Source organism: Epinephelus fuscoguttatus, linkage group LG14 (genome assembly GCF_011397635.1).
Source record: "Epinephelus fuscoguttatus linkage group LG14, E.fuscoguttatus.final_Chr_v1".
Classification (NCBI taxonomy): domain Eukaryota; kingdom Metazoa; phylum Chordata; class Actinopteri; order Perciformes; family Serranidae; genus Epinephelus; species Epinephelus fuscoguttatus.
The window spans coordinates 404,305-548,483 of NC_064765.1; the positions used below are offsets into that span (position 1 = coordinate 404,305).

The 144,179-nt window shown below is 44.5% G+C and overlaps 4 protein-coding genes across 12 annotated transcripts; 2 read left to right on the forward strand and 2 right to left on the reverse strand.

Moving 5' to 3' along the window:
* The first annotated feature begins 972 nt into the window (after window positions 1-972).
* On the forward strand, window positions 973-20,121 carry jade1 (jade family PHD finger 1). Of its 2 annotated transcripts, XM_049595779.1 has the most exons (12): window positions 974-1,134; window positions 2,149-2,225; window positions 3,573-3,655; window positions 4,562-4,629; window positions 6,521-6,678; window positions 7,190-7,374; window positions 8,935-9,146; window positions 9,538-9,705; window positions 10,630-10,746; window positions 12,211-12,813; window positions 16,997-17,114; window positions 18,290-20,121. In XM_049595779.1, exons 3-12 carry the CDS (start codon window positions 3,607-3,609, stop codon window positions 19,345-19,347), a joined length of 2,736 nt encoding a protein of 911 aa, XP_049451736.1. In that variant the 5' UTR covers window positions 974-1,134; window positions 2,149-2,225; window positions 3,573-3,606; the 3' UTR covers window positions 19,348-20,121. The 2 variants fall into 2 exon arrangements, with proteins under 2 accessions (XP_049451737.1, XP_049451736.1); XM_049595780.1 differs by lacking the exon at window positions 2,149-2,225 and having other exon boundaries at window positions 973-1,134.
* Window positions 20,122-29,941: 9,820 nt separating this feature from the next.
* Window positions 29,942-32,423, reverse strand: LOC125901074 (uncharacterized). Its single transcript, XM_049596448.1, has 2 exons — window positions 32,235-32,423; window positions 29,942-31,922 (listed from the first exon to the last, which is right to left on the reverse strand). Exons 1-2 carry the CDS (start codon window positions 32,421-32,423, stop codon window positions 30,489-30,491), a joined length of 1,623 nt encoding a protein of 540 aa, XP_049452405.1. The 3' UTR covers window positions 29,942-30,488.
* Window positions 32,424-34,256: 1,833 nt separating this feature from the next.
* nsd2 (nuclear receptor binding SET domain protein 2) lies at window positions 34,257-59,978 on the reverse strand. Of its 5 annotated transcripts, XM_049596452.1 has the most exons (23): window positions 59,752-59,978; window positions 59,618-59,667; window positions 57,507-58,141; window positions 56,835-57,003; window positions 56,578-56,744; window positions 54,344-54,784; window positions 53,716-53,932; window positions 51,063-51,169; window positions 50,808-50,916; window positions 50,524-50,639; window positions 50,032-50,121; window positions 49,421-49,547; window positions 48,304-48,504; window positions 45,513-45,692; window positions 44,675-44,831; window positions 44,372-44,574; window positions 43,345-43,448; window positions 42,931-43,200; window positions 39,300-39,416; window positions 38,822-38,963; window positions 38,623-38,729; window positions 38,253-38,451; window positions 34,257-37,576 (listed from the first exon to the last, which is right to left on the reverse strand). In XM_049596452.1, exons 3-23 carry the CDS (start codon window positions 58,110-58,112, stop codon window positions 37,251-37,253), a joined length of 4,155 nt encoding a protein of 1,384 aa, XP_049452409.1. In that variant the 5' UTR covers window positions 58,113-58,141; window positions 59,618-59,667; window positions 59,752-59,978; the 3' UTR covers window positions 34,257-37,250. The 5 variants fall into 5 exon arrangements, with proteins under 5 accessions (XP_049452409.1, XP_049452411.1, XP_049452407.1 ...); XM_049596454.1 differs by lacking the exon at window positions 59,752-59,978 and having other exon boundaries at window positions 56,578-56,741; window positions 59,618-59,741; XM_049596450.1 differs by lacking the exon at window positions 59,752-59,978 and having other exon boundaries at window positions 59,618-59,741.
* A 3,933-nt stretch (window positions 59,979-63,911) lies between these two features.
* On the forward strand, window positions 63,912-93,264 carry letm1 (leucine zipper-EF-hand containing transmembrane protein 1). 4 transcript variants are annotated; one of them, XM_049595467.1, is made up of 15 exons: window positions 63,912-64,256; window positions 75,217-75,274; window positions 76,311-76,803; window positions 81,032-81,175; window positions 81,862-81,999; window positions 82,440-82,643; window positions 82,938-83,057; window positions 83,181-83,312; window positions 83,415-83,573; window positions 83,954-84,052; window positions 85,286-85,420; window positions 85,509-85,702; window positions 87,640-87,672; window positions 88,271-88,427; window positions 88,651-93,264. In XM_049595467.1, exons 1-15 carry the CDS (start codon window positions 64,172-64,174, stop codon window positions 88,801-88,803), a joined length of 2,304 nt encoding a protein of 767 aa, XP_049451424.1. In that variant the 5' UTR covers window positions 63,912-64,171; the 3' UTR covers window positions 88,804-93,264. The 4 variants fall into 4 exon arrangements, with proteins under 4 accessions (XP_049451424.1, XP_049451425.1, XP_049451426.1 ...); XM_049595468.1 differs by having other exon boundaries at window positions 88,289-88,427; XM_049595469.1 differs by lacking the exon at window positions 87,640-87,672.
* Window positions 93,265-144,179: the final 50,915 nt, after the last annotated feature.

The window sequence follows — 144,179 nt, forward strand, 5'->3', positions numbered from 1 at the left end:
AAATATCACAGTAAAAGCCTGTGAGGTGATAATAATGTCATTTACTGTGAAACATTACAGTTACATATTGTAACTTCCTGGAAATAATTTGCAGTGCAATTGTTTTTACAGTTTAACATTGTCACACAACAACAACCTGTGAAAATAAATAATTCTAATTAACAAATATCTATCTCAGAAAATATAAACCTGTATCAGTATGTAATGTTAATGACCAATTACCCATGACTTACAAATATAAACCAGTCCAAATGTATAATATACATATAACAAATTATCTTTGAAAATATTAAATATTTTTTGATTTTTGATTTGATATCCTTTATTAATCCCCTGAGGGGAAATTCAATTTTTCACTCTGTTGTCAATTACACACAGGTCCCAACACACACATGCACAAACAGGACCTATACATGCACTAAGTGGAGAGATGTCAGAGTGGGCTGCCCATGACAGGCGCTCTGAGCGGTTGGGGGGGTTCGGTGCCTTGCTCAGGGGAACCTCGGCAGTGGCCCAGGAGGTGAACTGGCACCTCTCCAGCTACCAGTCCACGCTCCATATTTTGGTCCAGAAAATATAAAATCCTCTCTTTGCTCAGTCTAACTAGATTAACCTGTACGTTACATGAAAACAGTCACAAACATTAATAATAATAATAATAATAATAATGTTGACATGATGTTTGTAGAAACTTTGTGTGTAAACATGTTAATAAAATCTTACTATTTTAACCCTGCTGTGCTGCCAGGGGCCAGTATGATGGACCAGTATGATGGACCAGTATGATGGGCCAGTATGATGGACCAGTATGATGGACCAGTATGATGGACCAGTATGATGGGCCAGTATGATGGGCCAGTATGATGGGCCAGTATACAGGACCAGTATACTGGCCCATCATATACAGGACGGTCCAGTATGATGGACCAGTTGGTTGCTGAGCGGTGTTTCCGGCCCCCTCCAGCGGCGCAGAGGCGCAGCTGCAGCCCGGGCAGGGTCCCCTCCTCCCGGCCGCAGCTCGCTCTCAGCTCCGCTGTGTTTGTGTATGTGGAATGCGGGTCAAGCGGAACTCTGAGCTCAAACTGCGCTTCACTTGAGACCCAAAGCCCGGCTCTCCTCGGCCTGACGTGCTCTGTATGTACCCTACCGTTTGTTTTCGGTCCTCCGGGGCTCTGATTCATGTGGTTATAATGCAGAGTGTGTAGTTTAAATGAATATAAGTGTAGTTAGTGTGTGAGCAGTATGGAGGCAGCAGCAGCAGCCCGCTACGAAACATCGTCATTTAAAATGGCGCCAAAGATTAACCTGTGGTAAACCCTCCACACTGAGCCCCGCTGCCCACCAACACACTCCGCTCACACACCGACTGTTTCTTAATTAATAATCACAGATCAATAACGTGTCGATGGCAGGGAGTTAGTTTGGTTCTATTACTGACCCTTAACCTTTGACAGTTAGCTGTTTAATGAGGGGGCGCCATACAAGCAACGTTATGTTAGCAACACGAGCTAAAGCTAATGCCAACCACATTACACAGGAGGAGAGTAGCCTCCTGCTAACGAGCTAACGTCAGCTGAATTCACCGTGCACACCTGCCGGTAGAAAACGCTGCATATTGAAGTGTAAACCTGCTGCTATGAACCAGTGTCTCGCTCTGCGGGATGCTAATGAAGCCAACGGGCGTACCGGAGCATTTTGAAAAGTCTTATCATGAACAACATTTGCACCGGAGGCGCCGGGTGTGGGTGGGCCCGCACGTTGCGTAACGGCGGTGGGAAGATTAGCTCCGGCTAACGTTAGCCGGCCAGCATTTTCAGTGTGATTTAAAAAATGCACCGCTGTGTGGTCTGATTTAGAGCTAGCTGCAATCACATCGTAAAAACACAGTAATAGCGTCCTGCGTGTGTCGCTGTGTTGCCGGGGCAACAGTAAACACTAGCTGCGTTAGCCTGCTAGCTACAGTTAGCCGCTAGCTACAGTTAGCCGCTAGCTAGTTAGCCGATACGTTGTGGTGCGTGTTTGCTGGAAAAAGGGGCGTCACACTCAAACCGGGGCTAAGCTGCTGTTAGCCTAGCCTGCTAGTTAGGGTTAGCACCTTCCCCCCGTGCATCCTGCTACACAGCCTGAGATATTTCCACCTGTCCGCAGGTTTTAGTGTTCCTGATGGTGTTGGCTGTCTGTGTTGCCTGTTGTCATCATCATCATCATCATCATCAGTGACTGTGGTATGTACTCATCCTCATCTAACAGGCTGCTGTGCTGTCACATCTGCAGCTGCAGCACTGAGCAGGTTTTACTACTGTGTAACTCTGGTGTTTATAATCAAGGTTTGATTAGAGACACGATGCATCTCCTCAGGTGCCTCATGATTCACCTCCAGGAGCTGCAGGGACACTGATACTTTCAGGCACCCTGCAGCTTACCACACAACATATCCAGACACACACAGGAACAGAGGATAAAAACACACACTCTGCATGCATTAGCTCTGTCACGTTTCCATTACTGTTTTGTGATTTGGTTAAATGCTTCATTAAATGAGGAAAACAAATTAGCAGTGGCTCTAAACAAAGCAGCACGCTGCACGTCACCATGCTCTCACAGGACTGATGTCAAAGATGTGATGACAGGCTGAGCTGAGCTGAGCTGACTGTGAGGCAGAGACTCACCAGCGCTTTGTTAAACTTTGTTATAAATGTACTGGTGACACCATCATTAAAGATGTTCTGTCAAAGGTTATTCTCTACTTTTGCTCATCACAGTTATTGACATGATATGCAACAGAAAAAAGGTTCTTGCTACTGAACGCTAAAACAAGTATGATCACGCACAGAGCCACGGTCAGGAGGAAGTTGTGGCTGGTGTATATTGTTCAAGAGAATATTAAGGATCGCGTCTTGACTGTGTTGAAACAGCATCTCCAAACATTTCAGGAATTACAAATGAATTGTGATTGTAAATGAACTTATTTATCAAATTAACTTTAAAGTTGATTGTAGATTTTACCAGATTCTGGATGTGACAGTGAAAATACATCTGCAGTATCTGATGATTATGTTGTTCAGTTAAACAATTAATGTTCCTGTCATCACTATTTGACTGGTCACCAGTTACTTTAATGTGCTGTCATTAGGGGTGTAACGATACATCGATCCACATCGATACATCGATTCATTGATTAACGATCCGATTATATCGATGCAAAACGAAAACATCGATCCATATTTCATCTTAAAGATACACATTTATTTTGAAATTCACATAGCACGTCTGTGTCACCATTTCTGGGCAAGCGCGCCTCCGCTCAAACAACAGACAGAGCTCAGAAATCGAATGGTCAAATCATATTCTAGTTGTTTTTGTGAGTTGATGTAAATGATTGTGTTAGATGGGCATATGATATCGCGTCATATCGATCGCAGGCTCCTGAAGGAATTCATCGTACTCTTCTTCACTGTCCTGTAAAATCCTGTCTCTGAGCCGGACTTTTTAAATATTCCTCCCAAACTTTTATTGTTGTTGTTGTTGTTGTTGTGAGCTGTGGGCTGACCTCCTATCTGCTTTGTGTTTAGTGTCCTCACGCCGGAGCTCTGCAGACAGACGACAATGAAGAGAAGCAGGCACCCCAGCAGCAGCGATGACTCCGACAATGGAAGTAAGCAAAATATTGTCTCTGCTGACTCACTTGTACTCCGTCCAAATATAGAGCTGAATGAGGTCGAGCACAACTTGTGCCACCTTCCTCAATTTGTACAAGTGAAAGCTGCAGCAGAGGAAACGTCAACTGTCTCCCTGAAATAACCACCAAATATCACTTTGGTTGGAATATGATTATTACATTACGTTGATGTTTCAGTGTTTCAGTGTCACATCATCAGTTTCTGTGTCAGAAAGTGTGTCTTTGTTCTCAGTGTCAGTAAATGTGTGCTCCATGTTCAGGAAGGAAACCCAGACAGAGAAAAGGAAAGGCGAGCGGCAGATGGACAAAGATTAAGGAAAGGAAAAAGAGGGTCTACAGTCTGAGAGACAGGCGACAGAGTAGGGACACTTGGACCTTTAAAGACATTCCTGCAGGTCAGACAGACGGGCCCAGATCTGACACCAGTCAACAGCTTTGTTCCATTTCTTTCATCCTCCACAGAGTGTCAGATGGGCGGGGTTTTACCATGTCGTATAGAGATGGTTTGGATCTTCTTATCATCCAGTCTGGTATAAAAACTCTGAGCTGTCTGAGCTCAGGTCTGATTTAGGGTTTGTGAGACAAACAGTTGATGAATAAAGTGATGCTTCAGGACTCTGAGCTCTGACATGGAGTCATTGAACGACTGCTGCTGCTGTCAGTAACTTTACAATCAGCCCAAAGTCAAATCAGTGACGAGCAAAGACATGAAACAGAAAACAGAAAATGTCAGGTGCACCATTTTGACTATACAAATGAGCCACACATGTATTTGTAGTTCCTCCTGGGGGTGGGGGGAGAATTCATATGTTTCTGAAGTAGCAGCAGAAACAGATGAAGAAGAAATCAGATGTTTAAGAGCCTGTTGTGTTTCTTCCTCAGGTAACTCTACCTGCTGGTCCCAACATTCATCACAGCACAGGAGAGGGACCGGACAGAAACCCTCTGAGGTACGTGCGTCTCAACCTGCACAAGGTCCATTTCTGAAAACCCGCCCACACCCATAAAGCTCAGCACCAGAACCGACCCGTTACCTGTCATCATATTTCAGTCAAAGCTGCACCCGTTAATAAAAGGCCTGTGACCCACACCCATGATCAAACCCCCCCAGGCTCCAGTCCCTCACATGAAGCAGGTTAGGAAACATGTTAGCATGCTCCTTCCACCACCATCAAACCTCCAAAGGATCTGAACTCCATGTAGGCTGCCACCTCATCTCACCTGCTCGTGTGTCGTGCAAAACTGTGTGAAACCTAATTATCGTGTCAGAGGAATGAATGAATGAATCCATCACAACTTCACTCTGCTCATTAAAACGATCATAGCTTAAATAAATAATGTACTGAGTTGATGAATTATCTTCTGCTCTCACGTTCAGGCCTGAAACTAACAATTATTTCCACAATTAATAGTTTAGTCTGTAAAATGTTGATGAAAAAAATCAAAATGCTGATGAGAGTTTCCCAAAGTGACGTCTTTTAAAAGCTTCTTACGTCCAACAGACCAAAACTCTTCAGTCGTTGTCATCAGTGACGCGGAATCAGAAATACTTTATTGATCCCTGAAGGGAAACTGATCGGTTACAGCCGCTCTGATGTGAAGAACAGAGAATTATGAGAAGTAAGAGTATGAAACAGAAGTATGTAAATATAAAGTCATAAATTCAATAACAGTGACAGCAGTGACAGTGTTTGACAGCAGTACTTCAGATATTAAGTGTGTCAGAGTATAGTAATATATGCTCCATTAAACCAGTGTTACAAGTCAGAAATATAAAATATATATTATTCTGTCATGTTCACTGCAGTAAACACGTCAGTAGGATAAAAACTAGAATAAGAATAAACATAATAAGTATGTAGAGTTATGTGTATCGTATGTTGAATAAATATATACATTCAAAATATAATTTATACGTAATATTAACATTAAATATACATTCAAAATCAGCAAATTCTCACATATAGGAAGCAGAACCAGCAAATGTTATTAATATCTGCTAAAAAAACGACTGAAAACATTCATTAAAATAATGAATTAATTTCTCTCAGTGGACGTATTAATTCATGGACCGATGCTCTGATTGTGTTGTTATTCATTGTTTCATTAGTATTATTTTTGTTTTGGATCTTTGGGGAAAAACCAACTGTAAAAACATAAATGAATAATGTTTAATAGATGTGATTCAAGTGTTTGTGAGATGAGCTGACACCATGTCGCAGGTTGTGCTCTGGCTCTGTGGGCTGCTCTTATCTCCTGTACAGTCTGTGGACTTGGCCCCTGCAGGCCTCTGTACACGCCCTCCCATCAGCAGCCAATCAGATCAAAACAAAACAATGACTCAGGCCTCAGCTGGATCCTGATTGGCCAGTTTCTGTGATTGTTTTTTTTAAAGCAGTGCAGACACAGATACACAGACACACACACACTGAACCCTGAACGTTATAGAGCTTATATGAGCTTGATGACATCATTGATCTAGAGTAGAGTAGAATAAAATAGACATGAAATAAAATCAGTGCACAAATCTGTGGATATTCTCATTTATCCAGGTCAATTCCATTTTGGCAACAATTAAATCGTAGGCAACTGGAAAATCAAAGTCCAGTTGCCTACGATTTAATTGTTGCCAAAATTCATTGCACAAATAGACATTAAGCGAAGAGCAGATTGATGTGTCAGCGCCTGTAAGATGAGAACATCTGCAGAGTTACATTTGTTCTCATTCTGCTTTTTCACTGGTGAATATTTGCTCGGAAGATTCAGAGGAGGTTTCAAATCCAAACGTGTCCCCGCTGCACGTCACACTGACTCACTCTGACTCTGGTTTTCATGCTGCAGGTTTTCAGGACCGACCTGATCACCGCCATGAAGGTGCACGACTCGCACCAGCTGAACCCAGAGGACTACTACGTCCTCGCCGACCCGTGGAGGCAGGAGTGGGAGAAGGGCGTCCAGGTTCCCGTCAGCCCTCAGTCCATCCCGCAGCCCGTCGCCAGGTAGGACAGAAGAGAGCGCCATGTGTGATCCTGTGTGTCCCTGAGTGAGACGTCACCCCTCTGTGCAGAGACGTCACCGCTCAGATTAAAGTGACAGGAGGCTTACAGAGCTGCAGTTTAATTTAAATTTAAACGGCTCTCAGTCGGACAGTTTGCGATACATCAAGGACAAAGTTAGAGAAAGATTAAACACCAAAGCTGTATTTACACGAGTCGTGGCATGTGTTGCCTCCAGCTTGCACTGTTTACCCACCAACAGAAACATGCTCAGTGTTATTTGGACGTGTCAGGTGAAAACTCTGCCCCCTGGTGTCATTACAAAGAGTGTGTCTGTGACCTGCTGCTGGAACACACACACACACACACACAATTTGTCTCATTTGTTGTTTGAGTGATAAAAACTGTCAGAGCACAGAAACTGTCTCCTTCATGTGATGACGTCCACGTGTGTGCTAACATTTAACCCTAACCCTGTGAACGCAGCACAAACTAAGGTGACTGTCCCCTGCAGGGTTTTGGCAGAGAAGGGGAAGGAGGTCATGTTCGTCAGACCAAAGAAGTTGATCCGTACGTCGGGCACCGAGGCGCTGGGCTACGTGGACATCCGAACGCTGGCTGATGGGATGTGCCGCTACGACCTGAACGAGGAGGACGTGGCCTGGCTGCAGATCGCCAACGAGGAGTTTTCAGAGATGGGTGAGTCACAGAGCAGAGGGTCAGACTGACGGTGATGATTAGGGGTGCACCACACATCGATCTGGACTGATTTAAATATGTCACCGACACAAAGTGAAACCATCGATATCATCATCATCATCATCATCTTTAACACCCACCTTTATTCCCATGACACGTCGGTGTCACCACATCAAACACACCTCCTTCTTAAACATTCAAACTTTAATCTGACGGCCAAGAAAAAGACGACAACATATTTACGGACATCGTCTTGTGTTGATTTTAGACTCCTCAGTTGAATCGAATCAACATTATTTGGTGGCTTATTGTGAAGTTAACAACATCCTGTCATGTAATGAACCACATCACTTGTATTTGATGCTTTTATTATTTAAGAATAATAACTTTATTCATGCTCAAGGGGAAATTCAGTTATCTGTCAACTCATCTATTATATGTCAAAGAATTATAAAGCCTGATGGGTTTTTATATAGAAAAATAAAAGCAGACAAAACCAAGGACATCAGGGACCTCACAGGTGAAATGCTGCACACGAGTGAGGTCACGCTGTGGCGTCAGGACTAACGTGTCCTCTTTTCTCCTCCTTTATTGTCATTGTACCAACGACATGTCAAAGCTACACGGGACACAGTGACACTACCCTCATCACATCACCAACACATCAGAATGAATAAGTAATAATCAATAATAAGAGGCAGGTGTTGTTACGATGTCACCCAGACTGGGAATGACAGTCAGGACAGTTCATGAGGTGTGACGGTCCAGGAAAAGAGACTGTAAGTCAGGCACTGTGACAGAGAACCATGAGCTACTGCGTCCACACGCGCCGCCATCTTCTGTAACGTGACTTTGATTCATGGAGAGCCAGAGGGAGAAATCTTCACTCATTCATCAGCTACAGTTCGTTCTGTGTGTCTGAACACTGAAGGGAAGAAAATGAAATAAATATAGAAATTAAAAAATCACTTCAAAGTCAAATCAGATTTTTGTTTTTTCCCAATATTTATCACATTTTTAGAGACAAGCTGAAAACATAAACATCCTGAAGTATTTCTGTCCATTCAGAGCTTGTGTGAGACGCTTCACTCAGACACATCCTTTTGATTTAAAACCTGTTATTAGTATTTCAGATGAACTTTAATGATCATCTCTGGTTTACAGTCAGAGAACAAATCATTTGTCTTCCCGTCTCAGCTTCGCTCCGTCTCCTCGTCAGGCTGCAGTCTGTCTTTACATCAGAGTTTTTGGTTCTCAGGGTTCATGGGGAGAGTTTTTATTTTAGGTTTCTGTGACCACGTCTGTGTTTAGATGCTCGTTGTTGTCGCCAGTTAAACTCTCTTCGTGGTGAGATGACTCACTGAGTAAACCTCACAGTCAGACCTCTAATTACACATGTTGGATAGGAAAGGGTTAAATCCAAAATGGCAGCAGAAAGAAATGAGTGTTTTAAATAAACAGCAGTTTAATAAGTGGTGAGATGATGAAACTGTTTTCATGACATCAGAAGAGACTTGGTGACAATAAAATCAGGAAAATTTGTACTTCTTGTTTTTCCAGCCTCGCCGCTGCTGGACGAGATCACCATGGAGCGGGTGATGGAGGAGTTTGAGCGCTGCTGCCACGAAAACATGACGCACGCCATGGAGACGGAGGAGGGGCTGGGCATCGAGTACGATGAGGACGTGGTGTGTGACGTGTGCCAGTCACCTGACGGCGAGGACAACAACGAGATGGTGTTCTGTGACAAGTGCAACATCTGCGTTCACCAGGTCAGAGGTCAACGCACCTTTAACTCACCGTACATCAACAACAAAGAACCAATACGTATTTTAATGATTAAAATCAGACTTTCACTGTAAAATATGGAATCTGTGAGTTCAGACAGAAGCACAAACGAGTCCCACAGATGTGTTTTATAAAAAGATGTGAAGAGTGAAATCTGAAACATCTGAACTGACCTGACGTGTCTGAGTGATGAAGGTCGCGGCGTCACTGTGGTGAAAATGAAAACGACTCCTCTCACCTGTCGGATCAGATGTAGCTGTAGCTTTATCTGACACACACACACGTGTGTGCTGTACCTTCATCCTCCTGCTGTCTGAAGCTAACTCGTCCTCTGTGTGTGTGTGTGTGTGTGTGTGTGTGTGTGTGTGTGTCCAGGCGTGTTACGGCATCCAGAAGGTCCCAAAGGGCAGCTGGCTGTGTCGGATCTGCGCCCTTGGCATCCTGCCAAAGTGCCAGTTGTGTCCCAAGAAGGGCGGAGCCATGAAGCCGACCAGAAGTGGAACCAAGTGGGTCCACGTCAGCTGTGCCTTGTGGATTCCAGAGGTGACGATAAACTCCTCCTCTCCACAGTTTATTACAACAAACAGTTTGTGTTTAGATACGTGTCACTTCCTGTTTGTCCTGAATTCTTCCTGTCCTCTGTGTGACCCTGTGATAAATAGGTCAAAGGTCACTCCTGGTTAAAGAACAGCTTTAATCTCAGATGTTATGACTGATACTGACCTGATTCTGGTAAATAAGTCACTGAGCAGCTGTGACAGATGATCCATCAGCGGGAATAAAGAATCAATAATCAGAGAAGTCGTTCTTCCCTCTGTCTGTGAACGCATCATTTTACTGTATAAAATACAACATGCAGACAGAAGCTGTTTGAGTTTGTCTCCAGAGTCTGAACAAGAACATGAAGTTAACCCTTCGGTGTCTGAGCTCCGTCAGCGCCCACACTGGTGTTTATATACTTATTGTGATGTCATTTCGTAAAGTATCTTCAAATACTTGACATAATCTGTACAGCCTCAGCTCGTCAATAAACCATATATATATGTATATATATATATATATATATATATATATATATAAAATGTGTATAATGAGCAGAGTGAAGAGATGTTGTGATGACTCATCATTCATTCCTCAGACCTGACGACATGTTTTCACAGTTTTGTACGACACACAACTTAAGTGTCAGCGCTGCACCAGTCTGAAGGTGCACTGTGATGCTAGAATCATACAATATAAAGTGCAACTGAACGAAGAATCTTAGTTTTATTTAGGTTAATTCCAAAAGAGAGACTCGTTGGTTTGAGTAGAGAAGCAGTGCTCAGTCTCTGCTTTAGTTTTTACACAAACTTTATCAGCAAAATGTTTCATTTATAATAAAATGTCTTATTTTATTACTCATGAAAGACGCAGAGACTCTGGAGGTTTGATTTCTGCTGGAGCATCAATATGAATGTGTTTGTGCAGGTGAGCATCGGGAATCCAGAGAAGATGGAGCCGATCACCAACGTGTCGCACATCCCCAGTAACAGATGGGCTCTGATCTGCTGCCTGTGTAAAGAGAAGACTGGAGCGTGTATACAGGTAGAGTCGCCGCTCACCTTTCACCGCCGCCACGGCGTCTAATGAGACGTGACGAGCAATGCTTCACCCAGCGTGTTAGGAAAACCCCCAGGGTGGAGGAGAGGAAAGTGATGGAGGGAGGGGAGGAGAGGAGAGGAGAGGAGAGTGATGGAGAGAGGAGAGGAGATTGGTGGAGGGAGGAGAGGAGAGTGATGGAGGGAGGAGAGGAGATTGATGGAGGGAGGAGAGGAGAGTGATGGAGAGAGGAGAGGAGATTGATGGAGGGAGGAGAGGAGAGGAGAGTGATGGAGAGAGGAGAGGAGAATGATGGAGGGAGGAGAGGAGAGTGATGGAGAGAGGAGAGGAGAATGATGGAGGGAGGAGAGTGCAGGAGTGACACTGAGGATTGAGACGAGTCGACGAGTCTAAAAAAGGAAAACACAACAGTCAGCATTTATCACAGTTTATTATGAAGTGTTTGAAACATTGTCCGAAACACATTGAGCACATTCAGAGCCCTCTGAAGCCTTTAATCACAATCTTCAACAACCATGTTGGATTTTAAATGCTGCTGAAGTACGAGACACTTTGTGCCGTGCCGTATGAACGTGAACATGATGCAACTTAGTCAAAAGTTAACCACTGAAATAACATCTGAAATAAATAAAGTGCCTCTGAAATGTGGGGCACATTGAACCCTGCAGATTATCTGTCAGAAATGATGCACTTCACTTTAAAGTTAATAAAACAACATGTAAGTTATGATGAAGAGGCATGTTGCTGTGTGCAGTATGAATGTGAACCAGCACATTATCTGACAACAACTCTTGAAGTTAACAAATAACATAACGTCTCAAAAAAGATTCATTGCTGCTGAATTCATTTTCTAGATCAAACTGTGCTGGTTTAAGAGAGGACGTCTCTCCAGTTGAAAGCTCCAGTCTACTGGAGCATTACCAGTGTGCTGTCTGACAGCGCTGTAGCACCCACTAGTGGCGGGCGGCTGTATGACAGTTAAGCTGCCTCGTACATGAATAAAACACAAAGTGGTTTAACCGACCAACATTTCTGGTGCCGACTAGCGAAGGGGCTGACGTTTAATCCGCGCACATCCCTAACCACACCAACTCTGGCGTTTGACGGCCCCTAGAGAGTGTCTGTTTGAAGAAGGTTATACTTTGTACTAACTATTATTTTTTATTAACGGGAACACCTGAGACTAACAACGCAAAAATAAAACCACCATGTCTGAATGTTCGCTCTTAGCTCCAGTGTTTAATCACATGTGATACAAATATAAAATCAATATGTACAAACGGTTCATGATGTCATCGTTGTATTAGCAGACTCTTCAGCTGTAAATTATTTCCAGTCATTGGACGTTACGATTGATCATAGAGATGACGGCTGAGAGATTGAGATATTATAAATATTAAGTATAATGAATGAAGGTGTGACTAACTGAGTGTGTGTCTGCTGCCACAGTGCTCAGCCAAAAACTGCCGGACTGCCTTCCACGTGACGTGCGGCCTCCACGCCAGCCTTGAAATGAACACCATCCTCACCGAGGACGACGAGGTCAAGTTCAAGTCCTACTGCCCCAAACACTCTGGGCTGGATGGCGCCGAGTCCAGAGACAGAGACTCGGGAGGCGAGGAGGAGAAGGAGAGTGCCAGAGACAAGAAGGGACGGAGAAGAGGCAGAGTCAGAGGGGAGGAAGACGCCGTCTCCTCCTCTTCATCCTCCTATGTGGCTCCTCAGCACATCGACAGAACGCCCAGCGATCTGGAGGCGCTCGCCAGCCGCCAGCAGGAGAAGAGGGTCAGCCTCCGTAAGCTGAAGCTGCAGGAGATGGAGGAGGACTTCTACCAGTTTGTGGAGGTGGAGGAGGTGGCAAGTCACCTGAAGCTGCCGCCAGAGGTGGTGGACTTCCTGTATCAGTACTGGAAACTCAAACGCAAAGCCAACTTCAACCAGCCGCTCCTCACGCCCAAGAAGGACGAGGAGGACAGCCTGGCACGCCGCGAGCACGAGGTGCTGCTGCGACGCCTGCAGCTCTTCACGCACCTCCGTCAGGACCTGGAGAGGGTAGGTCACTACCTCACTTCCTGTAGTTCACAGAGCAGCAGAGACAAGGAGGAGGAGCAGGAGGAGGAGCAGGAAGAGGAGCAGGAAGAGGGAGTGACCAAAGAAAATACTTTTAAATAAAGTCTGACAGCAGGAAGAGAAGTTTGATCCTTTGTAGATTCAGTCACAAGTTACAGCAGCACAAGAGACAGGAAATGATGTATTCAGCACACCTCAGGGTCAACTCAAGGTCACCTCAGGTCAACTCAGGGTCAACTCAGGGTCACCTCAGGTCAACTCAGGGTCACCTCAGGGTCAACTCAGGGTCAACTCAGGGTCACCTCAGGGTCGACTCAGGGTCACCTCAGGTCAACTCAGGGTCAACTCAGGTCACCTCAGGGTCGACTCGGTCACCTCAGGTCACCTCAGGCTCACCTCAGGTCACCTCAGGGTTGACTCAGGGTCACCTCAGGTCAACTCAGGGTCAACTCAGGTCACCTCAGGGTCGACTCAGGGTCACCTCAGGTCACCTCAGGGTCAACTCAGGTCACCTCAGGGTCGACTCAGGGTCAACTCAGGGTCAACTCAGGTCACCTCAGGGTCGCCTCAGGTCACCTCAGGGTCAACTCAGGGTCACCTCAGGTCAACTCAGGGTCAACTCAGGGTCACCTCAGGGTCGACTCAGGTCAACTCAGGTCACCTCAGGTCAACTCAGGGTCGACTCAGGGTCAACTCAGGTCACCTCAGGTCAACTCAGGTCACCTCAGGTCAACTCAGGTCACCTCAGGGTCGACTCAGGGTCACCTCAGGGTCAACTCAGGTCACCTCAGGGTCGACTCAGGGTCACCTCAGGGTCAACTCAGGTCACCTCAGGGTCGCCTCAGGTCACCTCAGGTCAACTCAGGGTCAACTCAGGGTCAACTCAGGTCAACTCAGGTCAACTCAGGGTCGACTCAGGGTCAACTCAGGTCACCTCAGGTCAACTCAGGGTCGACTCAGGTCAACTCAGCGTTAGCCTGGTAGCTAAAGTAACGCTACACGAACAGAGGGCTGACACAGTTAACTTTAAGCTTTGAAAACAAGAGGCGATAAAAGCTCAGCACTCGGCGTCCTGCAGCTGACTTGCTCCCAAACATCAGCTGTTCAGTCTTTGCTGTGACAGTTTGACAGCAGCAGAGCTAAAAATGCAGCGGTGATGTCAGCGGCACCTTTCTTAAAAGTGCAGAGATTTTTTGAGCGGCCTCTCAAAAAAGGCAAGGCTGGGTGCGGCGCTGTTTCTCCAGGCAGCAGCTCTCACCCGCTCTTCACAGAGAACATGTGGACACAGGTCCTTATAGAGCATAAAATAGAAATAAATACCAACAAGTAAAAAAACAGACAACAGGATCATGACAACACAAAGCATTGTGGGACTTCAGGACACAGCAGCCACAGTAGAGACAGACAGTTTATGAGTTTAGATCTGATCCATGTTGTGTTCTCAACTGTCACAGCTGTAAAGATATAAATATCATATATTCAATTTTCAATTCAATTCAATTTTATTTATAAAGCCCAATATCACAAATCACAATTTGCCTCACAGGGCTTTACAGCATACGACATCCCTCTGTCCTTATGACCCTCACAGCTGATCAGGAAAAACTCCCCAAAAAACCCTTTAACGGGGAAAAAACGGTAGAAACCTCAGGAAGAGCAACTGAGGAGGGATCCCTCTTCCAGGACGGACAGACGTGCAATAGATGTCGTACAGAACAGATCAACATGATAAATTAACAGTAATCCACATGACACAATGAGACACAGAGAGAGAGAGAGAGAGAGAGAGAGAGAGAGAGAGATGCAGGTAATGACAGTAGCTTACAACAACATTATTGAAAGTAATAATATTATAGTTATAGTTCTGGTTACTGTGGTACAATATGTTGAAAGTATGTATTAATACCTGGCAGTATACATGTGTGACAATAGTCATATGTGTATAATAACAGAAGAAGTATGACTAATGACTAATGATGGCAGCAGCAGCAGCAGGAGGCATCTGGCAGGACCACGGCAGCAGCACAACCACACACGTCACGCTGTCCAGGCACCGCTGTGATATGAGTTAATCTGAGAGACAGTGGAGCACAAAGGCTCCGGAGAAGAAGCCGAGTTAGTGACATCCAGAATGGCCGAGTTAGCAAGATGCAGTAATAGGATACGAGAGAGAGAGAGAGAGAGAGAGAGAGAGAGAGAGAGAGAGAGAGAGAGAGAGAAGGTGCCCGGTGTATTATAGGGGGGTCCTCCGGCAGACTAGGCCTAAGTCAGCCTAACTAGGGGCTGGTACAGGGCAAGCCTGAGCCAGCCCTAACTATAAGCTTTATCAAAGAGGAAAGTCTTAAGTCTAGTCTTAAATGTGGAGACGGTGTCTGCCTCCCGGACCGTAACAGGAAGATGATTCCACAGGAGAGGAGCCTGAGAGCTGAAGGCTCTGGCTCCTGATCTACTTTTGGAGACTTTAGGGACCACGAGTAACCCTGCGTTCTCAGAGCGCAGTGTTCTGGTGGGATAATAAGGCACTATGAGCTCTCTAAGATATGACGGAGCTTGACCATTTAGAGCTTTATAAGTTAACAGTAGGATTTTAAATTCAATTCTGGATTTTACAGGAGCCAGTGCAGAGAAGCTAAAACAGGAGAAATATGATCTCGTTTCTTAGTTCCTGTTAGTACACGTGCTGCTGCATTCTGAATTAGCTGGAGAGTTTTTAAGGACTTACTAGAGCTACCTGATAATAGAGAGTTACAGTAATCCAGCCTTGAGGTAACAAAAGCGTGGACCAATTTTTCTGCATCTTTTGGTCAGGATAGGCCTAATTTTATAATATTACACAGATTAAAAAATGCAGTCTGTGAGGTTTGTTTTAAATGAGAATTAAAAGACAAATCTTGATCAAATATTACTCGAGGTTTCTTACGGTAGTGCTAGAGGCCAGAGCAATGCCATCTAGAGAAACTATGTCATCAGATAAAGAGTCTCTGAGTTGTTTGGGGCCAAGAACAATAACTTCAGTTTTGTCTGAATTTAACATCAGGAAATTGGTGCTCATCCAAGTTTTTATGTCTTTAAGGCAGTTATGGAGTTTAGTTAATTGATTACTTTCTTCTGGCTTCATCGATAAATACAACTGAGTATCATCCGCATAACAATGGAAATTTATAGAGTGATTTCTAATGATGTTACCTAAAGGAAGCATATATAGAGTAAACAGGATTGGTCCGAGCACAGAACCTTGTGGAACTCCAAGACAAACTTTAGTACGTAAGGACGATTCATTATGAACGTGAACAAACTGAAAACGATCAGATAAATAAGATTTAAACCAGCTCAGTGCAGAACCTTTTAGGCCAATTAAGTGATCCAGTCTCTGCAGTAGAATTTGATGGTCAATTGTGTCAAACGCCGCACTAAGATCTAATAAAACAAGTACAGAGACGAGTCCTTTGTCTGAAGCAATCAGAAGGTCATTTGTAATTTTAACTAGAGCTGTCTCAGTGCTATGATGCACTCTAAATCCTGACTGAAATTCCTCAAATAGATTATTATCATGGAGAAAATCACACAGCTGGTCTGCGACTACTTTCTCAAGGATCTTTGACATAAAGGGAAGATTAGATATTGGTCTATAGTTGGCTAACACCTCTGGATCCAGGGTGGGCTTTTTTAGTAGAGGTTTAATTACAGCTACCTTAAAAGACTGTGGTACATAGCCTGTTAATAAGGATATATTGATCATATCTAATATATGAGTGTTAACTAAAGGAAAGACCTCCTTAAGTAGCCTAGTTGGGATGGGGTCTAAGAGACACGTTCATGATTTAGATGAAGAAATCATTGAGGATATCACTGATATATGTGCTCAGCAATAACCACACACCAGAGCTGAAGGTTTCCTGTAATGACCTCACTGACGACCTGCTGTCTGTCTGTCTGTCTGTCTGAACTCCTTAGTTTAACGACACATTACAATTATATACAAACTGATTCAGAGTGTAAGTGACAGTAACTCTGTTCCTCCTCATGTGTGTTCAGTCTGTCGGTAACACATAAAGAGTCTCTGTCACTCATTTAATAATAAACTATAAATGAAGGATATCTTTAAAGAAAGGAGAAGATCAAATAATCTAACCTCTAACGTCTGACCTCTGACCTTCCTCCTCAGGTGCGTAACCTGACCTACATGGTGACTCGGAGGGAGAAGATGAAGCGTTCGCTGTGGAGAGTCCAGGAACAGATCTTCCAGCACCAAGTCCGACTGCTCGACCACGAGCTGCTCTCAGGTCAGTCTGCAACGCCACAGAACATGTCAGCATCATACATGCCGGCTGGATAGGATTGAACTGGTCCATAACCAGCTCTGTAGCAGCGGTTATCAGACGCCAGTGTGACGGGTTAGTCAAACAGATAGTGAAAAGATTTCCTGGTTAGTTGAAGTGGCTTCATAGTTCATGTCTCCGCCTGTGGTGTCAGAGCGCCGTGACGTCGTGAAGCAGCGTGGTAGTTTAAAGGTTAATACATGAAGTGTCAGCAGTCACTCCTTCACTCTGAGAGCTGCTGCGTGTCTGCAGACCGATTATTGTAATAGATTATACATATGGAGGAAAGTGTAGAGTTCGGTTCATGTTAGGACTCATTTCACACAGATTCCACATCAGATTCAGAGACAGGCAGAGCTTCTGTCAGCACTCTGCCTTCATTTCGTCTGTATCTGAGCACACTGTCTGAGAGCTTACAGGTGAAACGAAGGAGAGCCACCAGAGACGGTGGAGGCAGTGTAGAGTAGTTCAGGTGAGATACGACTGTAGGAGAAGATGAAGACATTTAATAATGTCAGAACAGAACAAATCAGTAAAACAAGGAAAACAATTCTCCGCCCACACGTCACAGACCACCACTGTCTACAACACTGCCTCCGTTCAAAGGTACAATATCACACCCTCCTCCACCGTCGCCTCGTTGGTTGTAACTTCTGACTCCGCCCTCTAGGCTGTGTCTGTGACATCATTAAAGACACATGGAAGTACGAGGGCAGTGACGTTTACAGCATCTGAAACAGACGGATCTGTTTTTGTATGTACGAGATGTATAAATGAGCAGCTGGATTTCTAGCCACAAAATCCCTTTAGCATTGAGCCAACAGTGCTAATAGTGTTAACATAAGCCCCTTTTCTACCGCAGGAACTTTTATCAATTACCCAGAATTTTGAAAAACCTCTGCATGTTTCCGACCCTGAGGTTGAATTTGTGAGAAACTAAACCAAAGTTCACTGAATGACTCTGAGATGGACTCAGCTGTGGTCAGCTGTTGGCGTGGAGCTGTGTTGTTCATGTGTGCAGCAGCTGAAGAGTCTCCTTTACAGAATCATAAGATCCCGTCATCATGACATGATGCAGATGATATGAAAACATGAAAGTGGTGCTGAATGTGTGTGTGTGTGTCCTGTGTGTGTTCCAGGTGATCCGTCGGCGAAGGATCTGGAGAAGCTCTTCTCTGTGGGCTGGTTATCGTCTCAGGGCTCGCAGTCTCGCTCCTCCTGGACTCACTCTGGATTAAAAACCAAACGAAGCTCTTTGAAGCAGGAGAAAAGAAAAAGCCTGTCGGACTCGCCGCACGCTCACAGGAAGGAAAATCTGAGCAAACCACTGGAGACCAAGGACAGTAAAGGGCCCCGAATTAAAGAGGGGGAGCCTGCCCACAGCGCTAAACTCCACAGCTCTGACATCAGCACGGAGCTTAAGAAGCCAGAGGTCGTCCAGGAAACGGTCACAGTCAAGCTGCACAAACTGGAGAGCAGGAAGGGCCCCAGGAGGGAGGCCCCGGGGCCCGAACATGAGGCGCTGGCCCGACGGAAACGAGACAATAACCACGAACAAGACGAGAGAAAGAGAAAGAGGAGGAGCGATGTGACAGTGAGCTTCCCCAGCCAGGTGAAGAACAGGTTCGGCTCCAAACACCTGGAGAAGACCGTCTCCATCCGGCTGGTCGACATCAGGAACTCTGACACTGACGACTACTTCATTGATGAAGGAATGACCAAAAGAAGCCCCGCCCCCCTGGACGGGACGACCAACACTAAACTCAGCAGAGCCAGCGAGGTCTCAGACTCTGCCGCTGCCGTCACCGCCAAAGCTAATGGCTGGCTGAGGAGAGCTCAGGCCAACAGCTCACATACGACCAGCAGACACGTGGGCGGACATCTTCGAAGCTGGGGGAAGTTCAGGATCCCCAAAAGGAGTGTGAGGCCTCTGGCAGCGACGGTGAAGGAACAGGAGGAGGTGGAGCCCCGCAAGCCACTGCTGAGGCCTCTGACCAACACGCCGGAGCCTTCGTTCCCCAGGACCAGACTCCGCACGGGGACAGAGAACGACAGCTACGCCTCCGACTCCAAACCAGGCGACGGTGACATGGAGCCCTGCTTGAAACGATGCCACTCGCACCAGCTGAGGGGCGACTCGTCTCTGGGTCGCCGCTACGGGTCCGACATCATCCGCCGAGGCGTGCTGGCGTCCTGATGGCGGAGCTACACTTTGAATATAAGCTGCACTGTGTTGGTGGGAGGAGACAGATGGACGGGCGCTCTTTGTACCTGTTATTTTCTTGATGAATCCGAAAAATGCCTCCATGAAAAAAACAGAGCTGATATTTATTTTTTATTTGTAACATATGTAAATCTGAAAACTTTATTTTCAGCTAGGTTTTTTTTTTTTTTTTTTTTTTCCTCTCCTTAAAGTAGAAAGATGTCAAGTTGCCACTTAAACGCTTGCTCACATATTCAGATCCAAGCTAAAGCATCAAGCACGGAGACGTAGTGATGGTTGCTGGGACCACACGCCTGCATTGGACTTATAGTTAGTGTTAAACTCAGCTGCACTTAGTGAAACCAGCCGACAGGTAACCTCCATCTTCTCTAGGTCTTTCTTTATCTGCTTCATCCAACAGGAAGTCAAACTGCCCTCTGCTTACCTTGTAACCTCCCGCTGTCATAATTTCTTCAGTCTGCCATGTTGAACACGCTCAGAAAAAGGAATCCAGAATGACATGACTGTCATCAGCACTTAAGTGTAATTGAACTGCGATCGTATCGTATCCATCATGTGCCTAACTTTGATTTGAAGCGTTTGCACTACAACAGAACGGCACAGGTGAGACGTATGAGGAGAGTTATTTTTACACTGAAAAATGAAAAAGCATTTTGTACCCTCGGCCGCTGCTGTACTACTGTTATGCAAAATGAAACTTGTTTTTGTCTTTGTCTTAAAGAGGAATAAAATCTCTGAAGGACCTGAGTCTGTGAGTCGTGTCTGTTTCATCATCAGCTGTTTTTAAAGACTCCATTTCAGGACGGAGCAAATATTAAAGATCACAGAAGTCGACTTCACAGACATTGTTCTTTTATTCTTGTGCCAATACAACACGTGACTTTCAGTCAACGTATTAATATTGTTTTTACATTTTTACAACATGCTAGACTAACCTGACTTTTTTTTTTTTTTACATTTTATATAAACGGACTACACCAGCGCAATTTTCGATGAAATATTCAACACATACACTACTACGATTTTACATCATAAACTTTTTTAAAAATATTTTCATGCCACAAAATACTATTTTCATTTTTATGTTGTACGACTTGTTTTGACATACAAAACGGCCTAGTAGAGTAACGTCAGCATGTCAAAAATCACGAAAAAAAGGTCATAGTATAGTAAGACAAAACCCCGTCATGTTACACATGTCGTCCAAAATCTTGAAAAGAAACGTTATAGTATGTCGTGCAAAATCATGACAAAATGTCATAGTATAGTATGTCTTGCAAAATCTTGAAAAGACGTCATAGTATGGCATGTTGTCCAAAATCATGAAAAAAAAGTCATAGTATGGCATGTCGTCCAAAATCTTGAAAAAATGTCATCATATAGCATGTCATCCAAAATCTTGAAAAAAAGTCGTATGTCTTGCAAAGTCTTGAAAAGACGTCATAGTATGGCATGTTTTCCAAGATGTTGAAAAAAGCCATAGTATAGTATGTCGTTCAAAATCTTGAAAAAACATCAAAATATAGTATGTCGTCCAAAGTTCTAAAAAATGTCATCGTATAGTATGTTGTCCAAAATGTTGAAAAAAAGTCATAGTGTAGTATGTCGTCAAAAATCTTGAAAAAATGTCAGTATAGCATGTTGTCCAAAATCTTGAAAAAACGTCATAGTATAGCACGTTGTCCAAACTCTTGAAAAAACGTCATAGTATAGCATGTTGTCCAAAATCTCGTAAAAATGTCATAGTATGTCGTCCAAATTAATGAAAAAATATGCTGTGCAGAATCTTGAAAGGGAACGTTATAATATAGTATGTCGTGCAAAATCGTGACAAAATGTCATCATATATAGCATGTTGTCCAAAGTCTTGAAAAAACGGCACAGTATAGTATGTCGTCCAAACTAATGAAAAAATATGCTGTGCAAAATCTTGAAAAGGAACGTTATAGTATGTCGTGCAAAATCATGAAAAAAATGTCATAGTATAGCATGTCGTCCAAAATCTTGAAAAAATGTCATAGTATAGCATGTTGTCCAAAATCTTGAAAAAAAGAGTCATCGTGTAGTATGTCGTTCAAAATCGGGAAAAAGTCACAGTATAGTATGTCTTGCAAAATCTTGAAAAGACGTCATAGTATAGCATGTTGTCCAAAATCACAAGAAAACGTATGTCAGCCAAAATCTTGAAAACATGTCATAGTATGGTATGTTGTGCAAAATCTTGAAAAAACGTCATAGTATAGCATGTCATCAAACTGAAAAAAGTCATAGGACAGCATGTCGACAAAAATTGGGAGAAAATATCATAGTATAGTATGTCAACAAAAATTTTGAAAAAAGTCATAGTATAGCATGTCGTCCAAAATCACAAAAAATGTCATTGTATAGCATGTTGTGCAAAATCTTGATAAAACGTCATAGTATAGCATGTCCTGCAAAATCTTGAAAAAATGTCATCGTATAGTATGTCCTGCAAAATCTTGAAAAAACGTCATAGTATAGTATGTCATCAAACTGAAAAAAGTCATAGGACAGCATGTCGACAAAAATTGTGAAAAAACATCATAGTATAGTATGTCGTGAAAAATCTTGAACAAACATCATAATATAGTCATCCAAAATCACGAAAAACATCATAGTATAGTTTGTCATCCAAAATCACGAAAAACATCATAGTATAGTATTTCAAATAAAATTGTGAAAAAACGTCATAGTATATAGCATGGCGTCCATAATCAGGAAAAAACACCATAGTGTAGTATGAGGAAACGTATAAGAGGGGCCTCCGCAATGCCAGAGCAAACTATTACTCAGCATTAATAGAAGACAATAAGAACAACCCCAGGTTTCTTTTCAGCACTGTAGCCAGGCTGACTGAGAGTCAGAGCTCTGTTGAGCCTTGTATTCCTTTAGCCCTTAGCAGTAATGATTTTATGAGCTTTTTTAATGACAAAATTCTAACTATTAGAGGCAAAATTCATGACCTCCTGTCCTCAGATAGTACCTATCTAACCTCAAACACAGCTGTAAGACCTAATATATATTTAGATTGCTTCTCCCCAATTTCTTGATTTCTTCATCTAAATCATGAACGTGTCTCTTAGACCCCATCCCAACTAGGCTACTTAAGGAGGTCTTTCCTTTAGTTAACACTCATATATTAGATATGATCAATATATCCTTATTAACAGGCTATGTACCACAGTCTTTTAAGGTAGCTGTAATTAAACCTCTACTAAAAAGCCCACCCTGGATCCAGAGGTGTTAGCCAACTATAGACCAATATCTAATCTTCCCTTTATGTCAAAGATCCTTGAGAAAGTAGTCGCAGACCAGCTGTGTGATTTTCTCCATGATAATAATCTATTTGAGGAATTTCAGTCAGGATTTAGAGTGCATCATAGCACTGAGACAGCTCTAGTTAAAATTACAAATGACCTTCTGATTGCTTCAGACAAAGGACTCGTCTCTGTACTTGTTTTATTAGATCTTAGTGCGGCGTTTGACACAATTGACCATCAAATTCTACTGCAGAGACTGGATCACTTAATTGGCTTAAAAGGTTCTGCACTGAGCTGGTTTAAATCTTATTTATCTGATCGTTTTCAGTTTGTTCACGTTCATAATGAATCATCCTTACGTACCAAAGTTTGTTTTGGAGTTCTGCAAGGTTCTGTGCTCGGACCAATCCTGTTTACTCTATATATGCTTCCTTTAGGTAACATCATTAGAAATCACTCTATAAATTTCCACTGTTATGCAGATGATACTCAGTTGTATTTATCTATGAAGCCAGAAGAAAGTAATCAATTAACTAAACTCCATAACTGCCTTAAAGACATAAAAACTTGGATGAGCACCAATTTCCTGATGTTAAATTCAGACAAAACTGAAGTTATTGTTCTTGGCCCCAAACAACTCAGAGACTCTTTATCTGATGACATAGTTTCTCTAGATGGCATTGCTCTGGCCTCTAGCACTACCGTAAGAAACCTCGGAGTGATATTTGATCAAGATTTGTCTTTTAATTCTCATTTAAAACAAACCTCACGGACTGCATTTTTTCATCTGCGTAATATTGCGAAAATTAGGCCTATCCTGACCCGAAAAGATGCAGAAAAATTGGTCCACGCTTTTGTTACCTCAAGGCTGGATTATTGTAACTCTCTATTATCAGGTAGCTCTAGTAAGTCCTTAAAAACTCTCCAGCTAATTCAGAATGCAGCAGCACGTGTACTAACAGGAACTAAGAAAGCGAGATCATATCTCTCCTGTTTTAGCTTCTCTGCACTGGCTCCAAAATCCAGAATTGAATTTAAAATCCTACTGTTAACTTATAAAGCTCTAAATGGTCAAGCTCCGTCATATCTTAGAGAGCTCATAGTGCCATATTATCCCACCAGAACACTGCGCTCTGAGAACGCAGGGTTACTCGTGGTCCCTAAAGTCTCCAAAGTAGATCAGGAGCCAGAGCCTTCAGCTATCAGGCTCCTCTCCTGTGGAATCATCTTCCTGTTACGGTCCGGGAGGCAGACACCGTCTCCACATTTAAGACTAGACTTAAGACTTTCCTCTTTGATAAAGCTTATAGTTAGGGCTGGCTCAGGCTTGTCCTGTACCAGCCCCTAGTTAGGCTGACTTAGGCCTAGTCTGCCGGAGGACCCCCCTATAATACACCGGGCACCTTCTCTTCTTCTTCTCTCTCTCTCTCTCTCTCTCTCTCTCTCTCTCTCTCTCTCGTATCCTATTACTGCATCTTGCTAACTCGGCCATTCTGGATGTCACTAACTCGGCCATTCTGGATGTCACTAACTCGGCTTCTTCTCCGGAGCCTTTGTGCTCCACTGTCTCTCAGATTAACTCATATCACAGCGGTGCCTGGACAGCGTGACGTGTGTGGTTGTGCTGCTGCCGTGGTCCTGCCAGATGCCTCCTGCTGCTGCTGCTGCCATCATTAGTCATACTTCTACTGTTATTATACACATATGACTATTGTCACACATGTATACTGCCAGATATTAATACATACTTTCAACATATTGTACCACAGTAGCCAGAACTATAACTATAATATTATTACTTTCAATAATGTTGTTGTAAGCTACTGTCATTACCTGCATCTCTCTCTCTCTCTCTCTCTCTCTCTGTCTCTCTCTCTCTCTCTCTCTCTCATTGTGTCATACAGATTACTGTTAATTTATCATGCTGATCTGTTCTGTACGGCATCTATTGCACGTCTGTCCGTCCTGGAAGAGGGATCCCTCCTCAGTTGCTCTTCCTGAGGTTTCTACCGTTTTTTCCCCGTTAAAGGGTTTTTTGGGGAGTTTTTCCTGATCAGCTGTGAGGGTCATAAGGACAGAGGGATGTCGTATGCTGTAAAGCCCTGTGAGGCAAATTGTGATTTGTGATATTGGGCTTTATAAATAAAATTGAATTGAATTGAATTGATGTCAAAAATTGTGAAAAAATGTCATAGTATAGCATGTCCTCCAAAATCACGAAAAAACATCATAGTATAGTATGTTATCCAAAATCGAAAAAATGTCATCGTTATATGTCATGCAACATCTTGAAAAAAATGTCATCGTATAGTGTGTCATGCAAAATCTTGAAAAAAACATCATAGTATAGTATGTCATCCAAAATCAGGAAAAAAAGTCATAGTATAGTACATCGTCAAAATTGTGAAAAAAGGTCAAAGTATAGTATGTTGTGAAAACTCTTGAAAAAATGTCATAGTATAGCCTGTCCTCCAAAATCACGAAAAAACATCATAGTATAGTATGTTATCCAAAATCGAAAAAATGTCATCGTTATGTTATGTCATGCAACATCTTGAAAAAAATGTCATCGTATAGTGTGTCATGCAAAATCTTGAAAAAATGTCATAGTATAGCATGTCGTCCAAAATCACGAAAAACATCATAGTATCGTATGTTGTCAAAATCAGGAAAAAAAGGTCAAAGTATAATATGTTGTGAAAAATCTTGAAAAAACGTCATCGTATAGTATGTCATGCAAAATCTTGAAAAAAACATCATAGTATAGTATGTCATCCAAAATCAGGAAAAAAAGTCATAGTATAGTACATCGTCAAAATTGTGAAAAAAGGTCAAAGTATAGTATGTTGTGAAAACTCTTGAAAAAATGTCATAGTATAGCCTGTCCTCCAAAATCACGAAAAAACATCATAGTATAGTGTGTCATCCAACATCTTGAAAAAATGTCATCGTATGGTATGTCATGCAAAATCTTGAAAAAAATGTCATCGTATAGTGTTCATCTAACCGCTTCATCCTCTTGAGGGTCGCGGGGGGGCTGGAGCCTATCCCAGCTGACATCGGGCGAGAGGCAGGGTTCACCCTGGACAGGTCACCAGACTATCACAGGGCTGACACATAGAGACAGACAACCATTCACGCTCACATTCACACCTACGGACAATTTAGAGTCACCAGTTAACCTGCATGTCTTTGGACTGTGGGAGGAAGCCGGAGTGCCCGGAGAGAACCACGCTGACACAGGGAGAACATGCAAACTCCGCACAGAAGGGCTCCCACACCCGGGATCGAACCAGCAACCCTCTTGCAGTAAAAACTGACTTCGGGCAAGTAGGTCTCTGACCAACTTGCCCAACCAGGCAAGTGAAAAAAAACCTTAGTGTTGAACCCTGAACGTCATAGTATAGTATGTCATGCAAAATCTTGAAAAAACGTCACAGTATAGTATGTCATCCAACATCCTGAAAAAATGTCATCGTAAAGTATGTCATGCAAAATCTTGAAAAAACGTCATAGTATAGCATGTTGTCAAAGCTGTGAAAAAAAGTCATAGTATAGCATGTTGACAAAAATTGTGAAAAAATGTCATAGTATAGTATGTCATCCAAAATCTTGAAAAAACGTCATAGTATAGTATGTCATCCAAAATCTTGAAAAAATGTTATAGTATAGTATGTCATCCAACATCTTGAAAAAATGTCATAGTATAGTATGTCATGCAAAATCTTGAAAAAACGTCTTAGTTTAGCATGTCATCAAAAACTGCGAAAAAACATCATGGTGTAGTATTTGAAAAAAAGGAGCATGTCAAAGAATGAGTGGCTAAAAGGCTCGTTCAAGCTCACCTCCTCCTCACCTGGACAGTGGACGAGATCAGGCGGCTGCAGCAGGAGGCAGTGACAAAAAGCTGCGGTGAAGTCCAACAGTTTCCAGCAACACTTAATCCATACAGGAAGTCACAGGAACACTCACATCCCACTGACCACCAGTCTGTGTGATGTTAAAGACTTCAATAACAGTCCAGTGTTAATTCACAGTAGACTCTGTATAGTTTATGATCAATGTTTTCAGTCTGTGACGACTAAACTTCACCATCAGTCACACAACATGTTTTCTGTTACAGAATAAACCTTCAAATCAGACAAATCAAATTTAAATCTCTGAAATTCAACAGAAATTAAAAGTTTATCTAAAACGTTATCTTGTTTAGTCAGCATCTAAACCAATCAGCTGTTAGATCAAGTGAGAGCCGGGAGGTGCAGTCGGTGGAGAGCAGCAGCAGCGCCTGGCTCTAAAAACTGCTGTCACCTCACTCTCGCCATTTTATTGCCGTCCACTTTTGTAATACGTCAGAGCAAGTCGGGATGAAGTCGGACACAAAACTAACCTGCATGCATTGTGCGCCAATCTGAGCCTACTGTCTTTTGATATAGCATACCATAAAGTCTTTTTGTATATTTACATATTTCTGACTTAATATATATTTTTAACACGATGCTGCGATTTCTTTTTTGTCAAAGTAATTTGGTGTGACTGATGTTAAATCTTTATGTGTAAGCTTTCGGGAGGGGTGGGGTGAGAAGGGTTTTGTTTTTGTTTTGTTTTTTGTATTAAAAAACTACAAAACTGTAAGGATTAATTGTTCCTCGACTTCATTGTGGCATTGTTATGATGTGCATTTATTATTCATCTTTATTCTATGTGACAAACTATACTGACATTTATTATAGTCATCTTTATTCTATGTGACAAACTATACTTACATTTATTGTTCATACGTGACAAACTATACTGACATTTATTATTCATCTTTATTCTTACGTGACAAACTATACTGACATTTATTGTTCATACGCGACAAACTATACTGACATTTATTGTTCATACGCGACAATCTATACTGATATTTATTATTCATCTTTATTCTATGTGACAATCTATACTGACATTTATTATTCATCTTTATTCTATGTGACAAACTATACTGACATTTATTATTCATCTTTATTCTATGTGACAAACTATACTTACATTTATTGTTCATACGTGACAAACTATACTGACATTTATTATTCATCTTTATTCTATGTGACAAACTATACTTACATTTATTGTTCATACGTGACAAACTATACTGACATTTATTATTCATCTTTATTCTTACGTGACAAACTATACTGACATTTATTGTTCATACGCGACAAACTATACTGACATTTATTGTTCATACGCGACAATCTATACTGACATTTATTATTCATCTTTATTCTATGTGACAATCTATACTGACATTTATTATTCATCTTTATTCTATGTGACAAACTATACTGACATTTATTATTCATCTTTATTCTATGTGACAAACTATACTGACATTTATTGTTCATACGTGACAAACTATACTGACATTTATTATTCATCTTTATTCTTACGTGACAAACTATACTGACATTTATTGTTCATACGTGACAAACTATACTGACATTTATTATTCATCTTTATTCTTACGTGGCAAACTATACTGACATTTATTGTTCATACGTGACAAACTATACTGACATTTATTATTCATCTTTATTCTTACGCGACAAACTATACTGACATTTATGTTCATACGTGACAATCTATACTGATATTTATTATTCATCTTTATTCTATGTGACAAACTATACTGACATTTATTATTCATCTTTATTCTATGTGACAAACTATACTTACATTTATTGTTCATACGTGACAAACTATACTGACATTTATTATTCATCTTTATTCTTACGTGACAAACTATACTGACATTTATTGTTCATACGCGACAAACTATACTGACATTTATTGTTCATACGCGACAATCTATACTGACATTTATTATTCATCTTTATTCTATGTGACAAACTATACTGACATTTATTATTCATCTTTATTCTATGTGACAAACTATACTGACATTTATTGTTCATACGTGACAAACTATACTGACATTTATTATTCATCTTTATTCTTACGTGACAAACTATACTGACATTTATTGTTCATACGTGACAAACTATACTGAGATTTATTATTCATCTTTATTCTGTGACAAACTATACTGACATTTATTGTTCATACGTGACAAACTATACTGACATTTATTATTCATCTTTATTCTTACGTGACAAACTATACTGACATTTATTGTTCATACGCGACAATCTATGCTGACATTTATTATTCATCTTTATTCTATGTGACAATCTATACTGACATTTATTATTCATCTTTACTCTATGTGACAAACTATACTGACATTTATTATTCATCTTTATTCTATGTGACAAACTATACTGACATTTATTATTCATCTTTATTCTATGTGACAAACTATACTGACATTTATTGTTCATACGTGACAAACTATACTGACATTTATTATTCATCTTTATTCTTACGTGACAAACTATACTGACATTTATTGTTCATACGCGACAAACTATACTGACATTTATTATTCATCTTTATTCTTATGTGACAAACTATACTGACATTTATTATTCATTTTTATTCTTACGTGACAAACTATACTGACATTTATTATTCATCTTTATTCTATGTGACAAACTACTGACATTTATTATTCATCTTTATTCTATGTGACAAACTATACTGACATTTATTATTCATCTTTATTCTATGTGACAAACTATACTGACATTTATTATTCATCTTTATTCTCACGCGATAAACTATACTGACATTTATTATTCATCTTTATTCTGTGACAAACTATACTGACATTTATTATTCATCTTTATTCTATGTGACAAACTACTGATATTTATTATTCATCTTTAGTCTATGTGACAAACTATACTGACATTTATTATTCATCTTTATTCTTACGTGACAAACTATACTGACATTTATTATTCATCTTTATTCTTACGTGACAAACTATACTGACATTTTTTGTAAAATCTTTTAATGTATAGTATAATCTGAGTTGTTTTGTATATAGCCTAAATTCAGGCAAATTGTGATTTGTGATATTGGGCTTTATAAATAAAATTGATTGAATTGATTGATATATTTAACATTGTTTGTTACATTTTTACAGCACACTCTGAATGTTCTTTTATGACATGACATATACTTGACATCTTTATGACATAATATACTCGGACACTTGTGGGGAAAATGTTTGTGACTTTTTTCTAATAATGTACTTTACCATTATTTCTGACAGTAAAGAGTAAGATTCAGTAAGATCAGTTTTACTCCTGCGGAGCGTGAATATGAGCGAGTCTGAAGTGTGGGTGGTGATGTCGGATAGACTGGGATGACGGGAAGGATCGTAGACAGATGATGTTGGAGCGAATTCAGAGCACCTCAGGAATCCGAAGAAGGCAAGTAGAAACATTGATTCCAGTGTTAAGTCGACTGTGGGAGAGATGTAACCGGAGCGCAGAGTGTGTATACAGCGGCAGAGCAGATCGGAGGTGAGGGGGAGGCGTCTGGCTGTCAGCGCTGGTTCTTGCTTTCGTAAGCCTTTGATTAGCATGGTGACGTGAGCATGCGAGATTGATTGACAAGGGAGGCCGGTGGATAATTTATGGAATAAATTGATACCAGCTAGATATGTTTGTATGCTGGAGGCCCGGATTTTTGTTACGGTATGACAGTGTGTGATGAAGTTGCATATGGACATGGCGTCCAGAGAGGGAAACGGTAGATGATAAGTAGCGTGGTAATTCTTGAAAGAATTCCAGCCGGTGAGGTAAGCAGATAGCGTGCTTGGTGCTAAACTGTTAAGGATGGCTTCTTGGGAGGTGCGAGTGAGATTTGCCAGATGAGGATTTAGCTGAATATGGTCGCTGAAAACGGTGGGATTGGTGTGGGATGGACATCCGAGTCTGGAGCCAAGCATCCGAATTTCTGGAAAGAGAAGCGGGAGAGTGAGTCAGCAATGGCGTTGTGGTGACCAGGAATGTGAGATGCACGGAGGATGAATTGATGCTGAGCGGAGATGAGAGTGAGTCTGCGGGTGAATGGCATGATGGCTGGGGAACGGGAACGGCCTTTATTGATTATATCTACTACTGCTGTGTTGTCAGAGTGAATATTAATGCATTTTTTTGACCATTCGTGCCCCCAGATTAGAGTGGCGATGATCACGGGGTACAGCTCGTACAGAGCAGACGAGGGAGAGTGTGACTCTGTGTCGAGGGACTCGAACTCGGAGGGCCAAGCGGCAACAAACCACCTCCCCCCGTAATACCCGCCGAATCCTACGGAGGGAGCCGCGTCCGTGTAGAGTTGAATGTCCTCGGGATGGGTGATGAAGTCGTCATAGAAGAATGAGATGCCGTTCCAGGATGACAGAAATTGCTGCCACATGCGCATTTCTGTTTTACAAGTGTCGTCCAGAACCACGTGGTCGTGGAGAGAGGGAATGGATGCAGCTTTGGTCAGCAGTTGAGAAAGAAAAGATTTTGCCTGTGGAATTATGCGGATGGCGTAATTGAGGTGCCCAAGGAGAGCGAGCAGCTGGCGTTTGGTGCACCTGTCTGTCAGAAGATAATTAGACAAGAGCAGCGAGATGCGCTGCACTTTATCCAAGGGCAGTGAAGCCTGGAATGACATTGAATCCAGAGTGATGCCCAGAAACTCGATGGATGTGCCAGGTCCTGAAGTTTTTTCTTCGGACAGAGGGACACCGAGGTCAGAAATTGCAGACGTAAGTGTAGTGAGACCGTGGCGAGGAGGTGAGGACGGTGGAGTCACGACAAGAAAATCCTCAAGGAGATGAAGGACGTAGGGGAGCCTGTAATTGTTGGAGAGGATCCAGCATAGAGCCTCGGATAAGGAGTCAAAGATTTTGGGACTGCTCTTGCAGCCGAAAGTGAGACGCACGGAGAAGTAGTAAGCCCCCTTCCAGCAGACACCGAAATAACACCAGAAGTCGGGGTGAATGGGCAAGACCTTGAATGTCGTGATATCAGCCTTAGACAGCCATGCTCCGTGTCCCGCCAGACGAATCAGTGCCATGGCGTGGTCAATGGTGGCGTACTGCATGGAGAAATCTGGGCTAGGAATAAGGCTGTTGATGCTTGGGATGTCGGAGCCGTGTGGGGACGACAGGTCAATGATCAGCCTCTTTTTCCCCGAGTATTTGCGTGTGCCGACACCGATGGGACTGATACGGAATACAGGGAAAGGAGGATGATCGAAAGGGCCTATCATAAATCCCTCAGTGACCTCTTTTGCCAGTAACGTGTCAACAGTGTCGGGCTCAGTGAGAGCGGATTGAAGATTGTGACATGTGTGGGAAAAATTAGGAAGCACCTCCGTGCCGGGGTGAAAACCGTGAGTGAAGCCAGAGATGAGAAAATCGACAAACTGCCTATCAGGGTGATCACTGAGAGCAGCAGCGAGTGCACGTACCTTTATGGGCGTGCCAAGGTGACGTTCTAGTCATGCTGCTGTGTTGGTGGGATTGTGGGGGCAGGTGGTCCTGGCGTGAGCGCCCCCGCAGAAGGAGCAGACGTGCAGGAGACGGCAGCCGGACGAGTTGCAACCCCACTAATTGAAATTATTGCACACCATCCTGCCGCCCTGATAGAGGATCGGCTGTCCTCGCTTGTCGACGCCCTTTGGCACCGGCACGTTGACAGTGGGACGTGCGTCCTTGGCTCTAGGGATGACAGGAGGGGGGAGTGCAGCGGAAGACGGACGGTCGAAGATCGGAGCATTGCGTGGGGTGGTGGGGCGGGAGTGCGGTGGAGGAGCCATGATAGTGCATGCAGATGCCGGGTGAGAAGGGGCACCACATAAGTCGCAGGAGAGGGAGGAATGAGCTGCGAAAATGCGGCAGTATATTTCTGAATCGAGGGCCCCCCAGTATGTCCCCTGGTTTAGCTGCTGCAACCGGCAGGCTGCTTGTGCGGCAAAGTGGACATGGTAGGTGTAAAATCCCGTCCCCGAAGCATAAAGCCATGTCCAACACGATGGACAGATAGTCGTCCAGCTCTGATCGACGGTGAGGAAAAGCAGAGCAGATGACGTCGCGAAAAAGGGAGAAAGCGAGCAAACTCGACAGGAGTCAAGTCTTTGGACCTGGTTGGCATTGACTGCTTTAACAGAACTGGACCGAGGACAGTCTGCAGTTCCCTGGGTTGACTACTGTCGAAAAAAGATGGCTGAATGAGCTGGGCTAGGTCTACATAATTGCCGGACAGTATTTGCTGGCGCAGTGAGTGCGAGACGGGTGAGGGGCGGTGAATGGCAGAGGCCGGCGGAGCTGGTGGTGTGGCTGTGGCCAGAGTGTAGACGGCAGCAGAGGAAAAAACATTAGGGTGTTGGGGTGGGGGGGGGTAAGGAGAGACACGTCGGAAAGAGAGTGGAAGGCAGTGAAACACCCGCCGGAGGAGCCTGTTGTGTTGCAGGACGGGGCTCCTGGGCTGCGATGCCAGCCGGAACAGGATAGTTGGAAGGAAGGGTAGAGGAAAGGGATGTGGGGATGGAGGATGTGTGTGCACGGGGTGAGAGTGGAGGCCTGCGAGACAGGGAGGAGAAGAAGGCAGATATGGCGCGTGACATATCTGCGTCTGAGGGAGCAGGCACAGGGGGTGATACGACCTGACCCCCGGCTGGGGGAATGAATGAGAGAGGCTGCTCCAGCTGGAGTGGTGGAGCCGCCGTGACGCTGGCAGGAGTAGGTCTCGGAGGGCGACCCGGAAGTGCGGCCGGCTTGGGAGAAGGAGCTGTGGCCTCGGGAGCCCGGACAGCGGCTGAATAGAGCTGGAACAGCCTGGACTTGTTGTCGCTGCGGTGGAAGGGGATGTTTTTTGCCCTCAGGAACCGCTGGAGCCAAGCGATGGTCCAATCCCTGATGTCGGGCTCTTGCTGTGGACGTGGAGATGGTGGAGATGGCCGAGTTGAGCGTGACGGAGCCCCGCGGGAGCGGCGAGGTCGACTAGACGCTGCACCGCTTCGGGAAGGAGGAGGAGAAGACCGCCGCTGGCTCCCACGGTTGTGGACGCGGCGTCGATTTCCCACCCGCGAGGACGGAGGAGAGGAGGCCTGAGATCCACTAGGAGTTGGGGCGATCTCATTGATGGAGCCCGACGGAGAACCACGGCGAGACGGAGGGATGTGGACCACAGAGCGCAGCTGGCTCCCCTGGGAGTTTCGGCTACCGGCAGACTGCTGAGACAGGGTCAGAGGATCACCTGGCTCGAACAGAGAGTCGTACAAGTCGTCGGAGTTTGACTCGGACAGGTTGACTTGCAACACATGATCCATCGGTGAGTACGCACAAAAAACACACTTGCTGAGATAACCTATGTAGGGTCGCCAATGTTCGAGAGATCTGCGAGGCCTGTGGTAGAGCTGTGCTGGTATATATATATGTTAGTCAGGTGATTAGAGGAGTGGTTGAGGCGTGGTGCTGCTCCTGAACCTAAGTTAAACAATTAACTCCATGTATTTCAAACAGAAGAAACCAGTTAAAAAACGACTGAGTTTAAAAGTTGACATGACGGACTGACATACTGATGGACTGAAGTCACGGCGTCTTCACACGAGGTAACTCTCAGTGTGATGAGAATAAAGTTCAGACACTGATCCATGTTTGGTCACTTTTTATTGCACGATTCAACAGACGTGAGATCCTGCACAAAAGTGTTTCAGCACTGCATCAAGAAAAAAAACAAAAAACAAACACAACGTCAGAGTGACTGTATGATATTTACAATAGATGCATCACTATTACCACTTATACATTATGTACATATTAGTCTCTGGTTTACTATGACAGTAGTTACAGAATTAAACGTTACACTTGAGCTCTACAGGAAGTTACAGTGCTTACAAAGACAACTGGCTGGACTACATTCACTCAACACAAGTCAAAGTTAGGAGACACACAAAGTCCAAAATACTCGTACGACACTCGTTGCACCTCTGGACGTGTCCCGTTCACACGCCCTGGGAAAAATCAAAACTCTAAAAAAAATAAAAAAGGTGCTGTTAGAAAACAAAATGGCCTCCCGATGTGTCTGTACAACTTTAATCTGTTCTCTTAAGAGATGTTTTACAGGAAGTTAGACGAAGCACCGATGGCGGCTCTCAAAGATAAAATGGCCGCCTGTTTGAAGAGATTCAGATTCCACCATCAAACATTTTTATGATGTCAGATATTAAATAAAAGAAGAAAAACTGTCTTCAGAGACTGATGACATCATCATCATCATCATCATCAGAGACTTAAATACGAAATCTGAAACTATGAGCAGTGTTTACCAGGTGTCGAAGACAAACAGCAACAGGTTTGGTTTCGTTTTGCTCAACAAACCAACAGGAAGACGTTTCAAAGCTCCTCGTATAGCGAGACCAAGTCCCTCCACTTCCTGTGTCGGCCATGACAGAATATCTTCATCAGTTAACAACATTAAAGCCAAATTTTCTGATCCTGTTTGAATTGAGCCAAAAATCACGTTTGTTCATTTCAGAATAATTTTGTGAGTCAACAAAGTCGCAGTTTTTAGAAGATTCTTAAGGTCGTATAGGTGACGTCAGTGTCTGGTTCCAGAACGCGCTCACACGGGCGACGAGCGTCTCGCTTGTTGTTTTGCTTCACAGCTGATTTCAGACGAGTCTCTGGATGAAACACGTGAGGTACTGTGACGCTACATTTGTGCGTGGAACAGACAAAGTTACTGAGCTGCTGCTGGTGATGATGTTTATCTTGTAAGGCGTGTTTCACTGAGTGGTTTCATACTGATCGTCATGGTAACAACACGAACCTGCGACACACTTTACTGACATTGACAAATATCATACGTGTAATTTCTGGCACAGTTCAAATAGGATCAATAATAAAAGGAGGGACTTTGCCCCTGTATGGTGGCCACTTTGGGACATGTTAGACTGTCAGGCTCAGATCTGATTTTTAATGGTGAAGATTTTAGAGGAACGTTTGTTTGTCAGTGTCTCAGCTGCTGAGATGCACACCGTTATATTCTACTGAGGGTGTGTGTTGGGCTCCAGCAGGAGGGTGGAGGACGGAGGAGGAGTTTACCGTCCTCCTACTGCTGACATCAGGTGACACTGACATGAAGAAGGAGCAGCGGCTGCTGGAGTTTGGTACAAAAGATTAGAGTGTGCACCGTTAAGCCACGCTAAGGTCCACTTAGTGTCCAGACATGCATGGATAGTGACATTCACTTCACACAGGCCGAGGCAGGAACTACGACTCAGCTCTCAGCGTTACGCTTTAAGTACAGCTGAGGTTTAAGGAGTGCAGCCCGAGCTCACAGCCCGCCGAGAGCATTTAAGTCCTGAAATGTACTGCAGTCCTTCTCTTAACCTTCCCCGTGTTGTTTCATGTCAAGTACTGACATGACAGACTGACCACAGTGGGAATGACAGGATGCTAGCCTGCGTGCTGTTAGCCTGCGTGCCGTTAGCCTGCGTGCTGTTAGCCTGCGTGCCGTTAGCCTGCGTGCTGTTAGCCTGCGTGCCGTTAGCCTGCGTGCCGTTAGCCTGTATTAAAGGACGCAGTTTGAGACTAAAAACCTCCTGAGGATTAAAACAGCTGAGACGACAATCAGTGAATTTAACATCGATAAAAAGTCAACAGAATCTGAATCATTCAAACATAAAACATTTTTGCACCTCAGATTTCAGAAGAAAAATAACTGAATAGCATCTTAAAGGTTTCGACTCAACATGTAGAAAATCGTTCGTATTCCTTCATTCGTCTGATTTAGCGTGGAGCAGAGAGCTTGTAAGAGCTGTAACCTCCCAGTAGTGTTTGTACGTCAGTCGGCTCTCTGGTTAGTACTTCCTGTAAGCGCTCGCTCTGTGGACAGGCAGGTAGATTAACGGTTTGTGGCGCCATCGTTCAGCATCCTGATACCCAAGAAAAAAACAAAGACGAAGAAATAAGTCGAGTCTAAAGAGTAAAACTGAGCTAAAATAAAACAGGATGTAAAACAAACGTCTACAGTTAACGTAACCTACGGCTACGACACACACGAGTAACAAGGCCAACCCACAGCGTCCCGCCGCTCCGTATTCCATCTGCCATATATATTCTATATATAAAAATAAAAGCTCCATTTGGCACCTGTCTGATGTCATAACTCCAGTAATCATAATTTGGTCTTTGATATACACATATATAGATACAGCTATAAAACTCTGATGTTCAAGATCATCCATGTTGAGTGACGGGAGGGGGCGGGGCTTAGAGATTCAAGTTAGCAGGCGGTGACGCTGCTGCTCAGGTAAACTTCAGCTGGTTTCAGACAGAACCAAGGCAGCAGAAGCTTCCTGACCTGCACCGCGCTCGCTGTGCTGCTTTGTGCTTTACCACAGATGGTTGGCCTCAGTGCAGACAAGTTAAAAAATAAACCTGAAAATCTTTAAAATAAAAATCAGAACGGTCTGAGCGGCGAGCGTGTGAGAGATCAGCGGCTTTCCCTGATGAACATGTACAGTGCTTGGATTTTGGCGGTCTTGGAGACGTTATGACGAGGGGGTTTTGTGTGTTCATGAAACAGGTGTCAGAGTCTGGTTTGGTGTGTGGGCTCTCTGAGGGGTCAAAGGTCACTTTCAGGCCTCTGCTGCTTTCCTCTTGGAGCCTTTAGTTTTGGCCTCGGCTCCGTCTGCCTTCCTGGAGCCTTTAGGTGGACGGCCGCAGATGGCGGCAGTAGTGGCGGTGGTTGTCGTGGCGGTGATCTCCGAGGTGACGCCCTGATCCGGGTTGTCCGTTCCCTCCAGCTCGTCGTGCTCCAGACAACAGAGCTGTCCTGTGGGGGGCCATGGACGCAGCGCCCCCTCCTGGTGAGCCTTGCAGAAGGAGTTGGGGCAGAGCTGACAGAACGCCTCAGAGTTCTTCCCGCAGACGTCACAGTGGTGCCAGGGGCAGTCCCAGCGACCTGCGGACCACACCACGCACAGTCACAGCTGATCTCAAGTCACAGAACACACGGTGACAGAAACTCAAACACACGACAGAGTAGAGACGTCAACTCCTGTCCAGTTTTCTACGACCCGACATCAGACAGACAGACAGACAGACAGACAGACAGACACAGACCAAGACAGACACAGACCAAGACAGAGACAGACAGACCAAGAGAGAGACAGACAGACAGACAGACAGACAGACAGACTCTCCTGTGACAGACTGTATTAAATGATCTTTTAGTATCGTCTCATATCGATCACAGACCTCTAAATCACATCGTATCAGAATCGTATCCTGGCAGACTTTGTAATATCGAACAACATCATATCTTCTTCCAAAGAATCGACATAATATCTCATCATGATGAAGCTGATGATTTACACCTCTCGTGTCAGACACACCCAGCTGATCACGGTTTTTGTTTAAACATGTGACGAGGTCGCAGTGAGGATGTGTTAGAGCAAAGAGGACGATTCTGCAGCCAGAGCTCAAAGTCTATTTATTAACACCAACTAGCATTTAGCATTGTGGCACTGATCAGTGTGTCATCTCATGCTGCGTCTCTATTGGTTGGTTAGTATGCGTAGGTGTTAACAGCAGCCACACTGTCAGAGTTTTACTCATCAACAATCATCATTTCTTACCGAAGGGTCTCTTGGTGAGGTTGAGGCAGGACAGGTGATAAGCTTTGGTGCACGTCTTCTTTCCACAGATCACCAGCTGTCCTCCGTCTCCGCAGCGGAAACAGTCGTCATCAGACTTTTTCTTGCCCTCACTTTTCCTCCTCTTATATTTCCTCTTCAGTCTCTTCCCTTTGGGCTCGGCTGTTTGGCCGTTAGAGTTCTGCAGAGGAGACGATGGGATGAAGTGATTAAATCTATTCAGCTCAGCTTATTTTTCATCAACTCAGAATCTGTGAACACATGTCTGCTTCAGTTCATGTAACGTATGTTTTCACACGGAATCTGGAACCTTCTGTAACTATGAACACACAGCTCTGATTCTGAAGCTCACCTTCGGCCGATCACCCAGAAAGCCGCTGCAGTTTGGAGCGCCGCAGCGACAGACGGTCTTCTCGTTCCCGAGGCAGTCCAGGTTGTAATTAAAGGTCAGCTCTGTCCCTGAAATACAAAAATAAAAAACACATTTCTTGTTGTAATTATTCTTCCAACAGGCGAAGGACACGTGCAGACGAAGCTCTGATCAGTCTCACCTGCTGGGATGTCACAGACAGCGAACAGGCCGACTCGTGTGTCACCGTTCACCGTCCACTTCTGTGTCTCACAGTTGGGCTGACAGCTGTGGTTCATAAAGCGAGAATAGTTTCCCTTCGGACCGGCGTCGATGATCCGGTCCTAAAAAACATCCAGACATTCAGAGTAAAGTCACGGCTTCATCATCTGTAGTTTGTTTCTTTATCTAACACTCTTTAACAGACGTCTTTACAGGAACCAGCTACTCAGACCTGGCGTCAGACCTGGTCTCTGACCTGGCGTCAGACTTGCAGCTGAGGCTGGATGTGTAGTATTAACGACTGTAATGTTACAGGTGTCTGTCATGTAACATTCCCAATGTAATACCTTTGTGTTTCTGTGGCTCTCAGTGGAAATGGAGCTGCTGTGGAGGAAACAGCACCCTGACACACTGCGGAGCGGAAACAAAGAAGGTCCAACGTTCTGTTCGGCACTGACCTTGTCGATGGTGAGCATGTAGAAATCAGTGATGTTGTTCTCCTGGGCGTACTTGATCCTCGCCCTGCACTCCTCCTCGTCTATCAGCTCTCCGATGTACTCGTTGACAAACTCGCCCTGATGAGACACAGACCAGAGACATCTTGATACGAGACACATCCTGAGACGATCAAGGATCACCAGTGATCTGGATGTTTTATTACAACAGACAGCTACATGTATCGGCTACAGTGAGAGCCTACACCGTAACCTACGCCTTAGCCTGACGTGCACCTCCCCATAAATGTAACTCCACAGCGTCACAGTGCCGCAGACCTCCTGTCTGTCTCTGTGAGCTGAAACCATTTCCCTCAGTGGAAACAAAGATTTGATTTACTTTAATTTCACAGATAAGAAACAATAAATTGTGAAGACAATAAAGCCTCCACACACTGTGTGTGATTTATCCTGGCTGAAATATGAGCAGAGGAAATCTCTGCTAGCTGCTAGGCTAATGTATACAATGTAAAATGCCATAGGCTTGTGCTAATAACGTTAGCATGTTGTATTTGTGGGGAAAATGTGTCCAGATAAAGACAAGTGTTTGTCTGTGAATGCTGCGAGTTATAGTGAAGCTGATTGGTGTGTTTACTGTGCATTTACCGTGTGTTTACTGTGTGTTTACTGTGTGTTATGTGTTTACTGTGTGTTATAATGTGTGTTTCCTGTGTGTTTCCTGTGAGCTGTGTGTTTGTTTACTGTGTTGTGTGTTTCCTGTGAGTTGTGTGTTTACTGTGTGTTTACTGTGTTGTGTGTTTACTGTGTGTTATAATGTGTTTACTGTGTGTTATGTGTATTTACCATGTGTTTGTTTATGTGTTTACTGTGTTGTGTGTTTACTGTGTGTTATAATGTGTGTTTACTGTGTGTTTACTGTGTGTTTACTGTGTGTTGTGTGTTTACTGTGTGTTATACTGTGTGTTTACTGTGTGTTATGTGTGTTTACTGTGTGTTATACTGTGTGTTTACTGTGTGTTATAATGTGTGTTTACTGTTTTTTATAATGTGTGTTTGCTGTGTTATAATGTGTGTTTACTGTGTGTTATACTGTGTGTTTACTGTGTGTTATGTGTGTTTACTGTGTGTTATACTGTGTGTTTACTGTGTGTTATACTGTGTGTTATAATGTGTGTTATACTGTGTGTTTACTGTGTGTTGTGTGTTTACTGTGTGTTATACTGTGTGTTTACTGTGTGTTATGTGTGTTTACTGTGTGTTATACTGTGTGTTTACTGTGTGTTATAATGTGTGTTTACTGTTTTTTATAATGTGTGTTTGCTGTGTTATAATGTGTGTTTACTGTGTGTTATACTGTGTGTTGTGTGTTTACTGTGTGTTATACTGTGTGTTTACTGTGTGTTATGTGTGTTTACTGTGTGTTATACTGTGTGTTTACTGTGTGTTATAATGTGTGTTTACTGTGTGTTATGTGTGTTTACTGTGTGTTATACTGTGTGTTTACTGTGTGTTATAATGTGTGTTTACTGTGTGTTATAATGTGTGTTTACTGTGTGTTATACTGTGTGTTTACTGTGTGTTATACTGTGTGTTTACTGTGTGTTATAATGTGTGTTTACTGTGTGTTATACTGTGTGTTTACTGTGTGTTATAATGTGTGTTTACTGTGTGTTATGTGTGTTTACTGTTTTTTATAATGTGTGTTTGCTGTGTTATAATGTGTGTTTACTGTGCGTTTACCGTGTGTTTACTGTGTGTTATGTGTTTACTGTGTGTTATAATGTGTGTTTACTGTGTGTTATGTGTTTACTGTGTGTTATAATGTGTGTTTACTGTGCGTTTACCGTGTGTTTACTGTGTGTTATGTGTTTACTGTGTGTTATAATGTGTGTTTCCTGTGTGTTTCCTGTGAGCTGTGTGTTTGTTTACTGTGTTGTGTGTTTCCTGTGAGTTGTGTGTTTACTGTGTGTTTACTGTGTTGTGTGTTTACTGTGTGTTATGTGTGTTTACTGTGTGTTATACTGTGTGTTTACTGTGTGTTATAATGTGTGTTTACTGTTTTTTATAATGTGTGTTTGCTGTGTTATAATGTGTGTTTGCTGTGTTATAATGTGTGTTTACTGTGTGTTATACTGTGTGTTGTGTGTTATACTGTGTGTTGTGTGTTATACTGTGTGTTATACTGTGTGTTTACTGTGTGTTATGTGTGTTTACTGTGTGTTATACTGTGTGTTTACTGTGTGTTATAATGTGTGTTTACTGTGTGTTATAATGTGTGTTTGCTGTGTTATAATGTGTGTTTACTGTGTGTTATACTGTGTGTTATAATGTGTGTTATACTGTGTGTTATAATGTGTGTTATACTGTGTGTTATAATGTGTGTTTACTGTGTGTTATACTGTGTGTTATGTGTGTTATACTGTGTGTTATAATGTGTGTTTACTGTGTGTTATACTGTGTGTTATGTGTGTTTACTGTGTGTTATAATGTGTGTTTACTGTGTGTTATAATGTGTGTTTACTGTGTGTTTACTGTGTGTTATAATGTGTGTTTACTGTGTGTTATACTGTGTGTTATGTGTGTTATACTGTGTGTTATAATGTGTGTTATACTGTGTGTTATAATGTGTGTTTACTGTGTGTTATACTGTGTGTTATGTGTGTTATACTGTGTGTTATAATGTGTGTTTACTGTGTGTTATACTGTGTGTTATGTGTGTTTACTGTGTGTTATAATGTGTGTTTACTGTGTGTTATAATGTGTGTTTACTGTGTGTTATAATGTGTGTTTACTGTGTGTTATACTGTGTGTTATGTGTGTTTACTGTGTGTTATGTGTGTTTACTGTGTGTTATACTGTGTGTTTGATATATGTTTAACTAAACTTTACAGAAACTCTGCTGCTGACTAGTGTTTTGGAGGCTTAACTGCAGAGTGACACAGAAACACCACCACACAGGCATAAATGCTCATGACGGTGTAGATGACATGCGTAGCATCTGCTGCACAAGTATAAATCCTGCTTAGCTCATCACACTCTGTGTAGATGAGCTGCCAAAAGTGCTAACTCCACTAAAAATACCAGAATTATTTATGTACAACATTTAAAGTACAGCACGAATGACACAAGATTTCTGAGGCTGATATCAGTATCTGACATTTACAAAAAAGGAAAATATAAAACAACAACACTGTATTAACCAACATTAACTACACTTCCTTAAATTATTTTTAACATAACTCTGATGGCAAATACTGGAACAGTGAAACTGATTGAAAACATCTTTGACAATTCTGTGCTTCAATTTCTTCTTTCATTTACTGGCTGACACATAACCTGATGTCAATATACACCTGCAATGAGCCAATACTGACCTGGTAATTTACGTACTTTCAAATGACTCAAACGTGGATTTGAACAAAAACAAAGAGGCCATAAATTATTATCCAGTTTATACATGTGCTTGTGCTCAGGCAGAAAAACATTAAATCAACCCTCATTACAACCAAAACATAACTATCAAAGTCTTCTACTTTTCACAGCTCATTTCAAAACAAAACAACCATTGATGAACGAATGAATCTTTCCTGACAGTGTGTGTATTTGAAGGAGACATTGTCTTGTTGTTTTTTACCTTCTTGACATCCCGCAGAGAGATCAGGCCCCAGCCCTTGCCGGGCGTCTTGATGATCTTGGTCTCGGGGTAGAGACGCTTGGTGAAGTCCTGGTTACAGCAGCGCTCGCCGCTGGGACACACCTGAGGGTGGCACTCATACTGCAGCATGCGGTTCAGACACTCGGACTCAAAGCCACACGGCCTCTCGTCCGTCAGCTTGCAGTTACACTTGGGGATCTCAGAGATGTCTGCGGTGTACACCTGAACTTTACCGAAGGGTTTGTTGACCTGAAGCAGCGAAGAATAAAAAGATTTAAAACATCGGTAACAGAAATAACCACGTGTTCTTTAAAATAAACTCATGTGTTTTAACTGCACACTCAGGTTTGTATCTTAGAAATAAACACAGAGACAAAAGCAAAGATTTCACACCTTGATGAATTTGTAAGGAGGCGGCTTCCTGCTGTTCTCTTGTGCCTCCTTGGCCTCTCGTTTCAATTTTATCTCCTTGAATCGAGCTTCAGCCTCCAACAGAGCTGAGGAAACAACACATGTAGAGGATCGTTAGATTTCATTTCACCTGTGGAAACATTCTTATGAACACTGAGCTGAAGATGATAATCAACAACAGCTGATATGAGGTCACAGGTGCAGTTTGAAAACTGCTCCAAACCATCTTTTCTCTATTTGGTAGAAATATTAACGCTATAAACTCCTGATACCAGTTTGACAAAGCTCCCTTTACATGTATCAGTAAAACAGTTTCTGTCACTGTGTGTAGCAGCTCTGGTTAGGACCAGTTTAAAGGCCACGACACACCAAGCTGACTGTCAGCGAGCGTCTGTCGCCCCCGTCGGCGCAGTGTGTCCTGCAACGTTGCCCCTCGTTGACTTTTTTTTTACATGTTGAATCAGCATTGGTGATGTCAGAGCTCGTCAGTGAATGAAATCACTTTGTCAGCTGAGCTCAGGTGAGGAGCAGAGGAGCGTCAGTGAGTAAAGGAGGAGCTAAAGTCCAGAGGGAGTGAGACCAAACCAACTTGTTCCATGAGGTCAGATTATTTTTCTCTTTAGCAGAAACGTTTCCTGATGGTTTGTGTTATTGTTCACTGGTGCACAGTAAATATGCTCTGATTGTGTTGTTAATGTGCTAACTGGCTAACTAGCATCAAGACGCTCTTCCTGTTTCCCTTTTTGAATGATGGATACAGACGACCGCTGTCTGCTGCTGTGGAGAGTCATTTCCTCTCAGCAGGAGCAGAACATATGTGATGGTTGGCCATTGGCTCGAGTCTTTGTGGTGTGTTCAGGTGCAACTTTTGGCTGAGACTCTGATGTGGGGCGATGTTACAGGGGGTCTTCATCACCACTGGTTCTCTGAAGTTGTTTTGGTGTGTTTTAACCTTTCATAATAAAACTGCCTAAGACGTGTATTTCTATTACAAAGCCGAGATCGTCACCATTCTTGAAGACTTTTCCGATGCCGGTCCTCTGGTGTTTGCTGCCTCTGTCACCCTCCATATATGGAAACACTCGGCCCTGGTGGGTCCAGAAATAATCCTTGGAGCCAAAGAAGAAGACTGGGAACTCTCCGATCTCATGGCGAAGGTGCTGGATGTTGGTGGGGATGTTTCTGGGGTGGTGGATCTCTGCAGGCCACCATCTGAGGAGGATACGGGGCAGGAGAAGGAGGAGTCTGGGTCACAACATAGAACAACAACAAACACAAACGCTTGGCTCAAACACAGAAGCGTTTCTCTGACCTGTACGTTCCCAGTTTGACCCAGATGATGTCTCTGTATTTGGGTTTCTTTCCGGCCCGGCAGTCGTTGCAGAACCAGCTCCCATCAGGCATGGCGATGTTCAGGCAGTCGGGGTGAAAAGCTGCAGGACAGGACTCGCAGCAGAGCAGCCGCCCGCCTGCAACACAACAACAACTTCAATGTTTAGTTACGAGTCAGCAGCAGTAAAAGTGCAGGGAGAGCTCCATCTTAGAGCTGAGTCATCTGTATGGGGTGATCAAACAAACACAAGGAAACGTTTAGTCCAATAAACAGCCGAACACTCTCATCACACTCCACCCACACACTGCTGTTGTTGTTGTGTGTGTTTGTTGTGAAGCTGAGAGGATTCATGGGTGTGGCTGGTACCAGTGACTCATTTAGCAGTGAAGCCAAAACTTAAATCATAAAGTCAGTACTGACACTAAAGATTTAACCAAACTTCTGCTGGTCAGAGCTTTGACATGTTTCAGGAGCAGCTTGATTTCTGGGTTTCACAATCATCATTACAAACTATAACAACATCCTGAGGGAGACCCTGTGAAGAGGAGTCTGAAAATACGAGGCCAGTTTCTCATTATGGATCTTGTTCAGAGAAAATGTTGTTGTGATATGAATTAAGTTGGAGTTCCACACTGTGCGTATCCACGATGACACAAAGAGGAAAATGAAGAAAATAAATTCATACTACGATTCAGGACAAGTACCAAAGTCTTTTACCGATCATGTGGACATATAATGCTGTTATTTCTTTAAAAAAACAAACAAAAAAGGACGTACGTGGCCTCTTTGTAGAAGAAGAGAGGAAATGGCGACAAACCTTTGGAGCAGACAAAGCACCAGCTGACGTTGACGTGACTGTGGTGGCTGTAGCCCTTCTTGGCGTTGAAGTGGTTGGTGCAGATGATGGCGGTGTTGGTGATCATCTCGCTGCCAGCAGCCACACAAGGGTCGCCGACATGGTATGCCACAGGGCAGCGCAGGCAACGCATCAACCTGCCTACAGTACGGGGAGACAAACACCAGGTTAGACAGATGGAGGTCAGTCACACAGACACGTGACCAAACATGTCTGATGTAGTGATGTCATAATGTAGTGACGCTGTGGGAAGTTGTCTCTAATGTTTAAACTGGTCCCATCCAAGCAGCGACCTCCGAGGCTGAAACAGGAAGTTAAACCCTGCAGTTCCTCTAATGTCCACTAGAGTGCATCCCCACAGACCTCCATGTTCGCATGTAGAAAGCAACATGTTTACAGCATGTTTACATGTTTGGTGTCTGGAGATCATTTCAACATTTGTATGGCGCTCACCTGTTTACATTTAATTAAGGCTACACATCAAAAGGAAGGGGGCGGGGCTTCTTTCAGTGACAGGCTGTCTGCTGATAATTTCCTCATCCTCCACCCCTCGCTCCTCCACAGCTCCGCCCTCTCACCCAAATGTGGTCACTTCTGGCACCAAAAACCAAGATGGCTCAAGGCTCCAAAGCCAGGCCTGCAGAAAGTGCACCGAGCTCTGAAGCAAATTTTCGTAGTGGCCAAACAGTGGTACTGGGGTCTATCACATGACGCCCTGCTGCCCAAAAAGACGTCTAGTTTGCCTCCTCTACGGGCTGCACAGTGCGGAGGCAGTGTCGATCATCCCCAGATCATCCGGGTCATTTTATGGGCAGCAGTTCAACCATTTTGGCTTCATGCACCACTGAGCAATTCTCACAGTAATGAACGGGGCTCCACGTTTGTCGCTGTATCCAGGTCTCTTTAGGGGCCGTGCACGTGCCACAGTTGTTTGCGCCCTCAAATTCATTGTTTTTAATGTAAACATGCAGCAGGCATGCTCAAAGGACAGAGTGATGCTGTCGTGGCAGCACGCTCTCCCGAGCACCTATTATCCAGGGAGCAACGGCTGCACCCTGAGATAAACTAAGTTCAACTTCTGGAAAACAGCAGCACACACCACGTCATGTGACAAGGACCAGCCAATCACAGCTGACAGATCTTTCCTTCTTCAGTAAATATCAGTCTGTGATAAATATGGAGAAGTTGATCATATTAGTGCAGAGCTGCCAGTGTCAAATCTGTCCCACAGACAAACAGGAAGTTGATCAGCTCTGACCTCAGGGTTTCAGGTAAATAGGCTGTGATACTGATCTTGTTATTGTCACTTAGCAACCTCAGACACAACCTGCCTCCGTGCTCTTGACAGTTGGCACAGAAAAGGCACAAGAGTAGTGCCCAGCGCCCAACCTCCTGTCTTCCAGGCAGAAAGAGACGCAGCATGTGTACGGCCCCTTATACATCCATGTTCACTGTGGGCACGTCCATTATTTCTACAGTCTACGGTCCCATCTGTCACAAGCTGTAATGGAGGATACATTTACACGGTCATCACATCACATGCTGTTATCTCATCTCATCATATGCGTCCAAAGAAAAAAAGGAGAATTTGTTTTTACTAGGGCTGTCAATCTTCCCCCAAAATCAGACTTGAATTTTTAATGTTTTTTATGTTAAAATTTTTTATATTTTTTGTGTTATAATGATGTTATTTTAATATTTTGCAACACTTGCACAAGTGAGCGTCTCCGGCTGCGCAGCGGTGTCGGTACTGACACCGCTGCGCAGCCGCAGATGTGTTGCTCCTCCTCACTTCAAGTTGTTGTCATTAACTTTTAACCTGCAAAGGTGGCAGTGCTGCAACATTGTAGGAATTTATGAAACCCCTTGTGAACATTTCAATAGTTACACATTAAAACAATATTTATTTGCAATTACTCTATTGAACGACCCCGAAGCATGAGCAAACGGGCTGTCACTTCGGATCAAAGAGATGCGCCTTGTCACTGTCAGTGCAGGGCTGACAGGTCACCCTCCGCTGAGAAGAGAGAGAGGAGATGGATTGTAGGTCTGTGTGTAAACGGGGCTTCTCTGACAGTCACGTATTTCCCCAAAAAACATCTCTTACATACAGCTGCCTGTATGTAACCATCATTATCAGATTCTGCCAACTCTGAAGAGTCCAGAACAGAGCTCCACCCGATCCTTCAGAGTCCAGGACAGAGCTCCACCTGATCCTTCAGAGTCCAGGACAGAGCTCCACCTGATCCTTCAGAGTCCAGGACAGAGCTCCACCTGATCCTTCAGAGTCCAGGACAGAGCTCCACCTGATCCTGCATAGAGTCCAGGACAGAGCTCCACCTGATCCTTCAGAGTCCCGGACAGAGCTCCACCTGATCCTTCAGAGTCCAGGACAGAGCTCCACCTGATCCTGCATAGAGTCCAGGACAGAGCTCCACCTGATCCTGCATAGAGTCCAGGACAGAGCTCCACCTGATCCTTCAGAGTCCAGGACAGAGCTCCACCTGATCCTTCACAGAGTAAAGGAAAGAGCTCCACCTGATCCTGCACAGAGTCCAGGACAGAGCTCCACCTGATCCTTCAGAGTCCAGGACAGAGCTCCAGTCTCAGGAGTAACATTCTGGGGTTTTCACAGATTTACATGGACAAACTTTTCAAACTCTTCTCTGACCTGAACCCTGAAAAATCTCCGTTTAAATGTGACGTAATCTCGACAGAACAAAGTGACCTCTGTGGTGTTGCTGAGCCTCACCTTTGGTAGACTTCTGCTTGGTGCGGCAGCCGTAGTGGCAGCTCAGACAGGTGTGGAGCGGACAGCGGAAGCCCTTGTTGTCGAACACAGTGAGAGGGTTGAGGCGGATGCATGCCTCGTGGTAAAACTTGCCGCAGTGTTGGACGTGGCAGCGGCGCACTGTGCCGTCTGACTGCTTACAGTTGAAACACGAGTGAATTCCTGAGGGGAGAAACAGAGCAGGAATCAGCAATGATTTAATAAAACCTCACTGACACAGTGACCGTCTGCTCTCACCCTTTCAACCTGCTGATAAAGTACACTAAAGGTGGTTTAACTGTCATCAGGGTCCAAAATCAACTTTTTCATCCAGTCAGATGGCTCATGATTGTTATAAACCAGCCACTTCATGTTTTTATTGTTTGGCTGGTGAGTGAAGCTCATCTACCAGTATCTGGCTGCTGCACTGGTCCTCAGACTGTGGTACGAGCACCACTGGGCTGGTTCCTTCTTATCTGTGTACATACGTGTATAAGAACTAGGGCAGGGCGACATTGACAAAAACTCATATCTGGGTGTTTTCAGGCTGGACGGTGACACACGATATCTGTCTGGGTGTTTTCTACATGTTCAGCTGCAGGTCAAAGTCACGTCTGAGACATCACGGGTACTTTTATTAAAACACACTGATTAAAATAAAATGTGAAGGCAAACCCAACTTGACACTTTGATATAAACAGTACTGTCTAAATCTTTATCTTTGTTGAAAATACATCGATATATTGTGCAGTCTTACACCGCCAAGCCTGAACGAAAACTAAAATAAATATGTCCTTCACGCTCACAGTATTTTACTGATGTTGGTCTCCAAGGTTCAAACAGAACTACACATAAAAGCTTTTAAATATGGTGCCTTTTGTTTCTGGACATATTCAGGGAGGGACCTGAAACTGGCTGAGCTGATTAATATATTCACACTGAAATCATTTTAGAAAACTGTATGTTTGTGTTGAACTGTTTTTGTGCTGCTTTTTTAACTGGCTGCTCTACCTGCTCATGTGACTTCAATTCACTGAACTGTAAAATAAAATACTGGGCTGATCGCTGCTCCCTGGACACAGCGTGACCTCCTGCTCACCTGTGCTGCACTCCTGACACAGCAGCTTCTCGTCAGGTTTGAATGACAGACCGAGACAGTGGAGGTGAAACATCCCACAACACTGGCCCTCACAGGGAACCAGGTCCTCACCGGCCTGCTCACACACCTGCACGAAAAACACACACACACACACAGAGGTTAGGAGGTTTCAGTGCAACTGATCAGAATGAAGTTTAAATATTAAAATGGATATTTTCATTATCATTTATTGAAACAAAGTATGAAACATCTCAAAAAGTACGATATCTGCTGAGCTGCACTGAACGCAAGTGGTACATCTCTATCTGTGCGTGTGTGTGCGCGCGCATGAGATAAAGACTGACAGAGTGAGACAAAGTGAGAGAAAGACAACAGATATGCATGTATGTGTGTGTGCGTTTGTGTCCCTCAGTGGCCTCGGAAAAAATGTCTACATTCCACAGATGATATAATATGGGGGCTCATGTGATGCAGCATGTTTATATAAACACGTCATCCTGATACATCAGTGTTTAGAAACTAAACTGCATTTCCCCCAAAATGTCCCCCATTTAATGAGCAGTTTGTTGTTTCATGTCAAATTAAGGAGACAGTAAAACTCTGAGACGTACCTGGCAGACGAACTCTTTCTTCCTCTCACCCTTCTTTGTCCCGTCTAAGCTGTCGCTCGGAGAATCAGGACGTCCTTCACTCCCAGAGCCCTGCAGAGAACAACACATGGTCAACTTTAAATAAATGAGACAATGGCAATACAACAACTTCATCTCCACACACTGTCCCCGTCTGCACCACAATTAACCATCAACTAAGTCCATTTATGTCCAACAGACCTGAGCCATTAAGGAAACTGTTCATCGGACTCTGCTCATTAAAGAGTTCTGCTCATGAAGTGGAAAACACACCACTTCTCTGGACTTCAATTGAAAATGAAATGTCCCTGTTATACCTAATAATATGACCGTTTACCTGCACAAGCAGGATTGATCTTAAAATAATCATTTAGCAACACTGAACTACAAAATAAGTATCCAAGATTTGTGGCTTTACAACTTTCTCATGTCAACTAGTGATTCTCAGATGGATGTGAGGTTGCACCCTCTCACCTCAGGATCAGAACACGGAGACGTCCGCCTCCTCTTTGCCTTGGAGGGCGTGGCCTGGTTCTCTCCAACATGCTTCCTTTTCCTCCTACGCTTTGGTTTGTCAGCGTCTTGGTCTTCTGTGAAAACAAAGTGTTTGGACGATGAAGACAGAGCGCGGCAGAGTCAAAACAAACAGTTCAGATGTTTTAGAGACACGAGCGAAGGAACCAATCACAGAGGGTTTAGATTTGATTTAAAAGAGAAGCCCTGCAGTGTTCTTCAACAGAGCCCAAGGAGATGGTTACCAGTGAGGAGAGATTTCTTCTTGGTCCGTCTCCTCTTGGTTTCAGTCACATCTTTATCAGCTCTCTTCCTTCTCCTCTGCTTCTTGTTTGTTCCCTCTGAGGTCGAGGCCTGTGAAGGTTTGAGAAAATCAAAATCTCATTACAAAGTCTTGTGTGTTTTAAAGACTGAACATCAGAACTAAAACAGACGGACATCATCTCAAACACTGCTTTCTGTAACATGTATGAACAGGTGCAGCTCTGTGTTGACCTCACCTCTTTTTCAGCATCTTTGCTGGTTTTACGTCTCCGTTTGGGCTGCTGAACGGTGTCTGCAGCGGCGTCTGTTGGTGGCCTTTTAGACATCTTGCTTTGCCTCTTGACTAAAAACATTAAAAATATATATTTCAAAGGTCAAACAGCCTCATTTGGTTCTGACTTAGACATTTTTATCTGCTGTTGATGAAGAGGAAACACTGACATTATTTTCAGGCAGCTTTTAGAGCAGCTTGATGATTCAGTTAAAAAGCTTTCTCCCAGTGTGAGCCAACGACCTGTCGGAGCTAAAGACAATATAAAAGGCCAAACTTAAATGTCACACTCAGCTTAAAGGGACAGTTCAGATCCTCTGACGTGGGGCTGAATGAGATCAAATACTTATCTATTACCTACTTATCTATTGTTCTGTAAAGCACTTTGAATTACTTTGTGTACGAATTGTGCTCTACAAATAAACTTGCCTTGCCTTACAGCAGATGGCAGTCGGCTCGCCACCAGTTTAGAGAAGCAGGCTGGAGTCTGACACAGAAACTAAGTAATGTGCTGCAGCAACATAACATATTAGCCACCTAAAAAAAACAAAAGCAATTTTCACACAGAGGTGGCGCTACAGAGCAGCTACGACGTCCATTCTTTACGCCTCCTTTGTATTTTTACACAGAACCAAACGATGGCAGCATCATGTGGCTCCAGTGTGTGATGTCAGACAGCATGATGACATCACAGAAGAGGCGTGACATGTAACACAGCAACGTCAGCCTGTAGTGTGGCACATAACATACATGTCAGCAGCTCTGGAGACAGAGACGTGAAGAACTTGAGCTGATGACAACTTCTTTCTAAACTTCATTCAGTATGGTGATGTCAGGAACGTGATTTATTTTATTGACATTTTAATTTTGTTTCCAGTGAGATATTAAGTTTATATTGTGACTTTGCTGTTTTAATATTACTGTTGCTGCTCTGGAAACATTTAGTTATTAAATATTCAGTTTAAATCCTGCGATGAATTTATTCTTTTTAAAAGAATAATTCCTTGTAAATGTGACACTGTTAGTTCTCTGAGAATCTCTTTCACATACTAGCAAAAACCAAAATGGAAATCGAATCGGGATCCCTTAAATCAAAATTGACTTGATTCAGGAAATCAGTGGCGATACCCAGCCCTATTTATTAGGTGTGTAAAATATGTTTTGCTGCTGCCTCTGTCCACAGCAGGACAATCTGAGCTAGGGTTGGGTTGGTTCTCGGTAATACCAATTCAGTCCGGTACTCCGTCTTGGACCGGGTCTTAATTTTTGAGACCGACCGGACCGCATACTCGGGCAGAACGTACGCAGAGCACACGCCGCGGAGGTCCGCCCAGGAAAAGTGGACGTCCACAAGCCCTGTGCGCGCAAAGCACAACCGCACGGACTTTGCTCCGCACACCAGTGTCACACAAAAGACTGTTCGGCATGTATTTTTCACATCGCGGGGATTTTTCACGGACATTTTTACACGTAGTCCGCTCCGCTTATAGTAAGCCTTAGAGTCTGTGAGCACCTGTGTCTGCCTCTTCACCAAGCGCACAGCAAGCAGGAGAGACAGGGGGGTGGGGCGGCGACTGAGCTAGGAAGTGCGAGTGCGCATGCGCCTCTACTGTAGCCTGGAGTTTGTTTAATAGTGACGGGGAGTCGATAAGGGCGGACAATTTAGTCTCGACAAAATCAAAGAATGCGCCACTATGGCAACACTTTGGCTTTGAGCCAGATGAAGGAGGCAACCCTTGTTTGCACTGATTGAGTAAGCTGCAAAATTTATTTGTAAGGAATAAAATAAACAACTTGTTACTGTCACTCTGTTGACCTAAGGTCGTTTTTATTTTAAATGAGTCAACTGTGCCCCCAAGTGGCGAAAATCCGGTATTACCAACCTGATGCGTTTTTTTTTTTTACAAAAACCGCACCGTTTTTTTTTTTCCCCTCATACCGACCCAACCCTAATCTGAGCTCCCACAGCTGTATGTCTGCATGCTTCTACCAACTGGAGGTGTGTCGACCGACACTGGATGGGTGCCGCACACACCCCGACTTCAAAAAGATCCAAACTAACCCTGTAGGTAAACTTCTTCTCCTAAATTTTAGCTCACTTAAATTAGACACCATCTTTCACTTTGTTAACAAGACAACAAAAGGCTCAGTTAAAGTTAAACGTGTTTAGAAACACACTGTTTGAGGATTATTAGTATCAGTTGTTGGTTCTGTCGTCAGGTATCTGTTTTTCTCCTTCGTTCTGACAGCCAGTAACATTTGGTCTTCTTAGTGATTTCTGTGTAAATTGAATTTTGGTGTAATGTGCCAACTTTAAAAAGCACCAAAACTATCAAACAGCATTCTGGGTAAATACTCTGCATGTGTACGCTTCAGTGCTCTCAGGGATAAAACCGCTCAGTTGGTTTCAGCAGTGTAACAACAAACATGTTCCCTCTTTATACAATCAGGAGGGAACTTTCTTAAATACACTGCTCATATGAAGTGATAAATTCCACAATAATCCAACCACCTCACTATTTACCGGCCACATGTGGCAGTTTGAAGCAGGACACTCCACAGAAACACATACCAGCCAGATTTAACCAGCGTGGCCTGAGTTTCAACTTTCAACCAACCTGGAACTGAAACTGGAAGTGAGATTGGTTCTGAAATATCGCCTGTCGAAGAAACCAGCTTTGATTTCCTTTTCTTCACGGGTTCAGAGGTATTGTCCGCTGCAGATTTCTTCCTCCTCCTCACGGTCTTTTTGGGAGACTGAGCCTGTCTGGGTCTCCTCTTCTTCTGAGGTGCGACTGATCCAGCTTCAACATCCGCTGCAGAAGTGGTGGGATCCTTCCAAACAAACACATTAAATGATGCCATCAACAAATGTAGAAGCTATTACAGCAATATATTATTAGACCTCTACGACTGTTTCCACTCCAAAATGCTCTCAGTATTTTCACACCTCTTTTTTGTTTCTATTGGAAGGTTAAAATATGAAGTCAGATGTGGGCTCATACGACTTTGCAATGTTGAAGCCTCTTCTTCACAACAGCAGCTGTAAAATCAGTGATGAGGTGCCAGGGTTATCTTGGACGGAAAATATTTGTCTTGCATTTTATTTCCACTTTACATGTTGTCTGAGACCTCTTCAGAATATGAAATATGTTACACCTATCACTGATACATTTCTCTGCTCCCCTCAAGTCTGCACAAACTAAAACCTTCCCCCGAGGGGACATTTGTGTGAGTTCTCCTGACCTGTGAGGGCGGCTGTGGATGTAGCATCTCTTTGGAAGACACTGTGCCCTTCAGTTGCTTCTTCGACAGGAAGTTATTTAGATGGCCTTTGCCCCTCCGCTGCCATACTCCCAAGCTGTGTTTCGTCCTGGGTGCTCGTGTCTTTTTCCCTATAGAAGTGCTGTCCTTGGACTGAGGGGCAGCTGTGGGATCGTCAGCGGGGCTCACCAGTGGAGAGGGAAGATCTGGGCTGAGTCTGGACTCTGTCTCCTGGTCCATTGCGCTGCCCTGTTCTGGCTTCAACTTCTCCAGGATGCGAGGGTTCAGGTGGGGCCCGTCCTCATCATACAGAAACGCGAAGTTGCCCATGCGCTCCTCCAGTGACATGCTGAGCGCCTCCTTGGCCTGAATGACGCCCATGTTCCACTGAGCTTGGAGTTTTCGGGGCACAGAGGGCGCCGTCTGCGTGGGACAGAGACAAGACAGAAAATACAAGTTAGAAAAGACGCGACACAGGAGTAGCCTTTAATCACTGTTCATAGTTTTCTCTTGGTAACAGCATTTGCTCCCTGGTTGAACACAAATGCTTGTTTGTGGGCCGAGGCTTCTGGTGTCCTGTGATTACCAGCGTTTGAACCAAGAAATCAGCTAAAGTCCATCATACATAAATTTCTGCGGTCATAATTATCCAGAGAACACAAACTTAAATTGTATTAAAACGGGCTGAAATTAAAATTTCCACATGTCCCTCTATTAAAAAAAAGACAAACGAATATTTTTTTCTGAAGTTTGGGAGAAACTGAGAAACAAGTTGATTTCATGTCAGCAGCACAGTACAATAAAATGTTATGAGCCAGACAGGCTAGGCCGACCCTCAGGATCGATATCGGGACTGATCCGTGCACATTTCTAAAATAATGAAAAGATCTCATCCTTTCATTACTATGCTGTGTTTTGTCTCAGCCTGATGGTTCTGGAGCTCCTCTCTGCACTGCAGCATGTCGCTGAATAAGCCACTGAAAATTAACTTGGAGTGAAAAATTAATTGGCCACAGACCTGCAGCATTTGGGTCAAGGAGCTCATGATAAAACAAGCTGTGTGAGATAAACAGCTGTGTTATTTTGAGGTGTCATGAGCTATTTAGCCGAATCATTTAAGTTGGGATGCACAACAATATTGGCACATCATGGTAACAGCCCATAGCAGCTTTGAAATGAACTCTCAGAATCGTCCAACATGCTTTTTCTTATTCAGCACAATGAATGAATATCACAGACACTGAACAGTGTTTCATGTCTCCATCTGCTGGTGGGCCGTCACCATCAGCGTCTGTAGGTATAATATGATGTTAACTTACTACAGAAGAGACTTGATGAAGATCACTAATATTAGGCAGGGAAAGTGGATATATCAGTTATTGGTCAAATAAGTTGTTACATATCAGCATATCAAATCCAATATCATGCACCCCTACATTTAAGAAACGTTTACTGCACCTGGGATCAGAGCCTCTATTGAAAGATAGCAGACATTAAAAGACTCAGATCAGGACATTGTTTTATTTTATCTGAGAACATGAGGGCCTGAAGCTGAAGGACGTTCTCTGTTCATATGTTGCCCCGGTGAACAGAGGCTGGCCTCATATTTATCTGTTTTTAAAATAGTGGTATTATGCACAGGAGTCTATTGAAAGGACTTATACGCTTCAGTAGTCTATTTTCAATAAATGAATATTATAAATTTACACACCCTGATGATGTTATTCTTTATGCAGCCTGGCTGTTGATTGTTTATGAGCTCAGTAAACACAGGTAATATTTGACATGAGTTTCTCTGGGACATTGATATCTTCCAGGATACGTGGAGCAGCACCAGAAACCCTGCTGTGGGCAGCATTTAAAATACATGATGACATATTGATCAGCAGCATGTGACAGCTGTGTAGAAGCTCTGATAACAAACACACACAGTACCTGTGTACAGATTTATTTCCTTCTGGTTTGTTGGTGCTGAGAAAACTGGTTTAAAGTGTGACTTGACCGGCTGCTCATACATTTCCTCCTTTTTCATTTGATATATTTCAGCCCAACTTTATAGAAATTTAATGAAAAAGAGAACTCTGCATAAAACATTTTAAGGAAGTGCAACTTTTTAATGTTGCAAGGCTCCTGAGCAAAGTCTGTCCAAACAACAGCACACCACATCCTCCACAGGCCGATGCGCTGTAGTCACACAGGAGAAGAAGCTGAATTACCTTTTTGTGGACGACACGGGAGGCCGGCTGCTTGTTGCCCTGGCTGAGCTCCTGGTATTGATCCTCTCCAGTGAAGGGCACCATGTTCTTCTCAAAGATGTAGCCTCTCTCCGGAGCGTCTCCAAAATACTGCACATGGTAAAGTGGACCCGACCTGCTGTTGACTGCTAAAGACAAGAATGAACAATGGAATTAAATAACAGAGTAAAAACACAGAGTCTTTAACTTTTCAACACTAACTAGAGACTGAACCTCACCTTTCTGTTTCTGTTTGAAGTGATTGTTGAACTCCGGGTCTGTGGTCACCATGCAAGGCCACCAGGGGTATCCGGACACTTTGGTCCAAACCAAATCCCCAACAGAGAAACGGACGAGGGGAGGGGACTCTTCTGCAGCCTCCTCCGTCAGCTCTGGGATGAGATCAGGCTGGAGAGGAGAACAAACAATCAGCCAACCAGCAGATAAAAACAGAAACTAATCAAGCTTCTGACAGTGAGACTTTCCCCACGCGCTATTTCAGACACACATTTGCATCACTACCAGTGTTTCACACCTGTAAATATTGGCTAACAATTATACAACACACTGTGGTGAACTCTCTGCAGCCGTGCAGCTTTAAAGACTCACGAATGTTCTGTTTCCCACATTTTTAAGCTTTGTGGAAATGTAATTTAAACTGAGCAATAATAAAGTATGTGAGCAACAAATCAACTTTTATATCTGTTAGGTCAACATTCAGTGTGGACCAGAGGCCCGGTGCTGTGTGGTGACATTCATACACTGTGTGTGGTGCTTTTCTAAACATAACTGCAGCACATCACTGGGTTAATGTTTGTCTTTAAAACCAGTATAAGCTGGACACAGTGCAGTTCATATATGGGAGCAAATAAAACTCTTTTGTTTCTTAAGAGTAGGAATAAAAGTAAAACCTCCTCAGCTGCTTCACGTCCATCTCCATCATCCGTCAGGTCAGGAGACTCCACAGGGACAGCAGAGGAACCCAGGTTTGGTTTGTTTACTCTTCCCTTCCTCTTCTTCACGTCCTGTCTCTTCTCTGGTTCAGATACTGGACCTTCGGTGGCCGTCACTAAACTGGTCCCGTTGGCACAGCATGGCTCAAACAGCGGCTGCTGGACCACCTGAGGTATTGTCACCTGCAGTTCATGTTCAGTGTGAGGAGAGCAGTTGTGCTGATGTGTGCCGTTTGTAGCAGGGGCCTCGGCGCCCTTCAGCATCGGAAGCTCCGGAGCACAAAGCTTCGGCAGCATGTCCTGGTCTCCGTTCAGCACGAGGGAGGTGAGGTCTTTGAGCCTCTCGTGGCTGTGGTTGTTGTGACTGTGGCCAGCCATCTTCTGAAGGACGCCTTCCTGTAGTGCGGCGGCCAGCTGGGCAGTGGCTTTGTCTATGAGCAGAGCAGGGTCACTGCTCATGTCCCCCCCACCTTTCCGAACACTGAGGGACTCTGGCGGCTGCTTCATGCTGATCGGGCTGGCTGGTTCGGGCATTGAAGGCAGGGAGCTACCTTTGCTGTCCATCCCATCTAAGCCCCTCCAGGCTCACTGAGCTGCAGGACAAGACGAACACTTGTTATTCCACAGGTTCCTTAAGGACACACTCTCTCTCTCTCACACACACACACACACATACACACACACCTTCATCCTGCCAGTGTGTAAAATGGCATTCTGGGATATGAATCCTATGAGCATAACGTTACACATTTTACAAAATGGCACTCAGTTGCTGCAGCGGAGCATGAACAGGGAGCTCGGAGGCGACAGAGAAAACTGCACCTGTCACGGAATGTTCGCGCCGCGCAGTTTTTACACCGTTTTATCAGAAAGTCAAAGGACTGGATGGACAAAAGTCGGAAGCGACAACACGCCTGATTAGTGAAGGAATACTGACGCCTCAGTGAGATCAGACATGATCACAACTCATGTGAACGAGGTCAAGGCAAACACATTCTCCATTAAGTCACATCCACGCACATGCACAGAGACCGCAGGGCGGGCGGAAAACCTCTTACCGCGACAATGTTGAGTTGTCCCGGAGGAGCAGGAGCTAGCAGCTAGCTGCAGGCTGAGGCTGAGCCGTGTGGAGAATGCAGGAGGCTGGCTGCGGCTCCACCGCATGAGGCGAATGCCCAATGAGTGGGTGGCTCGCTGTGCCGCGTAACCACCGCATCACCGGCAAGAAAAGCCGCGGAAATGGAAGCAGCTGACAAGACGGAGGATCGTTAATGCTGCTGGAGAGCGAATAATTCATGGAACTCAATGTTTCCCACCTCAGTCACAAGCTAACACGTTACACTGCAGTTTGAGTTAACGTTGCATGGTAACGGTCAGTAACGTAACACTAGTGGTAACGTGACGGCAGGACAGCTGTCTCGCTAACGCGAGCGTTTTAATTAACCGCTACAGTAAACTAACGTTAACGTGTTCCCGTTAGCCGACGTCAAATAACGTCTGTGTCCAGCAGTCTCACTATCATGTCATACATTAGCCGGGCTCCGACTAATACCTGAAGCGGAAGCCACGATGTGGGAATGTCATGGATCAAGGCGGACGAGCATTATCCCGCACCGTACAACCGCATCTCTGACAGTGTTACAGTCAGCCATTACACCGCATTCCAGCAAATAGTCCGAGCCGCCACCCAAAAGCTCAGTGCAGCCATCTTACAAACGTCCAATCCCGATTAAAGCTAACACGTCAAGAAAGAAATAAGCGGCAGTGCGGCGGGTGATGGCGGCCGTGTTTAAACTGCTCGGTTTCACTGATAAACTCCGTTTGCAGGCGCCATGACAGCTCGTTTCAAAAGAGCTAACTGTCCTAGCCAAAGCTAGCCAGCGTAGCACTGTAGCCCATTCAAACTCCACTGCCCTTAGCATAGCCAGCTAACTAGCCTAGCCGCTAAGAGCGCATCTCGGTAAAATGGATGGTCGGAGCGAGCAAGTGTACCTTGAGAAAAACGGCTCCGCAGGCGCAAATCTTTAATAACATGTGTGTAACATGAAAGAGCGTCTGTCGGGACTCACCTGTAGGATGTGCTCTCTGCGGTTAAAGCGAGAAAATGTCCGTATTCATCCTGAAACACAAGATTTCATTCAAGACGAATCAAAAGCTTGCGGGAAACTCAAACTCTCCGACAATCAGCGCGAAAAATACTCACTTCCGATTGGTCGGGAACAGAACGAGGCTCCAACCGGTCCTTTCAAAAAACCAACCGTAGGAAGTGACTGACCCGGTGTGTCCGGTGTGTCCGGTGGACGTCCCGGCCGTCCTCACACCGTCTTTATACAGTCTGTCTTTAATCGGTCATGTGTTACAATCACTTCATGTGTGTTCACCATGTAACGACCTGTGAACGTCATTATTAGGGACTGTTCGACACTTGCCAGGGAGGCTGGGTGTGACGTGTGCATGACGTACACATGACTTATTAGATGTTTAAAACTGACTTTTTGATGTTAAAGTTAAAAGCTGGAGATGAAAAAAGCCTCAGTTTTTAATTCATGTCGTTCATGCAAACACTTTGTTTTTATTTTTTAAATAAGACATAGGTGTTTTTTTTAAATGTATTTATTCATTTTGCTGGAGTGTTACTTTATTTTTTATCATCATATATTTTTGCACCACCCCTCACCCGCTCATAGATAACAAACAGTCCCAGTGGTTCTCAAACGGTCTGCCATGATGCCAGTCCAGGTGTGCCGTGATACCAGTCCAGGTGTGCCGTGATGCCAGTCCAGGTGTGCCGTGGGATTTTGTGATAGCCGCACATTGTTACTGTAATATTCAACTGGACCTAAACAAAAAAGTTATAAATTCATTTGTACTTGACTGTATCATTATGTTGTGTGCAGGCATCTTCTAATAAAGAAGCAAACTCCAGCTGAAAATTAATTTAATTTAATTTTAAAATAACCTTCACAGGGAACCTATTTGTTGCTGTTTATTTTTGATTTATTTGATTTATTTGTTTTTAATTATTCCGACCCTCCCTGAAGCTCCAAATGTTTTTCCCTGATCCTCTTTCCAATGTAAATGAGTTATTGAGGTTATTTATTAATTTTCAAATGAGACATAGAATAAAGTGATTTTGATAAGAGTATGAAATAGAGGTATGTAAATATAAAGTAACAAAACAGATATAAAATGTGTGTTATGCCACAATGTTTAACACTGGTATTTCAGATATTAAGAATAATATATATGTCTTCACTGTGCTGAGTCTGTAAGTGTGTAAACTATACAGATATGTGCTCCATCACACTGTATAAACTAGTGTTACAGTCAGAAATACAAATGATATATTACACCATAATGTTCACTGCAGTATACACATCAACAGAATAAAAACCAGAATAAGAATAAACATAATAAATATGTACAATTATGTGAATTATATGTTGAAGAAATACATTCAAGAAGAAGTGAAGTCATACACTGAAGGTTACTGCTCAGCTCAATCACTGCATAGTAAAATAAATAAAATAACTGAGGTCCTATAATTATGATTTAATCTAAATATTAATATCAACATTAATCCACACAGAAACAAAGACCCTGTGTTCCCTTTCAAAAATATGGCAACTAAACTCCTAACAGCTGTAGAAATGAAACACAGGTGATCATAGAAATAAAAGACCAAATGATGATGGATCTGCCTCACAGGAGCAACCTGGGTCAGAGGTCAGAGGTCAGGGGTCGGAGGTCATGGCCGAGCCTGTAGGCAGAGCTCAGGGCCACATTAACACTGCTCTTGAAAGTCAGGCTGCAGTACCGACACAGGAAGCTGGGGGGCGCACTGTAATAATACAACCTATTTCCGGCGGAAGTTTACCTTTCAAAATAAAAGACACCATCCTTGATGCAATATTCCAGCAACACATGGTGTCTGATGAGTAATGAGCATGTGGACATCACTGACAGTGGCGCCAGGTGGGTACGAGGGGCCCCGTGCACGCTAACGTGCACATATCATCGGATCACATGATCAGAGAGCTGACAGTGGGTAATATGGATAACATATTACCCAGCAGCCATCACTGCATATCTGAACATAACAATAAATATCAAGGAAAACAATAAATTAATTAAAAAATGTTTATTCTTGATTTATAATTATAGAATAATCATATAATGTCAGATGTTACTGACTGACTGTTTGACATTTTAAGGTCATATAGCAAATGTCACTGTTTGTAATTTAATGACAGTTGTTCTGTGAACACAGGCAGGTTTCCGAGGTGACAGTCTCTCATAAAGACAAAGGAGAGGAACACAACAAAATGTTTTTGCCTGATGAAGGTCGAGTCACTGAAACGCTGCAGCAGTAAAATCATTGTTTTTGTTAGACAGCGAGTGGGAATTTTTCTACAAGTTGAATCACCCACACGGGCCCATTCTCCACCCAACACTTTGATGGAGAGCCCCCCCCCCCCCACCTCACAGGACCGCCCCGCCTGCACCATCTATATTTACACCCCCGATTACTGCCCATGTTTAAAACAAGATTAAATATCTGTTAACACAAGAATATTAAGAATAATAATGATGTTGCTGATGTGACTGCAGAGCTGCGTGCAGGAGGTGACAGGCATCAGATTGATGGATCCACAGTTTGAAGCTGCCTTGTGTCACCACAGTCTTATCAGTCATCCTCTGAGCAGCTCCACTCACTCAGCTGGGCTTCAGGACCTTCCTCAGCTGTGGTCATGAGGAAGAGGCTGACGCTGCTCTTTTACTTTCCTCACCCACAGCATCACCCACAGCATCACTCACAGCCTCCTGCTGCGTTCAGGATCAGATATAAACCACTATCTGCTAAAGTCAGGTGTGAGAAAATCCAATAAAATACAAAACCTCATCTTTTTGTGTTCACAGTGATTTATTTATATCACTTTGTTCATACTGCATCATTGTTAATTGTGTTATTAAATATATTCAAGTATTTCCTCTGACCAACATGATGATTCAACATCTACTGTATATCTGGATGGAACTGAATTAAATAGAACTGATCTGAAAACCCTTGTGTTCACAGGTCACTTTAATCTGACCTGATCAAAAGATAATATTTTGGATTAGACTTGACTGACTGATGTTAAACAATATGATAGAGATTTATTAACTTAGACTTTCCCATACTGTTTACAGCATGTTATGTTGGCTGTGACTTTACACAGCTCCAGGTGTATAAAACACATGATGAAATCATTGAGCCCAGCTGTTTTATAGCTGTGTTATAATAACCAGGTATATAAAACACATGACAGCAGCACAGGACTTCTATTTTGACAATAATTAAAGACAAATCTGCTAAATTGATTCAGACTTGTCTGTTTGTATTCACGTCTGTTTTTGTGATAATAAAGTGAAATCAAATCAAATACAGTTACACTGAAGCAAAAGGCAAAAACTGGTGGTGCTTAAAAAATCATCAGAATGCAGGAAATTAATTATCATTCCTCCTTAATCCGTCATTCCTCCCCTTCTTGCACCAATAATAAACAGTCCTTAGAGATAAACGCCAAAAAAAAACCCTAATCGAAAAACAAACAAACAAACAACAACAACAACAACCCCCACAAATAAAGTGAAATCAAATGTGACACAGGTGTAAATTTGGAGTCAGCTTTTACTTTCAGTTTGACTGGTAAGTCTGTTTCCAAAAGTGTTTCCTGACAGAGCTCTGAACTTTTAACCCTTACAGTCACTGGATGTTTATTTATCTCTCACATCAGTGCATCACATCATCATTACAGTAGAAATAAAGTGTCAAATATGAAGAGTAAAACACATGTCGGTGTGACCATGTTAACAATATCTCTACTTAGGTCCAAGAACATGAATAAATAAACAATAAAAGATGCTTGATAAGTTAAAACGTTATGATTTATATATGCAGTACACAAAGAGAAAGAATGCAAATGTATAGATGGAAAATAAACTACATATAAATGATAAAGATTAGGTGCAATAAACAACGTACACAATGACAGAAATATCTCGATGTCTCTCCAAGTCCCTCCCCAATGCTTAAAAAATAAGATAAAACAGTAAAGTAAAATTAAACAAAACAAAATTAAAAATAAAGTAAAATAAATCAAAATAAAGTAAAATAGAACAAAACAAAATAAAGCAAAATTAAAACAAAACAAAGCAAAATAAACTAAAATAAAATAGAACAAAACAAAATAATAATAAAAAAATAAAAAAATAAACAAATAACTAACCCTACAAAAACAAACACACCAAACCGGAAACACATGCTTTTATTTTTTAAACATGCCGGAAGTGTGTCTCCCTCGCCCATCTCCCGCTTCACGAACCCCAGAAACAGTGTGACGTCACTAGAGTCCGGTTAACTGTCATCTGCGCAGAGACGAAGGACATGGAGCTAAATATTCCTCCGTTCAGCTCCACTCGCGGCGAAGCTTCTTAAACACCGAGCCAGGATTATTCCGGTATGTGTATGTAAAAACGTCACCGGCTCACTCCGCTCCGACATCTTGTTGCCAGCCCGAGGCTAGCTGCGAGGCTAGCTGACGCGTTAAGTTACTGGAACAGTTGAGAAAAGACTCCGCATGGCGTTAATCCTGTTCACCAGGACCCGGGCTCCGTTGATGAACACGTCCCGGTCCCTGAAGAGCGAGCTGAGGAAGAGCAAAGGTAAGGCTGCCATGCTGCTGTCGGTACCGACTCATTTACGTGTTTGTATGTCGTTAACTCTGCGGTAATAACGGAGGGGGAGAGAGAGGCAGGGGGTCCTGTCAGGGTCCGGTTCGGTCCCTGTTCGGGTCTGGTTCGGGTCCTGGGTGTCTCTGGGGGCTCAGACTAAACACGGTGGGTGACTCAAGGTGACGGGAGAACAGAGCATCACACACAAACCTGTCTGTGGTTTATTGAACATGCCACTCTGTTAGTATTGTAGATATATGAAGTCTGTGTGACATGTTCATGATGTCAGATGGCTCATTCACTGATGATGATGATGATGATGATGAGGAGGAGGAGGAGGAGGAGGACTAGGACTCAGGATCATAAACAAGATCTGGATTCAGGTTATCTGAGGACACAGGCTGCCGAGCGCCCCCTCCCTCCTCTTCCTCCTGCTGCAGTCTGACAGAGCTGAGGTTCCGTGTTGTTACAGCAGGCACCTGTCCTCCATCACACACACTTCATATTTATATTAACAGCAGGCACCTGTCCTCCATCACACACACTTCATATTTATATTAACAGCAGGCACCTGTCCTCCATCACACACACTTCATATTTATTAACACACAAGGTGTGGTATATAAGAATAAACATGAGCAGCAGAGGTGAGGAAGGTGCTCATGGTGAAAACTTACCTCTCATATTTCAAACCTAATACAAATATAATTTCTCTGCTAAACATCGGAATATAACAGACAATAAGTAATTATAATAATTAAATATCAAACAGACACATAAACACAACTAACATCATTAATCATAATGATGGACAGGTTCACTTCAGTTAACAAACATTTATTTAAGAATATTGATAAACTTTATTGCTATGAACCAGAGTTACAAACAATACAACACAATATGAAAAAACAAAGTACAACATCAGTCACACAAGATGCTTTTTAAGTATAAGATTTATATAAAGTTTGATATACACATAAATACACATACATATTAGTGAAGCACGATAATTGATTTTTTGCCGATATATAACAATTAATTTTGCTGATATCGATATATGCACTTTTTACCCACCTAATTTCACTCAGTATGTCTCCAGTCACAGTGAAGTGGAGCTACAGTCCCAGCTGGACGAGGACATCTAACTGGCCTACTGTCCTTGTCCCAGTATACAAGCACGGGAGGGGAATCCATTTATTGAGCCAAGTATGTGCGACTCCTCTACGATAGGTGGAGATATGCCCCCTTTCAGCTTGTTAGTATTGGACCTTTTTCCTGTTGACCTATTACGTCACAGACCAAACAATGGACAAACAAGTTAGCTACGGTTAGCTAGCAGCTAACTGCTACCATGGTGGACAACTTTACAGCTCTGTACATTTGGTCCGTCCAAAAAGTCACGGCTCTGGATGTAGATTTCTCCATGTTGTTACCGGCTTCTTCTTCTCTTACACATTTAATGCTATTGGACTTCCGGGTCAAAGCCCGGGGCGGAAACTGTGGAGCATGCTCAGAGCGCCTTGGCCAGTTTGGGTCTGATTGACTGTATACATGCAGGAGTCACATGATCTGGGTGTGTTAGTCCCACTGTGACACATTCACTGCAGGACCATTTCACTCACACTGACATGTTTACAGGGATTTATATAAATCTGTTTTCTCTGTCGTCATGGAAACGGACTGAGTGACTGGTGTTGACCTGAGTGTGTGTCCAGACATGCTGAGTAATGTCATATTACCACATGTTCGTGATAAGCAGTCCATGTTAGCTGTTATATAACCGATATAGATGTTAATGTGTGTCACAGCCATCAGTGAGTAGAGGTGAAGATGTTTTATATGAACAAAGAGTTTAAGTTTGAATTTGTGCATTAAAGCTGTGTTTACATTTTTTCACCTTTGTTTACGCACGCAGTGACGTCATGACAGAAATCAAAGGTTTATTCGGCTCTGTTAACGTAACTTGTTTCCTGTGACTGTGTCCGGGGGGAAATCAGCTCCTGCCAAATGCTGGTTTGATATTTAAGTGTTTGAGTTCAGAACCAAAATAATGATTTACTATTGAACATGTATCTGTCAGTGGCTGAAAAAAGTTAATTCCCTACTCTGTCAGAGACAGACTGTGTTTATTGGACTCATTTTGACTTGACTGAGGTTTTGAGCATGAGTCATGAATTTTATGGCTTCACACCAACAACTGACCACATTCATAAAATATTCGGGGCTGAAGACGCCTCGGACGCCTCGGACGCCACACTTACAACCCCACTGACAGACAGGTCTGTTTATTCAGCGTCCTCAGGGTACTCACATCTGAATTTATTGAACATGTTAAAATAATATAAACACAAAATTAAACTTATATCAAACAGGATCCTCAGCAACACATGAGCAACTTAAATAATATCGTTCATGTTCGTCAGTGGTGAGAAGTTATTCTGCTCCCTCTGAGTTTTATATATTAATCAGAGATGAATAAAGGTCAGTTTACAGCTGTCAGTGATATTTATCTAAACAGATCAACCCTTTCATTCAGAACAAGAACAGAATAATCAGAACAGATGAACTCAAACCATCAAACAAACAGGAAATGACCTAAATAAAATCTCTGTCCCGACTCCTGGCCGCTCAGTGTTCAGTCTCTGAAGCAGGAAACAGTCTAAAGTCAGGTGTGTTGTTGGGTCTCAGTGATCCACACTACATGTTGGGTGTGTGTTGAACCCTGACGCCTCATCCTGTGACCATGAATCACAGCTGTGTTCACAGACTGTGACATGTTAAACCTCAGGACTGCTGGATGTTGCAGAGTCACTGTGGACACGTGTGTTTCTTGAGACTGATTTTTGACTTTCACTTTTGGTTCACACACTGTCTGTGTCTAATCTTTTGAATCATGCAATGAAATATCAAAGATTATGTTTTAAAAGTGAGAGACAGTGCTACAAAGAGCAGATTACATGTTACCAACAGGATTATGGGTAATGTTATTACATTTACAGTGTCAGGTAACGAGTTACCACCTGAAATGTGTTTTCATGTTTCATTCATCCACACGGCCTCATTTCAGTCAAAAAAAAAACATCCTCTCAAAGTGTGTCGTCATGTGTCTGTGTCTGTCAGTCTGGAGGCTTTCATATAACGACCTTAGTCAGAAAAGTGGTGAATATATTCTGAATGCAGTGCTCACTGTCACTGATACTGATGTTTAGTTTTTGTTGGTCCTTTGTTTAGGTGCCTAAAGACTCACTAACTGAGGCAACATTTGTTCAGTGCTGTTGTAGTTAATGTACACGAGGTGAAGATTTTCTCCGTAAATAAACACTGATTTGGTCTGCAGGCTGTTTCAGTGGAGTTACGTTGCTGACTGGTGTTGACCTGAGTGTGTGTCCAGACATGCTGAGTGATGTCATATTACCACATGTTCGTGATAAGCAGTCCATGTTAGCTGTTATATAACCGATATAGATGTTAATGTGTGTCACAGCCATCAGTGAGTAGAGGTGAAGATGTTTTATATGAACAAAGAGTTTAAGTTTGAATTTGTGCATTAAAGCTGTGTTTACATTTTTTCACCTTTGTTTACGCACGCAGTGACGTCATGACAGAAATCAAAGGTTTATTCGGCTCTGTTAACGTAACTTGTTTCCTGTGACTGTGTCCGGGGGGAAATCAGCTCCTGCCAAATGCTGGTTTGATATTTAAGTGTTTGAGTTCAGAACCAAAATAATGATTTACTATTGAACATGTATCTGTCAGTGGCTGAAAAAAGTTGATTCCCTACTCTGTCAGAGACAGACTGTGTTTATTGGACTCATTTTGACTTGACTGAGGTTTTGAGCATGAGTCATGAATTTTATGGCTTCACACCAACAACTGACCACATTCATAAAATATTCGGGGCTGAAGACGCCTCGGACGCCTCGGACGCCCACACCTTACAACCCCACTGACAGACAGGTCTGTTTATTCAGCGTCCTCAGGGGTACTCACATCTGAATTTATTGAACATGTTAAAATAATATAAACACAAAATTAAACTTATATCAAACAGGATCCTCAGCAACACATGAGCAACTTAAATAATATCGTTCATGTTCGTCAGTGGTGAGAAGTTATTCTGCTCCCTCTGAGTTTTATATATTAATCAGAGATGAATAAAGGTCAGTTTACAGCTGTCAGTGATATTTATCTAAACAGATCAACCCTTTCATTCAGAACAAGAACAGAATAATCAGAACAGATGAACTCAAACCATCAAACAAACAGGAAATGACCTAAATAAAATCTCTGTCCCGACTCCTGGCCGCTCAGTGTTCAGTCTCTGAAGCAGGAAACAGTCTAAAGTCAGGTGTGTTGTTGGGTCTCAGTGATCCACACTACATGTTGGGTGTGTGTTGAACCCTGACGCCTCATCCTGTGACCATGAATCACAGCTGTGTTCACAGACTGTGACATGTTAAACCTCAGGACTGCTGGATGTTGCAGAGTCACTGTGGACACGTGTGTTTCTTGAGACTGATTTTTGACTTTCACTTTTGGTTCACACACTGTCTGTGTCTAATCTTTTGAATCATGCAATGAAATATCAAAGATTATGTTTTAAAAGTGAGAGACAGTGCTACAAAGAGCAGATTACATGTTACCAACAGGATTATGGGTAATGTTATTACATTTACAGTGTCAGGTAACGAGTTACCACCTGAAATGTGTTTTCATGTTTCATTCATCCACACGGCCTCATTTCAGTCAAAAAAAAAACATCCTCTCAAAGTGTGTCGTCATGTGTCTGTGTCTGTCAGTCTGGAGGCTTTCATATAACGACCTTAGTCAGAAAAGTGGTGAATATATTCTGAATGCAGTGCTCACTGTCACTGATACTGATGTTTAGTTTTTGTTGGTCCTTTGTTTAGGTGCCTAAAGACTCACTAACTGAGGCAACATTTGTTCAGTGCTGTTGTAGTTAATGTACACGAGGTGAAGATTTTCTCCGTAAATAAACACTGATTTGGTCTGCAGGCTGTTTCAGTGGAGTTACGTTGCTGACTGGTGTTGACCTGAGTGTGTGTCCAGACATGCTGAGTGATGTCATATTACCACACGCTCCTGATAAGCAGTCCATGTTAGCTGTTATATAACACATATAGATGTTAATGTGTGTCTGTAGTTCAACACAGTGCAGGTGTGCCACAGCCATCAGTGAGTGGAGGTGAAGATGTCTGATGGAGGACAGAGTTTAGGTTTGGCAGGTTTGTGCATTAGAGCTGGTCTTATAAATAGATGAGGGATCATAAAGGCAGTTTGTCTGTCTGCACTGGACGGACTGACGCTGAGCTGTTGGCTTCAGGCCCACATTATCAGACAGACTGTGGAGCGTCCGTGAGGGGAGGTCAGAGCCTGTGAGACTGACTGAGCTCCCCTTATGTTCCCATTTCTGAGCTGATAGGAGGGCTGTTACATGTCTGTGGTGTGATGGACAGACTCCACCTCAGATTCTGGGGGACATGTTTGTGATTATCATGTGTTAATATCGTGCCGTCACCAGAGTGTCAGGAGGCGTGATCAGCATGTGTTAAGGCGCTGCGTTCCAGAGTAAAGCCGGATTTATACTCCTGTGTTGAATCTACACCAAAGCTACAGCGTAGGCTCTGTGTGGACACACAGACGTGTAGCCTAACGTAGCCTCATGTGCACCACCCCAAAAATATAACTGCATGTTGTTGAGACGCAGACCTCCTGTCTGTCTCTGTAAGCTGAAGCCATTTCCCTCAGTGGAAACAAAGCTTTGATTTACTTTAATTTCACAGATGAGAAACAATAAATTGTGATTTATTCTGGCTGAAATATGAGTAGAGAAAATCTCCACTAGCTGCTAGGCTAATTTACACAATGTAAAATGTAGGTTAATGCTAATGATGTTAGCATGTTAATGTGTTCGGTGTCAGACAGTTAATTTATTAATGAACCTTGTGAGATGTAATGGAGCTGAGTTTTGTAACGTTACCTTTGTTAAATGTTGCTGTTGTCCCTGGTTTTATATGAGTAGAGGAAAACTCTGCTAGCCACAAAGCTAATTTATTCAATGTAATTTGCCATAGACTTGTGCTAATAACGTTAGCATGTTGTATTTGTGGGAAAAATGTGTCCAGATAAAGACAAGTGTTTGTCTGTGAATGCTGCGAGTTATAGTGAAGCTGATTTGTGTTTGAAACTGTCTCTATTAAGCCATGTTTAATGTGTGTTTAATGTGAGTAGTAAGTATAAATACTAACAACATTGTAGGCCACACGTGTATGTTAGGGTGTAGGCTCTGTGAGGAGCGGACGCCTGAACAGTGACCAATGAGCTTTAAGGCCCCGCCCTGACAGCTGACTCTTTGTCGCAGTCATCAAACAAAGGTCGAGGGGCGGAGGAGGTGAAGATTATAACACTATGTAAAACAGCATCAATAAAGTACAGCAGGAACAATAAAGATTGAGTCGTGATAAAAGGATGGGACACGTGCACGTGTTTCATCAGTGGGTGACGTGTGAGGTGTATCTGTGACAGCATGGTGCAGAGTGTCTCTCATTTTTACTGAGAGTTTTATTTGTTTGTGTAACGACGAGTGTTGTCAGAGAGGAAACGACCCTGAAACATCAGACTGAATGTTTACTGTGACACCAGATGTTTGACATCTGAGAGCCCATAAAGCCTCATACTGTGAGAGCTGGACATTTCATAACCAACCACAGTCTGGAGTCTGAAGCTCACCAACATACTGTCCTATAAACACACTGGTTTGTTTCAGCTCTGGTTTGTTTTCCAGAGGCCACTGTGGGACTGAGCAGATGAGCTGTGATGAACTCCTGGATGAAGGCTCACAGCTGTATTGTTGAGGTGACAGGATCACAGTTTGTCCATAACCTCATATTTTTGGAGACGGTGGGGTCAGGTATGGAGAGATGGGTCCAGACAGCAGTAACAGTAGGGCAGCAGAATACTGGGAGGAACTGGAGCACCTGCTGTTCAGGTAGAGGCTGCTGAGTGTGAAAGGATGTGAGACTGCAGGAACTGTGACAGGGCAGAAACCTCTCAGCTGATGTTGGAGGGTACGTCATTCTTAAGGCCCTGACACACCAAACCAACATCAAAGAACTAGCGGCAACAAAAGCCAACTGTTGCGTCGTCTTCGTCGCCTCACGTCGCCCTGTGTCAGTTGCATTTGAACACACTACACGGACTACATCCGACGGCCAAGTAGCACGTACGTTCTGCGCCTGCGTGAGAGAGAGCGGAGTGAGAGAGTGGTACATCCTGTCAGCCGAGGGGTTTCCTATCTGTGCAGCCGAGCACCGCAGCACCTCCACGGACTATTACATCCAGACGGTCCCGGTGTTTCCTCCGCAGGCTCCACTTCACTCAGCTGCCCGATAAACCCGCTGCTTCTTCCCACTTTAACCTGAATAACAAACCAGGGCTCGGTGCTCCGGTTGGATCCAAACGGAGAGCCGGGGCTAGCTCAGAGACTAGCGGAGGCTAACTGGCTGTGCTTCCCTCCGGTCATGCTGCGGCTAACGCTCCGCTAGCCGCTCCCAGCTAGCTCCGGTTTGTTATTCAGGTTAAAGTGTGAAGAAGCAGCGGGTCTGTGGGGCAGCTGAGTGAAGTGGAGCCTGAGGAGGAAGCACCGGTTAGCCCCGGTTTCACTACAGGCAGATTCACTCGCTACAGGGGCGAGGAAATAAAACCTGAACAGCCAATCAGAGTGAGCTCTCTCACCGACAAGCTCCGCCACCGATTCAACATGCTCAATCGTCCGAAAAGCCGCCGATACCAAAGTGCCGATGGTGCGGGACACACCGCAAAAACTAGGGCAACAGACGCTCACCGACGGCCCGACTTTGGACGACGCCCCACCGTCAGCTTGGTGTGTCAGGACCTTTAGACATACACAAGAGTAAAGGTGAGGTGGAGACATGTGAATCACTGTCAGGTGGATTGTAGGTCTTTATCTTGTTACATGTCCTTGTCTGTTTGTGTTGTATGAAGCCGTGTGGGAGCTGTATGGAAGTGTTAGTAACCCGTCAGGAGGGAGGATGAAGTTGTATTTGCACACTGAACAGCTGATTGTTTCCACAGTGAAAAATAAAAATTCAGTTCATTAAAAAGAATGTAAATGAAGCTTATAATAATCCTGGATGTAAAGCACAAGAAAGTACAGTTTGGTGTTCTGGATCCAATGCAGCTGCAACCCTCTCAGTCAGATTGGGTCATGTGAGTGCGCACCTGTGAACCTGTGACCACCTGATCAATATATTGTTGGAGCGTGTACTGATTACGGCATGATGTCCTCACCTTTAACAAGCAGTGTTAACAAAACTAATGACACAGATGTTTCTGTGGAAGTATTTCAGTCATCAGCTTTGAGTTATAACAGGAGTTTGGATCAGTTCAGTACAAACACTTCTTAAAATTCAAGATGTGAGTTCTCACTTTACATTTTTAAACCATCCTTCACGTGGATGAGGAAGACTACAGTGGTGTTAGGACACAACTCAGAGAGAATGTTGCTTCCATGGAAAAGAGGTTTATTCTAAATGTAGTTATATGAGGTGGTTTTCTGTGACTGTGGTTGTTACGGAAAAAACATTGTCTTAACTGGAATCATTCAGAGTTTGACTTGAGTTGAACGAGGATTTGAGAATGAGTCACGATCTGTGTTCTGCACAGCAACGTCTGACCATACTGCCAGAAAACTGAAGCTGAAGTTTTAGAATAAGTCTGTGAGCTGTCATTGGTCAATCAATCAATCATTGGTCTGCTCTGTATGCACAGTGTGTGCATGAAGCGTGTCAGAGAGCGTTCCTACAGTTTTCCATCAGAGGGATTTTTTGGGGAGTTTCCTGATCTGAAGGCAGTTAGAGCGCAGAGTGTTATATGCTGATGACTTGTGTTATATGTTGGATATCTGTGATTTTTGGGTGTTAAAATAAAACTGACCTGGCTTGAAAATTCACCAAAGGTTTATTAATGTCACCATGACATGTTAAGTACATTATTTAAGACATGAAGTCATTTTTATGGCTGTAAGAGCGACACATGGTAGAAGCTTCATACAAGGACTGAAGCTCAAGTTTGTGTATTCATTTACACACTGATTATAAAGAAATCAGATTACTTGTGTTGTGAAACCAGAGTCAGAGAATCATTGTGTGACACAGTGGGGTTAAAGCCTCAGATGAAGTGGCGGCGGCGCAGCTGTAGGAGGACTGCTGGGTAATCTACTGTATTTCCAGGGTGTTCTGTCGGTGCTGCCGCTCGGCCACAAAGGTGACACTGTTCCAGTAAACTCTGTGTCCTCATGGCTGCAGGCCACAGCCTGACATGTTCAACCAGGCCTTACTGGATTCACTCCAGCCGGCCATGTGAGAGCCAGAGGAGGGCGTGGCTAAGCCATGTGCTCTGATGTGATTGGCTCAAAGTATCTCACCACCCCGCCTCCTCTCTGCACGGACGTCACAGGGCCGGCAGCCTCTGGGGGCCTCACTGAGGGCGTGAATACTCCAACCTCCAAGACAGATCGGTGCAGAGATACTAACAGGAGAATAAAACACACCTCATACAGACTCACCACTACATGAGATATTATAACAGATAAGACGGAGCAAAGATCAGCTCTGAACAGAGAAAGATACAACTGGGACACACAAGAGAAACTTATTCAGTCAGAGCTGAAGCAGTTCATCAGATATGCTGTGATTTGAGAGTTGGTGGTTTTCATACCGTGTGTGTTTGCTTTTCTACAAATCTGGAAAATAAAATAAAAGTGGACGAGAATGTCACTTTTGTTTTCAGATGTTTTACACAAACTTCCATTGAAAAGGTTTCAGTTATAGTGATAACATGTTTGTTCAGCCACAAATAACCCTTCAGTTTTCAGCCCTTTAAGGTTCATTCTGACTGATGATGATAATTCTGTGATACCATCAAACTACAATATTATCTGAGAGTTACGGCACTGTGGAAATCTCACCCTGCTACAGCCCTGAATTGAATACAAAGACTTGAAAGTTATTCTTTGTACATTCTGGATAACTGAATTCATCTTATTGAAGCCTTATCCAACATTTATGGACGCATCTTTGACACTGACACACAGTGACGCACACAGTCAGAGACGTAGCCTCCTTCAATTCAGCTGTTTAAACTTGGAGAAGCACCATCGGTCAGTTACCTGTCCATCAGTAGCTCTACAGCAGGAAATTTCAAAATAAATTTACTGTACCTCAAAATAAAGTGTGTTTTTTGACACTTGCACAAGTCCATTCAGAGTGAACCTGTGACCCAACAGTTGAACCACTGCCATACACCACATGCTCACACACAACCACACACACAGTTAAGTGCCATACAAAGAACAATATACAACAGAAGAACCTCAAAAACTTGAGCTATCTGTTGTTCAGTGTTCTGTGGCTGCTGTAGGCAGGGTCGCTGCTCTCAGCCTGGTTGTTCTGAGCTGTCTTCAGTGAGGTTGTTACTGCAGTGGCATTGGTTCTGTCAGAACTGGAGCACACTGACTTCACTGATCGCTCTGCTCCTGACTGGCCTGTGACAGACGATGACAGACTGATGGTTCATCCAATCACCTGCTCAGTATTTGTTGTTGTGCCCGTCCTCCTACAAACAGTTGATGTGACGCCTGCTCAGATGGTTCAGTGGAACAAACCATCTGCTGCATCAGGCTGAACATTTGCTTTCTACCATGTGATGAAGGTTCAGAGTCAGTGCAGACTTGTTATACAGACCTCACATCAACACCAGTATGAACCAGTGTGTGGTTCTGTTGGTGTCTGTGTCAGCGAGTGGAGAGGTAAAGTTCATGTGTGCGAGCAGTGAGAAGCTGCAGACGGCTGCTGAGTGAAAGAGTCCATCTGATGATCAACTGTTCATGTGTTCATCTCTCTTCTTTCAGGGAAAGTTCAAGATGGAGCCTGTTTCAACTGCACAGCGCTCAGACTCTCCAGTTCAAAGTAAGACCATTAAATGTGTTTCTTCAGACACACACACACACACACACACACACACACATACACACATGGAAACATACGACTGCAGTGCTGGAGGTCTGTAGAGCTGTGTGCTCTCCTCAGATTCAGCTGTGATGTCTGAAACCAGCTCCTGTTGAACCCTGAGTGATGTGAGTGTGACGTCTCATCTTAAATGTATTGTTTCTGATATCTTGCTGTGCGTTACAATCCTCACACGACCACACTATACAGAACGCCAGAAAAAGATTAAGTATGTTAAATGCAGTGCACCAAAAGCATCAGGATGTTGTGCTACATCAGGTCACACTCTGCAGTCTGTAAGGCACCACACTTTACTGTCTGTTCTGACCCACAATCCTCTGCACAGTGGACGATGCGTCACATCAGCTGTCAGAGGTCACAGTGACACCAGTGGAACAGTAACAGTAGGAATGTGAATTGTCTAATTGAATAAAATTATCCTAAATATAACAAAAGAAGGACGTCAGTGTCATATAACTGTGAAGCCTCTGTGACGTTTCTGTCATGAACATAACATGTTAGGATCTACAGAGTGCAGTCATTACTTATTGTGACAGAACGTTTTGTTTTATCTCCATGGTAATGGATATATGAGTAAGAGGGTCAAAGTTAAGGGCGTGATGTTGTGAGACAATAGTCTGTGCTGATTGTGAGCAGACTCTGCGTGACACTACGAACTTTATAAAGGCGGCTGCAGTAACTACTTAAAGCGAAGAGAAGCAGAATACTCCTCTGGTCTGTTGATGAATGTAACAGGGATCTGACTTGTTAAGCTACTGTTGAATGAAACACTTGGTACAGCTTTACTCTTTAGACATTATTTGCTTTAAATTTGGCACAAACGTCCACTTGGACTGAAGAATATACTGATTAGATTTTCAGTTCTTTTCAGTTCGAAGGTCAAAGGTCAAAGACTGATACTGTATTTAAATAGATTTCTCTCTGACACTGAGCTCACACTGTTCGTTCTGAAGCTCTTCGTCTTGTCTCTTCTCAGACTCGATGGACTCAGACTCGGCAGTCTGTCCCAGGTCCCTTCATGTGGTCCCTCCCTCCCCCTGTCAGATGGATACGTGGGCCTCTCCCAGGGCCCGGACTCTCAGCGCCTCTACTGTGCTTTTGTGTCTGGGGCCTCCTCTTCAGCGTACTCCTCACTCACAGCGGGGGCCCAGTGGACGATAGCGCGACCACAGGACATCCCCGGTGTCAGGTGGATACACACCTCCAGGAGGAGATGGGACGACTCCAAGGTGGAGAAGTCTCTGCGCTCATTAAAGGACAAGAAGAAGAAGCTGGAGGAAGGAGGGCCGGTGTACAGTCCCACGCTGGACGCAGAACCTGTGAGAAGGACGCTGCGACAGCGGGTCATAGACGAGATCAAGCACTACTACCACGGCTTCAGGCTGCTGTGGATCGATACCACCATCGCTGGGCGGATGCTGTGGAGGGTGCTGAACGGACATGCTCTGTCCCGCCGTGAGAGGAGACAGGTGAGCTCTGCAATATGTTCTGTTCACACAGAGGTGGCGCCATAGAGCCGCGACCAAGTCTTTGCACAGAACCAAACTACACCAGTATCAATGTGGCTCCAGTGTGTGATGTCAGACAGCATGATGACATCACAGAATCAAAACAGGCGTGACATGTAACACAACAGCAGCAGTCTCTAGTGTGTCATATAACATACGTGTCAGCAGCTCTTTATAAACAACAACGACATCACATGTCGGCAGCGGAGGTAGTGACAGCACCAAAACAATGTCCGTATAAACAGGACAGGTGGCAGGACGGGTGTGACGTGTTGATGACGTGTTATGTTTGTGACTCATCACCGGTGATTAGAGAAGTAGCAGTTAGCGGCTAACTCAAAGAAGAAGAACAGCAGCTGTTGGGCAGTTAGCGGCTAACTCAAAGAAGAAGGACAGCAGCTGTTAGCAGTTAGCGGCTAACTCAAAGAAGAAGGACAGCAGCTGTTAGCAGTTAGCGGCTAACTCAAAGAAGAAGGACAGCAGCTGTTAGCAGTTTCTGTTATGTTACATGTCATTTGTGATGTCATCATGCTGTCTGACATCACAAATTGGAGCCACATGATGCTGCCGTCATTTGGTCTTGTGTAAAGACGGGGCGTCGTAGTGGCTCTGTGGCGCCACCTCTGTGTGAACAGAGTCAGTGTAAACAGCACTGTCAGCTGAGGTCTGCTCTGTGACAGGAGATTTTGATCTTTATTAAAAGATACCTGCAGAATTTTCAGGTGACGGGACAGGTGTTGGTATCAGATGTTGTTTTGTTTTCTGTTTGTGGTCTGAGTCGTATTAACCAATCACATTTGATCAGCAGGTAAACAGTCTGAGAGGTGGAACCTGTCAGCTATCATCTGACGTCAACTGTTGGCTTCACATTAGCTTTTATTTAAAATGTATCTGCGCTCATACACAGATAAGTGTTCACAGAGATGAGCAGGAAGAAGTCTGGGCTCAGGTATCAGCTGGCTGCACCGGATCAGCCTGAAATATTGGCCCTCATCCTTCAGAGGTGTTATCAGCCTCAGCTGATTGCAGAAACTGATATTTGACAGAAAGTGAGTGGTTATACCATAAATCCATGATCCAGAGTTTCCAGTCTGTGTGAGAGCTCAGGGTTGACAGTCGAGAGTTGAGAGATGAGTGAGCAGCCACAGCTCAGACGTGTAGTTGTATAATGTTTAATCCTCAGAGCTGATGGGATCAATTATAGAAACCAGGCTGCATGCTGAGTGTTTACTCACCGGGCGCTCAGCAGATTGTGCTGCTTGATTAAAGCTCTTTAGGAAGAAGCTTCATGTGTTACATCTTTGATTAGAAAACTCCTCCTTTAACCTCAGCTCATCTTCATCCCCTGCCAAACCTCCTCATCACCACGTCTCACCTCAACACAAGCTCTGGACACTAACTGTTTATAGAAGGTCTGAAATGTCTTGTAAAAATACATTGATCACAATCACTAACTCAAACCAGACAATGACTGCTCCTCGCTCAGTTTAAATTTATTGAAGGTTTTTCCAGTCGCAGTTAAGATGATGTGACCTCTGACAGGTAGGGACGTGATAATAACATCCTGTTTTATCCTCTGACCTGATGTGCATCTTGTTTTGAGTCTGACGGTCTGGATGGCGGCCCAGAGTTCTCTGCAGCAGGCTGACGATGGAGGTGTTGGCACTCAGCCGTCATTTCAGGGAAGATGAGCAGTTCAGCTCAGGTCACTCTCTCATACTGTACGCTGTTTCTCTTAAACACTCAACTACTGACTCACTGACGTGGTGACAAGGAGCGGGACTCAGTGGAAACCCCACAATACGATATTATTGCGGTATTAAACATGTTGATCTACACCGAGGATTGTGTTGAAATATACTGTGATTTGTCATCTTTCTTCAGCTGTAAATTTTGTTCCCAAAATAAAACTTTGTCAACATCTGTTTTTATGGCGCTGTGCTGGCGACAGTCACTGTCCATACGTCCGTCCGGCCCATCCTTGTGAAAACAATATCTCAAGAACACCTTGAGGGAGTTTCTTTAAATGTGGCACAAACGTCCACCTGGCCTGAAGAATACACTTGTTGTTGTTTTTAAGTCTCTGTTTCAGCCATGGCCGGAGGCATTACGTTTGTGAGTTGTCCATCCAACATTCCGTCCTATTCTTGTAACATGACATCTCAAGAAAGCCTTGAGGGAGTTTTTTCAAATTTGGCACAAACGTCCACCTGGACTCAAGAATGAACTGATCAGAATTTAGTGCTCAAAGGTCAGTGTGACCTCACGAAATATGTTTTTGTCCATAACTGCAGAAATCATCCACTAATTCTGACCAAACTTGACACAAATGTCTAACAGGATAAAATAATGAAGGTCAAAAGGTCAAAGGTCAGCTTGACTGTGACATCATCATGTTTTAACGTCATATCTCAGGAACAGAAGGGGAGACATTTTACCACAGGGCAGTAACTCCAGTAATAAGATAACGTTTTCAGTCTGTTCATCTCATTTCAGTCATTTTTATTGCAGCAGTAAAATGTGTCTGATGGACTGAACATGTTTTTGTTCTGTTTGGGAACCAAAAGGTTAATTTGTATTTGCATTAATAATTTGTGGCTGCTGTGTGTGACTGGAGAGTCTCTGTGTGTTGTGACCGAGACACTTTGTCACAGTCACACTTCACCCACAGATTTAGTTGCTGTCGTTAAAACAAGAACAGAAATGTTAAACATGTGGTTGTTTGGCTGCCAGAGATACTGATGGAGATTCTTCTTGAACATCCACATTCAGTCATTAACAGTGAGGCTGGTGACAGGATCCTGCTGTAACACTGCTCCAGGCTGTTATGGCTGATCCAGCTCGCCGTGCTCTACGTGCTCGTATTCATTAGATTAAATTAAAGTGGAGCCTCAGGAGAACATTTATAGATCAATCTTTACATCCTAAACATAACAGGCTGATAATTAAATACCTGCTGAAAGATCCAGAGGAACGTACAGGTTCTTCAGACATCAGTGCAGAGGCATGTTTACTATGTAGTTTCACAGGAATCACTGATACCTGACGACAGAGGGACACGTCGGTCTCTACGTGCTGATGGTGCAACAGTACAGTGAAGAGCTGAGCTGTGTCTGGAGGAGGTGAAATCTCCTACGATGCAAAAACAAAATGACTATCGACACATCTTAATGCAGCATTTTTTATTTCTATACTAGATTTATTTTTTCTCACAGTGTGACGACTTCCTGCTTTTAAAACACAGCGTATCTGTAACGATCCGTAATGACAACAGTTTGTGCAGAATGTGACAATATATAACCTGCTCTGTGCTGAGTGATGATGATGATGATGATGATGATGGAGGAGTAACAGTAGGAGTAAATCTTGCTGGTCAGTGCTGATGATGACCACAGTCCCCCCTCCTCATTAAACCCCCCCCCCCCCCGACCCATCAGCACCTTTTCAGATGCAGCTGACTCCCTCTGAGCTCACGTCCCAAACCCATCTACTCCTCATTCATCTAACCTGGACCTGCTCTGGCTCCTTAATCTCCTCCTTTCATATTCACCTCCTTCTATTTTAATCTGTGGCCCCTCCTCCCTCCTTTTGATGTGCAGCTCTGGGAGATGATATACATGTCAATGGGGCTGTGGACAAAGGCCTTTTCACTCAGGCTGGCCTCAATCCTTCACCCCACTGCTCCTCTGACATGCAGGTGGAGAAGGAGGGACTTCTCTCCTCAGGGCCGTCTGTAGGATTGTGTCTGTGGCCGGTCAGTAAGCCACAGTTGGACATCTGCACAATGAAGCAGAGCAGTGTTGCCTGCTGCCTCTGCGCTCTGAGGATTGTTCACGGCTGTGCTTCCTGTTTGTGAGCCGAATGTTCACTGAGGTCCGACGGCTCCATGTAAATGACACAGCAGTGAATTAGGAGGGTTCTGTTCAAAGTGCTGACGGCTCAAACTGTTATTAGAGGAGTGATTGTACCCTCACACAAAGGAGAGGAGGTAAACACCCCCCTCACTGCTGCTCTCTGCTGGAGGCCTGTGTGAGCTGCAGCCTGCGGCACTCGACCTGAAAGTCCAAACATGTGCAGACACCTGCTGAGCTGCTCAATAAATGTGATGTGAACTAACCTGCTGCTTTAAAATAATCTCCACACATTGAGGAGTCAGTTCTAACTCCAGTTTGTCCCCATTTCCCTATAGTTCCTCAGAACGTGTGCCGACGTCTTCAGACTTCTTCCCTTCCTGGTCTTCATCATCGTCCCCTTCATGGAGTTCCTGCTTCCTGTGGCTCTCAAACTTTTCCCCAACATGCTGCCATCCACCTTTGAGACAAAGTCAAAGAAGGTGATCAGAGTGTATCTCTCAGACTGAAGCTGCACGACACACACAACATGCACAAGATCCATTTTAGGGAATTATTTTTGTAACACCTTATTGCCCAGGTTTTTATTTGATGACAATTTTACGGATGTTTTATAAAGATGTTTAAGGACATTGAAAAAATACATATTTTTCGGACACTTTATTTCTATTTATTAAGACATTTTATTAATATGTGTTAGGGCAGTTTATCAACATTTTTAGGACATTTAAAAAACATTTTTTTTTAATATTTGAATCCTTTTTTCCTAATATATTATGAACACTTTTCCAGACATTTTAATCCTATTTTTAGGACATTTCAATAATGTTTTTCAGATATTCTTTGAGAAGCTCAAATAAGAATATAATATGTAATTATTTTCATCATCCATTAATGACCTGATTATATCTGGATTAGTTGATGAACCCAAAGACATTCATTCAAATGTTTTATTTAGTTTATGATCAGCTGTGACAGAGAGAGCGTCGTGTTGCAGCCTGGACTGATGAGTTAAACTAAAACTAACCCTTCAGGAGATCACAGATTTATTTATTTACTTTCCTCACAGTTTGTAATATTGTTGAAACAGAAGTTACCGTGTTGTCATGATGGACAGGGATTTATTTTATGTCACACCACACTGAATGTGTAACATGTTGTTTTTTAGGAGGAGCGGTTGAAGACGGAGCTGAGGGTCAAACTGGAGATGGCCAAGTTCTTACAGGACACCATCGAGGAGATCGCTCTGAGGAACAAGGCGGCTCAGGGCAACGTGACGGAGGAGTTCTCCACCTTCTTCCAGAAGGTTGGTGTGAGGCAGGGCCTCGTCAGGCGCAGTACCGCCCCCTGGTGGTGGATATAGTGAAGTGTCTCCACTTGTATGTGTGTGTGTTCATCAGTGAACTACTGTAGTTCAAACTGAGGTCATAAATGTAAAATGTGAGAGTTCAGTAATCAGTCTAAGAACTTTGTTTCACACAGGTTTCAGTAAAGCTGCAGTGTGGTGTCCTGATAACTTTTGATTTAAGATAAGAGCAGATAAAACTCTACAATGTTCAGTACAAAGTGTGAACACAGTATAAATCAGTAATAAGTAATAAGTTTGACTTCCTGTGGCAGAGCAGTGACACAGACTGAGACACTCTCGGTCGGAGAATCATGATTTAGGTTTTAAACAGATATAAAGATCTGTCAGACTCCTCCTCTCAGAAGGATTTACAGTCCTGACTTGATCCATCTCTGCAGATCCGGGACTCTGGTGAGCGTCCCAGTAACGAGCAGATCATCAAATTCTCCAAACTGTTTGAGGATGAACTGACTCTGGACAACCTGACCCGACCTCAGCTGGTGGCGCTCTGCCGTCTGCTGGAGCTCCAGTCCATCGGGACCAACAACTTCCTGCGCTTCCAGCTCATCATGAAGCTCAGAGCCATCCGTGCTGACGACAAGGTATCAGCCTCAGGTTTACACAGGGAACATATCAGTCTCATCTCCAGGTTCATACAAGTGTTTCAGGTTCCTGCTAGAACGTGTGGTCATGCTTTAAAGAACAGGTTATTTCCCTCTTTATCACCATCAGCTCCTCTTTCATAAAGAGTAAAACCAGGTCAGAGGTGATGCTGCAGAGAAACAGTTCATGTTCCCTGTTACTCTGTGTTTTAAATGTTTGTATTGTATTGTATTTGACATGATTAAACTCAAAGGTGTGGTCTGTGTGCTGTGTGTGTGTGTGTGTGTGTCCAGCTGATAGCAGAGGAGGGCGTGGAGAGTCTGAACGTGAATGAGGTGCAGGCGGCCTGTCGGGTCAGAGGCATGAGATCTCTGGGAGTCACAGAGGACCGACTGAGGGAGCAGCTCGCACAGGTAACAACAGCAAACACAGACAGGACATTTAACATTTCCTCCAGTCACAGAACTGAATATTAACACGTGTTCTGGTGCTCAGAGACCAAAAGCAGTGCTGTTATGTCGCTCTCTCTCTCGCAGTGGCTGGAGCTTCATCTGAACCAGCAGATCCCCACGTCCCTGCTGCTGCTGTCCCGAGCCATGTACCTCCCCGACACGCTGTCCCCCGCCGACCAGCTGAAGACGACACTGCAGACACTGCCTGAGATCATGGTACGTGAAGACGCCGTGTGTGATGTCACTGAGCAGGATTTAAAGAGCATTGAAAGCAGATGAGCTGCTCTGCTCTGAGCTGTGGTTCTTCTCTTCTTCCAGGCGAAAGAGGCCCAGCTGATGGTGGCAGAGATGGAGCTCTCTAAGGTCGACAACAAGGCCAAGCTGGAGACCACGCTGCAGGAGGAGGCCGCCATACGCCAGGACAACAAGGACAGGGAGATGGAGAGGCTGGCAGACGCTGCGGAGAAGGCGGCCAGGGTAAACAAGACACCCGTCGCCTGATTTTTATTTCTTTACTTTCTCTGACAGAAACATGTCTTTCTAACGGACGTCTCAACATGAACATGATTTAATACCTGTTTTCACTCAGACGTATAAAACACAGAAAACTTCACAGAGTTCTGACGATGAAAAAGTGTCTGATGACAGAATAATGAAAGCAGAATTTTGGTTCTTGACCGTTGTTGATTCTTTCTGTTCAGTTGTTAAAGGTGTTTCGGTTCGATACGCGGCCGTCCACGCCTGTTTCCATGGCAGCTCAGGAGCTGTTCATGTGTGATGACTGTAGTTAAATGTACGAGGAGTCGTGTGTATGTTCATCATCATCATCATCATCATCATCACTTCTTCCTCTGCAGGAGGGAGAGCTGGAGCCCAAAGCAGAGCCGGTTGTATCTGACATGGCTGCTCATTCAGAGACTCTGAGGGACACGGCTCCTGTCATAGAGGGGATCAAGGTAACGTCTCTCACAGATCAGCACAGGTGTCTCCTTAATGATGCTCATCGCTCTGTGTGTGTTTCATTGGACAGCGTGGACACAGATGTTTATGTTTCTGGTCTAAAGAACTCAGCCTGTTCTACATTTATTTTTATAAAGCAGCATCAAACTGTCCTCTCTGAAGCTGAGATTAGTATCTCAGATGTTACACCCTGTTTAATAAGTGAACCGTGTCACAGACAGTGTGTTGTTTTAAATTAGTTCATTATCAGATCTCCCACAACAGTCTCTGACATTAGTCCAGATAATATTTCTTTCTGTGTGATGACAGCTTATTTTTTCATGTCATGACCTCTGCGTCTTCTGCGCCTCACAGTTTGAACAGTGGCAGAAACTCCTGCGTCTTCAGGTTAGCTCTACTGACGTCTCCTCCTCCCAGTGACCCTCACATCTCCACCAGTGTCTCCCTGCACGCTCTGAACCTGCTGTTCCTCTGAGCGCCACCACACAGACAAGGGTTCAACAGGACCTGCATGTTATTCTGGCATTTTTTTAAAAGCCATTTCAGATTTGATATCTGGGTCAGTCAGAGTGGGAACGTAATCCTAACGACAGGAAGTAACCCTGAAATGGTTTTGTTGGCGTGATGAGATGAACGTTGACTTCAGCCTGAGGTCAAACCACAGACGTTTGGCTCTTAAAGCAAAGGGACTGACAGGTCACAGGAGCTGGACTCATCTGGACCAGAATCAGTCCGTCTGTTTTCAGAACAAACCACGGTCAGCATCACGTGTTATAGAAAAAAGAAAACACTCATCTGCTGCTCTAAATACGATGTGTACTTCCTGTTTGACCCTCGTCTGTGTGACCTTCTCCTCCTCTTCTCCCTGTGGATCCTTCAGACAGTCACTGAGCAGTTCCCTCTCTAACTAACGGCCTTCGTAGCTCCACAGAGTCTTCCTCATCCTGTGGGAATGTGTCTGTGGGTTATGGGAGTGTCCCAGTGTCCTCCACAGCGTCCCTCCTTTACCCACTCTGTGTCTTTGGGTTGGTCTCTGATGTGGGCCTGTATTAGATGCACATGTGGTGCTTGTTAGTGAGCGTCTCTGTTTCCATGTTGGAGGGAAAATGTGACCTCAGCCTGACGTGTTTATGGTTCAGGATCTGAACAGCAGGTCTGATTCAGAGGACACAGCGTATGTTATAACACAGGGTTTGGATGTGATCTGAGGAGCATGTGTCTGTGTTCAGGGAGAGGAGATCACCAAAGAGGAGATCGACCTGCTGAGTGATGCATGCTCGAAGCTGAAGGAGCAGAAGAAGCTGTTGACTCTGGAGAAGGAAGAGCTGGAAGAGCTGAAGGATGACGTCCAGGAGTATAACGAGGTGCCCGTCTCACACCTGTAGTCACACCCCACAGCATCCACAGACTCAGACGACTGTGAGGTGACTCAGTGTTTTGATGTGTTCCCAGGACCTGGAGGAGATAAAGAAGGAGCTCTCTAAGACGGGACAGGAAAAGGCTCTGGAGGAGTCCAAGGCCAGCCAGCGTCTGTCCAAGAGAGTAAACCGTATGATCGGTCGCATCGACAAGATCATCCTGGAGCTGGAGAAGGACAAGGTCATCCTGGACGGACAGATGGACAGCGGCACCACCCCGCCTGTCGGGTAAGAGCTCCATGTCTTATTATAACCTCCGCACCGCTGCTTCTGTACCATGTGACAGGTGGTTAAAGTGTAGGGCCGTGGTACTCTGTGACAACGCCTGACACAAGGTACAAAGACACACTGGCTCAGGAAACAGGAAACACACAGACTAAATACAGGAGGGAGGCGGGGACTACAGGTGAGACACATCAGGGCGGGGCCGACGATCACTGAAGGACAGGAAGTAAATCTGAAGAATGACAGCAAGAAAAAACAGGACAGAGGGAGACAGAGACAGAGAGAGACAGAGGGAGGCAGAGACAGAGAGAGACAGAGACAGAGGGAGACAGAGACAGAGAGAGACAGAGAGAGACAGAAGGAGGCAGAGACAGAGACAGAGGGAGGCAGAGACAGAGACAGAGAGAGACACAGAGACAGAGAGAGACAGAGAGAGAGAGAAACAGAGGGAGACAGAGAGAGACAGAAGGAGGCAGAGACAGAGACAGAGAGAGACAGAGGGAGGCAGAGACAGAGAGAGACAGAGACAGAGGGAGACAGAGAGAGACAGAAGGAGGCAGAGACAGAGAGAGACAGAGACAGAGGGAGACAGAGACAGAGACAGAGGGAGGCAGAGACAGAGAGACAGAGGGAGACAGAGACAGAGAGAGACAGAGACAGAGAGAGACAGAGACAGAGGGAGACAGAGAGAGACAGAGACAGAGGGAGGCAGAGACAGAGAGAGACAGAGACAGAGGGAGGCAGAGACAGAGAGAGACAGAGACAGAGGGAGACAGAGACAGAGAGAGACAGAGACAGAGGGAGACAGAGACAGAGACAGAGGGAGACAGAAGGAGCTTCACATGACAGTTTATTTTTAACCTTCAGATGGTTTGTGATGAAAACACAGACTCGGTGTTTGAAAAGTTCTTTTAATTAAAACAACATCAGCTCAGTGACGTCGGGTTGATGACATGAAGCTCAGCTGATCTCTGACACACTGAAATATATACACACCTGTATTTACCTGAATCTGCAGCACTAAACTTGTTTTAATTTTAACCTTCAGGAAACGTGTGTGTTTGTCTGCTGTTATTTTGAGCCTCCTGTCTTTAGCCTAGCTTAGCATAAAGAGTGGAGGCAGCGAGGAAGCTCTGTTCAGTTATTATTAATCTTCTCATCTTCCTCTCAGAGAGAAAACAAACGATCCTCAACATGTTGACGTGTTTCTGTAAGAACGCAGCTCTGTTTGCTCTCATGGCTTCTTTAGTGTCGTGTCCTGCGTTAGTGCCGCAGCTCGTCATGCTTCAGCTGCTGCTTCATGGTTTCTCTTAGCATGTTGATCAGGGCTGCACGATCAATAAAATCTAAATCAGTTTAGATTCAAACGTCTCATTTATAAATGACGGTGATTCGCTGGCTCCTGATTCATTCACGTCACGCTGCGTTCAGGTGTTGATGTGAAGTGTTTCCTTAAATGAGGCGATCCCTGATATTAATTAAATATTAATGATCTAGTTAATGTGCTGTGGTTTGATTTGAGTCCAGTGTGAGAGCCGTCACTGTCACCGTGTGGACACAGGTCCTTAAAAACTACAAAAACACTGAACACCTGTTGGAGGAGGAGGAGCCTGTCTGTAGGAGAAACATGACTGATGAAGGAGGCGCACAGCCGCGCGGCGTAAAGTCTCGTTTGAGCATCTAAACGTGAAATAACTATCGTGCAGCCCTGATGTTGATTTGCTTCATTTGCTGTGACATAAAACATATTTATCAGTTATTTAAATTATATTATATGAAGCAGTGTTTTACTGTAACTATCATCATCATCATCATCATCATCTTCATCATCATTATTATTTTCATTGTGAAATGTTGGTGGAGATAAAACAGGAAACAACATGTCCTGTCACTCATCACAGCAGTTTATGATTTCATGAGTAAATCCTGATTTTTTACAGATTATTTTTTACTAAAGTCAGCGATGCGTCGAGGTAAGATCAGCTGATCAGCTGAGCCTTCGTCTGCCTGCTACATGCTAACATCGCATCATGGATTTAATTTAACTGTCAGCTGTTTGTGCCTTTAAAGGATCAACCAGCTGCTGCGACACCACAGAGCTCCCACTGGGCACTCACCTTATTAGCATTAACAAGATTTAACTCAGACTGCCTGAACTCAACAGTTTAAGACCAAACTTTTAATTTGGATTAACAAACACTTCCTGTCTGATTTAACAACACTCAGGACAGTCAGTGGAAACTGTATTTAAATGACTGAACTGATCAGTTTCTGGGTCGTTTAAAGTTTCCCAGAGTGTCTTCACCCTCTGTGTGTATCAGAGTTAATCAGTGATTGATTTGAAGACACATTTTCAGCATGACGTCACATAATTTGACCCAAATTTGACCTGCTGAATGTGAGACAGCAGATGAAGCTGGAGAATAATTTGTCCTTTGTTAATTTGACCTGCTGAATGATGAACAGAGTTTGATTGGTGTGATGTGGGAACCTTGAAATGCAGCATGTTGACCTCTTTGTTCTCCGCCATGTTTCCCCTGCATCTCGTTACATGCCATTTCCTGTATGCAGTCTGTTCTACACCTTCAGGGAGAACCTGATCAGCATCGACGAGCTCATCGGCGTCATGCGGCAGATCCAGAACATTCCAGAGCACAAACTGCAGAGCATTGCCGAGGCGCTCGACGACAACAAGGACGGGAAGATTGACATCGACGACGTCATCAAGGTGCGTTAACAGGAGGGCAGAACACGAGGAGGTTGAGCTGGAGTTATTCACGTTTGTATTTTCTGTGAGTTTTAAAAAGTTCGACCAACAGAGAGACGTTTCATCTGAGCGCTCTCATGAAAGAATAAAGATGAAGTGGCACAGAGTTTGAATGTTGACGTCGAAATATTTAATGTTTGAAACCAAATCTTTAACGAGGTCGTTTTGTCCTGCGCCGTCTCAGGTGGTGGAGCTGATTGACAAGGAGGACATCGACATCTCCACGTCTCAGGTGGCCGACATCATGGTGATGCTGCAGAAGGAGGAGAAGCTGATCGAGAAGGAGAAGGCCAAAGAGAAGGCGGAGAAGGAGCAGGCAGCCACACGCAACAGCTAACTCATCTCCCACAGAGACACACACACAGAGCACTTGTAAAAACAAAGACCAGTGAGAAGATGGTGACTGGTTCCCAGTTACACCAGAAGGTTCTGGACGACTGGAGGTAACAGCTGTTCTCTCACAACGTCATGTCACCACAAAGAGAAAAGATTATTTAGAAACTAAAAACAGACACATCGTCTTTAAAACGCACAAATCAAAAAGAAAATTATTATGTTTAGCTCGCCTGGACGGATCATGTATTATTATCATCATGTGTTATTATTATCATGTGTTATTATCATCATGTGTTATTATCATCATGTGTAATTTGACTCATTAATTTATTAGTGGAGGAAACGCGGTGACATGAAAACAGGTCGTTCTCCAAGCTAGAGATCTGAAATCAGCTGAGGAGGCTCAGAGTTTAAAGAGTTTAACGTTTGAGGTGAACTGTCTTGCCTTTCATTACATCATCTCATAGAAATGACACATCATCTCTGGACTTTGCACAGTCATCATATTCATCATCATCATCATCATCATCATCTCACTCAGTTTGATGTCGTCATGTTCTCATGTTGTAAAGTTAAATGTTGTGAACAGTGAGAGGACACAGGGTAGATCAGGAGGAGACTGTGGTGACTGCAACCAAAAATATCATCATCACATGTAACACATGAACATGTAACATATTATGTTACATGTTCATGTGTTACATGTAACATATGAACATGTGACATATGAATTCATCCAGAGACACGACGTCACGTGTTTAAAGAAACATGATAAATAAGACGTGGTAGTTTAATGTTGATCATTCCCACTCAGACAGGAGTAAATTCATGCTGTAGACTGAAGTTAGTTTTAATATTAAATATGACCGTGATGTCATTTCCTCTCATTTTGTACTGATGACATCATCATCTCGTCTGGTTGTAGCTCACTTCCTGTTGTGTAAGAAGCCAAAGTTGCACTGCGGCACATTTATTACCTGATGATTCCTGACGGCAGCAAACACACCAGATGAACACCGACTGATTCTGACGAGCAGCGACGAACACGACCACATCTCAGAGTCTGTTCACTTCCTGGTAGAAACCCTCGCATCACGTGCATGAAATGAAACGGTGCTGATCAGACGCTGCCTTAGTCGGTGTGTGTGTAGCCTCATAAACAAAGAGCCAACTATTGAATCCTGTAATAGTTTGAGTGTGCGATATATTTACAGTACGGTATGTTCACGGCTTCACGTTGACGTCTTTTCTGACAGGAAACTGAAGCTCAAAGTCATTTTACTGCACAGAAAACGAGCTGCTGGTTTACGGCAGCATCGATCAGTCAGTGTGTGTGTGTGTGTGTGTGTGTGTGTGAGGGTGACCTGGAGGAAAGAGTCCAAACACAACACAGACTCAGACTGAGACAGATTCTCTAGGTGGCTAAAACACATTCTGCTGTGGTGCTGATGACGCTAGCAAAAAAACACCGAACATAAAATACTCCCAGCAGCTGTGTGACAGGAAGTGACTGTTGATTCACTCTGTACACACACACACACACACACACACACACACACACACACACACACAGTCAGCGGTGTGATCACTGCGGTGATGTCGACCTCCATGGTGACCTTCCCCTGACACAGATATTATTGATCATGTATTGATTGATGGCAGAGCTTTGACGCTCACTGAGGATCATTTACATGATGTCAGTCAGTTTGAGGCTGAAGATGATTCAGTCGTGTAGACGAAGTTGTTTGAGGCCTCAGTTTTATTTGCACCGTAGTGATGAAGGTGCGTCAGCTGTGAACACGGACGACGTGATGAGGTCAGATCAGATTTGAGTCGACCTCTGACCTTTATGTTCATCTGGCTGCCTGTTTGATTAGTTCAGCTGTGTTCTCACTGCGAGCAGCTCGACATCGTGTCTCAGTCACAGCTGCAGCTCATGATTAATTAAATTATGTCTGATTCATTTTGTTTAGTCGTGTTAATATAGAACATTTATAAACACTGAAGTCAAGTGACCAGCGGCGGCCATCTTTGGGTTTCATTAACAAATCAGATCAAACACAGAGAACGTCAGTAAATTGTCTTCCTTCAGAAGTTTCTCTTCATAAATGACAAACACAAATCATCGATTATTGAATTTAGATTTTCTGTCGGTCGACTCGTTGATTAATTTTTTATTCTCAGCTCTAATTTGAACCCAGAAGCTTCAGTCGCTCTGACTGTTCATTTATTGAAGCTGTTTCTCGTCATTAACGTTAAAATAATCTGATAATTAAACTGAATGAATTAATGAACAGAAACAGACTTTATGTCTCAGCTGATGTGACGTCAGCAGCGTTCAGTCCAACAACACATGGAGGCTCCGACTGACTGTGATCAGTTTCACATTCATCTTGTGTTTGCAGATCAAACACACTGTTAATAGGTAGTCAATAGAATCACAGAAATGTTTTCGTGGTCAGCTGACAGGATTCGTGGTCGTCCACATGTCAGGTGGCTCAGCTCCGCAGGAAGTGACGTGACGTCTGCTGAGCTGAGTGTCAGGTCGTATGAAGCGACAGTAAAGAGCGGCTCCTCCTTCAGTGACGATGTGTTCACCGCTCGTCTGTCAGAGGACGGAGAAGTGGTCCTTGAGATAACGCTGAGTGGACGGCGCTCTGTCTAATCCGCTGTCGTACTACGTGCTGATGATTTACAGCTCGCCGGACTCCCATCAGGCATTGCTGCCTGGGACCAGTCAGACTGATGGCTGCTGGGTAAACACTGGGCCCGTACATGGCCCACAGCCGCTCCTCTGGAGGGTTGTGTTTAGGTTCCAGACGGTCCGGCGGGACATGGCACGCTCGCTGCCGCATAAATCAGCGGTCAGCGTAAACACGTCGCCCCAACGTTGTGACAGCTTCTCCGTGACACTCGGCAGGAGAGAGTTTGTGGAGCGCCGTGCACGTCAGCAGCACTGCCACTGTGTGTAGGCACCGAGGGGTCAAAGGTCAGAGGGGACGTATGACAGTGACGTAGAGCGTGTGAGGCTGATGGAGATCAACACTGAGAGAAGCTCAGGAGAGTTTGAAACATTAAAGAACAGAATAAATTTAATTTCTACGTTTCATATGTTCAAACTTCAAGGAGCTGAGCAGAGTTCACTGTGTTGAAAGGAAGTCGGAGGAGGAGGAGGAGGAGGAGGAGGAGAGGACAGAAGGAGACGGCAGCAGAAACATTTTGACAGTCAGCTTTGATTGGTCGGTTTTCTGTGTCCAGTCAGCACGACTGTGGTCGATCATGTGACTGTCCTCTGATTAGTGATGTCACTGTGTCACTGCACTGTGTGTGTGTGTGTGTGTGAGCAGCTTCAGCAGCAGCAGGGAGCACAAGTTATGGTCTGTGACACCAAACCGTCCTGAAAGATTCCCGTAGAGTTTGAGGAAGTCGTGTAGAAGAAGAACAAATATTTAACTCCTCGTTCACCTTTTGTTTATTTCTCCCTTCTGTCTGAGGCACATCAGGTGCGACTGACTTGTTTCAGGCGACTGTAACGTCTAGGAAAAGAAAAGAGTCGTCAGGCTGCTGCAGGAGAAACACTGCTGTAACTGGACTCTGCTTCTCCTCCTGATATCAGGCTGATAGCTTGAACATGTGGGAGGAGATGATCTGACAGGTGATTATTGGTCTTTTCAACACCAGACAAAGCTGCTCTTTGTAGGACATGAAGATATGTGAGTGTAGCTGCAGACAGAGGAAAAAGGCAGCAGGAGAGTCAGGACCAGCAGAGTTTATAGAGTCAGTCTGCAGCAGCAGCAGCTCAGACTCTCTGACACTGGAGGAACCTTTAAACCAAACATCAGAGCAGCCTCCATCTCTTCACAGGACACGTGTTGTTAAAGACGTTCGCACAGAAAGTGAAGCTCATTTTCAGTGTCTTTCCCTCCAATTTCTTAAATTCATAAAATCCAGGATTCACACAACGTTGTTAGAAACAGAAAGACATGATGTGACGTTAATATTCAAACTGAATGTGCTTCACGTCTGTGAGATCAGCTCAGAGTCACTTTCTGCCTGCAGCTGTTTAAAGTCTCGTGTTGACACTCGCTGTCAGTTCACAGGACGTTAACAAGTCTTCAGTCAGTGGAGACATAAATCAGGACGAATGTGTCCTCAGTCTGAAGGTGAGAGGACATGATGCAGTATCATTTATGACCTGATGCAATCATATTAAATATAAATATATATATTAGTGATTGAACCTGACGAGACAGACCAGCTTCTGTTTGAGATCATTGTCATGTTATTTATTTATTTATTTAATCAGATTTTCCAAAGTTGTTTTTTTTTTTTTCTCCATCTGAACGTGGAGACGTCGTTTCTTCTTCACGAAGTGACTGGATTTGATTTGATTTAACTTGAATGTATGAAAAACATCAGAAACCTCATTTATTGAATCAATAAATCATGACGTTGAATTTCATCTGATTCTTTTCATTTTGTTCTGTTTTACATCTCATGTTTCTCACCGCTCACCTGACCTCACCTTCACATTATACACTGTGTGTGTGTGTGTGTGTGTGTGTGTGTGTGTGTGTGTGTGTGTGTCCTGACCCATCTCACTGCTCTCTGAGCTGACACTCTGTCTTCGGCTGCTGGAATGAAACCAGACCAATTTTTCCAGCGACAGTTTTAACGTCAGAGTGTGAGCAGTGAATTTAATCGATGAAGCAGGAAACAGGACAGAAAGATCTGATTTTAACCCTTTATGTGCTCTGACCAGACTGTGGGGCAGGAAAGAGGAACACTGACTCCTCACAGGGTTTTACTGAAGCCTGACAGACTCACAGCGTCCTGACAGAGCTGCAGACACATGAATGAACAGGAAGACAAATTAAAAAGACACAGGAGGAGGAGGAGGAGGAGGAGGAGGAGGGAGCACATCGACCAGTGGTAAAGACGTTTAAATTTAAAGCTTTCATGTATTTGCATCTACATGTGTCACACAAACTCAGTGCAGCTTCGTTAGATTTTAAATATTTGCACATCACAACAGGTCATTAATTCAGCTGCTCTTCTTATTTTCAGGTTCATACTTGAGTTTCTATTACAACACGTTTATGCGCTTTAATGTTTAAAGACACGTTATTCTCTTCGTCCTGTCTGTGCTGAAAACCGTGCTCTGTTTTAACGCCTGTCTCTTTAAGCCCCGCCCTCCTGAAAAAAAAACAAACAGTCTGCGTTGGAAAAAATGACCTGAGGTTAGCATGTAGCATGGATAACAGACTGTCTCCTGTTATAAATCACGAGTAAAAGCTTCTCAACACAACCAGACATGTTCTAACAGGAGTATGATCTGAAACCAGGGAGAAATGACCTGAGGTTAGCATGTAGCTACATGTAGCAGTGTGTGTAATGTAAATATCTGCAGTGACGTGAGCAGATGATCACATGAAGAAATCCATCATGAACCTGTGACGTCAGCTCGAAGCAGAAAAAGTAGAAGAAAGAGAAACAGCAGGTTTCAATCTTCATCATAGGAACTTTGGCCTCGTGTATCACGACCCTCTGACACTGTGCTCTGACAGAGTCAAGTCAATCTGACTCGAAGAGAAAACTGGATTCACAAAACTACATCTTAAAATGTCCGACTGAAGCTGTCACTGCAGCTCTGAGGTCACAGCGTCCCTGCGTCTCAGTGCTGACCATGAAAATGAGCCGATCATTCAGTGTGTTCAGGTTCTGGTAACAAATGAAACCACAGAGTCGCGTTAGAGGTCTGAACCCAGAGGTGAACCTGCTGGAGGCTGCAGACACACTGACATGTTTCCTGCTCCGTCCTTCATCACGTCTCTGTACACAGTCAAAGATATTTACTCCTCAGTCAGTCTGTCAGGACGCTGAGGTGTGTCTGTCTCATGGTGACGGCGTCTCAGGCCTCTGAAGGAAGTGTGAGCCGTCTGCTTCAGGGAGGTTGTGAGGGTCCATGTTGTGATGAGGAGGTGTTGATTACAGAGGAGGAGGAGGAGGAGGAAGGCCTCATCACAGGCACAAGGAGAAGACACTGACAGTTTGGTGTGTGTGTGTGTGTGTGTGTGTGTGTGTGCAGGTTGTGACTGAGTTCATTTAGACAAACTCCTGAATCTCTTTTATTTGTGAGGCTGAAGCGTGCGAACATCATCATCATCATCATCATCATCGTCTCTGTGTGATCAGCTGTTTGTTTCAGAGATGAATGTTGCACTGAAGCTGAACTCAGAGATTATCGGTACATTCACAGGGTCTGAGGGTCGGAGGTTGAGACGTGTGAGACGTCACAGATAAACTACCTACTGTAGAGAAATCTTCGTTGTTGTTTTGTAAACAGGAAGTGCACAGGTGTCTTTGTAAATAAGAGGAAACATATAAACATACAAAGTTAATCAGAAAAATGTATTTTTGTCTCCACGTGCAGAAATTAGAGATCCGGTTTGTAAATGTGCTCAAGTCTGAGCGACGTCAAGTCCCAAAGTGTCCTGACATGACGTCTGAAGGTTTTTCAGACAGACAGGAAAATATTACATTATTTATGTCTTATTATTTCCCCTTAAATCATCACATTAAGATTCAGGGGTCGGCTGTGTGAAGCACTTTAAGATTTTCCTTTAAATCTGAGTTAAGGGTTCCTTTAATAAAATCAGTTGCACAAAACACCCTTAAGTCTTCTCCTTAAGGTTTCCTTAAGTTTTTCTCCTTATCTTAGTCTTATAAGGGTTAAGGGTTGCACAGAGTAGCTCAGGGAGTAAAGTCAGGATAAAACACAAGGTTCCTCTGAAGCGTCAGAACAGAAACATGTCTGAGTTTATGGAGATCAGTGAAGAAGAGGAGGCTGTGGTTTGATGCAGCCGCATCAGTCTGCTCAACACCGCGGTGACGTTTGTGTCCAAAACAGCAGGACCACACAAGTGCAGGCAAACAAACGGTCTCCATGGAAACAGCAGAGTTTTACTGCAGTGAAATCTCTGCCAGTGCAGTAAACACCTTAACGTCTCTCCTGAACTAAGTGTCTGCAACACCCTTAAGTCATTTCCTCAGCTAAGGGAATCCTTAAGTGTCAAACCTAAAGAGCAAACTTAAGGTGTTTTATGCAGGGTCTTTAGTCCCGATGCCGTGACACTGATATGGACTCATGCAGCAGCTGTTACAGTTAATGCAACACTTGATCACTCTTCCTCCTCTTCGTCGTTCACGTCCATTGATCAGGAGTTTGATTCTATCAGAGGTTTGGCACAAATGAAATGAACTTTTTTCCAAAGGAAACAGCAACAGGCTCTGTGGAACATTTATAGGTGTCACTCTGAGCAGTTCAATAAATCAGACTCTGCATGAGATGTTTACATGAGTCAGCAGCTGCTGGACGAACTCTACGCACGCCTTCCTTCTTCTCATGATGTAAATAAGTGACGCCTCTCCGTGCTGCACTAACCACGTCATCTCAACTCCAGCTAACATGTATCAGGCTGCATGACGAAGTGTGTAGTTAATACCTGAGTGTGTGACGTGGTGTAAAGTCGAGCTCCTCACGTCCTGTTCAAACTCGAAGAAGAAGAAGAGACGCGTTGTGACTCAGCTGACGTCTCCTCAGCTCACGTCGTCTCATCACAGGTGCTTCATGTTTGGACTCTGACAGGAAGCTGAGAGGGAAAATAATCTGCTGATGAGCTCTCTGAAAAAAGTTTTTACTTTTCTTCTTCTATGAAAACAGTTCAAAAAGTAAATTTCTTGTTTGTAGCTGTGACACAGATTTTGTCCTCAGAGCGACAGACTGAGCTCCGTGCAGGAAAAACTGCTCCCAACAGTGAAAGGTCACACGTGGCGGCTACGAGGTTTAACTCTGTGAGAGCGAACACGTGATGATGAATCAGCATTTAACTTCTCAGTAAAATATTCTGCAGTTTTTTTATTCAGTAAAACTGACGAAACCTTTTTTGTTCCTTCTGTTCTTCAGTCCTGAACTCAGCACAGAGAGAAACTGTCACCAGATCAGATTTCCCTCAGTGTCCTCTCAGGGCTTCCGTACCCACTCTGATGTACTGTAATGTTTGTGTTTATTTATCTGCAGAGTTTCCTTTTTGTTTTCTGTAACATCAGTGCCTGATGATCAGCTGAACTCTGTCATCATGTTTCAGTCACTGAGATGGAAACAAACTCTTTCTCTTTCTGATCTTTGATTTCTGTGAGCTCACTAACCGTCCTCGTCCTGTTCTGATCTGTTTTATTTATCTCTCGTTTCCTCCTGAGCAGCAGTGATGTTTGTGTCTGTGTTCTGAGGGAGAAAATCAAGATTTGATAAGTTTACTGTCACAAACACAGTCTGAACCAGTCACACTGAACAAAAAAAAAATAGATTAGAAAATGAGAGAAGTGCCCTGAGCCTCGTGCAGATCTCATTTTAGAAGTTTCACAAATTTCACAACAAATTTCACAACAAAAACTAATTTAACACACATATGATCTCTCTCTCTCAGCTGTGCATCAACAGGAAGTTTAAACTTTTAACTTCTGTTCAGGCTGAAAACTGTTTAAAAATGAGGGTTAAATATGAATATTGTTTTGTTTCCCGCTGAACTTTATTTAAAAAAAGGCTTTAAATAAAAAATTTAACATCCACCATGAAAGGATGAATTTTCTCGTCTGTGTCTGACGCAGAAATCACAGACCATCGACTTGAGGGTTAATCTGAGAGTTAAAGGGATAGTGCAGCCAAAAATGTAAATGCAGCCATTATCTACTCACCCATATGCCGAGGGAGGCTCAGGTGAAGTTTTAGAGTCCTCACATCACTTGCAGAGATCCAAGGGGAGAGGAGGTAGCAACACAACTCCACCTAATGGAGGCTGACGGCGCCCCAGATTCAAACGTCCAAAAACACATCATTGAAACCACAAAATATCTCCATACTGCTCGTCCGTAGTGATCCAAGTGTCCTGAAGCCCCGACATAAAAAGTTGTTTGGAAAAACCTCATTTGAACTCTGTTTTTAGCCTCATTGTAGCCTGTAGCTCTGACTGCCTCTCTGGGCACCGCACTCACGTGTGTGTTCACGTGCTTTCACTGGTCTCACGTTCAAATGAGGTTTTTCCAAACAACTTTTTTTTCTCCCCTTGGATCTCTGCAAGTGATGTGAGGACTCTGAAACTTCACCTGAGCCTCCCTCGGCATATGGGTGAGTAGATAATGGCTGAATTTACATTTTTGGGTGCACTGTCCCTTTAAGACTGAGGTCAGTGTCTGTGCTGTGGAAACATAGACAGATAACGTGACTCTGAAGATGCTGCAATAATCTGTATTTTACCCTCCACACACACACACACACACACACACACACACACACACACACACACACTGCTGCTCAGTAATGATGTCAGTACAGAGTCCCTGAGCTGGCTGGAAATGTTCATTTAGTAAATTCTCCCTTAACAACATCTTAAGGGCTTTACAGTAATGCAGTAATAATAATTAATCAAGTCTAATAAAGGTTGTAAGAATGTAACGACTCACTCTGATGATGTCACAACATTAGTTTAAAGGTTTTAATTAAAGTTTTCTGTGATGGATGTTAAAGACTGGTGACCATCAGTGTTCGTCATCAGTCACGTCTGAATGTTTCATGACAGGAAGCTGAGAGACGACAGAGAGCACGAGAGTTTAGAGGCTCAGTGAGGCTCAGTGAGGCTGAATGAGGCTCAGTGAGGCTGAATGAGGCTCAGTGAGGCTGAATGAGGCTGTGTCACACTCAGAGAGTTAAGTAGTGACACATCGGGGCTGTAAATCTACACACAGGTCTGTGATGGTGAAAACACTCTGCTGCTGTATAATGCTCACAGTGTCGTCTGTCTGTCTGTCTGTCTGTCTGTCTGCTAACCTGTCTGATGTGAACCTGATCGACTGCTTAGACACTGCTCGCTGTAACTGAACTGCAATAAATCTGTCAACACAGCTTCTGTCTGTGCGTCTGTCTTTACTTCTGTCTGTCTGTCTGTCTGTCTGTCTGTCAGGTGAAGACCCGTCTGACACTGAGCTCATGTCTCCCTGTTCATTCTGACACAGATTGTTTAGATTCAGTCCTGAGACTAAAATGTAATGAAGCAGAAACATAACTTGTTTCTTCATGTGCAACATGTTAGTCTGGAGGTTTAAACTTGTGTCCTCTCACAGAGTTGGTGATTCAAACTATTCAAACTGATCTGAGTTCAGCCTGTTTACTTACAGCACAGCCACACTCACAGATAACTGAGCCTCCTACCTGCCTGTCAAACACCATCAACCCACAAACCTTCTCCAGTCCGGAAGCGATCAAACAAATTCAGTAAATTTAATTCAGGAGGAGCAAAGAAACGTCAGACGATGATGTGAAATAAAACCAGAAATATAAAGTCAGAGAACAGAAAAATATGAACAGATCTGTTGAAACAAAACACTGAGAGAATAAAATATAAATGAACTTCCTCAGGTCACAGACAGATACCTGAACAGGCTGGACAGACTCAGGGGCCCAAAGTGTTGGCGGCCCTTCATCTGCCAAATGACCACGAGAGACTCAACGTAACAACGACAGGATGCAAAACAACTCCAGAGACACTAAAAGACACAAAACACCTTCCAGACTGTTTGTTAAGTTTATTTGGTCATTTTCTAACATGTATCAGTCAAACAGACGAAAGGTAAACATCAGGTTCATGTTTTCTGGCATTAAAACAAACAAACAAAGATTTAAAACGATGGTGCTGGTCCTGAGCACGACTGCACACACACACACAGAGGGCCCGCTGTGTCATGATGGGCCCCTGATCCAGAGCGTCACCTCCCAGCAGTCAGGACTGAGGCTGCTGTTCACAGAGAGGCCACTGGGGGGCAGTGCGGGACTGTGTATGAATGTCCAGCAGTTTAACTGTGACTTCTTCGTCTTCTTGTGATCAATGAGCAGAACCCAAAACTCAGACACACAGCAACTGAGAAAAAAAAAGGAAACAGTTTGTCGTCACAGAGCTGAGGTGGGCGGGGCTTCACTGCGTCAGGTAACCACAGAAGAAGAAAAGCTAATTGACTAATTGTGAGTGTGTAATCTCTCCTTGGAGGGAAGCTCCGCCCCCCTGGCATCCCAGCAGGAAAAACAAACCATAAAGAGTGTTTTCAGAGGCAGCGAGTCAAAGTGCAGCTCGTTAATGACGGAGGAGTTTAAACCTGTCGTCTCTGGGTGAGCCGGATCAACGCTCGCCGCTTCGCTTGTTTAAAAACGTCACAATGATTCAGGACGATCTCACTGCGGCTGCAAGAAATAAAACACCACGGCGGTGAAAATAAAGTCCTGAAATCACAGTTTTACCAGCAGAAAAATAAAGTTTAATGGAGACACTGAAACTGAAACTGCCACATGTCAGATACTAACAATCTAAACACAGAGAGGTTCATGTGTTCATGTGTTCATGTGTCAGTGATTAAAACTATTCATATCTGGAAACTAAAAATGAGTCATATCACCAATAAGATTTAAACCACAGACACTGACCTGATTACAGAGACAAAATCAGAGCTCCATATTCTTCCTCTTCCTGTAGAGCTGTTTGTCAGTCTGATAGTTTTGGTGTGAGTGTTGCAGATATCAGACGTACAGATGTCTGACTTCTCTCCAGTATGATGTCACTCAGCTCGTGGAGCTCAAAGTGCCAAAGAAATATTTTTGAAAAACTCAACATCAATGTCTCTCTCCAGAAACCATGACCTGGTTACTGAAGATAATCCACAGACCTTGTTGTGAGCAGTTTCATGTAGGAACTATTTCCTGTCTACACCCACCGACCGTATCACTGTGCAGAAGGAAGAGTGCATCTACTGCTAGCTCACCTAGCATCACTGAGCTAGCTAACGTTAGAACTCAGCCGAGGAGGACGCCATTAATGTTTACATCTCGTGCTGTCATGAGCGTCTCATCTGTGATGATGTTGTTTCTTGTGTTTGATGAACCAAAGACATATAAAATAATAAATAATAAAATGTTCTCTTCGTATAAAATAGAAGATTATAATAAAGACAACAGACACAAGTCATGTTGCTCAACATGTTTTTAGATCACATGTTACTGCTCAGCTTCACCAGACGTCAGTATGATGTCAGTATGACGTCATAAAGGTCCACCGGTTCCAGTCAGGTCCAGTCAGGTCCACTGGTTCCAGTCAGGTCCAGTCAGGTCCACTGGGTGACTTTACAAAGTGTGAGAACTGCACATAAGTAATTAATTAAATGTTTTAACGAATGTAAAGTGTCTTAGAGTAACTGTGTTATTCAAATGTGCTGCTGTTCTCATCTGTCCACTGGGGTCGTGCATCCAAATATAAATGGCAGGTCCAACTCTGGAGACCCCATAGATCCCATGTCCTCACGTACACACTACATGATACGCTCAGTCCGTTTCCATGGAAACAGTGAAGTGGAGCTCCAGTCCCAGCTGGACGAGGACATCTAACTGGCCTACTGTCCTTGTCCCAGTATACAAGCACGGGAGGGGAATCCATTTATTGAGCCAAGTATGTGCGACTCCTCTACGATAGGTGGAGATATGCCCCCTTTCAGCTTGTTAGTATTGGACCTTTTTCCTGTTGACCTATTACGTCACAGACCAAACAATGGACAAACAAGTTAGCTACGGTTAGCTAGCAGCTAACTGCTACCATGGTGGACAACTTTACAGCTCTGTACATTTGGTCCGTCCAAAAAGTCACAGCTCTGGATGTAGATTTCTCCATGTTGTTAGACGTTGGCACGAGACGTTTGGAAGACGTTGGATTTTGGTTATTTAACAAAACTTAAAACCAACAAAATATTAATGTCTTGTGTCGTCAGTGTTCTGAGTCACACTGACATTAGTCGTCCTGACTTTGACCTTTGATCACCTGACGTCACAACCTAAATTCAACCAAATATCAACGTCTAACGATGATGGTGGCGGCAGGGTTTAATCTGAATCGTTTCAGAGGGTTCACAGTTCCATGGAGCTCTGGAAACGCTGACGTTTTTGCCGCTGTCAAACTTTTTGTGCTGATGTCAAACTTTCTCCAAAATCGGGGCCTGTAAGGCTCGGTGTTAGGCAGAAACATGTTACAGTAAAACCAAACAACTCGTTGCAACGTTACTTTTCTTATCACGTCCCTACTGACTTTAAATACAACATCACATCAGCGGACTCATTTTAATATCATCGCTACGAAGCAGCAGCGAGTTATGAAGACAGAAACTCGTTCTACTTCAGCAGCTGAAATATTCTCATCACTGTGATTCTGTCGGAGGAAAGATGACAGGAACTCTGCTGCTGCAGGAAGTCAAACTAAAACTCTTTCCACTGTGAAAAACATGTCCTCAAACCTCCGGCCTGAAACACTGACTACGACCTGAAGCTCCAGGAAATACACCCCACCAAACATGAGCCCTCCTCGACTGTGGAGGTCGGCTGCAGCTCTGCACTGGCTGAACAAGCCAAACTGGATTTTACTGGTGGACAGCTGCAGACACAGAGAGGTGATGAAGCTGGTGGTTGGATATGTGTTGCATCAGTGAGTCTCCGTCTGTGAGACAGATCTCTGGGAAAATATCGCTCACATGTAACTGAAGACCTCCAGGTAAAAAAGAAGCTGTCACTCAGATATACAGTCACCAGTTTAATGGGGTGTAAAAGAAAAGTAATATAACAAATAGTGTAACTAATTACTGTTGGCAGGGAGTAATAGATAAGACAGAGGTATGTGGACAGGACAGAAGTATGTGGACAGGACAGAGGTATGTGGACAGGACAGAGGAAGGTCTCGTCCACACTCGTCTCTGTGCTTCTGGTCTCGGCTGTTTTTCATGGTTTAGTTCCAGTTAAAGGAGAAATTATATTGTTACAGCGAGCAGAGATATTTTAGGCAGCCAGTTCTTCCAACTCTGTGGCAGCAGTTTTTGGGAAGTCCCTCTCCTGTTTCAACATGATGATGATGATGATGATGATGATGATGATGCCCCTCGGTCACACAGCCAGCTCCATGAAGACACGTTCCCTCCCAGTTTGGTATTAACTGGTCAGATCACAGCTCCAGCAGCAACCCATCCAACACCTCTGACAGGAACTGGAGTCAGACCTGATCACCAGCAGAGCGGTGACGCTCATCGATTTAAGGTGACGTGTTCAACACTCACATGTGTTTGTCATGTAAAGGTGTCCCCATACTTCTGGCCATGTGTGATATATAAACGTGACTGCAGGCTGGACGCAGAGGAAACAGGAAACCTTACATCTCAGTGAGTGTTTCTGTGTGCGAGCAGCACTGAGGCCTCTCTGTAGCAGCGAGCGTCTCCAGGCCTGTCCCCCGTCCAGACCAAACACACATCCATCTCCGTCTCCCGGGCCGACGGTGACCTCTGCTATCTGGCGTCAACTTAACCTTCACTCTGGCATCCGTAAACAGGCTGGCTCGTCACCGGGGGCCACCCAGCCTCTGTGGTCACTCAGAGCGACTCAGTATTAGAGGGAGATGATGAACGTCTTGGAGCGGCCTCGCAGTCACCCAGAGTACACACACACTTTTTACAGAGCTCGTAAAACTTCTCACAGAGCTGCTGTTTCCTCGCTCTGCAGAGGCTGCGAGGAATTTTCATCTCAGCTGTGTGAGAGAGATCGATGGGAGCGACCACAAGGAGAGGTGTATTCACCAAACACACTGACGGATGTTCTCTTCCTGCTCTTAATACGCCGTGTAACCTATCCTCACTGTGACCTCGTCACATGTCCACGTTTGGTCATGGACTTTCCACGTCCACATATGGCGTCCAAGGTACCCTGGGTGTGTTGGTTGTTGACGTTCTGGGACGCCGTGTCAACTTCAGCCTGTTACATGCATTGTCTGTTTTCAACATACACTTCTGTTTTACCAACACACAGTGGTTACATTTAGCCAACACACAGTGGTTACGTTTAGCCAACACACACACGTGGTTACGTTTAGCCAACACACACACACACGCATGGTTACGTTTAACCAACACACACACGTGGTTACGTTTAGCCAACACACACACGTGGTTACGTTTAGCCAACACACACACACACACGCATGGTTACGTTTAGCCAACACACACACGCATGGTTACGTTTAGCCAACACACACGTGTGGATACGTTTAGCCAACACACAGATGTGGTCACGTGGTCCGCTGAGTGTCGTTAACCAGCCGTGTATCATGCCAACGTGAAAGGACGGCTTTATTTTGATAAAGCCTGATTTAGGAGAGTTGTCAGAGCGACTCTGAGTGATGATGACACAGACACCGTGACCTCAGAGAGGAGGTGTGGTCGACCCTGTTGTTAGGTGTGATGTATTCTTTAAACAGACGTGATGCAGGCTCACAAGGGACGACCAAGCTGAGGACACCCAGTGGACATGAGATGAACTGCATCACAGTCGTGTTGACAGCGTGATCACTGCTGATGGACGCTTGAGACAGACTCAACTCATCACTGCTGTGTTTCTACAGCGTTATTTTGTGGGGTGGGGTGGGATGTGTGTGTGTGTGTGTGTGTGTGTGTGTGTGTGTGTGTGTGTGTCTGATGAGGTCAACCACCAACATTGTTCCTACAGGGAGCTGGTCTTAACTTTAAAGGGAAACTCTAAGAAAACGCTCTGAACTCTGTGTACGAGGAAGCTTTGTGAATTCAGCCCTGAAATCATTAAACTGTGGAACAAAAGGCTGAAAAACACTCCTGACAAGAAGACACACAGACGCTGAACTGAGAAGAGAAGCAGTGGGCGGGGTTTATATACAGGAAGTGACTGATTGTGGAGAGACGACAGGTGAGCAGGAGGCTGCAGAGGTAATGAGCGACAGGCGAGACTAATGACACAATCAAGACCAGAGGGAAACACACACACACACACACACACACACACACACACACACACACAGAGGATATGACTCATGAGGGAACAATAATAAATGTGGAAACAGAGACAGATTAGTGAAATAATTCAGAGATAAAATCTGACAGAAACACAGCACGATCAGTCATCAGTCAGCTGTCAGGAGACACAGGCAGAGAATATAATACACTCATCATATTTCCACATGTATTTCATATCGACTGTGTTCTTATTTTCTTATTGTGAAAAGCAGAGGAAGTCTCATGTTTGTCCTGGGCTGAAACAAACGATCAGCTGTAATGAGCGATCGGAGAAAGAAATTAATACAGCGTGTTTTTACATCATGAGATAAATCATGACTGAAAAATATTAAACAAGTCAAATGTTGGTTTAATTCTGTGCAGAACTGAAACAGTGTTTTCCAGTCAAACCTCAGTCATGTCATTCAGAGACAGTTCAGGAGCCACAGTGTGCAGATACAGGCTCGTTTGGAAAAAACGCCCAAAGTAAGCTTAACTTTGGAGCGTTATTTGACCCCTTTATGACGATATACAGTACAGGCCAAAAGTTTGGACACACCTTCTCATTCAATGTGTTTTCTTTATTTTCATGACTATTTACATTGTAGATTCTCACTGAAGGCATCAAAACTATGAATGAACACATGTGGAGTTATGTACTTAACAAAAAAAGGTGAAATAACTGAAAACATGTTTTATATTCTAGTTTCTTCAAAATAGCCACCCTTTGCTCTGATTACTGCTTTGCACACTCTTGGCATTCTCTCCATGAGCTTCAAGAGGTAGTCACCTGAAATGGTTTTCCAACAGTCTTGAAGGAGTTCCCAGAGGTGTTTAGCACTTGTTGGCCCCTTTGCCTTCACTCTGCGGTCCAGCTCACCCCAAACCATCTCCATTGGGTTCAGGTCCGGTGACTGTGGAGGCCAGGTCATCTGCCGCAGCACTCCATCACTCTCCTTCTTGGTCAAATAGCCCTTACACAGCCTGGAGGTGTGTTTGGGGTCATTGTCCTGTTGAAAAATAAATGATCGTCCAACTAAACGCAAACCGGATGGGATGGCATGTCGCTGCAGGATGCTGTGGTAGCCATGCTGGTTCAGTGTGCCTTCAATTTTGAATAAATCCCCAACAGTGTCACCAGCAAAACACCCCCACACCATCACACCTCCTCCTCCATGCTTCACAGTGGGAACCAGGCATGTGGAATCCATCCGTTCACCTTTTCTGCGTCTCACAAAGACACGGCGGTTGGAACCAAAGATCTCAAATTTGGACTCATCAGACCAAAGCACAGATTTCCACTGGTCTAATGTCCATTCCTTGTGTTTCTTGGCCCAAACAAATCTCTTCTGCTTGTTGCCTCTCCTTAGCAGTGGTTTCCTAGCAGCTATTTGACCATGAAGGCCTGATTCGCGCAGTCTCCTCTTAACAGTTGTTCTAGAGATGGGTCTGCTGCTAAACTCTGTGTGGCATTCATCTGGTCTCTGATCTGAGCTGCTGTTAACTTGCGATTTCTGAGGCTGGTGACTCGGATGAACTTATCCTCAGAAGCAGAGGTGACTCTTGGTCTTCCTTTCCTGGGTCGGTCCTCATGTGTGCCAGTTTCGTTGTAGCGCTTGATGGTTTTGCGACTCCACTTGGGGACACATTTAAAGTTTTTGCAATTTTCCGGACTGACTGACCTTCATTTCTTAAAGTAATGATGGCCACTCGTTTTCTTTAGTTAGCTGATTGGTTCTTGCCATAATATGAATTTTAACAGTTGTCCAATAGGGCTGTCGGCTGTGTATTAACCTGACTTCTGCACAACACAACTGATGGTCCCAACCCCATTGATAAAGCAAGAAATTCCACTAATTAACCCTGATAAGGCACACCTGTGAAGTGGAAACCATTTCAGGTGACTACCTCTTGAAGCTCATGGAGAGAATGCCAAGAGTGTGCAAAGCAGTAATCAGAGCAAAGGGTGGCTATTTTGAAGAAACTAGAATATAAAACATGTTTTCAGTTATTTCACCTTTTTTTGTTAAGTACATAACTCCACATGTGTTCATTCATAGTTTTGATGCCTTCAGTGAGAATCTACAATGTAAATAGTCATGAAAATAAAGAAAACGCATTGAATGAGAAGGTGTGTCCAAACTTTTGGCCTGTACTGTATCATAACATGGTTGTTACCAATCGGTTCCTCACGTCCCATCAGATGGCACACTGAATGTGTTTTAAAGGAAAACTAATGTTTTTTTCCACCTTTGTCTAAATGAGTGATAGGATGTTCAATATGTGACATGTCTCCAGTACGAAGCTAGGGCTGACCTGCCTGCAGCTATATTAAATAATAGGGCACAATTCTGACATGTTTTGCTGTGGAAGCTAACGTTAGCTAATGTGCTAAAAAGTTAGCGTTGCAGAGAAATCCAATCTTCCTCTTAATCCCTCCCCAGTTTCTGATGAGGTGGACATGATAACCCTTAATACACATAACCTTATTCATCCCTACAACAGGAAATACTTTTTCCCTAACCTGATATGAAGTGTGCGCTGCACATGTGAGCATTTTTGATGATGGCCTCCGTCCAGTCCTTTGGTCTTATCACATTTAACCATAGTTGTCTTTGTTTTTGTTGACGGGCAGTGGCGGCTGGTTTTGAGCCATGACTCCTTCTATTCTGGCTCCCAATAACACAACAAGACAAACACATTTTAACACTCCTGTGGAGCCTACAGCCCTGTGGGGGAGAGGCAGCTGCACCTCCAGCTTATAACATGATGTCACTGTGACGTCGACCTTGAGGAGGTCTATAAACCGCCATCACTGAGTGTGAGGGGCTGAGACAGCTGTCAGTCAACACAAACCCGTCCTATGAAGACTGAACAAACTCTTAATGTAACGAGACATTTTCTTCAGTGTCACTGAGACTCTGAAGAAATTAAAGGACCTGTTTTGATGCTAATAACCTGATAAACTGTAGAAAGTAAGTGTGATTGTCCTCCATGTGTCTGAGCCTGTGCGTCTGTAAACGCTCTCATACAGTATCTCTGTATTTGTGTATTTAGTCTCCATCCAGGAATATTCTGTGTCCTGTGCATGCTAATGTCTCACTGTGCCTGTTTCTGCCTTTTTAATCTCATCCTCAGAAGCTGGACAAAGAGCCAAGGACGTGAACACGAACATGAGTCACGACAGCTGCTGCGTGTTCACGCTGAGTCTTTACCGACTCTGCTGCACAGATTAACCCCCCGATCCTCTGCAGGAAGCGTGAGTCAGCACAGTGAGTTTCATTGAGATGCAGATGATGTGTTCAGGTGAGTCGAGGCCGAGCGTTTGGCCAGCTGTGCAGGTGCGGAGCAGAGAGACAGGTGGTCGGCCCCGTGCAGCCTGCAGTGATGGGATGTCTGGGAGGGGACGGGGTGATGGGTTTTAAAGGAGGTAGTTTCCTGGCTGTGGCGCAGCTGGTCGCTCCTCAGAGACTCATTAAGAGTTGCACTGGGTGCTGATGTCTGGTGGCGTCACTGAGCACAGAAACACAGCAAAACCTGTGGCGACTGTGGCATCTCTGGCAGGAACGCTGCTGTGTGTGAGGAGCAGAGACTGTTACTGTGCTCTGACACAAATCTGTGAGTGTGTGCATGGATGAACCTCAGACAGAGAGGACAAACACTTCGTCCCGTGGGGATCAATAAGGTCTAATCTGATGTATAATGTGACATGTGGCTGTGAGTCAGGATGCTTCCTAACAAGAGTCAGAGTCAGCAGCTCTGTGAGCAGAACAGAGTCAGTTACACGGCAGTGTCAGGAATTATCCCCGTCCAAAAACCCTCAAACACCAGGCGTCCACTTTACCACATATCAGTTTATATACTCTCTGTTCTTTAACGTGTAAATATCATCTCTGTCTGCAGCAATATGAGCGCCACCGTGTGGACGGACGCCCTGAGAGGAAAAATATCTGCTGAAAAAATGTTTCATCTGTGAAACTGGTGAAACAAAAGTTTGTTTTTGTCAGGATCATTTTTCTTAGTTCCTGTTGTGTTGTTGTAACACTCACTTGGGCTAAGAGAGGCAGTGGATGGCATCTGACGTCAGTATTCCTTCACAAACTGAAGTTCCCTTTCACTAAAACATTTTAGCTCTGAACAATAAAAGACAGTCAAGTCAGATAGAGGTATATGAAGCATCTTAATGAAACACGTCTCTCACCAAGTCACAAAGTCACTGTCAACCTGCTGGCCTCACCACAGCGCTGTAACGTTACGTTAAGCTTCTGTAGATCTTTAGTCCCAGTAACGTTATATCCAGTGACGTGATATCCATTGTTATCCTGAGGAAGTGTCTGCGGGGGGCGACGGACTCCACATCATCATGTAGCTCTTCAAATGTTCTCTTTAGCTCATTTTCCATATTTGTATCCAAGTACCGTAGTTGTAAAACGTTTAGCTGCCTGACAGCGAGTGACTCCACTGTAGAAGACATGTTGCATGTTTCCTATGTCGTTCAGTTGTTTTGTCAAGTTGTAGTCTGACAGTCCCTTGGTTTAACTCCATCCGCTGTCTCTTAGGCGCTGTAGCTATGAGCCAATACAGTTAGGAAATGTTTTGGGCTGCAGGGCTGAGTTTCCCAAAACATGATCCTTCTTAGCAACGCTGTCTTCTTTGTGACTTAGAAAAACTACACGGCAAAAAAGAAAAGCACCTGGCGCCCTCTAGTGACCCCACTCAGTCACCTACAGCCAGGACGTACTCAGAGTATAGATGACGTCAAGGTCATGGCGTGTTGGCGAGCCAAGACCAGAGTCCTAAGTTGAGTTTTTTTGGGGAGGGGTGGAGTAACTAAAAAGTTACTTTCTCAGTAACTCATTACTTTTTGGTTTAAGTAACTTTAATTGAAGTAACTGGTAACTGTAACTAGTTACTATTTTTCAGTAACTAGCACAACACTGGAGACCAACAAACAACAAAAACATTTGTCTCTTAGTGAGTCATTGCTCTGGCTCCAGCGGCCCCTGAGGCCCCTGATGTGGGCGTGTAAAGGGACACGGCGCTCTGGCTCCTGCAGCCTTTCACCTTCATAATGTGGTTATTACATCTCTGCTGCTTCTCCTGCAGATACAGTGCAACAAAAAGTGCTGTTTTTTACAGTCAAGTTGCTGCTTCTCCTGCGGGATAGTGGCAGTCGGGATTGTTTGTTTGTATTTTAGGTTGAAACATGATGTTTGTCTAACCCTAACCACGGTTGTGTTCCTAAAGCTAACCAAACGTTAACCACAGCGCTGTTCAAATGTTCAGTCTCAACATATCTGTGACATCAGAACGTACAAATGTCACCTACCTGTTGTGATGAACACATCACACAACAAAACAAAAACATTTGATCTCATAATTACGACAGAAGATCTTTGTTATTATGACACCAGGAGCTCATTATTATCAGAACTTATGTTGTAATTATGAAGTGAATGCAACATGTTTCTTTCTGAGACAGTGTGTGTGTGTGTGTGTGTGTGTGTGTGTGTGTGTGAGCCGGAGCAGATAAAGCTTTATTGTTCCCATTTAATCACCATGCTTCCTCTAATTGGCAGCTTTCTGACTGAGAGCTTTTTAAGGACCATCATCAGCGTTTATCACCATCCTGGTTAATTCACACCAACGCCGCCGCCGCCATGCTGAGGGAGACGGTTTCTCCCCCGTGCACACAAACGTGCCGGGGGGAGCATGATTTGTGACATAAATACATGTCAACAGTTTGCAGGTGATTGTCAGCAGGGTGTTGATGCACAGGTGTTTGCATGTTTGTAAAATGAGTCAAAGTCACAGTTTACTGAGTCGAGGTCTGTTCCTCAGAGTCTGACGTCACAGCTGCTCAACCTTCATACCTAACTGGCATGAAATGAAGTGGGACGACTCAGCATCAAGAAACTATCTCAAGTGCTGCGCTCTGTTTGAAGTCTGAACTGAAGAGTGTTTGATTTATAGTGTTTGCTCCCGTCTGTCTCATCGAGTCTTCAGAGCGTCCCAGTGTGGAGAGAGTCAAGAGCAGCAGAGAGGTCAAAGGTGATGTTAGAAGACACATTCAGGTGCTGTAAGTCTCTGTCTCTACTTTGTCTCTACTTTGTTTCCATCTCTACTTTGTCTCTACTTTGTCTCCAGGCTGGAAATGAGTGTGACAGTTCCTGTCATGTGTGATCAGAGGATAATAAGCTGAAACCAGCAGCCTGATGTTTTAACGTGGTGTCCAGCAGGACAGGAAATGTGCCATGACTCTGACCTCTCTGGAGCCACATCGCTCCTAAAGGCTAAATTTGGGGCTCCTCCAGCTGCTCCTCCAGCTGCTCCTCCAGCTGCTCCTCGTGTGATAAGATGAGCTAAAACACTTTCATCATCTCTGAGAGAGCAGCACCTGAACGCATCTTGAAGACGACTCTTGATGTTTGGAGACTTGCTGGATCTGAAGATACAGAGCTGGAGCCTTTCAACAGGACATGAAGTTTAACTCTCCGTTACACACACGCACACACACACACACACACACACACACACACACACACACACTTCCTCCTCCCTCCTCTCCAAACCAAACCACAGTACAGATGTGGTGGGAGCTCTGCTGAGGGCGGACGAGGAGGAGGAGGAGGAGGGGGAGAGAAATAGGAGCAGCTAAATAAGACGGCTTGAAAGAGGAAGAGCATGTCGACGCGCTGCCAAGAGGATATTTCCATCTTTCTTTAAAAGCGTTTCTGTTAAATGGAAAACAAATGTGTGATTGATGTGTTGGAGTTCGGCGATGACGACAGACGAAAGAGAAGAGATGGCGTCCCCGTCTCTAAACGCTTGCTTTGAAATGAGAGACCGGCGCGAGGAAGGTGAGGGTGAGGAGCTGGATGGAGGAACAGTGGGATGTAGAGGAATGTGAGGTCGCTTTGATGCTGAAACAGATTTTCTCCCCCAAAAAATTAATTAGCCAAATAAAAGGTGTGGAAGTAAGACGAGGGAGATTTAATTAGTGTACTCAACCCTGACGAAGACGCACTTCATGTGCTGTGAATATAAAAATGACCTTGATGAAAAGACTCAGAGACATCAGGTCCTAAACTCCAGCCAAACGTTTGGCTCCTGGAAGAACTGCTAACGCTGAGCAAATCAACTTCCTGTCACAATCAGAAGCATCTGAGCTTTAAGAGGACGAAGATATGAACCTTCTTCTGGACCTGGAGTCAAACCTTTACTTCCATCAGCTGCATTAAGGCTGAAGAGCCATCATCACCTGATCACCATCATCAGACTCCTCTCTGGCCCCGACTGTGTCCATCAAACGTCTCAGTGATGTGTTGATCAGGTGAGGACACGTCCTGCTGGCGGCAGACAAACACTCTAATAAGGGTGACAAATCCATGAATCATAGCCATCCTGCAGAAGGACAAACGGATCGTCTTGACAGAGCGGCTCCTGTCAGTGTGTTCACAGACGAGTCAACAAGTCCAAGTTTGTTCCAGCCGTCGTTCTCACTCGTCACATTTCTAATGTCAAAAACAAACTTGTGGTAAATGTAGAGGGGCAAACAGAGGACCTGGGAGCTTCCATGTCCAAAAGAGGGTTTTTATTACGAGGCAGAAAACATCGTTTCTTATCACTTTCCAAAATGCACATGACTAATTTATAAAAAAACTTTTGCTGATGACGGACAGAGATGTATCACATGGTTACAGCTGGACGTGACTGAAGTGTTCTGAGAGAAAACTGGACTTCTGCTCCTCGTATGGTTTTCAGGAGACTTTGTCCAATCATAGGTTGTTTCAGACAGAGTGTTCCTATTGGCTGCTCCACAGATGAGCGTGCACGTCCCTTCAGACGGTGAAAGTCTGATTCAATCTTTCAGGTAAAGTTTCTGTTCCAGCATCAACTGTTAAAACTGCAGAGCAACTCAACAAACAGAAGTCGGACTGATCAAACAGGAAGTCTGAATAAACTCAATAAAACACGTGGACAGAAAATGTTGCTGGTCCTTCAGACCTTCAGCTCTGTTGAGACAAGCCAGTCCAGTGTTTCTGGACATCTTCAATGTAGTGGAGGAGCCTTGATGGTTCTGCTGACTTCCACTGGTCCCTCCATCTTGATTTGACCCAGGCAGCCTTGAAGGTATCAGATGGTGTTGTACAGAGCAGTTCCTGGTGTGTGTGGCAAAGGGACGCCAGGACTTGAGACACATGCTGTGGTGTCTCCGTAATGATCTTGTGGAGGAGGAGGTGGGACTCACTTGTTTGGGTCCTCCGCCTCACTCCCCGCCGCTACAGACCGCCTCACTAGCCCCTTTTACACTGCCAGGTTTTCCACGAATGTTGAGCCATTTTGCCGGCAAGCTGCGAGCGTTTAGACACACAGAGCCGGATTGGTGAGTTGATCCGAGGTGCCCAATTTTCCTCCTCGTAGGGTAGACATATTGGAGGAACCTTTTAGTTTAAACAGACCGATGTGGCCTTCTGCAACGGGAGGGGCTGTTGATGACTTGTGGGAGGGGCTGTTGATGACTTGTGGGAGGAGCTGTTGATGACTTGTGGGAGGGGCTGTTGATGACTTGTGGGAGGAGCTGTTGATGACTTGTGGGAGGGGCTGTTGATGACTTGTGGGAGGGGCTGTTGATGTCTTGTGGGAGGAGCTGTTGATGACTTGTGGGAGGGGCTGTTGATGACTTGTGGGAGGGGCTGTTGATGACTTGTGGGAGGAGCTGTTGATGACTTGTGGGAGGAGCTGTTGATGATGGCGCACGTGCGAGCCACTGGCAGTGGATAAACAGGAAACAGCTGATGTGTAGCGAGCAGCTGTAGCAGAGGAAACACAAACCTGACAGACACTGTAAGATGATGACTTGGGGAGACAAGGAGTGGCGCCCTCCTTGTTGATGAGGCCATTGTCAGATGAGCTGGATGACTTGTGGGAGGGGGCCGACTTATGAGAGAATCGCTGAAGGACTGACCAGCCGCGGCTTCCCTCCCACGTCACTGTTTACGTCACACGCTGAGCTACACGTTTTGTTACTTGCTCACGCCCCCCATTGCCCCGAAAAAGGCACATTCTGTATAAACAAAAGTAGGTAGGCAGCATTTTGTTTTTATACTGCCAATGCTGAAAAAAGACTGATTGGGCTTTCCTGCAGATTTGCACAACTCCTGTTTAAAAAGGGCTGATGTGAGGAGACCAGTCAGCAGCTCCAGAGACTGACCCCCAGTCAGCAGCTGTAGTAACTTAACGTTCGGCCAGTGGATCAGCAAACTTTCTGTTGCTGCTGTCACACAGATTAGACTCCGCCCACTGTGGTTTCTGTTTAGCAGAAACGCTTCCTGATGGTTTGTGTTATTGTTCACTGGCGCACTGTACACATGTTCTGATTGTGTTATTAACGGGTTAACTGGCTAACTAGCATCAAGACGCTCTTCCTGTTGATGTCCTGAAGACACGACTCTGAGGTCATGTGACCAAACTAAACCTCATGATGAAGTTTCTGATTGTTGGTTGGAGACAGGAAGTGAACCGTCTCCTCCATCACAGTCACACGGTTTAGGGTCACTATGGGTAATGTAGTTTATCAAACCTCCTGAGATCGATGCTCAGTCTCTCCTCTGCTCTCAGCACCTTTTATTTTCTTTATACTGCAGGAAATGTAAAATTACATTTTGAGAATTAAATTTAAAAAAGCTGCAAAATTCCACCAAGTCAAAGAGAAAGTGTCGCCAGAGACATCGTTATGAATGTTGGTTCTTACTGACTCTGACAGGCCTGTGTGTGTGTGTGTGTGTGTGTGTGTGTGCGCATGAAGCTCCTCCCTCCCAACTGTTGCTACACACCTTTTCCAGAACACCCCCCCCCCCCCCCCCCCACCAAAGAACTCACACAGACTTTTTTAAACCCTTCACGGTGTTTTGGATGGCTGAGGGCCTGGCAGAGCTTCGGCTGGACGACCTGCCGCCACCTTGGCATCCAAACAGACGGGACACTCTGAGAGTCGGGGGGGGGGGGGGCAGCGGTGGAAGCCCCCCCCACACACACACAGATGGAGAGAGGAGGAGGAGAGGGGCGGAGCTTCACCGGAGGAGGGGAGGAGAAAGGAAGATGGGACGGAGATTGGAGGAGGTGGAGGGGTGGGGCTCACCTTGTTTAGAAGGAGACTCCCTCCATCCTCATCCTCACCCTTCATCACCCCCCTCCCCCCTCCCCACCCTCCCCACCAACACACCCACAGATGCAGCCTGGCAGGAGGGGAGACAGGTGGAGCTCCCTCCTCCTCCGTCTCCTGCTTCTCTCTGTTTTCATTTAAGTCCAGTGTGTTTGAAGGACATCCACACACACACACACACACGCACACACACACACACACACACACTGAGTGGAGAGCTGCCAGCCTGCTGCTGTTGATGAGAGGGGAGAGAAGCCTTTATAGTGACTGATGGCGTCTGAGCCAGCTCCCACCCCCCCTCCACCACACCTACACACCAACACACCTACACACCGACACACTGACACACCTACACACGACACACCTACACACCGACACACCTACACACTGACACACCTACACACCTACACACCGACACACCGACACACCTACACACTGACACACCTACACACCGACACACCCACACACCCACACACCTACACACCTACACACCCACACACCTACACACCGACACACCAACACACCTACACACCCACACACCCACACACCGACACACCAACACACCTACACACCCACACACCTACACACCTACACACCTACACACCCACACACCTACACACCGACACACCGACACACCTACACACCCACACACCTACACACCGACACACCAACACACCTACACACCCACACACCCACACACCTACACACGGACACACCGACACACCGACACACCTACACACCTACACACCTACACACCGACACACCGACACACCTACACACCTACACACCGACACACCTACACACCGACACACCTACACACCTACACACCGACACACCTACACACCTACACACCTACACACCTACACACCTACACACCTACACACCGACACACCTACACACCGACACACCGACACACCTACACACCTACACACCTACACACCTACACACCTACACACCTACACACCTACACACCTACACACCTACACACCGACACACCTACACACCTACACACCTACACACCGACACACCTACACACCGACACACCTACACACCGACACACCTACACACCGACACACCGACACACCTACACACCTACACACCTACACACGGACACACCTACACACCTACACACCTACACACCTACACACCTACACACCTACACACGGACACACCTACACACCTACACACCTACACACCTACACACCTACACACCTACACACCTACACACCTACACACCTACACACTGACACACCTACACACCTACACACCTACACACCTACACACGGACACACCTACACACCTACACACCTACACACGGACACACCTACACACCGACACACCTACACACCTACACACCGACACACCTACACACCTACACACCTACACACGGACACACCGACACACCTACACACCTACACACGGACACACCTACACACTGACACACCTACACACCTACACACCGACACACCTACACACGGACACACCTACACACGGACACACCGACACACCTACACACCGACACACCTACACACCTACACACCTACACGCCACACCGACACACCTGACACATCACACCTACACACCTACATCACCTGGCACAGAAAGAAAGTGAAGTTATTAGAAGGAACCCTGAGGGAGGAATGTGTGGATCAAATATGGCCGTCCACTCAACACCACAAATATCAACCTAGTCACAAGTCTGCGATCATACAGTCACCTCACATCTCTGGCACAGAACATGAATAGCTTATTAGAAGGAACCAGAGTGAGACTGTGTGGATCACAATATGGATATCAGACACTTGTTATTCAGCTGCACATCAGTGTCTAACCAGAGTCATATTGGTAATTTTCAGGCCCCAGCAGGAAGAAGTCTTGAGTATGAGCAGCAAATGAACCAATGTGAGCCTCTCGTCAGGCTGTAATGGAGTCAGACCAGCGCTGCATCTGTGCGACCTCATTCTGCTGTGATGTCACGTCCAGGTCGGAGCTGTTCAGACTCATTAGGGACGTGTTACGTGTTCTGATGTGAAGTGATGCAGCGACGAATGCTCTTTGCATGAAGATGAAATGAATGAAGAATTGTGTTCATGTTTTTTTGACCCCTTTAAAACCTGACTTCCTGCAGACGGCTGCAGCAGATTGTTATTTGCATCATCCTGTTTCAGCACTGATTCTTTTCACAGCAGAGCTCAGGATTCTGTTCTCTGTTCGTCATGTCATCACGTTCTCTAGTTTATGTTCAGTCAGGAAGACGATGCCTTTAGGTCTTTAATATTTCTCATATTCACTCCTCACACACATGCTCACTCATTTCTTTCTGTCATTATCAGAGCTGTCGATCGAGACATCAGCTGTTCTGTCAGCCAATCATCTCACCGCTTCGTGTCTTAAATATGGCTCTCCTTCTGCTCGGAGTTCTTTCATGCTGCAGGTGTGCGTATCCTCCACCTCCCCGTCACCGCCATAGAGTCATCAGCCTCAGAGTCATCAGCCACCTCCACCAGCATCGGACTCCATGGTGGATCCATCTTGCTGCTGCTCAGATGTGTCAAAGACTTTGTGTCATCTGTTAATCTGCATTAAATGATCATCTTTATCTCATTCACCTGGTCTCTGCTGATTGAAATGACGTCATCACACCACGTTGTGTCACTGCCAGAGGAACAACTTTTCACTCTGCTCATGAAGATGATCATATTCTAAAAACTTAATATGAACATAGTTCAAATAACTTAAAAAAACAAAAACTTAAAAATCTGTTGGACCAACATGTCTGTGCTTTTGTTTAAAACAAAACCTGATTTTTGTATTCCTTCTTTTACTAACACAGTGTCAGTGGTGTTTCCAGTTACATCACTTTTATTAGTTATTAAATGACATCACATGAACAGACACACCAGCGCAGACACTGATGGAGCGTCTCTCCTGCAGATCTCACAGGGTTAAAGTAACAACAGGCTGCTGCAGGTTGGTTTGAATTCTGTCTGAGTTTGGTACAAAGTTTCTCCAGTTTGTTCTCAGATGAATTGAACTGAAGACATTTAGGAGGCTGAGCTCGACCACAGGAGGAGTAACTGCAGCGATGGGGCTCTGGGAGCTCTGCGTCCTCTCGCTGTGATGGCGAATAGATCTCATTCAGATGGGGATGGATGAGGCTGCGTGCACAGTCGCTGCAGCGTGGCTACATCACCATTTGTTTTCATTACGCAGCCAAAACAAGCCGAGCGGGCGCAGAGACACTGGACGAGCTCAGTATGGATTTTGTGGAGTGCGTCATTGTTCACGTGTGAAGACAAAAACTTTGTGGCCTCTCTGTCCCCACTTTATAAACTTCTGATTCAGGTGTGACAGATTCAGCTCGCAGGTTAAACTGAGACTCGAAGGCTTGAGTCCCTGCACACCTCACACTCAGACAGCTGAGAGTCCATTTTAAGCACCGCCGTCACAGCGTCTCAGGAGCTTCCCGAGGGTCGGCGCTCCAGCAGCAGCCGATTGTGCTCTCATTGATGTGTTGTGTTGTCTGTGGACAGGCTTTGTGATAGAGTTTTACTCTCAGGGGGGGATTCTCCTCCTCGTGCCCAGAGGCAGACAGACACTTAAACAGCAGTGATAAAAACACACGTGGGCCACAGACGACAGGCCTTTTATTTTGGAGACATTTTGAAGCCTTCAGCTGGATGTCGAGTCGACTCCGTATTCTCTGAGGTGCTTCAGCTTCAAACTTTGAAATGGAAACGCATGTTTTTCCTCAAAGTGCCGAGAATGACATCGTGTAAATGGAAAGACAGCTCATATGCAGAGGTGTAGATTTCAGTTGGGGGGGCGGGGACACAGGGGACATGTCCTCCTCAGTACTGACGACATATGTACTTGTCCCCCAAATAAATAAATAAACAAACAGAGGAGCAGCAGACACTGACAAAATTAAAGATATTTACATCATTGACTGAAGCTGAAAGTGTTTGATGCTCAAAATCTTCTCTGGAGGAGCTTCTGTTACTGACGCACACACGACACACACTCACTCCGGCCTCGTCACATATCAAGTGTTCAGTGATCAGCTGTGAAGTCCAGCAGACACTAGCTGCTAACTGCTAACAACTAGCTGCTAACAGCCACCACTGCAACCAACAAACTCCACAGATCCATTCAGCAGCTCCACCATCCACAGTCAGACACACACGGCTGATTATTTACTGCTGAATTACAGCTCACAACTCTACCTTGGTGTGTGAGGGGGCGATGGAGGCTGCAGCTGGTCTTCAGTCTCAGGTTTTCATGGTCCTGTATTTCCTGATGACTAAGGGACCAACAGTCTGTGGCCTGGGTGTGTTTGGTCTTTAGCTGAAGACTTACGCCTGGTGTTGATCTGTTTTGTGACACGGCCACTTGAAGCTGATTTGCCACATCTTGTTTTACAGTCAAAAGATACCTGAATTTCATCCTCTTTGTGCCGTGGGTCTGATTGCAAACTTTCTGTTGCTGCTGTCAACGGAGCCGCTCTCCTCCTGAAGAGTTTAATCGGTTAGCATTAGCTAACACAGCAGCAGCGCTAACACCCAACACTGAGCTGTCAAACTGTCCCAACAAACTCACACTGAAACCAAAATAGCTCAGCTTTCGTTTAGCCCGTTAATAACCAAAGGTAACATTAGCCATGGGATGCTAACAGTTAGCCATGTGATGCTAACAGTTAGCCCGGTCACTGTACTGTCACTGTACCCTGGGCTTGGCCCCGCCCAGGATGATTGTGATTGGTTTAGCGAATCAGAGTGTTTTTCCTCCTGTCTGCTTCCACACTTTAATCGAGCGCTAACACAGGTCTGTAGAGACACGTCTGGGAACACAAGACTATTTAGAGCATGATCAGAAATGTGTGGGTTGTCGCAGGTTTTTCTCTTTAAAACTTTTTGTTTTGTCTGTTCTGGTCTTTTATCTCTCCGACCACATGGAGCTGCGTTTCTATCTGTCATTTTTAAATGATAAGGAAACAAGTCAGGAAACAGGTGAAGCTTTTGTCACATTTCTACAGAGGCAGGCTGCTCACATCTCGCTCTGACCGTCCTCATCTCTTCAGGCTGGCGGAGGAAAGCGAGCAGCGTTTTTTAACTGAGGCCAAACTCACATTGTTTGAGCTCAGCTCGGCTGCACTGGCAGCTCTCTGCAGGTTTCTCTGCATTTGGATTCACACGTCGTTTTGGAAACGCTCCACTCAGCAGGTTCGCTCCATTCTAGTCAGGTTTGCTGGCGCCGCCTGCCAATCGGCGGCCCAGATGTTTTTAACCTTCAGTCATCAGGAAGAAGTTGCCAGAACAAACCGCTGCTTCACATTCATGTCACACAGTCCCCAGGTATTCCACAAACTAACTTTGACTGCTCAGTACACGTCGATATGTTGATTTGTAGGTCACTAAACTTCTGCAGCCTGTGAAACTAAACTTCTGCAGTGTGTGAGATAAAACTGTTGTTTGGAGTTTTTAGGTTTACACTCATCTGTTGGGTTCAAACACTGATCGTCATATTAAACTGAAACTTGTGAGGCAGTCACTTTCAGTTTTTAACCCCAATGCCTGGATGTGTTGTTACCTGAACATTAGTGGCACTGAAGTAGTGTTTAAAAATGACATCATAAAATATTGTTCTGGGGTTTTCACGAGTCCTTAAAGTTCCTGTATGTGACATTCAGAACATTAATGCAGAAACAACTCACTGATATCTGTGCAGCCGGTGGTTGTTGGACCCGTCCACCCTACTCAGACCTCCACCGCCTTAACTTTCATTGTTGTCCCGCTGTGTTTCCCCCTGATGCTGCTGGTCGCCGATCATGCCGACGTGAAAGGACGGCTTTATTCGTCGGTGTCTGACGCCGGTAGTCACTGACTGAGTGCTGGTATTTGATGACTTTGGAGTGAGACCAGGTAGAAGTGTCTGTCAAAACTTGGTATTTTCAACGTGTAGGTTGTTGCTCAGGATTGTTGTTGTTGTTGTTGTTGTTGTTGTTGTTGTTTTCTATAGCGACAGGGATTATGGAAATGGTAGCGTACAGATAGAGGGGGAGGATGATGCTAATCACAATGGCCGGCCAATGGCAGGTTTATAGTCACAGTCTACATCCAGTGAGTCAGACTCAAGCTGAAGTTCTGACTCTTTATTATTTATAAATTATTATTAGTTTGAAGTTGTGTCAGTAAATTTATCCCAAAATCACAACACCAGAGGACAGACACACAGTCATATCAGCTGAATATCCTTTTTGTGTCACAGTAAATGCACACTGACTCAACAAGGATGAAACTTTAACATAAAGGAGCAAATTAAATGATATTAATGTACAAAGTTACAAAGTCCAGAGAAAAGGAGAGAGGCTCAGATCTTACACTCAAAGTGAATGAAACGCACATGAAATGATAAAACATGTAGTTGTCAGTGTCACATTTTTATCAGTGCAGTAAAGTAGAACTCATCTGTGAGCGTTTATCAGTGACCCGTCCTCTAGATTTATTCTCTCTGTGCAAACATGAGAGTCTCTAAAGATCTCAGCTGAAATCAGAATTAAAGACGGAGGCTTAACTTATTTGCCGTGACATTATGCAGAACTAGTGGGAAAGATGTGATTGATTGACTCAGGCTTTTCCTTTCAAGTGCACGGGCGCTTATGAATCTCAAATATTGGTCGATTTCACGGATAACCCCGACGCCGGGCTCCACGTCACGCTCAGCTTTATCTCTCTCTGAGGATTTGTGCTGCTACAGGTCAAAAAGCTCACCAAGCAGTTGATGAAATTTCATGAAAGACGAGGGAGGAGCTGGTGGCAGTGCTATACTGGGACACGTGGGAAAGTGGATGTGTTCCCCCTCCGGTTAGCTCATAGTGTGTGAGAGAGACCCCCCAGATGTCTCATTAGGTATATCATTAGGGAGACAGCTGGAAGGGGGTGCAGACAGCTGACACGGGGCTGCAGGGGCAGGATTAGCTGGGACTTTCTGGAGGGGTGGGGGATGTTTCAGGCTCTCAGATGATATCCCACAGTGGAAGAAGAGCTCCCAGCTTTCACTTCAAAATCAACACAACAACGTTTTTTTTGTTTTTTGCCAATGACTGCTCGCTGACTGAGCCATCCTTTAGAAAGTCTCTGACAACATCCAAACCTCCCACAGAACACCCCACCTCTCATCAGTTCATCTTCAGTTTGCCCACAGCGTCTCTTCACTACGTCCATGTTGTGTGACCGTCCTCCTCAAAACTGAAGCTTCCTTCAAAGTAGCGATTTTTAATGAGTCCTCCGTCACATGCGACCACATGAGGACTCGTTTACACTCAGCTTACAGACCAAACGGAGCAGAACCAGTGGAGATCATGAGGGTGGTGTAGTTAGAGTCAGGTACGACCGTAGGAGACAACAAAGACATTTCAAAATGGTGGAACAGAATAAATCGGTGATACAGTAAAAATAATTCTTCGTCCACATGTCAGGACGTGTTTAATGACCTCACTGCCGTCTACAACACTGCCTCTGGTATAATGACCTCCTCCACGTCACCTTGTTTTTGTTGTGTGAAACTTTTGACTCCGCCCCCTAGTGCCTAGTGTATCTGTGACATCACAAAGGACACTTAGGGCCATTAAACAGTACAGCTCCTCCCTTTGATGATCGGACTCATTTGGCTATTTATAAAACAAAACACACAATATAATTACTCATTCTTATTTCATTTATAACGCTACAACCATTTCATTGTATATTGTATATATTTCAGATTGTCTACTTTACTATTTTTATTATTTATTTTACTTTATTGTCTACTTTAATATTTTATTTTATTCTATTTTATTCTAATGTCTACTTTAATATTTTATTTTATTTTATTTTATTTTAATGTCTACTTTAATATTTCTTTTATTATTTCATTGTCTATTTTAGTATCTTCATCTTTATCTCTTGTTTCCATTCATGCTGTATTTCTATTTCTACTTTGCACGGAGCATTGGAACAAAAACAATTTCCCCCCGGGGATTAATAAAGTATTCTGAATCTGAATCTGAATCTGACACATGGAAGTATGAGGGCTTTGACGTTTACAACGTTTGACACGGACAAATCTATTTTCATGCGTAAAGGGACGTAGAATAAATGAGCCTTAAGTAGTTCCAGTCTGTTCTCATCCTGAAGTCATCAAATACCGCTGCTGTGTCACTGATTTTGGCGTCAAACACCAACACCAAAAGCCACCTGTTGCGGCGGTATGATACGCTGATGGTGTCAGTTTGAAATGCTGCCTCTAACAATGTAAAACACGGAGCTCCAAAGTCCCTATAGGGCAGGAAGGAGGAGAGGTGGATGGATCCAACAAACCTTCATCCAAAACACAAGTCCAGAAACCAATGGCTGACGTCACCGTAGCTTTGTCCAATACTTTATACAACCTATGATTAAAACAAGTGTGTTTATCACTAATGTAATGTGATGTACGTTCTACGTTAAGTAGTTAAAATAACTCAACACTGACTTTTGGTTTCACACAGGACACAAACAGCGACCTCCTGACTGACAGTCCTGTGTTTTTTGACCCATCCACCCAGACCTCGTCACTACGCAGACCCTCACTCTTTATACTGTGACACCTGACTGTGCGCCCATCATAATTACTGAGAAGTTGCTACTTTACAATAATGTGAATACTTATGGTAATAATCACCTTGTATTAACAACCTATGTGGTCACATTTTGGAAGACAGTTTCACGTTGTGTCTGCTGCCGCTGTGCACACCTTCATATGTGATGGAAATGACTGCAAACCCATGAAGACCTAAAGCTGTCGACATTACACAGTTACTCTAGGGCTCAGTGGTTAGCTGTGATGCCAAGTGATCAGCTAAATGAGCTGAAAACATACAAAGACACTGACAGAGCACAAAGAAAGTCAAAGTCCTGCGTCAAAGTCGAATAAAAATCAGCTCCATGTGTTTAAAGAAGGCGACTGCAGTGAGCATGGACCATGTGCTGGAGCTCAGAGACACATGATGAGTCTGGTGTGAATGTGTCCACAGTAAGGACTTGACTGGACTGATGGACAGATGAAACATGTTTGGCTCCATAATAAATATAAAAAGGTCCTTAAATCATCGTTACAGTTTATTCTGAATATTCACTGGACACAGGATAAAGAAAATGGTGGACACGGCGTTTAGTGAAGTCACAGTGGACAAATTAGGCGGTTAGAAGCAGCCTGCGGTGTGATGAATGAACAGGCAGCGGAAACGTTTGTGTTGAGCGGCTTCAATACTTCAGGCATTAATGCGCTCTGCGTCGACTCACAGATCACTCACAGCTGAATTACAGACTCACTCTGCTCCTGCGGTCGATGGAGAAACTAATGACGTAGTGAGCCACAGTTTTTACTGTTGATTCAGTTTTTACATCAGACACATGAGAAGTTGCTCCATCGAAACTTTGGCTTCAAAACACGGGAATAAGAGCCTCGCTGGGTTTAATGAGCGTAATCTGATTAAGACTTGATTCACATCCTGAAAACTCCTCGTGTTGAAAGAAGCAAGAAAAGACAGAAAAGTTGTGAAATAAACGATAAAACAAAAACATTCAGTTCAAGTTCTTCAGATTTGTGTTGAAGGAAAGTTGAGGGTGCTGTCACACGCTGAGAGGCGGTAAGTGATGATCCAGGGAGGAGGATGGGCTGTTTGTACTTTGGACTAGGACTAGGACCAGGTCATGGTCATCGTAAGTGCTGTATCAGAAGCAACTGGACATGCTTGTGTTTCTTGAAGATGTTTCGCGATGAGAAACGTCTTCAAGAAACACAAGCACGTCCAGTTGCTTCTGATACAGCACTTATGATTACTGAAGATCTGATTAGACTAAAATATTAATTTCATCAGGCTGTGATTTACCTGGATATTCCTCATCTGATCATCTGTCTCGGTGTCAGAGGTCTGGACGCTGAGGTGTTTCCATCCTTCTTTCCTTGTTTCTGTTTCAGCTCCAAGTTTTCTGTCTGTTTCTTCCTCTTTCATTGATCCATCGCTGCACTGTCGGACTGACTATCTGCACTGAATGTCCACGGACAGGTACAGTCACGCACATCTGCCTGAGGTTCTGTTCATGGCACCACTGAGGGTCTGCGTCAGCCCCCAGCAGTAAACAGGACGGCTGTGAGGTGAGCTCATCGTCCTCCCACTGCTGACATCAGGTGAAAGTGAAACTAAGAAGGAGCTGCAGTGAGCTGTTTGATACAGACAATACAAAGCAGTGAGAAGCAAAGAGAACATGAACTAGACGTGTTCACGACAACAGAAAGTTGTTTGCAGTTTGACTCTTGAAATATAAATACGTACGACGTAGAAGACAGAAACTGACCCCTGATTTCCCACTGATCTTATTAACACTAGGCTCCATCTTCAAAATGGAAACGTAGCATCGAGAGTATCGATATTTTAGGATCAATCTGCCGACCCCTGATCTGGACAGATCGAACTTTGCTCCTCCAAACAGCAGCAAGTGGTCCCTTCATTTTGAACCCCTCCAAAAGGCAGAAAAGCAAGAAATCAAGATTTTACATCTGATGAAGTCACTGTAACATCTTCTTTTTGTGTGTTAACAGACTCTGCAAAGGACAGACTGGGAAACATGTGGGGTGAACCAGTGACGTGTCTGAAATGATTATATAATGATTTTACTTCTTAACAGAGATGAAACATTCTGCAGTGTCCCCACAAAGAGCTAAAACAATCTTTACATTCAGGATCGCTTCATCACTTCATCAGACCCCTTCTTCAGTTTATAAACTCTGTGTTTGGATCAAATATGTTTCTGTTGTCTTTATCTGACTGTGCAGTGAGGTCTTAAACAGAAACCTCTGGTTCACATGTCTGTGATGAACATGGAGTGTGATAATTGTAAGAGCAGCACTCGGGGGCCTGAGGGAGGTTTGGGGGGGTCGGGGTTTACATTCCTGGGCTATTGCATTTTGCTGCACTTCTGCTCCCTCAACAATGTCGTGCCTCATCGGGGCCACAATCCTCAGCGACCACAGGGCTGAGCGGGGCGACAGCTGCCAAGCCAGAAAAACAACGGCAGCCATTTTACTCCATGTGAACCCGCGGAGAAATTCCTGGAATGGCCGTGATTGTAATGTGGTCCTATAAGGTTACATAATGAGGGCGCTTCATAAACATAATCTCCGCTTCCTTTTTCCTTCCTCTTCCCTCCGTGTCACGTTCTCATCTCCTGCCCGTCGACACACTCGTGGACGTTGTGGATCCGTTCCCCTCCCCCTCCCCCGCCGCCTCCGACATCTCTCACAGGATGAATCTGGACTTACAGCCGTGCTTACACAGCTGTTGTTTGATTGCAGTTGTGATTTTTCCTTATGCACATTGTGTTTTTATTCCAGGCCTCCTGACAGCAGCTCCGTCTGACACAGTAAATACATGAGATGCTGACGTGTTCCAGGGCTGAAAGACGGTCTTGAGTATTTAGAGACCAGCTGACTGTTCCTCTTGAGCCGCCGTACAGACCTTGATAATAAACTCCTCTCTATAAACGATGGGTCCTGGATCAACACACATCAACCACTGTTTAAACAGAGCTGTTGTTTCACAGCAGATTTCTGTTTGTATTCAGTGTGTGTTCGTCTCATCGTCACTCAGACACAAGCTGCAGTTTGTCCCAGAACAGCAGGTCTGTAAAAGTGCTGACAGGACAATCTGATGCTGACACTGATGAAGCTCAGCGTAAGACTCCATTTATGCTTCATCCATATACAATGCATCTCTGTTCCACCACTTCATCCAGTCAGCTGATTGTGGGCGTTCCCTCTCCTAGTTTACCAATCAAACTTTACCACGATGTCCCTCAGCCAATCATGTCGCTGCTGCCAAACTCTCTGACAGTTGTTGACTAGAGATGATACGCCGTCTCATGGCGGTCACTTCCTGTCAGCGTTACAGATCAGAAGCGCAGAGAGTCGTTGACTAGAGATGATGCGCCGTCTCATGGCGGTCACTTCCTGTCAGCGTTACAGATCAGAAGCGCAGAGAGTCGTTGACTAGAGATGATGCGCCGTCTCATGGCGGTCACTTCCTGTCAACGTTACAGATCAGAAGCACAGAGAGTCGTTGACTAGAGATGATGCGCCGTCTCATGGTGGTCACTTCCTGTCAGCGTTACAGATCAGAAGCACAGAGAGTTGTTGACTAGAGATGATACGCCGTCTCATGGCGGTCACTTCCTGTCAGCGTTACAGATCAGAAGCACAGAGAGTCGTTGACTAGAGATGATACGCCGTCTCATGGCGGTCACTTCCTGTCGACATAACAGGTCAGAAGCACAGAGAGTCGTTGGCTAGAGATGATACGCCGTCTCATGGCGGTCACTTCCTGTGAAGCGCCAGCTTTTTACAACGTTACAGATCGGAGCGTTGACAGTTGGTGTTTGTTTCAACTCGTCTCGTCGTGAATCTTGACTTTAGGAATCTTTGTGAATATGACCCCTGATTTTTAGAGGACTGTAAAGGTCCCAAGACTTTGGTGATGAGGTCGGGACTCCAGTATTCCAGTTACTCAGTTAGCAGTCGGCCATGACAGCTGTCGATGTGGATGACCTTTTTATATTCTGATGACCCAGTCGTTCTTCATCACCTCCATGTGACATGACATGTGATCAACATGGAGACCGTCCAGGGTCATCAGTGCGGCTTCAGATGTTGAGTCCAGAGTTTGTTGTTTACAGGACATTAAGCGTTACAGAACGTTTCATGGTCACATTTTGTAAAAGAATATGTCTGCATGTAAACTCTCAAACTGTCAGACTGAACTTTAAATAAAGTTTATTTGAACAGAGCTGTTGAGTAACGCTCTGTCTTCCTCTCTGTGTATGTTTCACAGACCAACAGTGTTGACAGCATGAAATAACAGTCATGTAACAGAAGAGACGGATGGCTCAGTTTTTCCACAACAGAGAGAGCTTCAGTTTACGCCTTCGTCAGTAAACAACACACATCGGCTCCGACATGGTGGCGTTTGTTTACGGCGGCTTGTCCTGGTCGCTGGCCGCTCCTCTGCCTCCTCTTTGTTTCCTGGAGTACTTGGAGTGGGTGTTGTATGAAAAGGCCTATTTAAAAAGGACCTGAGGGACCCTCGGCTCTCCCCAACAGCTGCCCAGCTGTGCCCCTTGTCACCCGCCCCCCCCCCCCCTCACCAAAGCCTTGACATCACAGCCGAAAAGCGCGCAGCAGCGCCAGCAGCTACTGTACAGCTGTAGTGAAAGGAGCCTTCTTGTGGCTCTCAGGGTGACGTGAGGGTCAGTTTTCAGAAACACTGATAGAATAAAATCTAAACCTCCGTCTGAGCGTGATGCAATGTGTGACGAATATTAATCAGCACATCAAAAACCTGCAGCTCATATCAGAACGAGGGATGCTGGTTTAATCCCACCCTGCCTTTCTCTCTCCCTGCATGCATTGTGTCACTCCTCCTGCCTCTCCCCGCAGATCCGACCCCTCCTCACCCTCCTCATCCTCCCCTTCCTCCTCTGTCCTCAGGCGAGCAGCGGCAGATGAAAGGGAGAGCCAGCGAGCATGAAAGGCAGCGTCTTGGCAGTCAAGTTGACCTCCAGGCTTTTTTCTCCTCTCCTGCGTTTTTTAATCCCAACCCTCCCACCTCTTCACCTGGAAAGCCTCCACCTCTGCCTCCTAATGCCCGTCTGCTCCTCCAACAACCCCAGCCCCTCTCCTCCATGTCTGTGGGTGGAACTGAGGAGTTGGAGGGAGAGTGATTAAGACTCCATCAGTCCATTATTCCCTGTTTGTGCAGCAGAGGGAGATCCTGCCGGCCGGCTCACAGCGGCTTAATGTGCAGCTTTATTTATAAAGCAGAGGTGTGTTGGTGGCAGAGGGAATATTAAAGTGCGCTGGCTGCTCTCATGCTTTGATTTTAGCACTTTGCTGAGAAGGGAGGAGGATCAGGGAACGAGGATTTGGTGCTTTAGAGGAGGTCGAATGAAAACCTGCTGATCTGAGGCCGTCGCCTTCAGACACGCCTCAGAGGGCATGAAGTGACTGCACGCAGGTGTGAAGGGTTTCACAGGTGAGTGATGGAGTTATAGATTTTAGACAGTTACAGCCAGCGACTGTTTCAAAACATCACTGTTCATACAGAGGGTGCAGCATCACACCCTCACTGTGACCTCGTCACATGTCCACGTTTGGTCATGGACTTTCCACGTCCACATATGACGTCCAAGGTACCCTGGGTGTGTTGGTTGTTGACGTTCTGGGACGCCGTGTCAACTTCAGCCTGTTACATGCATTGTCTGTTTTCAAAATACACTTCTGTTTTCACAGGAAATGTACAGTTTGCATACAGTCTCTTTCAAAATAAAAGCACTTCGTTGGATGGACCCATCCACCACCTCTCCTACTTGCTCCACTTGGACACTCTGGCACCTTAACTTTCATTGCTGTCTCGCCACAACGGCTTTTTTGTTGGTGTCTGACGCCAGACGTCACTGACCAAGAGCTGCATTTCAACGACTTCAGAGTGAGACCAGGTTGTTCTACGTCACCCTCACATGCACTTTTTAATGTGTTTTATTAAAATCAAACAGTAGAAGCAGCAGGAGGTCAGTTAAAATGTTACAGTGGTTACTTCTAATCTATCTCTCGTTTACTAATTCAGTGTCCAGACTGATTTAGAAAGATGTTAAAGTGCTGCTCAGACGGAGACTGATGTTTTTTTGTGGCAGCTGGATATAAACAGAGGTGAGGATTATGCTGATGTTGCTCAGTGTCGACTGGACGTGGAAGAAGACGTCTGTTTGTTACAGCAGCTTTTATCAAAAGGTGATGTCAGAGCTTGTTGTGCTGCCCCCGTGTGGCCAGTAAACAAACACAGCTTTAAGAAAGGAAAGGTGCTGACAGAGTGAGACAGCATGATATTTATCTCAGTTGTTCCACGGTGACCTGCCGCCATGTTCAAGGTGATAAATGAAGTTCAGGTGTAACTGGACTCTGAGACGTGACGTCACTGTGAGAGCAGCAGATGCTTTTACAGCCGCTGAGCTCCAAAGGAAGCAAAACATTTAAGAGAAGAAAAAAACAACTGGATGAACTCAACATCCCATCCTCACACAGCACCTGTCAGGCCTGCTGGTTGCTAGGCAACAGCTCCCCTCGCCTCTCTCCTCCACATCGCTTCATTCTGATTTTCTTTTTTTTTCCTTCTCTTGCACACACCCTGAAAAACTAACCTGCTGTTCTGCTTAGCAAAGAGCTTTTATTACCTCGGGGACGGGTATCGTTTTACCGTTAGCTGCTGCTGCTGCTGCGGCGGCGGGTGCAGACAGCTTCAGCGCCGGGGCTAACTAGGTTTGGAAGCAGAGTGTTTCTGTATGTGTCTCCCTCCTCTTCTTTCACAGAGATGAACAGCACGGCGCTAACAGCCATGAGAAATCAGGCATGGAATTTATTCAAAAAGCAATTCAGTCTAAACAGTGGGGAAGATATGGAGCGGGGCTTTCACTGAAAAACACCCACAATCCTCCATTTCACCCCGAGAGTGATTCAGTGCTGCAGCTTCAACACAGAGACTCCTCAGAACATCATTCAGGTTTAACAAGCTTCAGGATCACATACAGGAACATGTGCAGGACACACAGAGGGCTGACGCTTAAAGGAGAGACTCTTCTTCATGAGTTTAACATAAGTGTGTCCTCAGTGAGTCCACAGACGCCACAGTGTCAGGAAACACCGTCCTCTCTTCTTCTCCTGCTGCATCGATCAGAAAACATGTAACAACAACAGATTTGATGCTGGACATCAAACGGTTCGACCTCACTGTCAGTCTTTGTGATTTGTCACCAACCGGTTAAACAACAAATGATCTAAGTTACGAGGAAAACTACTCGTTCTGTCGTCAGCTGCAAGGACCAACATAACAACATGTACGTACCTCCATCATCAGAGGACGTCAGGCATGGGTTTAAAGAGGGAGGTGGATACATCTTTGGTGTGGGACCCCATTAATTATTATGAAAGCTGATCAGTGGCACATGAAGACAAAAAAGTTCAAATGCATCTGCGGTATGTGAAACTTCTGCTGGCTGCTTCTGGGACCAGTGACCACCTGCACAGTTTGTGTTAAAGCCAATGCAACTGTCATACTTTCAGTTTTTAATCTACCATAAAACTACAATTAGTAGCCCCGGCTATAATTTGCTTAAATCACCGAACTCAACAGGCCCATATTTGAGACAGGCCTTTAATTCCTTCCAATCAGACTCTTTATTTGAACCAGAATGAATATTACAATCATGAATCCTTCATTTGATCAAACTCTGACAGACAGAGCATCAGAGAAAGACTCATTTTACACACTGACACAACAAGACTTTATCCTGTTCAAACAATCCTCACAACCTGGTTTTATACATCTGAAAAACTGCTTGGCAACCAGACGAGGCCTGTAATAGAGACAGGCCTTTATTTGCTGGTGCAAAGGACTGAGTGTTTCATTGGGACGAGGCTTTAACTGAAGCTTTACAGCAAACTTCATGTTTCAGGATGAAATGACACCATTTTAAAAAGATGAAAAGACTCAACTCAAAAACTGAACTAATGCAGCTGTGTCATCAAACACGAGTTCGTCTGTCACTTTATATTGGTCTCACACGTCAACTGAAACTTTAACTCTGTTATTCTGAGACCGTCAGGTTCGTCAATGTTCAAGATTCAAAATTAACTTAACTGTCTCACAAAGATGGAAACTTGTACTGCAGCCATAAAAAATACAACATAATCAAATCAGCATTACACACCAAACAAACAAAAGATAAACAAACATCAAGCTGAAAAAACACCTGAACAAACACATCATCATCATCATCATCATCATCATCCAGTCTGTGTTCTGGCTCTGTATCTGCTGTTATTTAAAATCTTTTCAGATGCAGGTTTAAATGTTTCTGTCTCTATCTCCAGTGAGGTCGTGTGTGCAGCTCCTCTCTGCAGAGATAAAGAACCCAGCTTGAGCTCCTGATATAAAGCTCTTAAACTGAACTCCGTCAGATACCAGATGATCTGACAAGGCGTCCTGAAACAGCTGCCTTTATGCATCCAGCCTGACGAGGCGACGGGACGCAGCTGAGCAGGCGGCAGGTCACAGGGACCATCATCAGCTGATGAGAGGCAGGTGTGTCGGAGCAGGAAAACGATCTGCTCCATGCATTAACACACACTTCCTGTTGATGATGTGATGTCCTGCTGCATCAGATGAGCTTAAAACAAACTCCATACACTGTCAAAATATATGTTTAATACTGCACAAGGTCTGTGACAGATAAACTCACATACAGTGAGTCGCAGTAACGTCAGGAACATCTGCACACATCAACACAGAGACTGTAGAAAGAGCTTTGATGTAAGATATTAAATGTACAGACATTACTGGCTCATGATTATGTGGGACATGTGCAAACTTTGGGTCATTAGATTTCGTAGGAAAACATATGAACAGTTCATGAGAGCAGCCGGTCATCAGAGGGCATCTGATCCAGAGTCAGGTTACGTAACAGCAGCTTGGTGCGGATTCCTCTCGACATCATGACTCCAGATTTGGTGCACAGTGTTACAGTCACACACGCTGGTGTTGGAGCTGTTGTTGTGTTCACTCTTATTTTTCTTGCAGACAAACCCAGCTCTGTCTTTAGTTTGCACATTTCCTCCAAAGAAAGCTTCAACAACAAACAGCAGAGAGATGAGAGCTTCCAGCGATTGTTACTGATGCTTTCAAATCATCAAACACGTGTTGTACGTCGGATCTGAGACTCGTAGCTGTGTTTGGTACGAATGGTTGTGTTTTACAGACAGTCTGCAAACAGCAGATAGACTCAGACTGCTCTCTCTCTGCTGCTGGAACATCATCCTGCTGGTTTGCTTCCAAAGCTCATGTCCTCCAGAAACGCTTCTGTCCGACTGTTGGTAACTTTGATTCAGCTGCCACTTCATATAATCCGTACTACAGTGTTTGAATAAACAGAGACAGACCAACAGTCCAGGAATATGAAATATGTTTTTTCTTCCCAGACATGAATTTTAAATTCTAATAAAAACAGTGTAAACAGGCTGCTGGGTGAAACACATCCTGCAGGAGAAACAAATTACAGAATGATGCAACACAGAGGAGCAGCGACTCGACACTCGGCGTTCACTCGTCTGTTACATCAGCCGCCGATAAACAAAAGCAGGAAAACAAACTTGAGTTTGTTTGTGTGCGTTTTGCAGATTATCTCTTGAAGTTTCCCTGCATCAGTTAAGCAGCATATTCTGGTTCCAGATGGCGACTCGGTGATGACCCGCTCGTCTCTGAGCACATGAAAGGTTGAGCAGGTGCTCGGGATGTTTGTTGATACGGCAGCGAGGACGTCAGGAAGAATGTTCCAGATGTGATAATTGTTCACAGTGAAGAGGACGAGGACGCAGGACACAAACAGGCAGAAGAAGATGTGAGTGGAGAAGATGTGAGAGGAAGAGGAGGAGGAGGAAGCTCTGCGTGGTCGCTGTGAGTCAGGAGACTTTCTGTATGTTCTATAGTGAACTCACCCTCCAACCGTTCTCCACCTTATTATTGCTTCTTTTTCTTCTTCTGTCCTCTCCGTCGTCTGCTTTCATCTCTCACCTGTCAGTCTTCACCTCTTTCTTCTTTCCTTTTGTCATCTCAGCCTTTCTTGTCCTCTTTCTACTTTTCTTTATCTTTTTCTCATTTCTCATCCCAGCGGTGTGACTCTAGTTTTCATCTGTCCACCATGTTGCTCCACACTGAAATCTGTCAACCACCAGAGTAAATGTTGCCACTGTACGTCTCACTCTGAAGTTGTTGAATACCAGCGCTTGGTCACACACCAACAACGTGTCCGTCCTTTCACGGCAGCATGATACGTGGCTGGTCACCCTTATTGATTAACAGCACCCGGTGGCGCCATGGACACCCATGAAAGTTTAGGCAGTGGAAGTCTGAGCAGGAGGAGTGGTGACTGACTTTCACCCAGGAAGCTGGTGTTCACTTCCTGTAAGACTGTAAAGCCAAACCCTGTTCTTTTTTCCTAATCCCAACCTGACGCCTGAGGAGAGACTCATGTTGTCTGAACCAGAGACCACTGATAAACTGGGACAGCCCACTTTAGATTCACTTCCTGTATCTGTGTCATGTGGGTTTCTCCACTGCCCTGCCCCTTTAGGAGACCACGATGATGATCAAATCCTCTCCTCGTCCTCCTCATAGATCCTAACTCCTCTCCTCTGTCTTCACCTCCTCTCTCCTCCAGCTCTCCTCCTTTTGTCCGTCCTGACGTCCCTCCCATCCCCCTCTCTGCTCTCTTTCCGCCCTCCATCTTCTCTTCCTCTCCTTTTCTTGCGTGGTCTTCTTCTTCTCTGCTCATTCCTCTGTGCGCTGCTGCCTCCAGGAAGTGCCTTTTCAATGGGAGCCATTGAGCGTGCCCGGCCCCGGCCCAGTTGGGGCCCCTCTGGCCCGTCAACAGTTGTCTTGGAGAGGGACAGCAGCCGCCAGAGCTGGCCGTCCTCCCGCCGCGCTCCTTTGACCCGGCCCGGCCCAAAGCTGCCCGCTTCCAGTCCAAACACGCCGGTCCAGAGCCAGCAGTGGTGTTGCTGGTGGTGTGTGTGTGTGTGTGTGTGTGTGTGTGTGTGTGTGTGTGGCAGCAGCACAATAAACCCTCTGGCTGCGTTGGACCGTCTGTTCACTGCTGACGAATGGAGGCAACAAGATTTCTGTGATTGTTGTGTTTGGATTCATCTCTGACAGGAAGTGGGAGAAAATCAAATCTGTCTGTTTAATAAAAACAATCACATATTTAAATACATGATGCAGTGAGACGCTGAGACGTCCTCTCCACTGACAAATCATTCGTACCTAATATGAAAATGCCATTTGACATTTGTGTGAAATTTTGTCATAATTAGTGTATGAATGCTGTGTTCAGTGAACCTGAACTTTGACCTCAAATTGTAATCAGTTCATTCTTAAGTCCACGTGGACGTTTGTGCCAAATTTAAGGAAATCCCCTCAAAGCTAGATTCAAGATTCAAGATGAACTTTATTTTCCCACAATGTGTGAAATTTGTCTCGGTCTCTTCTCCCAAACTGCAACCATAAAAAATACAACATACACAAATCAACATTATACATCAAAAAAAAAAAAAGATAGATAAATAACATCAAGCGCTGAAAACACGTGAACAAAAACACAATCCGATCATCATAATCCAGTCTCTATTTTTAAAATCTTCATAGACACATTTATGAAACGTTCCTGACATATCAGGTTCAGGAAAGACGGACAACCAGAAACACGAAACCTTCAGCCATGTTTGTTGGTGACGTGTGGGAAGAAAAATACAGACAGATATAAGGACAAAAAATAACATGTAAAGACAAACAAAACAATCTTCTATAGACGGTATAGAAATGTTAAGTAGAAAACACTGTGATGTATAAAAGGATCTGCGTGTCACACACTGTTCGGCCGGTACAGATGCAGACAGTCTGAGATTAAAGCTGACAGCGAACACTTTAATCTCAGACGTCTTTGTTCAGATGCAGCGTGTTAGAGGACATAAAGAAAACATAGATATATGTATATGTATATCTGCCCTGCTGTTCTCTGACTGCACTGAACTGTAATTACACAGTGACTGTATGTTTGTTCTCTGTGCCTTCAGCCCTCAGTGACCCTGAGCAGCATAAACACATCCACTATATCATTACACTAATCAGCTGCAGCCTCTGTTTCTGAGACACAAAGTCAGAAATATGAGATTTATGTGATTTTATTTTGCTCTCAGTCTCAGTCTCTCTGTGTGTGTGTGTGTGTGTGTGTGCACAGCGCTGCAGTTACACCATGGACAAAGTATGCTCAGTTGTGGCGTCGGCTCTGAGGAGCAGAGCAGCCGATTTCCGTGATTTTATTTCGCTCTTTTTGGCATGATGTAGGAAAACATACTGCGACTGTACGAGTTCATGTGATACTATAATTACACAATGTACATACGACAGTATGTGATTATACCATAAACCACAGCCTGTGGTTTCTTTCAACACGAGACGCTGCTGCTGAGAGAAGAAGTTATTTCTGTGCCTTTCCTTTGCTCGTCTTTAGCAGACACTCTGCTCCCACCCTGAACAAGTCAGATAAAGTTTCTGAACGTTGCTCCCTGGTTACACTCGTCTCTTCCTGTATGAACCTCTGAGGGGTCAGACTGTGGGTCAGTCACTGTGGGACGCTCGAGGATACTCAGACTGTACTGGTGACAGGTTCTTAAACTGGATTACAGTCACTGGTTACTGATGAACCTTTATTCATACACCCCTACCGGCTGTCCATGTGTCACTGTCATGTATACGTGCCGTGCAGTACGGAGGATCTTTGTGCTTTTATTTTGTTGAGCTTTAAATACCCACAGAAACCACACTGTAAATGTCGACATGAATATGAGCTCATAATAGCTCTGCATATACATACTGTATAATTAGACACACTGCGGCAGTGCAGCCTGATGTTTACAGGAAAACAGGCCTGACATGTTTATGCTGTTTTGGGGCTCTGCTTTAACATGATGAAGAGAAACAGTGTATTTACATCACATGTATGTCAGTAAACCACAGACACTGCCTCTGCTGGCGAGTGAATCATATGGTTGGAACGCAGCTCCTTTAATAACAGAAGAGTCTGAGCCGAGATTGTCTGCACACAGCTCTCACCATGGAGGTGGCTGAGCTGGAAGCTAGCCGCTAATGGTGCTAACAATGCTACCAGTGCCAACATTGCTAACAACAGCAACAGTGCTGACAGAGGTGACGTTTATGTGAATGGGAACTGGAGAGTGCTAGCAACTGATCCCATCTTCCAATCTTGGTACTGGAGTCAGACATACTCTCCACATTTAAGAGTAGACTGAAGACTCTCCTCTTTGATAAAGCTTATAGTTAGGACTGGCTCTTATAGTTAGGACTGGCTCTTATAGTTAGGGCTGACTCTTATAGTTAGGACTGGCTCTTATAGTTAGGGCTGGCTCTTATAGTTAGGACTGGCTCTTATAGTTAGGGCTGACTCTTATAGTTAGGACTGGCTCTTACAGTTAGGGCTGACTCTTATAGTTAGGACTGGCTCTTATAGTTAGGGCTGGCTCTTGTAGTTAGGACTGGTTCTTATAGTTAGGACTGGCTCTTACAGTTAGGACTGGCTCTTATAGTTAGGGCTGGCTCTTGTAGTTAGGACTGGCTCTTATAGTTAGGACTGGCTCTTACAGTTAGGACTGGCTCTTATAGTTAGGGCAGGCTCTTATAGTTAGGGCTGGCTCTTGTAGTTAGGACTGGCTCTTATAGTTAGGACTGGCTCTTATAGTTAGGGCTGGCTCTTATAGTTATGACTGGCTCTTATAGTTAGGACTGGCTCTTATAGTTAGGGCTGGCTCTTGTAGTTAGGACTGGTTCTTATAGTTAGGACTGGCTCTTACAGTTAGGACTGGCTCTTATAGTTAGGGCTGGCTCTTGTAGTTAGGACTGGCTCTTATAGTTAGGACTGGCTCTTATAGTGAGGGCAGGCTCTTATAGTTAGGGCTGGCTCTTGTAGTTAGGACTGGCTCTTATAGTTAGGGCTGACTCTTATAGTTAGGACTGGCTCTTACAGTTAGGACTGGCTCTTATAGTGAGGGCAGGCTCTTATAGTTAGGGCTGGCTCTTGTAGTTAGGACTGGCTCTTATAGTTAGGGCTGACTCTTATAGTTAGGACTGGCTCTTACAGTTAGGACTGGCTCAAGCTGGTGTTGGACCAGCCCCTAGTTAGGCTGATATAGGCCTAGTCTGGTGGAGAGTTAGTTGTAACACCTGCTCCAGGTGTTACAACTCAGGATCGACCTATAGCATAGAGATAGAACTGTCTATGGAAATTTCATGAAGCGTAGAATACTGACGGCACTGAGATGAAGGTCAGACTGTCTGAAGAGAGGATGGGTGCTCTGTGTTCCTCACCTTCCTCCTGATGATGAGCTGCAGACCTCTGATACTGAACGTAAAGCTGAATAAACCAGAGAGATCCATTATGTTTGCTTTGTCATGTTGAAAGCAGAGTGATGGTTCTGTAATCACTGTAAAACACTGAGCTCCAAAACAAGCTGCACATCTCTGAATACATTAAACACTACATCATCAAAGCAGTGCTGCTGTGAGGCTCAGTGACACCTGCAGCCTCCGACTGATGCTCCAACATACAGAGAACAGACACTGAGTTCATTTCACTCTGCTGTCACACACAGTAATGGAGGAATATGGAGAGAATATGAAACTTCCCCCAGTAATCTGCAGTCACCCTGCAGGTCTGTGAATGAATGAAGCCAACACACAGAGAGAGAGAGAGAGAGAGAGAGAGAGAGAGACGCCTGCAGCCTCTCACTCAGCTGATGTACAGTATATGAGACAATATATGAAACCAGACGGTGTGTTGTATCCATACTGTGGCTCTGAAGGCACTCCACCATCATACACTGTATTTTACAGTCATGTTAATGGACTCCTCTCACAGTGCTGCGCTGCTCTCGACACTGTAACTCCATATTGATTTCAGAGAACAATGGAGACCTGGAGGGGCTTTGTAGTCTGACTCTTGACGAAGAGTCTCGTGCCGTTTGGAGACAGATAGAAATGCAGCGTGAAGCACAGAGCCGCCGCCGGACTCACCTGTCACTGCACACTGAGGAGCGTTTCATCTCGCTCACAGCCCATCCGTCACACGCTGACAGCTCAGGAGACAGCGGCCATGTTTACATGCGCACAGTGTTCACTCCTTAACCTGGTTACTCGAGCGTTCTCAGGCTCGGGGACGAGTAAAGGACCTTTCAGTAAATAATACTTGATGTCTGCAGCAGATTGATCCGTCGTCTTTACTTTGACTAAACGCATACATGCTGAGAAACATTTTCTAACAGATATTAGATTAGTATTCACAGACGCAGCTTAGTTTGGATCAATGCATATAAATGTCATGCTCTGAATAACCTTGCTAAGCTCATAATTTAATTATGGGTCATAGGTAGATTTGGATGTCAATAAAGCGGCACAGTGAGTGAGCAGTACCGACAATCACTGCTGCCATGGGAATCCTCATTTCTTCCCCCTGTAGGCTGGTGGAGGATCCTCCGTCACCGAGGGAGCTGCCAGCAGAAGCCTTTCATATATTTTATGGAGACGGCTTTCAGGAGACGACTCGGAGCAGACGGGAATATTCTATTAACTTTTTGTGACAAGAGGGAAACTCAGTCCCACAGTATCAAAGGTTCATGTAAAGGTCTGACAGCTTAACCTGAATAATACTGAATAATAAGTGAACAGCAGCAGGGCGCCTCTCTACAGGCCCACAGTTAAATACTGTACTGTGTCTGTGTCACTGCTGCATGGATTGATATTGTGCTTCACGTGGTTCAGGTCAGATAGTTAATATGCACTTTGGGCCTCGCTGGCTTTCTTCAAAAGGCTCTCACAGCAACTGTATCATAACGCTGTTAAAGTTTAATAATGGATGTGCTACATAGAAATGACTAAAGTTGTACATTATCATGTAGCAGATATATTTCTTCAAGTTTTAGCAACACTGGTTATCTTATCTTTAGGCACAAAAACACTCGATTAAAGTTAAAAAAGATCATGTTTTGTCATAAAACACACACATTTGGTCACACAGGTGTCTGGAAACACAATGACTGGTTGCTAAAAAACACTCACATTTGGTTGCACAAAGCAGCTGAAATGCAATGACAGGTTGCTAAAAAATACCAAAGTTTGGTGACGTAGGCGCTGCCTTAAACACAATTATGTTGCCAAAAGAAACACTAACGTTTGGTGGCACAAATGCAGCTGGAAAAACAATGAAATGTCATTAAAAAACACCCACATCTAATCTAGTTGCACAAAGTCTGCAAGAAATGCAATGACACGTCCCTAAAAACACCCAAGTTTGGTGATACAAATGCGGCTGGAAACACAACTACAGGTTGCTAAAAAACACAAAGGTTTGATGGCACAGACGCTGCTGGAAACACAATTGTGTTGCTAAACAAACACCCACGTGTAGTCGCACAAAGTCTGCTAGAAATTCAACAAACGTTGCTAAAAACACCCACGTTTGGTGGCACAAATGCATCCGGAAACTTTTACAGTTACAGTTTGCTAAAAAAATCCACTTTTGATGGCATTCTTGCTGCTAGAAATGTGGTGCTGGGTGTGCTGGGTGTGCTGGATGTGCTGGGTGTGCTGGGTGTGCTGGATGTGCTGGGTGTGCTGGGTGTGCTGGATGTGCTGGGTGTGCTGGATGTGCTGGATGTGCTGGGTGTGCTGGATGTGCTGGGTGTGCTGGATGTGCTGGGTGTGCTGGGTGTGCTGGGTGTGCTGGATGTGCTGGATGTGCTGGGTGTGCAGGATGTGCTGGATGTGCTGGGTGTGCTGGATGTGCTGGGTGTGCTGGATGTGCTGGGTGTGCTGGATGTGCTGGATGTGCTGGGTGTGCTGGGTGTGCTGGATGTGCTGGGTGTGCTGGATGTGCTGGATGTGCTGGGTGTGCTGGATGTGCTGGGTGTGCTGGATGTGCTGGATGTGCTGGGTGTGCTGGGTGTGCTGGATGTGCTGGATGTGCTGGATGTGCTGGGTGTGCTGGGTGTGCTGGGTGTGCTGGATGTGCTGGGTGTGCTGGGTGTGCTGGGTGTGCTGGATGTGCTGGGTGTGCTGGGTGTGCTGGGTGTGCTGGGTGTGCTGGATGTGCTGGATGTGCTGGGTGTGCAGGATGTGCTGGATGTGCTGGGTGTGCTGGGTGTGCTGGATGTGCTGGGTGTGCTGGGTGTGCTGGATGTGCTGGGTGTGCTGGGTGTGCTGGATGTGCTGGGTGTGCTGGGTGTGCTGGATGTGCTGGATGTGCTGGATGTGCTGGATGTGCTGGGTGTGCTGGATGTGCTGGGTGTGCTGGGTGTGCTGGGTGTGCTGGGTGTGCTGGATGTGCTGGGTGTGCTGGATGTGCTGGGTGTGCTGGGTGTGCTGGGTGTGCTGGATGTGCTGGGTGTGCTGGGTGTGCTGGATGTGCTGGATGTGCTGGATGTGCTGGATGTGCTGGGTGTGCTGGATGTGCTGGATGTGCTGGATGTGCTGGATGTGCTGGGTGTGCTGGATGTGCTGGATGTGCTGGATGTGCTGGGTGTGCTGGGTGTGCTGGATGTGCTGGGTGTGCTGGATGTGCTGGGTGTGCTGGATGTGCTGGATGTGCTGGATGTGCTGGATGTGCTGGATGTGCTGGATGTGCTGGATGTGCTGGATGTGCTGGGTGTGCTGGATGTGCTGGATGTGCTGGATGTGCTGGATGTGCTGGATGTGCTGGATGTGCTGGGTGTGCTGGGTGTGCTGGATGTGCTGGATGTGCTGGATGTGCTGGGTGTGCTGGGTGTGCTGGATGTGCTGGGTGTGCTGGGTGTGCTGGATGTGCTGGATGTGCTGGGTGTGCTGGATGTGCTGGATGTGCTGGATGTGCTGGGTGTGCTGGGTGTGCTGGATGTGCTGGATGTGCTGGGTGTGCTGGATGTGCTGGATGTGCTGGATGTGCTGGGTGTGCTGGATGTGCTGGGTGTGCTGGGTGTGCTGGGTGTGCTGGATGTGCTGGATGTGCTGGATGTGCTGGGTGTGCTGGGTGTGCTGGATGTGCTGGGTGTGCTGGGTGTGCTGGATGTGCTGGATGTGCTGGATGTGCTGGATGTGCTGGGTGTGCTGGATGTGCTGGGTGTGCTGGGTGTGCTGGATGTGCTGGGTGTGCTGGGTGTGCTGGGTGTGCTGGATGTGCTGGATGTGCTGGGTGTGCTGGATGTGCTGGATGTGCTGGGTGTGCTGGGTGTGCTGGGTGTGCTGGATGTGCTGGGTGTGCTGGGTGTGCTGGGTGTGCTGGATGTGCTGGATGTGCTGGGTGTGCTGGTGCATCGGTGACCTGATGAGTCGAGGCCTCTGCTTCATTAATGTCTGAATGTACAGAGAGCAACACAGTAAGTTTCTACAGTCTGGATTCAGAGATGCAAATGTCTGATTTTAAACTTGCAGAAGTGGAAGACGAGTGGGCTGCAGCGCTGAAGAAGCCCTGAGCTGTGTAGCATGAATAAGTGTGTTTGATGGTGCTCACAGGAAAGTGGCTGATGGCAGCAGTGTGGTCACTACAGGGGGGATGTTTTCATCCTTTACTCTTATTGATCTCTTGCAGGATTCTATAGGAAGAAGCTGCAACCTCATTTGGTTCTGACGCACAAACTTGCTGTGGAAGCCTGTAAAATTAAATCTAATAAAAATAAAATGTTCGTGGAGCCGACTTCAGGCTGATTTGTAGTCGCACAGAGGCTCTATGCAGATACACAAGTGGCGTTCGGAGTTGTGAGCGAGTGTACTTGAGCGGTTAGGGTGTGTGTGTGTGTGTGTGTGTGTGTGTGTGTGTGTGTGTGTGTGTGTGTTATGGATCTTTTTCTTTTTACTTTCAGTACGTGCTGCAGCTGCCCTTAAAGAGTACAAACCATAGCAGGCAGTATGGACATGCTGTGGAGCTATGACTGTAAGACACTGTAGACTGTAAGATATTATTTTCACCACAGTGAAATTACATCTGTAATTCTTTTGTTGTTGGTCATCTTTATGATTATTGTGTTTAATTAAACAGTTAATATTCCTGTTATTACTGTTCAAAGGGGCACCAGTCACTAAATGTGATCCGTCATTGTGACCTCAGTTGATGTGACGTATCTTCAGCTGTGCAGAGGAGTGTGGGTCAGAGCAGCTAAAGAAGCTTCCTGGCGTACAGATGAGACCTGATGTAGTTGAACATCCTGGTGTTTTTCTGGCACACTGCATTTAACACAGTCTGTATTTAAACATGTTTATTATTTTTCTGGCACATTAAACAGTGTGGTAGAACACTGAGTGTGTCACTCTGCAGTTACACCTCCTAATGTGCGGGAGGGCTCACAAGCTACAATGTTAAATGAAAGTACAAATCCGTCTCTACGACGAGTCACAAGATTCACAGACAGAACAACTGCTGAACACTTCTGCCCAACAAAAACAACATGCTAACGTTATTAGCATAAACCTGTTTTTCCCATTGTATAAATTAGCCTAGCAGCTAGCTGAGTTTTCCTCTGCTCACATGAAGCCAGGATAAATCACACACAGGACTTTAAATGTTTTTGTGTGGAGGCTATATTGTCTTCATCTGTTAAAATGTTGTTTCTGATTCTTTAAATCAAAATGAATAAAAGTTTTGTTTCCACTGAGGGAAATGATTCAGCTTATAAATATAAACTGTGATGCCACAGTGTGTGGTTACATGTCTGCAGAGCTGCGTGTCAGGCGTCAGCGTAGGTTACGTGTCTGGTGACGACTCAATCAATTCAATCAATTTTATTTATAAAGCCCAATATCACAAATCACAATTTGCCTCACAGGGCTTTACAGCATACGACATCCCTCTGTCCTTATGACCCTCACAGCTGATCAGGAAAAACTCCCCAAAAACCCTTTAACGGGGAAAAAACGGTAGAAACCTCAGGAAGAGCAACTGAGGAGGGATCCCTCTTCCAGGACGGACAGACGTGCAATAGATGTCGTACAGAACAGATCAGCATGATAAATTAACAGTAATCTGTATGACACAATGAGAGAGAGAGAGAGAGAGAGAGAGAGAGAGAGAGAGAGATGCAGGTAATGACAGTAGCTTACAACAACATTATTGAAAGTAATAATATTATAGTTATAGTTCTGGCTACTGTGGTACAATATGTTGAAAGTATGTATTAATACCTGGCAGTATACATGTGTGACAATAGTCATGTGTGTATAATAACAGTAGAAGTATGACTAATGACTAATGATGGCAGCAGCAGCAGGAGGCATCTGGCAGGACCACGGCAGCAGCACAACCACACACGTCACGCTGTCCAGGCACCGCTGTGATATGAGTTAATCTGAGAGACAGTGGAGCACAAAGGCTCCGGAGAAGAAGCCGAGTTAGTGACATCCAGAATGGCCGAGTTAGCAAGATGCAGTAATAGGATACGAGAGAGAGAGAGAGACAAGGAGAGAAGGTGCCCGGTGTATTATAGGGGGGTCCTCTGGCAGACTAGGCCTAAGTCAGCCTAACTAGGGGCTGGTACAGGGCTGAGGTGCGAACCTTTAGTGATTCAAAACTTTAAGACAC

What these genes read in the sequence shown, in the direction of transcription:
- LOC125901074 (XM_049596448.1), bottom strand. Translation starts at nt 32,423, where the DNA reads ATGGCTCCTCCACCGCACTCCCGCCCCACCACCCCACGCAATGCTCCG. An exon ending in TCTATCAGGGCGGCAGGATG is followed by an intron (nt 31,923 to 32,234) that starts GTGTGCAATAAT and finishes GCTCTCACTGAG; the next exon opens with CCCGACACTGTTGACACGTT.
- letm1 (XM_049595467.1), top strand. Translation starts at nt 64,172, where the DNA reads ATGGCGTTAATCCTGTTCACCAGGACCCGGGCTCCGTTGATGAACACG. An exon ending in CTGCGGAGAAGGCGGCCAGG is followed by an intron (nt 83,574 to 83,953) that starts GTAAACAAGACA and finishes CTTCCTCTGCAG; the next exon opens with GAGGGAGAGCTGGAGCCCAA. An exon ending in CTGTCATAGAGGGGATCAAG is followed by an intron (nt 84,053 to 85,285) that starts GTAACGTCTCTC and finishes GTCTGTGTTCAG; the next exon opens with GGAGAGGAGATCACCAAAGA.
- jade1 (XM_049595780.1), top strand. Translation starts at nt 3,607, where the DNA reads ATGAAGAGAAGCAGGCACCCCAGCAGCAGCGATGACTCCGACAATGGA. An exon ending in ATCCCGCAGCCCGTCGCCAG is followed by an intron (nt 6,679 to 7,189) that starts GTAGGACAGAAG and finishes TGTCCCCTGCAG; the next exon opens with GGTTTTGGCAGAGAAGGGGA. An exon ending in TCCGTCAGGACCTGGAGAGG is followed by an intron (nt 12,814 to 16,996) that starts GTAGGTCACTAC and finishes CTTCCTCCTCAG; the next exon opens with GTGCGTAACCTGACCTACAT.
- nsd2 (XM_049596452.1), bottom strand. Translation starts at nt 58,112, where the DNA reads ATGGACAGCAAAGGTAGCTCCCTGCCTTCAATGCCCGAACCAGCCAGC. An exon ending in CTCCGTGTTCTGATCCTGAG is followed by an intron (nt 50,122 to 50,523) that starts GTGAGAGGGTGC and finishes TGTTCTCTGCAG; the next exon opens with GGCTCTGGGAGTGAAGGACG. An exon ending in CTCCTTACAAATTCATCAAG is followed by an intron (nt 43,201 to 43,344) that starts GTGTGAAATCTT and finishes TCGCTGCTTCAG; the next exon opens with GTCAACAAACCCTTCGGTAA.